Source organism: Astatotilapia calliptera, chromosome 18 (genome assembly GCF_964374335.1).
Source record: "Astatotilapia calliptera chromosome 18, fAstCal68.1, whole genome shotgun sequence".
NCBI classification, from domain to species: domain Eukaryota; kingdom Metazoa; phylum Chordata; class Actinopteri; order Cichliformes; family Cichlidae; genus Astatotilapia; species Astatotilapia calliptera.
The window spans coordinates 36078722-36220817 of NC_137439.1; the positions used below are offsets into that span (position 1 = coordinate 36078722).

The window sequence follows — 142096 nt, forward strand, 5'->3', positions numbered from 1 at the left end:
CCTCTGCGTGGATACCTGTGGAGTGAACTGCAGCTTAGTCTTTAAACAGTGCTGCCAGTCCCCTTTTTAACAGTGTGTATGTGTTTCCTCAAACAGGAAGTGCGAGCTGATTCAGCTGGTCGACAACGATGACTTCATATATCGTGTGGTGACTCCATCGGTGCGTCATGGCGCGATGGGATCTCCCACTGCAGCCAATCAGGCAAAAGGGATTCTCCAGGACTTCATCCTGTTGGCCTCCAAAAGGAAGCCATGTGGCAGCGGGTCAGTAGAGCCAGATCCATCCACCTGTGTCCTGCAGGGTTTCCTGATGCGTTCCCTTTCTGTTTTCCTTCAGAGACCCGTATGTCATCGCCCTGCGCTCCGTGTCCCTGCCCACTCACCCTCCCACTGAAGGCTATAACAGAGGAGAGGTTCTGTGTGCTGGATTCACCATACTGGAGACCAAAGACAACAAGTCCCTGGTGAGAAAAGCAGCAGTCGTACATGTGCTCTTATCACAGCTGGCTGTTATTAGTATGTTGTCTTTCTTTCAGATCAGCTACTTTAACCAGGCGTCTCCGGAGGTCCTTCCCTACATCTCCACAGATATTGCCGGCCTGTCCTCCTCTTTCTACCACACCTTCTGCTCCTGCAGCCAGTACTTGACCAGGAACAGACTGTGACAGTGGCAGCAGCCTGTCCGAGGCTCTCCTCAGCACCAGACGCTACTGTGGGGACAGCCTGCTTGGTTTATGTGGCGGGAAGACTTTATGATCATTTCATGGATTGATACAAAGGTCAGCAGTAACAATCGACGTGTTAAGTGAGTAAAATCAGCCGCTGTGTCAGTGACTGAGCTGCTGTTCATGTTTGTAGGTTAAAGGTACATGACTGTAACAGCTGTACAGGTGTGGGCTTGTACTTAATGCAGGTTCATTTGAACACTATAACTGTTTGCTGCAGTTCAACATGACGTGCTGGTTTAAAACATGAATATTCACTTTTTCCACTGAACTACAATAAAGTGCTGTGTTGTATTTTTCCTTGTTTTAATCGAGTGATGGATGATTTTCTTTGTTGTAAACGTTCAAAAATCAGCATTAAAAGTACCAAGTGAGCCTCTGAGAGCACTGATGCCACCTGTGACACTTTAAAGACACATTTATGGATGCAAATAATGCAGTGCTGCAGTCAGTAAGAGAGGCGGGCTGCATGTGAAATGTTAGCTGCAGCAGGAGAGTGTTTCATACGTGTTCAGCTGCTGCTGAATCACAAACCTCGGACAGGCTCACACAGGCTAAGAGGCTAATTCTGGTTTTGGACTTGGTTCCTTTAATAGAATTTATTATGAATTTTATAATAATCATTGAATCATATATATACAGTATAATGATGTTAACTTCAGCAACCCAAAGCAGCAGCATTTCTATACACACTGAGACTCTGTGGTGACTATAAAAGCACATTTAAACCTGCTCTCAGCCCACACGTGCTCTGATCACTGAGGTAGAATATACAGGCTTCTGCTTGCTCTGCCTGCACGCTGTGCACGGAGCTCCTTCACCACAGTGACAGCTGCACCACCTTTCTTTGTGTCCACCTCAATTATAAAGTCGTATTTGTCCATCATTCCCAGTAAAGCATAAAGCTGCTCCTGCCCCGTGGGCAGCGAGGCTGCATTCAGGTGTAGAGCCACCCTCTGTGACACCGCCGCTGGGATCCGAGGAGGCCATCTGTGCTCAGCCAGGACTACAGTGACGTATGGAAACAGGCGCTCGACTGTGGACACAAAGACCTGGAGCAAAGAGAAGGACGACTATGAAACAGCCTAAAATGACACGTTTCCATCGTCTAACTGGATCGGCACTGGACATTGTTGGAGTGAACTTGAGCTTGGCTGACCAAGCCTGAGCAGCTAAAAAGCCTTCATGACGAACAGAGGATTGCATTTGCTTGGGGACCGTCTGACAAACATGCAGCTTATACAACTGTTCTCTCTGTGGGGGTGTGATAGTTTCCCAGCCAGGGTGGACCCTCGAGGAGGCTCCAACATTTACACCTGCTCGATTCTAGTTGGATGGATTTCCAGCCAGGTGTGTTAAACGTGACATGCGTCTGCTCTGTTCTTTATTAACGTATTGTCTGCAGACACTGCTTCGGGGGGATCAGATGTGCTTACTGCTGTGCTGTCGCTGCTCTGTAAGCCCTCCATGCTGATCCACACAGGCCTGTGGAGCTCGTCGGCCCCGTAGGCTGACTGCAGCAGGTTAAGAGAAGCCTCCAGCAGCTGCTGACTCTGGACCCTCAGGTAAATTCCCCAGGAGGTATCAGCAGCCTGCCCAAGGGTCTGAATAACATCCTGAGAACACACACATGATTGGCCTTAATAAAAATGTAACCTGGCTGGTGGTTGGCTGGTGATCTACAGATATACCTGCAGTGTGAGGAGCTCTGAGCTCCTTCCAGAACCTTCTACCAGAAGGACTCCAGGTCGACTGCTGTCAGAGGTCACACGAACGACCAGCATCCCGCTGCCCCCACCTGTTAGTGAAACAGAGTATCAGTGTGACTTTAAGGTGGTGCGACAGCAGCATGTGCAGGTTTACAGTTTGACATCATCAGGATGAACAGCTGATCTGTGACATGCTGCATTATCATGAGGTGATGAGGAGACCGCAGCTGTGAAGGGACGGACAGGCTGTGACCACGACTGATACTCAAAGGGCCAAATGTTAGCCGCACCTCTGCAGCAGTCACTTCCCCGTTGTCCAACACGCCGCCTCGGTCCACTGCGGCTTCAAACACTGATTTCTGATCAAGCAGCTGTGCTCTGTATTCTCTGCTCAGCACAGCTGTGAACACTTCTGGCGCTTTCATTTCTACCAAAACAACAGATAGTTTGCGTTTTTCACAATTGTTACTGTAACGGTCAAAATCCCAGGACATCAGCTTTTCTGCCACCAAGAGTCACTAAGAACATCATCCTGATGACCGATGTGAACGAAAGGTTCAGCTGCCACATGACTTCAGTGCATACAGCAAGTTCACTTTAAAAATACCTTGAGAAAAAACTCACGAGGGATCTCTGAATGCTTCGTGGCACAAATGAGGCAGTTTCTTGGTGTTTCTGGCGACAGTGCCCCGCTGTCATTCATGATGTTACCACCAGATGTCGCTAGCATATGTAAAGTACAACTTTGAGAGCGTGCTTTGCCCGGGCGTTTCAGTCTGGCCCGTTAAAATCAGGTTATAAACCCTGAGGTGTAAAACCTGCCTGAAAGCTGACGGAGCAGGGAGGCCCGGCCGGTGACGGGGAGCAAAGGCACAGCCAGGCGGTTCATGAGGTCTGAGCTGTAACCTGGGTGGAGAAACTCCATCAGATCTCCTCCAGGATAGAACCTCCTCACGCTGTCCTGCTTACCTGTGAACACACACAATGAACCAGGAAGAACTAAACAGAAGCAAACTCTTCATCTCAGAAGAAGCTTAAACAAATGCACACAATGAGCAGAAGGTTCAGTTTCCAATGATTTTTCATGTAGTTTTCTAATAATGTTTTTCTTTAGTCTTCAACAACAGTCAGAACTCACTGAAAACAAATCTGTTGATTTGAATAAATCACACACACACAATTATTATTTTACCCAAACATAGTCTGTGTAAGTCTGCTCCATATGAACGCTCCTCACCTACAGCCTGCTTAAATTCTGACAGCGTGGGTTCATATATGTCATAGTAGACTTGCCACGGGTGGGTGTTGTCACGGACAAACAGCAGGTCGCTGACGCTGGGGTTAACAGAGCCCTGCCACAAAGTCAGGCTGAACCTAGACACAAAACATGACAGTCAGTCTGTGGCGCTCATGGGCAGCGAGCAGCCCCCAGTTACTGGTTTGATTAGCAGATTTCCAGTCATTGCCATAGTAAACGTGGAAGTTATCTGTTACCGTGGTGACTGGTTGAGGAGCCAGCTCAGGTGCTGCCAGCCGCTGCGAACCAGCATGGCGTGGACTGGGAACGTCACCTAAGAGACGAAACGTTGACCAGTCAGCTCTGCCGTTCTCCGACACCTCAGAGCGTTCTCATCCCAGCACGCAACACACCGACGATTTGTCCCAGGCGTGTTGGGATGGGAGCGTGTTGAACTGGGACCACTGAAACCTGGATTCACACTTACCCTTTGAGGTACGTCTTTGATCATGTTGTACATTTCTTCCACCGTGGCTCTGGAGTAGGTTTCGTTTGTGAGCTGGTGAATATAGAGGACCTAAAGAAATAAAGCACATACAGCTGTTATTCAGTCAAAAATATAAACCATGTGTTTACCATCTCCACTGTGGAGGCCAGGCCTCCATCACTCTCCATGATGGGATGGCATGTTGCTGCAGGATGCTGTGGTAGCCATGCTGGGTCAGTGTGCCTTCAGTTTAAAGAAATCTCCACCAGTGTCACCAGTAAAGCCCCCCACACCAGCAAACCATCAACCCCATGCTTCACAGTGGGAACCGTGCATGTAGAGACCATCGTTCACAAAGTGGAACCAAAGTTCTCCAATTTGGACTCATCTTGTGTTTCTTGGCCCAAACAAATCTCTGCTTGTTGCTTTTCCTTAGTCGTGGTTTCTCAGCAGCTATTTGACCATAAAGGCCTGATTTGTACAGTCTCTACTCTACTCAGATGTGTCTCTACTCTGTGTGACATCTATCTGGGCTCTAATCTGAGCTGCTGTTAACTTGTGATTTCTGAGGCTGGTGACTCGGATGATTGTATCCTCAGCAGCAGAGGGACTCCTGGTCTTCCTTTCCTGGGGCGTCCTCATGTCAGACAGTTTCATCGTAGTCTTGATGGTTTTTCTGACTGCACTTGGGGACACATTCAAAGTTTCCGACTGACTGACCTTCAGCTCTTACAGTAATGATGGGCTGTTGTTTCTCTTTACTTAGCTCATTGGTTGTTGCCATAATATGAATTTCAACAGTTGTCAAATAGGTTGGTACACAGCTAACAGCCCTGACTTCTGCACAACACGACTGATGGTCCCAACACCACCAATGAACCCTGACAGGCTCACCTGTGAGGTGAAACCATCTCAGGTGACGACATCATGAAGCTGAGAGAAGGCCGCAGCTCTGTCAACAAAACAAAGGGCGGCTACTCACAGGACTCTAAATGTATTTTAGAGTTATCATTGTTTTCTTTGCTACATAATTCCATATATCTTGCTTTGATGTCTTCAGTATCTACAGTGTAGAAAGTAGTAGAAATAAAGAGAACCATGAAATGAGAAGGTGTCCAAACTCTTGATGGGTGATGCATGTCAACATTAATTCAACTGTCTTTAATTTTAGGGATCACAGGAACATAAAAGCTGTTTTGTCTACTTTAGCTCAAAGGATCTTTTTGAAGCTCAAAGTTCTTCTTCCAGCTTTGAATTCTCTCATAAATGTCAGTTCAGGATTCCTTGAGTCTCTTCCTGTTTCTGACAGGAACATTCCCAGAACCTCGTCACATGCCTGGTATAATGGTTCAATGGGGTTCTTACTGCGAGCGTGCCATACCTTCCACCCAGGAGACAAAGTCACATCTGGAAACTTGTCCTGAATGAGTTCCAAAAACCTGAAAAAAGAGGGAGACATAAACATGGACTGATTCTTACGTAGCACTTTCCTGCTCTCCCAAGTCTCCACACCACACTCACCCAGTCACTTTCTTCTAAGCTTTTTAGTGCTTCCTAACTACATTCGTGCTGAGATCGGAGAGCGACCTGGGGCTAGTATCATGCCCAGGGACACTTGGCATGCAGACTGGAGGATCCAGGGATCGAACCACCAACCTCCCGATCAGTCTTTAGATGTTAGACATTTTCCCTTCCTAATTCTGAACTCTGTCCAAGGGTCTGTGTCCGGTCTAGCTGGATTTCATACCTGCTTCCATTGACTGGAGCTACAAAGCTTGGGACGTTGGGGCCTCTGAGGATGTCTGCATTCAGCCACACAGGTCTGTTTATTCCCTTGTTGCTTTCCTTTTGTTTAAGCAGGTCCAGTGACAAACCCACTGATTCCAGAGCCTTAAAGTCCAACTTGATGCCTGCAAACGAACACGCCTTTAAAAACTGTGATCAGATGGACTTTCTGTGGAAACAGTTCTGATCTGTACCTTTTCCAGAAGCCAGTACAGCATCTAACCATTCGTCGAGAGTGTTGTCACTATATATGTCGGGAGGGTGTGCCATGATCGGCACTGGCTTTTCATCAGGGGTCCCATAACCCATGAGAGTGACGTCAGCTTCCAAGATCATGGTGTCACCTGGAAAGATGACAGGAGGCGGTGCTTGTTTTGTCTGTACCTGACTGTAGGTTCAGGCACCGACACCATCAAATAATGCAGTGTTGTCTGTGTGAGTGTTTTTACCCATGAGCGCTTTGTACATGTCCTCCTTGCTGTTGGCTCGGTGAAACCACGTAGCCAAAAGGCCGTCCGCTTCACTGATGTTCCCCGTCTGCACCAAGTACTCCAGCATGTCTCCACCAGAGAACGAGGCAGAAGACGGAGCTGAGGAACACGATTGGACAGCAAGACAGTGACGGAGTCATAGGTACGTAGTCCCTGTCACAGCAGAACTGGGAGCTTTCAGCTAAAACAGCCGACGGTGTGTTTGGGGAGGCTGCTCTTTGTTGGGAGAGCAGCTTGTTTAAAGTTCATTCATTTCTTCAGCTTAAAGATTCTGTCAGCTGAAGCGAGACAGATGGGATTTGGCTTTTAAAGAAGGTTGCAGATACTCATGAAGGCAAGGCAAGTTTATTTGTATAGCACAATTCAACAACAAGGTGATTCAAAGTGCTTTACAGAGACATTAGAAACAAAAACAAATAAAAAGCATGATTTAAAATTGATTAAAACAAGCAAACAAACAAACAAACAAACAAACAAACAAACAAACAAACAAACAAACAAACAAACAAAACAGTATATAAAATCAAAACAGATAAAATCAGTAGTTAAATGTAAGTTTTGAAATTTAAGCTTAAAGTGTGGATTTGGTGCTTTATTCAAATGCAGCTGAGAACAGGTGAGTCTTCAACCTGGATTTAAATAAACTGAGTGTTTCAGCTGATCTGAGGCTTTCTGGGAGTTTGTTCCAGATATAAGGAGCATAAAAGCTGAATGCAGCTTCTCCGTGTCTGGTTCTGACTCTGAATGCTTTTTTCTTAGTGTCTTTTTTAAAGAAGCTACTGTCACATATTACTCAAAGAGACCAAGGTCTAACAGCACAAAACACATCGTGTAACATTATCTTTGTTACACATTTCATGTCAGTTGATTCAAAAGTCACACAGTTCAAAGCAGCCGTGTACTTTTTGTCCACATGACTATGGTCCTGTCATAAGACCAGAAGCCAAATGATGAGCACTCATGCATCATGGCATTGCAATGAGCTGCAGTATGATATCAAATGAACTTTGATCACTGTAATCACTGATTTTAGCAGCAGCAATATAAAGTTGTGATGCTGACACAGCGAGTATTTAAGTGTTACGTTTGGAGAAGGCACACTGCTGGAGGCTGCAGCACCCTGTGAAACCCTGCAACACTGTGGGCTGTTTCACCTGTGCAAAGACATCTTACTGTCGCTGTACACTCAGGTGAACTCTACATGCAGTAGGTATGTATGTCACAACACTGCCAGTCGTGCACTTTGAGCTTCCATTCGACTTTCAGAACCACGGCTAAGCCTACAGTCTGTGTTTGGCCTTATTAGACAGACACGGTGAAGAGGAAGGAGGGGGACACACGCAGCAAAGGGCCGCAGGTCGGACTCAAACCGTGCTGCACGTGGTCGCCTGCTCATCCAACTAAAGCAGCGCCCTGGTCTTTACAGTGAAACGTGGTGATGATTAGGTTAGGTAAAAGCAGTAATGTCACAGTTTACTGATGGTGTACATGACAGCAGTTAAAAAATCCTGAACTGAAACATTTGGAAGATCTATGGTGCAAACAGAAAACAAGAAACAAAGCTTTGGCACGTCTGCTCAGATTTGACTGTTGTTCAGATCCATCCATCCATCCGTCCATTTGCTTCCGCTTATCCTTTTCAGGGTCGCAGGGGGCGCTGGAGCCTATCCCACCTGTCATAGGGCGAGAGGCGGGGTACACCCTGGACAGGTCGCCAGTCTGTCGCAGGGCCAACACACAGGGACAGACAACCATTCACACTCACATTCACTCGCACATTCAAACCTAGTGGCAATTTGGATTATCCAATTAACCTATCCCCACAAGCTGCATGTCTTTGGACGGTGGGAGGAAGCCGGAGTACCCGGAGGGAACCCACGCAAACACGGGGAGAACATGCAAACTCTGCACAGAAAGACCCCGGCCTGATGGTGGAATTGAACTCAGGACCTTCTTGCTGTGCGGCAACCACCGTGCTGCTCAGATCCAATGCAGAGAAAATGCTTTGAAGGCCACAGGTGCTGCAACCAGCTCCAGCTGGACTCTGATATTATTGCAGTTGTATATAATACAGTATATAAGTACAAAGTACTGTGAAATGTACCTCTGGTGATGAGTAATAAATACATTTACTCAGGTATGTTTCATCATCTGGATCATAAACAAAGTTGCATCATTGTTTTATCATATAAATCGTACATATTGTAAAAATGTACCTGGCGTCTTAGTGAGCAGCACAACAGGTACAACGATGACAGTCAGCAGCACGATGAGCACAACAGCCACAGACGACATTATCAGCAGTCGTTTGGGCAGCACGCCACGCTTCTTTGGGCCTCGCTCCACTCGCTGGTCGTCAGCCTCGGGCTCCATCCTGTGGGGATACACGATTAATGCTCGTCGGTCTATTCTGTGTTAGAAGCAGCATTTCAGCATGTTGTAGAGGTTTACCTGACCTCACACATGCATGTCTCACAAGTGTACATGCTGCTTCATCCATTTTATTAAAGAGCAACTGATTTGTCTCCAACCTGTTTTGCTTTCCTTCTGATCCTCCAGCAGTTCGTTCATCTCTCCTTTTGTCCTCTCCTGCCATTCTCACACGTCTCCTGTCTAGGTTCAAATGTCTAAGAAGTCGGAGACCTCAGGGAGCGCTCGCTCTTCTTTTATACGATCCTTTATCTCAGGTGCAGAGAACAGTTTTCCTTCTGATAAGGCGCACACACTCTTCAGTGTCCACTTGCTGCCTGACGAGCTGTGAAGCTCTTCTGTTATGTAATCTTCACTGTTCTGGGATTACAACACACCTTGTAACAAATCTCCCTCTACATATTTTGTCCGTGTTTGGAAGAATTGTGCATTACTCCACAGTGCCACACGGAAACATGGGAGGGATTATGGCATGAACATTTTCACATTTCTACAAACATGTTACTTCCCACAGGTTCGTGTGTCAGCCATCTGTCTCATAGTTACAGCACTGGTTCCCAAACTTTTTCTGCTGCGCCCCCTTTGTTTTACAAGAAAAATGTTTGCAAATACAAGTAATCTGCAATAAATTACAGGCAGTAAGAAAATAAACTACTAACTCTTTTACGCTGCGTCCGCACCTACACGGGTGTTTCTGAACACGCAGCTGTTTCGTCCACGTAAACGGCGTTTTCACAGAAAACTGGGATTTTTTAAAACCCTTTGTGTTTACGTGTGGACGAGGAATACAGAGTTTGTCACGCAACGTCAAAGGTATGCGCCTTTTTTCACGTCACGCTGTGGCCACGTTATTGTTTACATGAGATGAATGGCAGAATGGCAGATAGAGACGAAATACTGTTAATCTGACTGTCTGCAGGTTTACACGCAGTTACTGTCCCTCTGTTTACAAAGGCAGAGACGTCACGGTGTCATTATTTTACTGTAGTTGGTTTCTCCTGTGTAATAATGTTCAACATTGCATCAATACATTTTTTTTGTTACTGGGAGTTGGCACCCTGTTAGTGAGGTTGCTTAAGCTAAGTACTCTTTAAAATGCCAGAATAGGGAGGATGGAGCAGGTTTAAGTTTATTAGATTGATCAGTGTTGCTGAACTATGAAATATTTTTTGCATACAGGTCTAACAGAATAGCTTTAGTGTTGTTGGTTATTTAAACTTGAGTATGAACTTATACAAAATGCAGCAAGATATTAAAAAACAGTTTTATTGATTAAAAACACTATATCGGATTCATATCAGTATCGGCAGATATCCAAATTTATGATATCGGTATCGGACATAAAAAGTGGTATCGTGCCATCTCTAGTCACTATTGGCGACTCCAATAGGGTTACCTGTCAACTGTGGTGTATGTATGTATGTATGTATGTATGTATGGTGAAAGTCCCTCTTTTTGCTCCTCCCCTCACCTGTGGATGGACGGTGCTGTTACCGTGGTGACAGCTTGGATGTGTTTCAGTCCTGCCTGGTTATCACTGCAGGAATCTTTCACATTTATTACAGGTAATAACTCTGATTTTTCTGTGTGTTATGAACTAAATGTATCCTGATACACACAGAGATGGATGAGCAGAGGTCACATGATGAAGAACAAACATGGAGTCTTTGATTGATTTAGATATTTATTGATGAATGCAAATAAACCTGACACTGAACCATCGTCCAGCAGAACAAACCTGATCACATGACCTGCTGACCCAAACAGTGCAAAGCTCCATGGCAACAACAACAAACAGCCTCACATATGTTAACAGAGGCTGTTAGAAGCACAGAGTCTTTACAGTCTTTCTCCTGTTTGGACACAGATCTCTGCACATCTTCATCACAGTTACTCACAGACGTGCAGAGTGTGTGGATATCAAAGCTAAGTTTCCACCATGTTTGTAGTCTGTACTGGGACTCATGGAGCATCTCTCTATGAGCACTCAGTGCGTCCCAGTTTAACCAGCAGCCTTCACACCACACATCACACAGACATGGAAACTTCAAACCTCAGACTGAAGACACCATCAGAAATAAATAGATTGTGATGAAGATGAAGAACTGCAACAGTTTGCTGTGGTTTCTTCTGTTCCTGTCAGAAATAAGAGTCTGGCAGCACTTTGCTCTCCTTCCACATGTTTAAGGAGGAAGTGAAGAAGAGCGAGTGAGTCGTCTTCCTCTGTGGGCCCAACATCAGGCAGCAGCCACGTATTTTTAAAAACCCAGCACACTGCTTCAGAAACACTGAGTCAGGTGACCAGAGTCATGTGATCAGTGAGGTCTTCACTCAGGACGTCACTGCTTCAGGACCTGATTCAGAGGTTTATAAGGACGTGGATCATTGGTGCTGATGTTGTGTGAGAGCTGGTGAACCATGGGGAACATAAATAACAACCAGGCCATCAGCAGTTCTACCCCCAGCTCTAAAACCTACATAATACACTATACATATAGTTATATAGGTTATAGTATGTTGTATATACACGTAGCTGAAGCAGTTTCATTTGCAGCTTCACGCTGCACTTCACATGTTTGTCCACCAGATGGCAGCACGGAGGCCTGTGTTGGAAAGCTTTGAGTAACCAACCAGGAAATATCTGTGTGTAAAAACAGCAACACAAGAATCCAGGATGAAGACAAGAAACTCAAAGCTCACAAAACAGGTGGAGCTAATTTTGTGACGTGTTTGTGTAAAAACACCACAGAAGTGAATCATCAAAGTTTCCATGTGAGCTGATGATGCTGCTGCAGAGTTTCTGTGAACCTCCTGTGACCCCGCCTCCTCATACAGAGACATCTGATTGCTCTTCAAACTGCATCACGTGGACACATGTGATTGTGTGTTGTATTGATCCCAATGCTGGTATCAGTCCTGGATCAATAACACTGGATGGATGCGTTCAGCATGGAGCCCTGAGCTGTGTTACAGACAAACATGGAAACTGACAGGTCTGTGTCATTCACAGTCTGTAACACTTCTAAACAACAGAGGCTGACCCAAGTGCCTCAGAGCCAGGCACGCTCACATCACAGCTCTCTAAATAAGCCAGTTTCAAAATAAGAGCTGAAAGCTGTGTTTGCTTGTGTTAGCTTATTATTGTGGAGACTAACATTCAGTGATCATGTGTTCAGACTCATAATGATTACTCTCAGAAATCCTGATCTTTGTATTTACTGTGTGTTGGATCAATAACTGAGATTCATGGTATCACACAGCTGTGCTGCTGCTGATGTCAGCACATCTGGAACAATACGAGGTATCTGCTACCAGACTGAGCAGGACGTGAGACCTGTGGACTGTTTAAAGCTGTCCCTCCACAGCTCACTCAGACCTGATCCACACCTCAGTGATATTCTCTGACTTCCTCAGTAGAGACAGAAACCATTCAGATCTGGGACCATCAGCTGACTGATGATGTCACACAGACTGTGTTTTTCAGGAACAGTGATTCTGATGTGAGCCTGCTAGCTGACAGCAGACCTGATGAAAGCACATGTTCACATCTGTGAGGACAGACTGGACTCTTTGACTGCACCTTGGTTCTCCTCAGAGGTCTGTACAGGAGCATGTCCACCCCCACTGAAGATCTCAGTCACTGTGAAACATAGAAAGCTGCTTGTGTGGCCTCTGCCTCACATGTAGATACAGCTACAGGTTTCTCTGTCAGTCAGACTGAAACAGTGTCCTGATGCTGCATCATTCAGCTCTGTGCCCCAGTCAGCATCACTGGGAGCTACCAGTGTTTCTGCCCTTTTCCTGTAACACTACACTCAGCACAGGCTCAGCTGGTATCCAGTGTTGGACTTTGGCTTCAGCTGCTGTGATAGATCCTCTAACATAGATCAGCTCTGCTACATGTTGTTAGATAAGTGCAGCTGCTGTCATGTCCTGATGTTTCTCTGGCTCAGCAGCTTCTCCATCAGAGGTTCACATGGAGCTGATCCAGTATCTCCAGTAACTGTGTTCTGTGCCTCACTGGTTCATCCTTCTGTCTGTGTGACGTCAGTCAGATGTTGAAGTTCAACTCTGTAATCTTCACTGTGTCACAGAGTTCAATGAGTCCCGTTATTCACAGTATCAATCAGATCATCAGAGAACAGCTGATCAGCAATCAGTGGTGCCAACAGCGCCTCCTGTGGTGAGAGGATGCAATAATGCAATGTAGCATTTTTCCACTCAACACTTGCAGTCATGGAAACTGTCTGTTGGATCTGTGTGACGTTGCTTTCTTGGTTAGAGTTCCTCACAAATGTCCAGATGATTCTTCTAATGAGGCGTCGACCATGTTTGCAGCTCTTTGGAAGAAAACGTCGCCCTTTGCCATCCTTACTTTTCTTTGACTTCTTCAAATGCAGCTGAACTCCAGCTGGTATTTTCTTGGACTTTGCAGCTGTTTCTGGTCATCAGTTCATTCCTGCAAACCTCTGAAGCTGAACAACAATGATGCTGCATTGCTGGCTGATCCCAAAAGGTTGATTCTGTTCATCTGGACGTTTTCAGAAACGTTTGCTCACTGATCAGGTGACTTCTTCAGTCTCAGCTGACTGCAGCTTTACAAGCTTACAAACAGCACATTTGCACAATGACTGAAAGCAGCAGCACCTGATATATATGATACTAATATAATACATATACATATATAATCCATACTAATGATGAAGGAACTGAGCTCACAGTCCATTGTTCATTCAGTGAACTACTCAGTTTATTTTGGGCCTCAGAAATGCTCACTCTGTTTGTACATCACTGTCAGCAATAGACTCATTCTGCTGTGTGGACAGGAACACATGTGACATCACTTCCTGTTTGTTTGTGACTGAAGAGGAAGAAGTTTACAAGGAATCATTTAGAAGAGTTTCAAACATCAACTGATTGAATCCATGAATCTGAAAACGTGTTTGTGAGTGAAAGAGACAGACATGTACAGACTGAACTATCTGTTCAACAGTCAGAGTGTTTCTGTAACAGGAGACACTCTTTACACTCCACTCAGCACAGGGACACTGACGAACCAGACCAGAACCTAAACCCAGGATAAAGAGTTTGAGTGAATGTGGTGTTGAAGGTGTGGAGGTGGATCAGAGTGTCAGAGGAGACTCTGTAGAAGGACAGAGTGCCAGCAGGACAGTCCACATACACTGCTGCTCTGTTAGAGACAGAGGAGGAGGAGGAGGAGGAGGAGGAGGAGATGGATGTGTCTCTGTTATTGTGCCTGACATAACGAGGACCATCATGAGAGCAGTACAGACTCCAGGACTGATCATTTCCTCCAAACACACAGTCTCTGCCTCCTTTCCTTCTGATGCTTCTGTAACTCACTGATATATTAACGTCTCCTCTCCACTCGACCTCCCAGTAACAGCGACCAGTCAGACCATTTCTACACAGCAGCTGAGTATTAAAACCATCAAATCTGTCTGGATGATCAGGATATGACTGAACCTCCATCACATGTGTCACCTTCCTGTTGTTGTCAGACAGTTGGAGGTTTGTGTTCACTGTGTTTGTGTCGATTGTGAGTTGACAGGAATCTGATGGAGAGAACAAACACAATCCAGCTGCAGTTATTGATCCATCATCTGTTCATTGATTGACACTTTGATGATGACTCCTGACATGATGAAGATGGTTGAATGTGTGCTGCTTTGTTTTCATGAATCCCATTAAAAACACACTTACACTTCCTCAGACCTGGTGTCAACCATCGGACTCCAGCAGGCTCCACCCTGAAAGGAGGAGGGGGGTCAGAGCAGCACAGTCAGCATGCACACATGGACATTACATGGCTCTCACACACACACTGTTACACACTGAGCTCAAAGCTCGGCTCCACTGTTTTATTCAAAGAAATCTACATTTATTTATCAGCACATTTAAAAACAGCTTGAGCCAAAGTGCTGCACAGAGTAGAGAGAAAATAGGAAACATACACAGTAATGACTATAAAGACTGGTCAGGATTGAAAGCTACAGAGTACAAATGTGTTTCCAACCGGCTTTTAAAAATGTCCAGTGTTGGTGACGACCTGATGTGAAGGGCGACTGTTCCAGAGTTTGGCTGCAGCCATCGATAAAGCTCACCTCTGTTTTTACGTCTAGTTCTGGTCAGAAGCTGCTTATCTGCAGACCTGAGGGCTCCACTTGGATTCTTTTGTTAAAGAGAGATAAGATGGAGCCAATCCATTCACAGATTTAAAGACAACCAGATCTGGAAGTGGATTCTACCACGTACTGGTAACCAGTGGAAAAAGCTGGTGATGGGTCGTCTAGCACAGACCCACCGCTGGAACCAGACAATTGATGAGGGAGAGAACTGTGACAGCGCCGTTCCTTCACTTGACCTCAGTCGCTCTCGTCTGCTCCCTCGTAACACTGCTCTTTATTGAGGTCACATGAATATGCACAAGTTCATTATGACGTCTTACACAGGTATGAACAAAGAGTACCAGTCTGTGCATAGCGTGTGTGTCTGTGTGTGTTCCAGATGTGACCCTGTGAAGACTCCCCAAAGCTGGTGCTAAGAGTCCAGCGGTCCCCCTAACAAAGGGCTCTTATACTTAACCAGACACAGAGCAGGTGTTCTCCTAAACCATAAATCAGTAAGAGAAGGTACGACCTCTCTCATGACCTTAAGGTGTGTGTGCATGCCAGAGCACTCTGGAAGGCACACAGAGTCTTTACAGACTACTGAGGCTACGTCCACACGTACACGGGTATTTTTAAAAACGGAGATTTTCCGTTTTCGTTTTAAAAAATAATCCCGTCCACACATAAAGGCAGAAATGAAGGAAAACGCTGCCAGGAACATGCCAAAGCAGCAGGTGGCGCTATATTCCTAACCTGTAGAAATGTTGGCCAATCAGAAGTCTAGAAGCCTTGGTGGGAAAAAGTAAACAAAGCTGGGGCATAGAAGCAGAACAGAGTCGTATGTGTGGAGGGACAGTAACTGTGTGTATATGTAAGCATTTAAACACTGCAGAGAGTAGAATTAACAGTATTGTAGAAATTCATTTCACCCAAACAATAACGTGGCGCACAGTGTGACGTCAAAAAAGGCGCACACCTTTGACGCTGCGTTTTCTGCGTTTTCTCCGTTTTTCTCGTCCACACGTAAATGCAAAAACTGAGTTTTCGAAAATATCCACCCTGGTGGATATTTTTGGTGGATAGCTAATAACAGCAGTCTATTTAGCAGTAGCTGCTCACGTTGTTATAAAGTAAAGGAAAACGATATGAGCATTAGGTTCTAATGCGTATCTGCCTTGAATTAGACGTAGGTGCTAATGGCAGCCTACTTAGCATTAGCAGCTCAGATTGTTGTAATGCTAGGGTAAGCATTACAACAATGTTGTAATGCTTACCCTAGCATTACAACATTGTTGTAATGTTAGCATTAGCCGTTCACATTGTTAAAAAGTAAGTGTTAGCATTAGTGCATAATGCTAATTCGCATCAAATTAGCATTAGTTAATAACGGCAGCCTATTTAGCATTAGCAGATAATGTTGACCTTGGCCCACTGGAAAAGTTAACAACTAAAGATTTAGGAGTGTTTCTCGATAGCTCTTTCTCATTTGAGAAACAAATAAATTCTGTTATTAAAACCAGCTGTAAGGTTTATATTGTTGATTGTCATTTATGCTTAGAAATATTTACTCATATATGCTTAGAGTTGTATAATCGATTGCATAATGATAGAGGTTTGATCCTTAGGCTACGTCCACACGTACCCGGGTATTTTTGAAAACGCAGATTTTTCTATGCGTTTGCACCTTTCGTCCACACGTAAACGGCGTTTTTGGTCACTGAAATTGGTTCGTCACTGAGATTTTTAAAAACTTAAGTTACAAAATGTTGTCTCTGTCCAAATATTTATGGACCTAACTGTAGGTCTACTTTTAAGGAAACTCTCAACATGACTTATCAGTTATCATTAATGTTCCTGCAAACAGACTCCTTGGAGACCCCCTACATAAATATCCACGTACTATCCAGCTAGACTAGTGTGTCTGTCCCTGAAAATATTCCTGCATGTGTGATTGTTCATGTCTCATCTGCAGGAAACAAACAGGAAGTGAGTGAAGGACACAGGAAATGTTTCCAGCTTGTCCTCCTCTATCAGACATTCTCTCCATACCTGAGAGTGTCCAGTCTCCAGCCTGGATCCTTCAGTCCAGACGACAACAGCTTCATTCCTGAGTCACCTGGATGATTGTAGCTCAGATCCAGCTCTCTCAGATGGGAGGGGTTGGAGCTCAGAGCTGAGGCCAGAGAAGTACAGCCTTTCTCTGTGATCAGACAGCCTGACAGACTGCAGACACACAAAACAACAATCTATCTTTTAAAGATCATTTTCTGTTTGTCACAATAACATCTATCCATTTACATCCATTCAATGTAACTTTATTTAAAAGTGACAATTCCCAACAGACAACAACAGTCGTCTGAAGCTGTTTAACAGTGTAAGGCCTCCAATATTAGAGAGAAAGCCCCAAAAACCAGACAATCCACTGTGTGCAGCACTTGGTGATGGTGGGAAGGAAGAACTCCCTTTGACACAACGATCCTCCCAGTGAAAACAGGCTCCTGGAGGAGAATCTATCAATCAATCTTTATTTATAAAGCACTTTTCATACAAAGATATAGCACAAAGTGCTTTACATGGTTAAAAGCGCCCCCCCGCCCTCCAACTCACTCCCCACACTCTCATTAACATAAACGATCATGGATACATATCCCCCCCCCGCACACACACACACACACACACACACACACACACACACACACACACACACACACACAAAGAGTAAAATTGGGCTGGGCACACATGAGCCAGGTGAGGAAACACTATCACAGGGAGCCGGTTACAGACTGCAGCCTCCAGGCTGGGCACACAGCATATAATATAAATAGAATAACAGGATAGAATAAATAAGCATAAAATAAATAAACGCTAAGTAAAAGCTAAATTAAAAAGGTGGTCTTGAGCCTGTTCTTAAAAACATGTACGTTCTCTGCGGCCCTGAGCTCCTCCGGCAGGCTGTTCCACAGACGAGGACCATACCACTGAAAAGCTGCCTCTCCGTGAGTATGTGTCCTGACTTTAGGGACAGTCAAAAGGCCAGTACCAGAGGACCTCAGGGTCCGCGAGGGTTCGTATGGTAAAAGCAGATCTGAGAGATAAGAAGGCCCAAGACCATTAAGACATTTAAAAACCAGTAAAAGAACTTTAAAATCGATCCTGAAACACACGGGGAGCCAGTGCAGCGATTCTAAAACCGGTGTAATGTGGGCCCGCCCTCTGGTCTTCGTCAGCACACGAGCTGCCGAGTTTTGCAAGAGTTGTAAAGTTGAAATATTCTTCTTAGGAAGACCAGAGAGCAGGGCATTACAGTAATCAATGCGACTGGTAATAAAAGCATGCATCAGCATCTCCGTGTTGGCCCGAGAGAGAATAGGGCGGACTCTGGCTATATTTTTTAGATGATAAAATCCAATTTTAGTTACATGTTTAATATGTGGGATAAAACCAAGCTCAGAGTCAAAAATAACACCCAGGTTTTTCACTTGTAGCGAAGGACATAGTGAAAATGCCTGTAATTTAGACAAGAGTTTCTCTCTCTGAGCCTCAGGACCAACAATTAAAACTTCAGTTTTGTCCTGGTTAAGCTGTAAAAAGTTTTCTGCCATCCAAGATCTTATATCCAAGATACAGTTAAAAAGGGCATCCATTGGTCTGGTGTCATCAGGAGACACGGAGATGTACAGCTGCGTGTCATCAGCGTAACTGTGGACGTTCACTCCATGCCTCCTGATGACACCGCCGAGAGGCAACATATACAAATTAAAAAGTACAGGGCCTAGAACCGACCCTTGAGGCACACCACATGTCATTCTATGGATCTTAGAGGAGCATGTATCCATACTCACCATAAAAGATCTGTCAGAGAGATAGGAAGTGAACCAGTTGTGTACAGCACCAGAGAGGCCCACCATGTGTTTTAGTCTGTTTAAAAGAATAGCGTGGTCTACTGTATCAAAGGCTGCGCTTAGATCCAGCAGCACCAGGACTGAGAGCTTTTGGGCGTCCCAGTTACATCTAAGATCATTTAAAACCTTTAGGAGAGCCGTCTCTGTGCTGTGGTTCACCCTAAATCCAGACTGGAATATCTCCAGGATCTGTCTATCATTGAGAAAATCATTAATCTGAGTAAAAACAAGTTTTTCTAAGATTTTATTTAAAAATGGTGAGTTGGATACAGGTCTGTAGTTATTAAAATCATTACAATCCAAATTGCTCTTCTTCAGAAGGGGCCTCACCACCGCCGTTTTAAAGGCAGCAGGGAAGACACCCAACTGAAGAGAACAAAGCTCAGCTTCAAAAAAATCTACCATGACTGGTTGCAGGGTGAGGGGAAAGAGAAGAGATGAGCTCAGAGAGACACAAAAGTTAAGGACATGCAGTCGTGACATATAAAAGCATCAGGAGTGAAAAGAGGGGAGTGGAGAAGAAAGCAGAGCATCATCAACAGCCTGAGCCTATAGCAGCATAACTAAGGGATGGTTCAGGGTCACCTGATCCAGCTCGAACTATAAGCTTTATCAAAAAGGAAAGTTTGAAGCTGATCTTCAAAGTAGAGGGTGTCTGTCTCCTGAACTCAAACTGGGAGCTGCTTCCACACCAAGTCCAACATAGCTAGGCTGAGTCGTTAGATTAGTCCAAAGTAAAGTCAGAAAGTCATTATTTGTGTCACATTTTAGTGGAAATGTACAACAACTGTCCAAAAGTTATTTCTAAATCTGATATTAAACAGTTTAAATGGTGAAAAAAGCTGTAAAGAAAACAGAGTCAATAAAAGCCTCTTTACAGGGTCACCAGTTTAAAACTCAGACATTTAAACTGGTGATTCTCCTTCTCTGCTCCATTTCCTCTCTAGACTTCCTGTTCCTAGGAGGGATTTGATTGGCTGAACGTCCTTTTAGCCTTTCTTTAGTTCTTTGGGTGCTAATCAAAGAGGTAAACACACGCGTCATGTGACGTGACATAAGGAGCGCTCTGATTGGTTGGGATTGACAAACTATGGTGCTGTTTGCAAGCTTAGCTTTGCAGAGGCAAGAAAATCTCTTGGGATGCTCCACAGTGACGTTTCCACACTTTGGAGCTTCTGAAGTGCAGATGTTTGGAAACGCTGCTCCAACGTGTGGTTCAAACACTCAGATCACGTGACCTCAGCTGCCACAGGTGGCATACCTGCGGCTTCCATGTTAGCATGTTAGCTCCAACAGGTGGTCAGTGTGAGAGCAGAAGATGATATCAGTGACATCCAAACAAGGAAGGAAGAGACTGTTGAAGGCAGCGAGCTGTGACTGCTGTGAACAGTGTCCTCACACTATTTTCTCCCTGTGTCAACATACATGCTTCAGCTGCAACACACCACAAACACCTTTATACAACTAAATATACTGAGAGCACACTGCTGTGGTTGCTGTGGTAACATCCATATATCCAGCTGTTTGGGGCCGAGTCTGCTTCCTCATCCTTGGTTCAACCCTCAAAGTTTGATGCGTTTTTTTGAGATTTGGTTTTATTTGTTGTTCTATACACTGTGAAACAAAGCTAGAAGCCCCTGTGGTTCAGCGGGGGACTCAAACCCAGGACCCAACCTGCTCCAACAACAGTCAGAGGATTTTATTAAGTCTCATTTTCTGTTCATTAGGAAAACATCAATAATGAAGAGCACATGTTTATAGAGGCACATTCAGACCAATGACAACAGTCCATTCACACTGACCTCCACCTTTTTAAATGTGAGTAAACACATCATGGTTCTGGTGCTGACGTGGTATCAGGGACAGGTGATGATTTTGAACTCAGTCTGAGGTTTGATTACATTGAACCTGCACTGCTTTCTCCTGTTTATGACACATTTATACCCAAAGTCTCAGCTGGATAACAAAGAACGAGGAGAAACACATTTGTTGAGAGAATTGTTAACAAATGTGGTGAGAGTGTTGTAATAGTTACAGACAGAACTATGATTTATTTATTTAAATGAATTCCAGGACGTTTTTTACTCACGTTATGTCGCTTCCACGATGTTATTTTTCTCTCCTACAACGTACGTTACAATTACATTAGCATGACCATTTATCCAAATTAGGCGATGACGTCATTCAGCGACTTCCAGCAACTTTTAGGACAGCCAATAGCAATTTTCCTTACTGAGGAGTTGGCAACACTGCTAGGAGCAGTGGGTGGATGGCAGCATCATCATGAAGGATCAGTGAGAATAAATCATCATCCACAAAGAAAACCAGTCTGAGTGTCTGACGCTCTTGTTAGAAAGACGCAGTCGCAGCTTGTGGGTGCAGTTAGCTGGTTTGCTAGTTAGCTGGTTTGCTAGTTAGCTGGGAGCTAACTCACTCGAACATTTAATGCTAAACTGTCTAAATTGTGTGAGCAGCATTCATTGCTGCTCTGTGTTACTCTCCAGCCTCTCTTTAACTTATTCCTCTCAGTTTTTTTCCTCCTTACAAACTAGAAAACCTTCTTTTTCAGCTTCTCCTCCACACTCAAGCTGTGGCTAAGGTGCTACCAGCACGCATGCTCGGTGTGTCCAAATTCATGGGCTGCTTCCTCCTGAGCCGCATTTGTAGACCGATAACGTCACAGCGACGCGCCGAAGGCTGTCCAAATTCGTGGACTCCTCCGAATGCAGCCGACAAATGCGTCCTCCTTTTCCCCGAATTTGAAGGATGGGTCGGGTGTGTCCTTCGTGGCCCACCATATCCCAGAATTCATATTGCGGCCCAGCCAAACTCCAGTTTCTGGTAATGGCGACCGCTACTAAGATTTAAATTTACTCTTATTAATCTTTCTGGGTCACAAAACTTTTAACATATTTTCAGGCGAGAAAGTAGTTGTGTAAACATCAAATATCTGCTCGGTTTATCAAGATATCGCATATTTGCAAAAGTGCTTCGACGTTTTCGGAGACGTCTGCTACCCACCAGCTCGACAGCTAGCCGGGAGCTCGAGCGTCACTGATGCGGCCGAGAACGGCACAACTCCCGGCACATCATTTTCAGATCACCGCAGACTTTCGCTAATCAGGTTAAACGTAATATATAAGTCACTTAGACAACCTAAAAATGTCATTGTTTGGCTTTTTCAGTGTTTTATTTGTTCGTGAGTAAATCGGTTTGGCTGAGATTAAAGTTATCAGATTAGATAAAATAAAACTATGAATCCCCCGGGTGGGTTCGTCCTTGGTTTTTACACAACTGAATAAACGTCAAACAGAAAACTGATTAAACAGACGTATGAGATGGTCAACAATTTACACCAGTGTCCTGTTATATTTTAGATAGCAAGGAGCAGACGGCCGAGTTTATTAAACTCCACCGAGACAGCAGTGACGCTAATCAGAAGGCTAGACCGTCCAATTTCACGGCCGTTTACTTCCGGCCTACCCGACCTTCTGAGGACCCGGCCCACGTAGACCGCGAAGGCCGGGTGCTCAGGAGGAAGCAGCCCATGAATTTGGACACGACCACAGTCTTTCTCACTCAACAGTTACACTCGTCACCCAGACTAACACCACTCCACATGTTCACAACTAGGAGGCGCTAAAAGACCACATACAGTGAGATTATCAATAAATGTCTGCTGTGTCTGACAGTGACTTGAGTTTTTACTAACTGGCTACATGAGCAGGATTAGCTGCAGTGCTATCTTTGTAAAAGAGACTCAGCATTAGAACCAAACAGAAACATTTCTACTTTTTCTGCAGCACCAGCTGGATGCATGGAGCCTAAACTCCAGTGACAATGAGACACATACAGTGTGACTGCTGTGACTTTACAGCTGGGCCTCATTCACTGACATTAGTCAGATATGACTGACTCTAGGGTTGCAAAATTCCCGGAATTTTCAAAGATGGAAACTTTCCATGGGAATAAACGGGAATTAACGGGAATTTATGGGAATAAACTGGGAATTTTCAAAATTGAAGGTTGGCTCTTCTTAGGGAACTTAAATATAGTTGAGCAAAGTATATTTTAGCATAATATTGACAAAAACAAACAAATGCAATTCAAATACACTTGAATATCCATGCCATTCCTTAATCACATGTACAGAGCACATGCTTGCTGCATGGCTATTGAGACCACCTACTGGCACTGTGCATGCCTCCATCACATGTACACATGGACCACACTTTTGAGCCTGAAGGACAAAGAGTATTGAAGGCACACATTTGAGCCTGTGGACTTAACAAGTGAGGTAAGTTTTGATGATATTATGGGAAAATATATTCATTAAATGTTTAAATTGTGAATATCACAAAAAATGTATTAATCCTATAGATAGCAATCTGATAAGATGCTAAATAAAATGCTAGCATCTGTTAGATGCTAAATAAGCCATAGCTAGTATAACATAAAGAAGATGCTAGCTTCCTCATTTGGCTGTTTTGTTTTGAAGATCATTCCAGTTGTTTAGCTAGCCTTACTATTTATATCTGTTTATTATCATATTGCAATTGTATTATTACGATCTCTTGCATTGCATTAGCATTTTTACAAGCTCTTGTTTTATTTTACAGAAAAATGCCACATGCGCTATCTGATGTGTGGAGACATTTTACACCAGCTAATGTGCAAGGGAAACCTGTATATATGTGTAAATATTGTGATAAGACGTACGTGAAGAATGCCACAAAAATGCAGCAGCACATTGCAAAGTGCAAAAAAATTCCTCAAGGCCCAACACATGCAGCAGCCAGGAGTTCCACTCAAGGGGAAAATGAATCTGTTTCAGCTGTATCAGAGTCAGATACCCACTCATCAGCTCCTGGTCCCTCTGGCATCGGAGGATTCTTTGATTTTATGGATGACACTAGCCAGAAAAACGCAGATGAGTGTTTCGCTCGTGCAATCTATGCAACTGGCTCACCCCTGATGCTGACATCCAATGTGTACTGGAAGAGATTTTTGAACCAGACATGCATTGTCTACTCATCTACTGGATGAAGAGTTCAGTCGAGTTCAAGCAAAGGTGAAACAGACCATTGACCAAGCTGACTGTATTTCAGTCATCACTGATGGATGGTCCAATATCAGGGGACAAGGAATTATTAACTACATAATCACCACTCCTCAGCCTGTGTTCTACTAGAGTGTAGACACAAAGGAAAACGGACACACAGGCCAATACATTGCAGATGAGCTAAAAGTGATCATCAATGACCTTGGACCAGATAAAGTTTTTGCACTGGTCACTGACAACGCAGCCAACATGAAGGTTGCCTGGGCACATGTGGAGGAGACCTACCCACATATAACTACTATTGGCTGTGCAGCCCATACACTAAACCTTCTCCTAAAAGACATAATGGCACTAAAAACAATGGACACTCTGAATAAGAGAGTGAAGCAAGTTCTGAAATATGTTAAAGGCAAACAAGTAACTTCCGCTACATTTCTGTCAAAGCAAAAGGAAAAGAACAAGAGTACTACACTGAAGCTTCCCAGCATAACGCGATGGGGTGGTGTTGTTATCATGTTTGACAGCCTTCTGGAGGGAAAGGAGTCTCTGCAAGAGATGGCCATATCCCAGTCTGTAGGCATCGACAGTGACATCAAGAAGGTCATCTTGGATGATGTGTTCTGGGAAAGAGTAGCAGCAGGAAAATCCTCAAACCTATTGCAGCAGCAATAGCGAAGATAGAGGGGGATGGTGCCATCTTGTCAGATGTCCAGTGCCTTTTTGCAGAACTCAAGGAAGAAATCCAGACAATTCTGCCCACTTCCCTACTACTGAAAGCAGAGGAAACGGCTGTGGTCAAGTCATTGGAACGGCAGAGGGAGCATGCACTGGCTTCATGCAGCCAGTGCATGCAACAGCATACATGCTGGACCCCAAATATGACAAGGGCATACTTTCTGGGGAAGAGATCAACGGTGCCTATGCGGTCATTACAGCCATGTCTGACCACCTGGGTCTCGATAAAGGCAAACTTCTAGGCAGTTTGGCAAAGTATCGAACAAAGCAAGGCCTTTGGAAAGGGGATGGAATATGGCAGTCATGCCAGCACATATCTGCAGCCACCTGGTGGAAGGGACTATGTGAATCTGAGGCCCTTGCACCTGTAGCCTCCATCCTCCTCCAAATCCCACCATCATCAGCCGCCTCCGAGCGCAACTGGTCACTGTTTGGCAACACCCACACAAAGGTTCGCAACAGGCTCACAAATGTGAGAGTGGAAAAGCTGGTCGGCATTCGGGCAAACCTACGGCTCTTTGAGCCTGACACAGAGCCATCCTCAACAAGGCTGGAAAGTGACACTGAAGAGGAAGACTCAGAGTTGGATGCTGAGGAAGTGGACATGTTGTTGGATGATGATGAGGTCCAGGAAGAGTCTATTGACTGAGCAAAAATGAGAAAAGAGGATTGCTTGAAGGAAGATTTGCATGTTTAATGGGACGTTTTGGAGGATAAGTGGCATTTTTCATTTAACCTTTTGAATGGGACTTTGTGGAGATTTTTGGACAGGGGGCATTTTTGAATGAGCGGGGTTAGGGGATGGTAATATTGAACTCAACATTTCTGTTTTTATTCATCCATGAAACAAGTTATTGAAACGTGTTCTATTCTACTGTACTTACAAATAAATTGTTGAAATATCTGTTGAAAACATTTTGCATGGAGGTTTTCTTATGATTTCTGTTTATATTTATGCTTGGAAATAATATATTCCCAGTTAGTTCTCCTAAATTCCCATTAATTTCCATAATTCCCATTATTTCCATGGAAAGTTTCCAATATGGAATATTTCCAAAATTCCCAAGCTTAACTTACCATGGAAATTTACCAGAAACTTTTTGGAAATTTACCGGAAATTTTCCACCCCTTTGCAACCCTAACTGACTCTATATCACACTTAAAGCTTCCTGTAAATGAAAGAATCAGTGAAAACGAGGCACTTCAGTTGATTTTAAACAAAAACTCTGAACATAACCTGATCCAGACCAGGTTATTGGTTCAGCATCAGTAACCATGGTGATGTAGCCAGGTAAACACAGAGACAGACAATTTATGCTCACAATCACACATCTCCAGTTAACCTTGCATGCATGTTCTTGGACTGTGGGAGGAAGAGTACCTGAAGACAACCCACATAGACCACACTATCTCCCCTATTTACAGAATTATAATCTAATTAGATGATAAAGTAATAAATTATTTGGTATTTTAATAAAAATACATTTTAGCAATAGTTTATAAGTCAACAATTATAGTTTTAAAAAAAGTGACAAATCAAACAGTCAATAAATCTTCTACAGCTGAAACTAATGTAGACAATGTCGGGGGAGGAAGTAAAAGTAAAAACCAGAGACGATAACTACCAAAATAAAACGGGAAGTGAATAACATTCAAGCTCACTTTAAGCTCAGCAGTCAAATTCAGTTTTATATTAATCTATTGTTTTGAATTTTTGTTTACATTTTATGTTTAAGTGAGGCAATGAGTCATATCACTATGACCAAATATATATTTCATCTTTTCAGTCAGAAATAATCAATTGATCATATTTTTATTACTAAAATTTTCTGAAAATCAAATTCTGATATCTGAACAAACAGCTCTGTAAAAACCTTCAGAATACAGGAATCGAACTAGAAGGTTTGGTGGATGAAGCACTGCTAAAATAAAGAATTTGGACTCAGAGGAGCAGATGGGACATTTCATTGCAAATGAAAGACAGAAAGTGAACAAATATCACTAAAAATCCCAGACGCTAATTTCTACATTAAGACTTTTTTTCAAATCAATTGACTGTTTATGCAGTAATAGAAATCAGGTTTAACATGATCATCGGTGGAACATTTTAAATCCTGACCTGAGAGTTTCCATTTTACAGCGTGGACTCTTCACTCCAGCAGACAGAAACTTCACTCCTGAATCCTGCAGGTCAGAGTTACTCAGGTCCAGCTGTCTCAGACTAGAGGACTGGGAGCTGAGAGCTGAGGACAGCGCTTCATAGCCTCTCTCTGAGAGCTTACAGTGACTCAGTCTGAAAAATGACACATAAACATTAAACACTGTTATTAAATTGTAATGAGGGTGCACTAAAGAGTTTTTAGATTTTTTGCAATAAATCCTGTTTATTGCAACACTAGGTCAACACTAGGGCTGCACAATTAATCGTTAGAAAATCGCGATCTCGATTCATACTTGTGTGCGATCTCATTTCCAAATGACAACGATTTAAAAAAAAAAAAAAAAAAAGACGACGATTGTACCGCATTTTGATCCGGGACGTACTCTGCATGAAAACAAGCGCTCACTCTTCCTGCTCAACAAATGATAAGGGCGGAGCCTTATACCACGTGATACAGAAGCTGCCGTGTGATGCTAAAATTAGCAGGAAAAACAACAGAGAGCACGTCAGGGATGACGAGAAAGTGACAGGAGAAAATCCGTCCCAGTCAACCACCCAAACACCAATAACGGGAACCTTATACAGCGCTTCCCTATACCCGTCGAACTCGCGCAGGCACAAAGAAACTACGGAGGCTATCACTTATCACCTGACCAAAGATATGGCTCCATCAACACTGTGCAAAACGAGGGATTTAGGAAAACGATCAACACCCTAGACAAACGCTACACAGTGCCGTCCCGCAACTATTTTTCTATTGTTGCACTACCTGCTCTGTACACGCAGCGTCGAGCAACGGTGGAGACGGAATTTCAAGCAGGACAACATTTTGTTGTTTTTATGTTTATTTATTGTTTTTATGTTCAGTCTCAACTGTTACGAAGTTGATGTGCAGTTAATAAGTGCAATAAATATTTATACTGGAAAAGAGAATCGTGAGAGAATCGTGATCTCAATTCTAAGCCAAAAAATCGTGATTCTCATTTTATGCAAAATCATGCAGCCCTAGTCAACACTAAGAGATGACACTAACATAAAACTATTACAGAAGTTTAACTGACTTTTTTCCCCATTTAGTGGCTTCTTATTGGTTAATTCTGTCAATTCATGAAAAGCACAACATAACTTGATCTCACCTCAGAGTATTCAGTTTACAGTGTGGACTTCTCAGTCCTGCAGAAAGAAACTCCACTGCTGGATCCTGCAGGTTGTTGTTACTTAAGTCCAGCTCTCTCAGTGTAGAAGACTGGGAGCTGAGAACTGAGGACAGAGCTTCATACCCTCTTTCAGAGAGATCAGGGACACTCAGCCTAAAAAACAAAAACAAAATAAAGACATAATCTGAAAAATTGTCATTTGATAACAAACTGTTTGTGATTAATTTAAATCACTTCTTGTGTTGAACCTTTGAAAGAAAGACAAATGTCAGTGTGCATTACTATTTATGGCTAAAAAACGTTTTAGTTTAAAAATGTTCCCTGTGTAAATATAAAGACCTGGAACTTGTTCATTAAATGCTAAACAAAAACAAGTGATGACTCATTCTGTGAACAGGTGACAGTAGGGCTGCACGATTTTGCATAAAATGAGAATCACGATTTTTTGGCTTAGAATTGAGATCACGATTCTCTCACGATTTTCTTTTCCAGTATAAATATTTATTGCTAGGGATGGGTACCGGTGTCCGGTGCCATGATGGCACCGGTTCTGACATAAACGGTAGTAACCAGACCGAAAAGCAGCGCACATTTCGGTGCTTTATTTCGGTGCTTTTTTTTCCTGAGCTGTGATACACTTCTAGCCAATCATTTTACGTTTCCGAGGATAGTAGGCGGGGCCGGGTACGTACGTTCTGTTAGAGCAGAGCTACAGATTAAAAATGTCCAAGGCGAAGCGGTCAAAGTCTGGCTGTACTTCACAGCAAAAGATGCAAACTCAGCAGCAACAAGTGCTTTAAGCTGATACTGTGATACTGTCAAAGGAGGTAACACCTCGAATCCGATGAAACACCTGGCGACGCATAGCGTTTTTTTTAAAAGCCAAGAAATGCGCCGTATTTGATAGCTTGCTGCGAGACCTCACACCGAGCACATCTACTGCGGGTGTGGTGCCTGTTATCGACCCGGAGTTAGAACATCCCCCAAAAACCCGAAGAGGAGAGTCCTGGCCCCTAGCCCTGCCAGTGTAGCAGAAATGATGAGGATGATGATGCAGCAGCAGCCGTTCTTCTCTGCGTGAGTAGCTTAATGTTGTTCGTGTGTAATTGAGTAGGCTAACCACGTTATTACATTAATGCATGTAAGGTGAACTAGCAAACACCATCATAGCTACAGTGGGGCAAAAAAGTATTTAGTCAGCCACCGATTGTGCAAGTTCCCCCACTTAAAATGATGACAGAGGTCAGTAATTTGCACCAGAGGTACACTTCAACTGTGAGAGACAGAATGTGAAAAAAAATCCATGAATTCACATGGTAGGATTTGTAAAGAATTTATTCGTAAATCAGGGTGGAAAATAAGTATTTGGTCACCTCAAACAAGGAAAATCTCTGGCTCTCACAGACCTGTAACGTCTTCTGTAAGAAGCTTTTCTGTCCCCCACTCGTTACCTGTATGAATGGCACCTGTTTGAACTCATCATCTGTATAAAAGACACCTGTCCACAGCCTCAAACAGTCAGACTCCAAACTCCGCCATGGCCAAGACCAAAGAGCTTTCGAAGGACACCAGGAAAAGTATTGTAGACCTGCACCAGACTGGGAAGAGTGAATCTACAATAGGCAAGCAGCTTGGTGTGAAAAAATCAACTGTGGGAGCAATCATCAGAAAATGGAAGACATACAAGACCACTGATAATCTCCCTCGATCTGGGGCTCCACGCAAGATCTCATCCCGTGGGGTCAAAATGATCATGAGAACGGTGAGCAAAGATCCCAGAACCACACGGGGGGACCTGGTGAATGACCTGCAGAGAGCTGGGACCAAAGTAACAAAGGTCACCATCAGTAACACACTACAACGGCAGGGAATCAAATCCCGCAGTGCCAGACGTGTTCCGCTGCTGAAGCCAGTGCATGTCCAGGCCCGTCTGAAGCTTGCCAGAGAGCACATGGATGATACAGCAGAGGATTGGGAGAATGTCATGTGGTCAGATGAAACCAAAGTAGAACTTTTTGGTATAAACTCAACTCGTCGTGTTTGGAGGAAGAAGAATACTGAGTTGCATCCCAAGAACACCATACCTACTGTGAAGCATGGGGGTGGAAACATCATGCTATGGGGCTGTTTTTCTGCCAAGGGGACAGGATGACTGATCCGTGTTAAGGACAGAATGAATGGGGCCATGTATCGTGAGATTTTGAGCCAAAACCTCCTTCCATCAGTGAGAACTTTGAAGATGAAACGAGGCTGGGTCTTCCAACATGACAATGATCCAAAACACACCGCCCGGACAACAAAGGAGTGGCTCCGTAAGAAGCATTTGAAAGTCCTGGAGTGGCCTAGCCAGTCTCCAGACCTCAACCCCATAGAAAATCTGTGGCGGGAGTTGAAAGTCCGTGTTGCTCGGCGACAGCCCCAAAACATCACTGCTCTCGAGAAGATCTGCATGGAGGAATGGGCCAAAATACCAGCTACTGTGTGTGCAAACCTGGTAAAGACCTATAGTAAACGTTTGACCTCTGTTATTGCCAACAAAGGTTATGTTACAAAGTATTGAGTTGTATTTTTGTTATTGACCAAATACTTATTTTCCACCCTGATTTACGAATAAATTCTTTACAAATCCTACCATGTGGATTCATGGATTTTTTTTTCACATTCTGTCTCTCACAGTTGAAGTGTACCTCTGGTGCAAATTACTGACCTCTGTCATCATTTTAAGTGGGGGAACTTGCACAATCGGTGGCTGACTAAATACTTTTTTGCCCCACTGTACATGCGGCTGTCTTCTTGTTTGATGGCAGATACTCCCTTCACCCTGGCCAAAAAGGGTAAAATGACCAAAGAAAAAGTGGAAAACAGTTAAACATGAGAGGTTTTTGGACAAAGTTTGTGTTTTTTCCATTGTGTAAGCACTGCTTCCAGTCAAGAGTGATACCATATATGCCCCATAGCTGCAGGAAAGGCACACATTGTTATCTTTTTACAAAAAAACAGCTGAGCATGAGAGGTTTTTGGACAAAGTTTGTGTTCTCCATTCTTTAAGCACCGTTTGAGCACCGGCACCGTTTCAAAAGTACCGGTTTGGCACCGGTATCGGATAAAACCTAAACGATACCCATCCCTATTTATTGCACTTATTAACTGCACATCAACTTCGTAACAGTTGAGACTGAACATAAAAACAATAAATAAACATAAAAACAACAAAATGTTGTACTGCTTGAAATTCCGTCTCCACCGTTGCTCGACGCTGCGTGTACAGAGCAGGTAGTGCAACAATAGAAAAATAGTTGCGGGACGGCACTGTGTAGCGTTTGTCTAGGGTGTTGATCGTTTTCCTAAATCCCTCGTTTTGCACAGTGTTGATGGAGCCATATCTTTGGTCAGGTGATAAGTAATAGCCTCCGTAGTTTCTTTGTGCCTGCGGGAGTTCGACGGGTATAGGGAAGCGCTGTATAAGGTTCCCGTTATTGATGTTTGGGTGGTTGACCGGGACGGATTTTCTCCTGTCACTTTCTCGTCATCCCTGACGTGCTCTCCGTTGTTTTTCCCGCTAATTTTAGCATCACACGGCACAGCTTCTGTATCACGTGGTATAAGGCTCCGCCCTTGTCATTTGTTGAGCAGGAAGAGTGAGCGCTTGTTTTCATGCAGATTACGTCCCGGATCAAAATGCGGTACAATCGTCGTCTTTTTTTTTTTTTTTTTAAATCGTTGTCATTTGGAAATGAGATCGCACACAAGTATGAATCGAGATCGCGTTTTTCTAATGATTAATCGTGCAGCCCTAGGTGATAGGCAAGACTGTAAGTATGTAGCAATGAGAGGGAAGGCTGGCTCATATCCTGGTGAGTGAGGGTTAGTTACTCTAGGAAAAGGTCAAGGTATGATTGAGAGATTCTGGGAGACTGAACCAGTGAAATGGAAATTCGTTCAATTAAAGCAGATATGATATTAGTCCTTCCATCAGTCGTCCACAAAGCAGTGAGATAAAGTCTCAAGTCTCATTCTGCACAGTGTAAATGTCAGTGTCCTCCGGGTCCTCACTGATCATTGCATTCTGTCACAAATTGTCATGGTTCACAGACTGTGTACAGTCGGAAATCAAAGTGCACGACATTGGAGAGATTGAAAAACAATCAAGCATGCAGATCTAACAACAGGAAACCAGAAGAAACACGAGGAATATAATTGATTCAGCAGCTGCAGATCCTTGGAGCTGTACTGGTGAGGCAGATTGTAACATATAGAAGTGAACTCATCTTCAGCTGAGCAGTGCACTGATGCAGAGCAATAAGACCAGAGGAGCAATGAGGGAGTTGATCACCTACGGCTCCATCACAGTCTTTGAACGTCTTCAGTCAGTACAGAATCATGCTGCGAGGCTTTTAACCAGCACATTAGACTGGACATTACTCCAGTTTAATCTCTTCACACTGGTAACCAGTTCATTTTAGGCGTTATTTAAAGTTTTAGTCCTTACTTTTAGTCCCAGTTTATGTTTCTGACTTTCTACAATCCTACAGCTCTTCTCACATCTGAGATCTTCCAGTCAAAGGCTTTTACTGGTCCCACTAACTCATTTATTCAGACTCTAGTATTCAGAGTGGCCTTTAACTAGTTTTAGGCTGTATGATGTTCAGTGTTTGCTGTTTAATGTTTTTATCTTCTGTGTTTTTATTGCCTGTTTCTATTGTAAAGCACTTTGTGGTTTTTGACCTGTGAAAGCTGCTGTTTAAATAAAGTTTACTTACAGGATGATTCTGGACGTGACTTTGATAAAAGCTGACACCCAGATATGTTTAAGACACTCTGACATTTACTGCTGCCATCAAACATTAACTATAATATACTGTATTTAGTGCTGATGATCATGTAAAAAAATATGTTTAAGTTTTTAAGGGTCCATCACACATGATACTGTTTATGTTATAAATAAAGCCTGATCACATGTTTACTCACAGAGCTTTGTTGGAGGCTTTGACCACTGGCAGCAGCCTCAGAAGAGCCTTCTCTGAAGCAGAGTATTTCTTCAGGTCAAACACATCCAGATCTTCTTCTGATGACAGTAAGATGAAGACCAGAGCTGACCACTGAGCAGGAGACAGATAATCTGTGGAGAGACGTCCTGATCTCAGGGACTGTTGGATCTCCTCCACTAGAGAACGATCATTCAGTTCATTCAGACAGTGGATCAGATTGATGCTTTTCTCTGCAGACAGATTCTCACTGAGCTTCTCCTTGATGTACTGGACTGTTTCCTGATTGGTCTGTGAGCTACTTCCTGTCTGTGTCAGCAGACCCCGTAGGAGAGTCTGATTGGCCTGCAGTGAAAGACCCAGGAGGAAGCGGAGGAACAAGTCCAGGTGTCCATTTGGACTCTGTAAGGCCTTGTCCACAGCACTCTGGTGGAGAGATTGAAGTTTTAGTTTGTTAAATAATTTAGATTTCTTGGAGGTTGTTTGTTGTTGTTCCAGCAGATTGAGTCCAGAGTTGATGAAGGTCAGATGGACATGAAGAGCAGCCAGAAACTCCTGAACACTCAGATGGATGAAGCAGAACACCTTGTCCTGGTACAGTCCTCTCTCCTCTTTAAAGATCTGTGTGAACACTCCTGAGTACACTGAGGCTGCTCTGATATCGATGCCACACTCTGTCAGGTCTGATTCATAGAAGATCAGGTTTCCTTTCTGCAGCTGATCAAAAGCCAGTTTTCCCAGAGACTCCATCATCTTCCTGCTCTCTGGACTCCAGTGTGGATCTGTCTCAGCTCCTCCATCATACTTGACCTTCTTCACTTTGGCCTGAACCACCAGGAAGTGGATGTACATCTCAGTCAGGGTCTTGGGCAGCTGTCGTCCCTGTCTGGTTTCCAGCACATCCTCCAGAACTGTAGCAGTGATCCAGCAGAAGACTGGGATGTGGCACATGATGTGGAGGCTTCGTGAAGTCTTGATGTGGGAGATGATGCTGCTGGCCTGCTCCTCATCTCTGAATCTCTTCCTGAAGTACTCCTCCTTCTGTGGGTCAGTGAACCCTCTGACCTCTGTCACCATGTCAACACAATCAGGAGGGATCTGATTGGCTGCTGCAGGTCGTGTGGTTATCCAGAGGTGAGCAGAGGGAAGCAGTTTCCCCCTGATGAGGTTTATCAGCAGCACATCCACTGAGGTGGACTTTCTAGGGTCAGTTAGGATTGTAGTTTTGTGGAAGTCCAGAGGAAGTCGACACTCATCCAGACCATCAAAGATGAACACAACCTGGAAGTCTTCAAAGCTGCAGATTCCTGCTTCTTTGGTTTCAGTAAAGAAGTGATGAACAAGTCCCACCAAGCTGAACTTTTCCTCTTTCAGCACATTCAGCTCTCTGAAAGTGAATGGAAATATGAACTGGATGTCCTGGTTGGCTTTGTCTTCAGCCCAGTCCAGGCTGTATTTCTGTGTTAAGACTGTTTTCCCAATGCCAGCCACTCCCTTTGTCAGCACGGTTCTGATTGGTTCATCTCTTCCAGGTGAGACTTTAAAGATGTCTTCTTGTCTGATGGTTGTTTCTGGTCTGTCTGGTTTCCTGGATGCTGTTTCAATCTGTCTGACCTCATGTTCATCATTGACCTCTGCAGTCCCTCCCTCTGTGATGTAGAGCTCTGTGTAGATCTGATTCAGGAGGGTTGGGTTTCCTGCTTTAGCGATGCCCTCAAACACACACTGGAACTTCTTCTTCAGGGTGGATTTAAGGTTACGATGACAAACTGCAGCTGGAAGTTCTGAATAATAATAATAAAAATACAACTTCAACAATCATATTTTACAAATCGCTGACGACATTTTCTGACCCACTGAGAAATGACTGAACACACTGGTGTCATGAGTGTCTCATTTATCTAACAGCTTAAAACCTTAAGTAAGAAATCCTCTTACGTCTCTGCAGACGGTCAGCCAGCTCCTCCTGCTTCATTCTCCTCAGGAAGTCCACTGTGATCTTCACAAATGCCTCTCTGCTGCTCCTCTGCTCATCATCCTCCCTCTGAAACTCCAAGCACTGGGGCTTATTTGGATTCAGAGCCTTCTGGATCTTCTTCAGCTCGTTCTTCACAAACGTGATGATGTTGTCCTCCAGCAGCTGGAACAGAATATTTATGAATGACCCACCACTCTGAACTTTAGTCCACACAACATCCACTTCTTTACCATCAAGAAGCATATCATCCACGATCTCCTCACCAATTATAAGTTTGACTTTATCTGATTAACTGAGAATTTCTCCACAACTCCACGGTCCCAAAACGCTGATTCTGTTCATATGAATGCAGCGATTTCAGTGGGAGAAACATTTCACTGGTGTTCAGAGCTGAACTACCAACAGGTTGATGATCGAAGCCAGAAACTTGGCGATGTTATAGGTGACTGAGTTGATCATACAGACAGCTGGTCTTAAAGGTTCACTCTGTTTACACATACAGATCAGTATTTAAGGTTTGACTCTCATCATCCACTGGAGCACAAACTGGGCGTCATCAGGACGCTACAACACAGAGCGAACGCCATCCCCACAGACACAGCAGCCAGGGAAGAACATCACATCAAGAAGGTCCTGAGGAAATGTGAACCAGCTGACCAAACACATCCTGCTGCAGGATGTTAACATAGCAGCACACTGATGATCCACTCACTGTGAACAACACATTTGGACCTGATTTGCTGCTCTGGTTTACACGTGTGTGTAACTCTTAGAGCTGATTGGCTGCTTTTTATGGGGGCTGGGTCTTTGGAAAGTGAGCAAACCACAGTTTTAGTAACACACCCTGAACTGCACACTTTAACAAACAACATGAGATTTTAACTGTAATGTAAAAATCCTGTGATTCACTGTTATTAAGCACAAACACATCTATGGCCCCGTTTCCATTAGTAGCTGCTCAGATCGACTCGCCACAGGTCGCCACGACTGGACTGGATCCACTGGTTTCCATTACACCACCTAATGTGGTCGTCTGAATACAGCAGAGTGTTGACTCACATCATTAGTAAGTGCTAATGCTGCTAATTTCCATCATATTTGTCATTTATTTCTCAGAGTTATTGAAGAAACAGTTATTCAGCTTCATTCCCACTGATCTCGACTACAAACTGTTTCACTTTGGTTTCTGTTTAAAGCCTCGATGTTTAAAACGTTTCCCTGTGATCACATTTGCACCGTCTGATTTCAAAGTTTGTTTCTTTTGGTCATTTAGTCCACAGAGTCCTTGGTGTTCTGAAAGGGACCTATAAACAAATGTATTAATATTAATAATAAAGTAGTTGTTGTACATGTACAGACCATAAACATGGAGTCCAGCTGTGTTTGATGCTGCTGGGCAGACTGACCACTGGGACCCTCTGAGCTCTGCTGCTCCACTCTGTGGATGAACCATGGACACACACATGAAGCCACTTTCATTATTAAAATGTGAATTTAGCCTCTAAAAGCTGTGTTCAGTCAGTGTTGCTGCTTCCCTGTGTCTGACCTCACGTATGTGCTTCTGAAAGAACTGTTAAAAATCCCGTAAACACTTTTTAACCTGTGAAAAAACCTTTTCAGAACAGTTTAAGCTGTTATATGTTGAACTCTTGGCTGACATCATATTAAATGCTGTGGACTCAGAATATGATGTCACTCAAGTTTACATGTGTGTGAAGGCAGACGAGTCAGTACTTTGGTGATACAGTGTAAAGCTGCACTGATTTCCATGAACAGCACTGTGTTCAGTGTTGTCCTGATGGAGTAACAGCAGCCAGTATGATCCAGGCTTTAGCTGCTGGGTCTCTGTGTGACCTCTCAGACTGTTTAACAGATCAGACACAAAGAGCATCAGAGCTGTTCTTTAAAGACAAACATGAACCCACTCAGGTCACACTTTCCCCACAGATATGAGCATCACTGTCCTCAAACAGCAAATGACCAAGTCGAACATTTGGATCTTTTCTCTTTCATTGTTTTCTTTTTAATGAATCTTTGTAACAATCTGAGGATGTTTCAGGTCATATTTATCCAGGAAACACAAACATGTAAAGGAGTCATCACAGCTCTCTGACCTCGTTGCTCCAGGTTCACCACTGAAGTCTGGATTTCCACCTTTGGACCGGTCACTCCTCACAGACGGACAGCTGGACCCTGCAGACTGTGACCTCTGACCTCTGCAGACACAAACATGATTGAAGCAGCTGTGATGACACAGACTGCAGATAATGCAGCTGTTTCCTGTCAGTAACATCCTCTTAGATTAGAGTTCAGCTTTTTACAGGAAAACTGGACAAAACTGATTTTTGTTACAAACTCATTTTCATTTCCTCTCAGCTCACAAACACAGTCAGACAATCAACCAGAGTCAACACTGATTATAATGTCAGTGCAGAATTATTTCTGTTACTCAGTGAGTTCAGCTCTCTGACCTCGTTGCTCCATGTTCACCACTGAACTCTGGATTTTGATCTTTGGACCCGTCACTCCTCACAGACGGACAGCTGGACCCTGCAGACTCTGCTCTGTCCTCCTCTTCCTCCATCATCATCTTCAGTCAGTCTGAGAGGTAAACCACAAACACTCAGTGAGTTCACATTAACAGGAGTAACCGAGTTACAGTCGCTGACCTCTGACCTGTCATGTGACCTAGAAACCAGGTCAATATGTCTGTAGGTTCAGTCATCCAGGTCATGTGATCTAAGGAGCTTGGAAAGAAAAGAGACGTCTTTAAGTCTCTGGAAGACGTTTCATCCGAGAAGCTTCTTCAGTTTTAAAACCAAACGGTGGAGAGTCCCAGATATTTAAACCTGAGACGGAAAGAAAGCATGTCGCTGACCCACCACTGATCATGATCAATGGTGGGTCAACAATATAAACACTTATTTCAAGGATGAAACTGTGAGTCTGATCACCTTGAGCACAAACATCTGGAGCACAGACATCTGGAGCACAGACATCTGGAGCAGCATGTCGATGCTGTTGGTTGAGATGCTGAAGACTGAAGTCCAGGCAGCTCCAGCAATGATCCACTGATGTGGTTTTATTCCACGTATGAATGTTGTTATTGACAGAGATGAAGTTACTCAAAAAAGTCATTATTACACATATTACACAGAACACTTTAATTAAAAGTAATGGAGTATGTTACGTCATTACTCCTCATAACAGTACTTTCATGTTACTGTGTAAAATGAGCTGAAACACTGTCTCATAATCACCATAATCTAAAGCTGAGGTACAGCCCCACACACCAACACAGATCCTGATGAGGTCACGTGATGTTTCTCTGAGTGTTTATGAACACAAATCAAAGATGAAACAGCACAAAGACACTTCAAAGTGATTCTACTGTGGAAACATGAACAGGTAGAAACCTGCAGCCTGACTGCTCATCACTTTGTTACCTGTTCAGGTTCAGCAGCAGCAGCTCACTTTATCACGGTGCTGGTCTGGGGTCAGTGTTTACTCAGCTTTAACATCACTCTGGGTTCTTGGCTAGCTTAGCGTTAGCTTAGCTTTAGCTTAGCGTTAGCATGCTGTCAGGTGTCTCGTGTGGTGTGTAAATATTAATCACAGTGACAGTAAAGGAGGTAAAGGGCTGTGACGTCATCACGTACGCTGCGTCCTCTGAGTGAACTCACAAAGTACAAACTACAAGCACACAAACACGAACGTAGCTCAGAGTGGCGGACACACTCGGCCTCGTTGGTCCAGCTGTGAGTCCGTTACCGTGAACTATGGAGCGGCAGATTTGTGCTGAACTAAGCTGCACACAGCTGATGTTAGCCAGGAAACATTACACACTGACTTTAATACAAACACACACAGTTTGTTGTGTGAAGAACTCAAACATGAGCTGAACAAACAGTAAAGTTCCTAAAGACAAACTGTTAAAGGAGGAAACAAAGCAAACTTACAGTTTCTTCACACACCAACAACAAGCGCCACTCCACGAAGTTCAGGAAGTGAAAGTAAACTTTCAGCCTAATGCGGCGTTTGAAGACAATCAGGGGCTTTGAAACACTATGCTGCGTTCAGGTGCACCTCAGAAACTCCTAAACCTCTGGCAGGCTGTGATTTATTTCTGCTGGTTTTCCAGTTTGAAGCACAAACATCTGTCATCACTTTGTTGTTCTTCTTCCTGCAGCGTTTGAATATTTCAGCACTGAACTGATGTTTGTTCAAAGCTCATTTCAACCTGTTGAAGTCATGAATGAAAGTGCAGACTGAGAGTGGATCACATGATGTTTAAGGTGTGTCATGTGACACGTTCAGTATTGTCACACATGTCTAGATTGTCCCTGATATCAGAACTGCTCAAACACTGATGATTATATTTGAAGAATTATTCCTGATGGCAGCAAAGTTTGAATGGAGCTCTCTGTCTGTGCTGATTTGTCGCCCTCTGGAGGTCAAAGCACAAACTGCATGATTTCAGTGTAACCACTGACCGATGGATGCTTCGTAAATGCAATCGCAACACACCTATTACCTGTAATATACACCTGTAAATGTATTCTGTTGGTTTACTCTTATTTCAAACGACGTTTCTTACCTTTGATCAATGAATGAGGAGCGTTGGGATGTGTTGCGAGCGTTGAGTTACTTATTTTCTCTCCCGAAACGTAAAAGAGGAGATTTTTTAAAAGTGCCGCCGCATCTCAAACTCGCAACAGCGCCGGAAGACCGTAGTGGCCAAAAGTATATTACACCCGTAGTGGTTTAGTACGGTGGCCCCTAGAGACAAAGCACGTACAAACTCCAAAACACTTGCAAACTCCAAAACACGTACAAACTCCAAAACACTTGCAAAATCCAAAACACAACGGAAGTGCTCCAGGACGCTAGGGGCAGTGTTGAGCTTTTGTTACCTAGTAACTACACAAGCCAGGAAGTACCAATGACCGGATTTGGGGTTTGCAGCCTTAAAGGCCGCATTTTAAGGCCGATTACCTCACAGCCACAAGAGAAGGCTTTCCGAATTCAAAGGCTGCCCGAAATGCGGCCCTGAAATGCGTCCTTAATTTCCCTGAATTTTAAGGATGGGTCGGTGTAGCCTTCATGGCCCAACATATCCCAGACTTCATAGTGCGGTGGTGGTGTGGATAATTTTGCCGAAAAAAAAACAGTGGAAGCGGAGCGGAGGAAGAGTAAACTTTCAGATAGTGATGGGCAGATGAAGCCCCATGAAGCACTGAAGCTTTTCATCCAATTGGTTCACCCCAACGCGAAGCTTCATGAAGCTTCATTTGCTCTAGCAGGACACCTACTGGACGTAAAAATATTAGCTGGCATGAATTTGAAGAGTGTGGCATTTTGCACACAGCCTGTAAATGTCAACAACAAAAGGAGTGTGTAAAACATGTATATTGTAGTGATGGCAGTATACTGTGTATATTTATAGTGGCAGTATGGGAAATGATTATTTGGAAATGCTTGAAATGGAAATGATCATTTACTGTGAGGTGAGGTGTGGTTGGGGTGTGGACAGTAGTTGTGCTTTTGTAACGTTGAGGTATGGACAGCTACACACTGAGGCTTTGAGCCTCAGTCCTGCCTGTTCACATTTTATTCTGTAAAAACTAAATTTTCACTGCTTTTATGACCTTTTTAGTGGGGAGAACATAGCTGGGATTTAATGATTTAACAAATCTTTTGAATCCTTTGTCCTCCACAATGCTAAATGGCTGGGAGTCCTCAATCACCATGCTGACCAGGTCTTCATCTATTTGAGATTGTTCTCCTGAAGAAAGACAATAAAGATAAAGCACAAATATAAATATCACACACGTAACTTATAACAGTTGTATAATATTGTTATATCATTTAGTAACATTACTGCATGCTATATTATCATGGCATTTGATGGCTCACCTGGTCTTGCTCCACAATCGGTGTTCCCCTTATTCTCATGCAAAGCTCTGTAGTGCCTAAGCATGGATGAGGTGTTGTTGTTATATCCCAGCTCCCTGGCACATAGCAAACACTTCACCTTGTACAAAAGTCAAGACAGCTCAACATAAATTGTATTGCACCATCAGTATCATGAAAATACATCTTCTGTAGAAATTTACATACCTTGTTGGGATGAATAAGATCAAAATGTTCCCACACAGGGGAGGACATCCTCCTCTTCTTAGCTGGCTCCATTCTCTCCTGACTTTCTCTCCTCACTCTCATAAACCTCCAAACGGTCTCCAAACTCTCACTAACCGCAACTCTCCATCAAACACCCACATTTTGAATGAAGTCTGAGGGTTTATATCGCTGTCATAGCTCGCGGCAAAGTTCGAACCACTTCATGAACCAGTCACGTGGTACAGCCGGGCAGCGAGGCTTCGGACGTCATCATTTTCAGCTCCTCCCATAAATGAAGCAAGCCTCGATACGCGCTTCGCGGAAACGCCCCCTCCATTACTCGACACACGCTCCGAAGCCTCGATACAGAACGTCCCATCACTACTTTCAGAAGTAAGTACTGAATATTATGTCACTTATTAATGCGCAAATATTTTTTTAATGAAGAACATGAAACCATTATTGTTGGCCACATGTCGGGAAAGTTGACATTAGCGATGTTTGTACTTTCAGAATTAACTTGGTTTTAAAGCCTTTACTTTAATAAATATATATAGTCGACCTTAATCTTACAGAGATTGTGATGATTTTGTGGATAATTAAAGTCAGTCATATATCCACAAACACAACAAGCTGAAAGTCAGTGATGCTGCTCGGTTTGCAGTCCTGAACATCACGGCACAAGCAGGATCCACTGCACTGTTAATGTGAGCTGTGTTATATTGCTGCCTCTGTTCGGTGGTGTCGAGCCAAACGGACTTTAACGTGTGTTTGAACGAGCTGACGGTTCACTCGTTAAGCTGAAAGAAAGATGCTTTAATCACAGCAGTCACACATGTGTCCACTGCACCATCTGGAACTCTTCTTGTTTACACTCGTAATAACACAAACACTAAATCCTGCTTCTCTGGTGCTGTTGTGTAGCAGTGTGTACACCTGAGACTGTCACCTGTCTGTCTGTCCTGCACTCTCTCTCTGTTTCTTTCTCTCTGATTGTGGAATAAAAGTATGAACATGTGTTTATAAGTTACACTTGTGTTTGAATCCTGCAGCTTATCACACATTTGATTTCCATGTGTGACGACTGCAAGTGTCCAGAGTGAGGACAGACTGAGGGAGCCACTGCTGCACATCATCTGTGAGGCTTTGCAGCCCTGATGATCCACCAGGACAAACTCAGCAGTGTGTGAGGAAGAGGAGGAGGAAGAGCCAGCAGCAGCTGACAGATGGAGAGAATAGACAGACTGTTCCCTGTTTGTGAAGGACTGCTAGGAAAGTTTAACATAACTGTCTGTGCTGAATCAGTCTTATTAGGTAATGTTCAAATAATGTGATCATCCCAGTGTTTCCAGTGTGGGAGAAAGTACTCAGAGTACTCAGGGCCTTCAAGTTACACACTATGAAAGGCAGCAACAAGTTTAATGTTCAGAAACCTAAAGTCTGTATCAGCAGCAGAATGGAGCTAAAATAAATGTTTGTTTCAGTTCTATGAAGCTTTGAGTATTTTGGATCAGTAGCTGCTGTGTTTGTTGCATCATATTGCTGTAACTGTTTATATGCTTTATATATTCTGAGCTAAGTTGATCTATAGTGTTACATCATATTCTATAAGGATGTTATGTGTTTGTAGACTTTCTGCCCAGTTTGACCCATTTAGCAGACGTCAGCCTGTTTAAGGCTCTGATGTCTATTCTGTGTGACTTACAGCAGTTATGACATGGTCTGATTTTCTCACCCAATAAAGGAATATTTCATATATCAGTCTACTCTTCATTCTATCAGACACAGTTATCACAGCTCCTACATTTGCTTTTTACACATGTATGTAAGCATTGAGCCACATTTAGTAATGCCAACATACTGAAGGAACAACATTTGTCTCTTATATATGATACACCTATATATGCACTGTCAAAGATACTTGTCTTTGAGTGAAGATTTAAGGTGATAAGACATGTAAATAACTGCAACTTGAATCTGTACTGAGGCTCAGTATTTGACACAGAGTTCATGTTCACTGCTGTAATAGCTAATAATGATTAATATAATAACCATAATATTGGCCATATTATATTTACATTACCAAAGTGAGATGACTTTAGTCTCATGAACAACATCAGCTAATTCTTATTTACTAACTAATCTTAAATAACTGTTCAGTACAGAAATGAAGCCCAAAAATCATGTTTTACTGTCCTGTGGTCTCAGCCTCAGATACTTATCAAATCACACAAAGCTCTTGTAGAAACAAACAAACAAATGAACAAAATATGTTCTCCTTCATTTCTGTCAAACCAAGTTGTATGACACGTTTCCAGCGGTTAGTATCATGGTTGCTAGGCAACCTGGGAAGCGCGACGGAGACTAGACCGTCCCATACAGACAAACTTGCCGTTTATTTTGCAAATAGAGCTCAACACTGCCCCTAGCGTCCTGGAGCACTTCCGTTGTGTTTTTGAGTTTGTACGTGCTTTGTCTTTTTTTTGAATTTGCATGTTTTGTTTTTTTTGTTTTTTGTTTTTCTTTTATTAGTAATATAAACATACAAACAAAATGCACCATATATTACAGATTCAGAGAATAAACATTTCTTACATATTAGCAACTTTCATATATAGTGAAAATAAAATATAAAGATGGGGTCACATAAATTAATAGATTATTAACTCACTAAATCAAAATCTTCTACAAAGGAAACAAAAAAAGCAGCCTTTTTCTTTTTAACTAAAGTCAAAGATTTAACCAACAGGTTTAGGTCGTTTTTCCAGTGAGCTAGTGTTGGTTTAATCTTAAAAAAGCGACATTTATGTATAAAATACTTACACAAGATTAATAACACATTAACACCATAATTAGCTTTCTTTTCTTTCAAAAACACTCCAAACATTATCATATTTAAGGTAAATGGGGTAATTTGAATCCCACTGGAATAAAGCCAGGTATGAAAATCCAACCAAAATATTTGTATAAAATTGCACAAAAAGAATAGATGGTCCAAATCCTCCTCTTCTGTTTCACAAAATACACAATTACCCGTTTCTATTTTGAATCTATCACTAAGGAGTCTATTTGTCGGGTAAATTTTATTCAAGATTTTAAATTGGACTTCTTTCCCTTTAGGAGGGATAGGGAAGGTGATATAATCAGTTCTTATTTTTTCAATTTCTTCCCTTTGGAAATCTTTTAATATGTAATTACGTCTAAGTAAATTTGGAGAATAAAGACTCCTTAATGAAGATCTAAGAAACTTATTGTTGCATTTAACATCACAAAATCGAATACCATCTATATACAATTGCCTTAACTTGGGGGAGATGTCAGAATATATTATATCATTTACAACTATGTTTTTAAGTGACAATGGAATGGATTTTATAACCCGATTAAATTTACTTTTAGAACATTGGATATTAAACTTTTGGCAAAAATCTTGATGTCCTAGAACACGTCCTTCCTCTTCTACGAAATGGGCAATTGCCCAAACACCTTTTGATAACCAATCTTGAATAAAAATAGATTTTCTGTTCATCAGTATATATCTATTGTTCCAAATTGGGCTATTATGTGGAGTGAAATTATGTTTAAATAACATTTTCCAATAAAGAAGGACCTGTTTATGGAATTCAGAGAGTTTAGCAGGTAGCTTAGTAATTTCAAAGTCACACTTTAGGAGAAAGTCGATACCCCCTAGTGTGTTAAAGACCTTACTTGGTATAAAAAACCAAATGGAGTGTGGATTATTTAGGAAGGATTTTAACCATTTAAGTTTCAAAACACCATTCATTATGTCAAAATCAATTGCATTTCCACCGCCTTCAATGTATGGTTTAACCAAATCATCTTTAGATATATAATGGCACTTATTCCTCCAAATAAAATTAAAATTCAAGCTATTAATTGTCTTAATAACTTTATTCGATATTGATAAAGAGTAAGCTGGATATATAAATCTAGATAAACTATCCATTTTGGTTAATAATATTCTTCCAAAAATTGTGATGTCTCTTTGTAACCACTTATTTAGGATTGTCTTACATTTGTCAACATTATCTAAAATATTTACTTTTTCTAAGACTTTGTGATCTTTTGAAATTGTGATGCCCAAATATTTTACCTCCCTCTTCACCTTTATATCGTACAGTAATTGTGAATTACACTCCTTTAATGCCAATAATTCACATTTATTTAAATTTAACTTTAAGCCTGAAGCTTTTGAGAATGTAGTGATTATTTGTTTTACCAGGGGAATCTGATGTTCATTTTTTAAGAAAAGAGTAGTGTCATCCGCAAGTTGACTAATTATTAAAGAATTGTCCATAATCTCAATTCCGGCAACGCTGCTGTTTTTAATTAGAATTGCGAGCATCTCCACAACCATTATGAACAACAACGGAGAGCTTCCACACCCTTGCCTAATTCCTCTTTTGACGCTAAATCTTTTACCAGTGCCATAGCCTAATGACACAGAGCTATTTATATCATTATACAGTATATCTATTATCTTCCTAAATTTATCCCCAAATCCAAATCGAGTTAGTGTTTCTAAAATAAAAGGATGTTCTACTGAATCGAAAGCTTTATAAAAGTCCAAGAAAAGAATAAAACTGTCATCACTAATCAGATCATTGTAGTCCAGTAAGGCTAAAACCAATCTGATATTATTATGAATGTTCCTGTCTTTCAGAAACCCTGATTGTGTCTCACTAATTATACTTGAAACCCCTTGTTTGAGCCTTGTTGCAACTGAGCTAGAGAAAATTTTATAATCTGTATTTAATAAAGTTATGGGCCTTAAGTTATCCAATTGTCGTTTATCTTTGTTTGGTTTAGGAATTAATGTAATTAATCCTTGTTTCATGCTAGACATCAATTCTCCCTTTTCAATACTGGCCAGTATAGCTTTGAATAAAATTTCCCGTAAGTCTTCCCAAAAAAATTGGAAGAAATTAACTGTAAACCCATCTGGACCAGGGGATTTATTAAGTGCCATTTTCTTAACAGATGCATCTAACTCTTCAATTCTGAAGTCAGATTCACATAATTCCTTAAATGATTCATCAATTTTAGGGATCAGATTATCTATTTGATCAAAAAAGACATCACAATCTGCTTGGGAGAACTGTGAGGAGTATAAATTGGAATAGAATGTATAAGTTTCATTCTCCAAAATTTTAGGGTCGTCACATTCAATGCCATCAATTAACAGAGAAGATATAAAATTTCTTTTCTGTCTGCTCTTTTCTAAATTAAAAAAATATGAAGAATTTCTTTCCCCCTCCTCAATCCACTTGGCCCGTGAACGCACAAAAGCTCCTTCTGCTTTATTTAGGTAGAGCTGATCTAATTTAGTTTGCAACTCCATAAGTTTACTCCTTTCTTGGGTATTTAGATCATCTTTACTACAGCAATAAGTAATTTCTTGGAATAATTTACATTCATATTCTCTTTGCTTTTGACTTATGTTTTTACTGAATTGAATACTAAATTCTCTAATTTTGAATTTAATGAATTCCCATTTATTGATATGAATTTGCATGTGTTTTTGAGTTTGCATGTGTTTTTGAGTTTGTACGTGCTTTGTCTCTAGGGGCCACCGTAGTTTAGCACTACCATAGAGAAACGGTTTAGGCCGTTTAGCTAAACAATCCCAGGCTCCCGCGCGGGAATCTACCAGCAATTCTTATGTGCCATGACTACTAAGCAGTTACCACAAATTTTGCAGATATGCCAATAATCATTCAACCATGAAAGGTTTTTATTTACAGACAGAACAGTTTGTTATACCTGGAGTAAAAAACACTTTTATCACAAATGTTGTCAATGTTCTTTCAAATTGTGTCTCGTTATTGTTCTCCTGCATCCTGCTGTCTAAACCAAGCAGCAAGATTATAACCTGGAATGTCTTTGTTTGTGTTTGGAATCAATTTTGTTTAATATAATTGTTTCTTTTTTCACTGCATGTCAAGATGCAGAAGAAAGTTGCGCCATATCCAGGGAAAATCTCTGTGGCGTTCCACAAGGGGCCACTTGGATACCTTCTCCAGGACTCGTCAAAAGAAGCTCGAAGGATTAAAAATGACCCCAAGCTTCAGGACAAGTCTGCACCTGTGAGGGAGGACGATGCTCTGACTGTCATCTATCAGAGAGGAGGGGATGCCTCTGACATGAAGGAAGTGCAGGGAGAGTACATCCTGCAGTTTGGAAAATATAAAGGGAAATCTTTCCGGTGGCTTCTGGAGAATGATGTCGGGGACACCATGTACCTGATCAAAGAGCTCCAGAAGCAAGAGGCTGCAGGGACCTCTGTGGAAGAAGGGCATGGCAAGGAGAGCTTGCATTCATTTGTACAGTAAGCCCTCAGCTTTGCAGAGATAAAAACTCTTCTGAGCTACGAGACCAGCAGAGTAAGTGTTGCTGCAGAAGCCTCTGAGGATGATCAGCTGGTTGGCTTTGGCTCACGAGCCAAGAGCACCTGGAAGGAGATTTGGGACGGCAGAGGTGACGGCTATGCAGACCTTATCATGAGGAAGAGCTGCAGTCAAGGAACACGGCTGCATGAGCTGCAGCAGTGCCTGCGGAAGAAGTAGCAGTCTGCGCCTGCTACTACAAACGCCCCAACTAAACAACCTCTTGGTAAGTTGTTTTAATAATATTTTAATAACATTGTTGACATGAAATATAAATTCAGTACATATTTGTCTAATTGTTGCCTCCATCACAGGGATGGATGAGGATGAAAACCTGGAGGACACAATGCCGAGCATCTCACCTGTAAAAGTACACATGCAGAGCTGTAAGTACTGCGTTATTACTACATGTCAGACGTGATAATGGCTAAGTCTGTTTCTGTCTCATATGCCTCTGTCTCTGCATAACTAGTCACTGTGGCAGCAGCAGCAGGGTCCACACCCAGAGGATCTTCAGGAGCAAACAGGTTTTCAAATGAAAGGTTTCAGAACTGGAGTACAATTGTTTTCTCTGCAAAGCTGAGCCTGAACTTGAACTTTTATATATTGTCTTGTTCTTGTTTTTGTGTGTTCTGGCCACGTTCCAGTGATGTTCCTCTAATAGCATGGTTGTATGCTGGCTGTATGGTGGAAGAAAACAGTAAATAAGGGAGAAACAGTTGATTTTGTATATAAGACAGTTTTGTTCTAGTTGTGAATGTTTCTTTTGTTTCTATAAATATAAACTGATTGTAAATATAAAAGTGTAAATAAATAGTTTTCTGCAAAAATATCAACACAGTTTTCTTCTTAGAGTTCACCTATATGTTTCTATATCTGTGTGTGCTCCCCATCAGGTAATCAGTTTAAATAAGTTGTGAGCGCTGCCCTGAAAGCTTACATATTATTTCTAAATCACTTCATGTAATGATAACAAGTCATCCTAGAGCAGTCTCACAGCTTTTATCTTCATAATCTTTCTGTTTTCATTTATATTATTAGAAACATGACTGCTGTCTTTTATCTGTGTGACTGTACAGCCTGTGTCAGACATGACCCCCACACAATGTCTGACGTTATCTTTAATACATGCAGCACAGCTGGAGCTGCAGACACTTTCTCACTTCTGGTGATAATATATTTGATGTAGGTATTGTTGCTTGCTAGCTTGAAGCTTATCTACAAAAGTAATTCAATAAGGAGAGATCACGTGGAAAAACTCAACATGATTTATTGAGATACAGAAATAAATGTAACTGTTTGGCAGTTATGAGCCATCATAGCAGAAAGAATCCCAGCAGTGACAGGATGTTGCACAACCACCACCCCAGAGTCAACATGCTGATAGTAATGAAGATGAAGATGGAGGCTGGGACAGGGCTCTGAGTGACCACGGTGAGGAGGAGAAAGGAGAGGAGGCGGGCTGCATGGCTGCAGATCTGAAATGCAGAAGAGCAACCGATTTAAAGCATGCAGAGTGGAGGCTGGCAAGAGCATGACTGGAATAAAGCAACGATGTCAGTACTGAGTTTGTGCTGGAAAATGAATAGACATAAACTAACAGCCACCAGGAAGCAGACAGATGATTTATCACAGACATGCCTTATTGAAATTATGTATAAGCTTCATGTTCTATGTCATCAGAATGTATCTGTATTATAGTTTTAGCTTTAGTCTTTGTATTAAAAGTTGGATGTCTCCATAATTGTAGACTATATGTCTGCTATGTATCATCTCAAGACTGTGATGATACAGTTTAGTCTGAGTTATGCACTTTGTGACAGTATAGGTGCAGAAAAATTGCTCCACAGGCCATAACACTATATAATATAAATAAAATGATAATGAACTAAAAATTAAAAAATAAATGTTATCCACAATAAGTAGATTGAAAATGGTGTTTAACTTTTGATAATGTAACACAACCTTTGTCCCAACCAGGACTCGAACCCGCGCTCAGACAGTTCAGTGTAAAAAACAATCTTTTTTTTTCCAATGCCTGAAAAGCTGCGATTTGATTAGCTGTTTCTCCGTTACACCTATACGTGATGGGCCCCCGCGGAGACAGGAAGTGTTTTTATGACTGAAACACTGAGGCTGTGTCCCAATTCAGGGTCTGCACGCTTGAAGTACACATTTTAAGTGCGATTACGTCACCGCCACGCGACGACGGCTGTCCCAATTTGAAGTGTACTTCAAATGCATACTCATATATACTCATATATATACATATATATATATAAATATATATATGTGTGTATATATACTCATATATATACACACATATATATAAATATATATATGTGTGTATATATAAATATATATATGTGTGTGTGTCCCCTGCTCTGCATCATTAGAACATTAACAGACCAACAAATATAAGTGTCCCAACCAGACAATGATTTGGAGACTATAGAGGACGTATTTAACTTAACTACAGTAAGGATACAGCCAGGATTTTAGTTTAAGAGGCCCTGTTATACATATATGGTACAGTACTGTTTCATATACGTAGGTCAGTGTATGTGCAGGTAATCCATGTAGCTCAGTTCCTTATACTTTTGACTCAGTACAGTGTCAACAGAGGGGATTCCCTTATAGAGTCGCCTCAGTTATTTCTGATGTTTTGGTCATTAAATTCCCCAAATGATACCAAGCACATGGAATCCACAGTCTCAGCATCCCACAGCATCCCACAGCATCCCACAGCGTCCCACAGCATCCCACAGCGTCCCACAGTATCCCACAGCGTCCCACAGCGTCCCACAGTATCCCACAGCGTCCCACAGCATCCCACAGCATCCCACAGCGTCCCACAGTATCCCACAGCGTCCCACAGCGTCCCACAGTATCCCACAGCGTCCCACAGCGTCCCACAGTATCCCACAGCATCCCACAGCATCCCACGGCATCCCACAGCGTCCCACAGCATCCCACAGCATCCCACAGCGTCCCACAGCATCCCACAGCGTCCCACAGCGTCCCACAGCATCCCACAGCGTCCCACGGCGTCCCACAGCGTCCCACAGCATCCCACAGCGTCCCACGGCGTCCCACAGCGTCCCATGGCGTCCCACAGCATCCCACAACATCCCACAGCAGTGTCAGGTGACTTTCAGTGAAGGTTATGACACAATGACAGTGTGATGATAACAAAGAGAAGCATGAGTCATTATCTCGTCATTACTTGGACTTTATTGTTGATTTTAGCACTTCACACTAGCATTAGCTGGTTTCCCTCCTTTGGAGTAAACTACCAATCAGACAGCACATCTGAGCTGCTGTCACACAGTCAGATACAGGAAAGCATGACAGCAACAACACGCTCAAAGCTGAACATCATTTGCATGTTAAGAATTTTACTGCAAGAAAGAAATAGTGCAAAGCTGAACATAGTGAGTTTGCTTTATGTATGATAAAGTCCTGTTGACAAATCCAGTGCATGAATGTGAATGACCTGTGAAATAAAGTGTGCGTGCCGTGTTCAGTCTGACGTGAAACATCAGAATCTCTGTCTTCATTTTACTGATTTCCTCTTTCATTGCCAGCATGTGTGCTCAGAGGCTTTCACAGTGCATTATAAGCACGTCGTGGCTTTGTGTCCCTCGCTCTGCATCATTAGAACATTAACAGACCAACAAATATAAGTTTGTCATACTTTATCGATGAAATCTGGGAGAATATAAATAACATCTGTAGCAGAAGCAGTGTGTCACTCTTGGTCTTGCAAGACAATTTTGCGTCCAGTTGTTAATTCTTGAACAATGTGCACCAATCTCTTACAAAAGATGTGGTTTGCTATGGTTCTCTGACCCAACCTGGTTACTAAAGTACTGAAAACGAGGAGACAACATTACAACAACGTGCCAAATAAGCTAGGTCCATCATGTGATCTGCCAAAGTTTAAGGCGTGGATTTTGGTACGACTTCTAAAGGTCTGTGTTTCCGCAACCAAGACGTTGCTTCAGGCCGTCTACATCCTGTGGTTCTGAACTTCGGATGGACAAATGGCAGCAGCCGTTTATCAGAAGCACCCAGACTGCTCTTGGCGATGGTCTGACTCAGTCCTCGGGCCACGACCTCCCCTGTAAGCGTTGTTTGGTGTTTGCACCTGCACGTGTCCTTTGCTTCCAGCAAAATGATTGTGACAGCGGGGCATTCAGCATCCAGCAGATGTTATATCTGCAATATGCAGCCGCAGTTTTTCACAGTTACCTGCCTGCTATACCCAAGAGACGTGATGATTTATGGTGTCGGCCCTGTTATCACAGAATGGGCCACGTGACCAGTTAAAGTGGTGACAAACTGTTGGCTCTGTCGAAACGAAAAGTAGTTATTGGGGCTAAAAAAGCATTTACAGCCTTAACCCGAGAACGCTATCGCTGGGTGATTTACACCCGAGCAAATACATTTACATGATTTCTCTCTCCTGCAGCTGTTTGCGTGTCGAGGAGCCTGTGCCTTCACCAGGGAAGTCTCAAATGTCCCAGGAATGGGTGGACCAAAGACCAGCTTTCCAGAGTCATTCTTTTGTTTTAGGAGGGTTTTTCTTTCATTTTGTTAGACATGGCACAGTTGAAAGTAAAAGAAGACCACTCTAATTTGTCATGTGTTGTCATATTTTGATATATTTGATTACTTTTTATTGGTTATATTATATCGGGTAAAAATCACCCGGCATTAGCGATTGTGTTACTATTTATAGCGATAGTGTTCTAGGGTTAAACGTGCAAGAGAGCTGATGCAGTCTCCAGCGAGTCCATCATCAGCTGGGCTGATTCATGACCAGAACGTCCCAAGTGTGAAGTCAGTGAATCAGTGCTGGCCTGGTGCTGAACAACGTGAGGCTGAAGGGACTGTGGAGACATCAGCACATCACATTTTACATTGGTTTTATTATAATGTGCTTCTAGTAAGGACAAAAGCACAGACACCAACCTCCTGATCTGCGGAGCAGTGGTGGTAGAGGAACTTCGTCTCAGCGTCTTAGTAGAAGAAGGGGTGAGGTGGACTTTGGAGGGCTTCGGGGGAGGGAGGATGGAGCGGTGTGAAGTCTTGGACAGGTTTAACCTGACACAGAAAACAAGAACACCTCATATTTGTGTGTGTGTGTGATCCAAGAGCAAATAAAACTTGATCCTTCACAGAAACAAGCACAACGAACAACTTCTCCAAAAATCCTTCTGATTTCTACGCTCACTGCAGGAATCAACATCTGCACTCACACTCTGTACAAGAGACGAGATACAAACACGCTTCGACGTGTGGGAGGTACCTGATTTAACCTCCGTGGAAGCCCAGCTCTTGGTTGTGTCAGGTTAGCAGTTTGGTGATGTTAGTTTACAGGAGAAGCCGGAGGCACGTCGTGAGTTTGGTTCGTGGTCGTCCTTTGGTTTCTTTTTGCCGCAGCTCTCATATCCCCGATTTGTAACTATTTACTTTTTATAAGATGTTTCTTGAACTATGGCAGCTTCTTATATATCTGCTATATTTGTGCCGTGGATTCAGGGACCCAAACAAAAACTGTAGTGAGCAGAGGTATTATCTACTGATTGTGTGTCTGGCTGCAGCCAAGGATGGAGAGCAGAGGCAGCGGGCAGGCCAATCGAAACGCAGCTCAGGCCGCGGCTGCAGCAAAAACTTGGGCGTAGGAGGAGCGATTCTGGCAAAGCGTCAGGAGGGGAAGTGGTGCTCCACCAACACGGTGTACAGTAAAGATGGAGGCCTGCTGGCTCCAGCTGAGGACACCGTCAGGCAGTAGAAGGAATACTCTGACAACCTCCAGAACCTTAATCTCACTCATAACTAAAGTCGCCAAAAGACAACAACTTCTCCTGTTGCATTTAGGTTTCAGTTTAACCGAAGAACAAAGAAGGACACATGAGCTCGAGCAGGTTACACACAACATTCACGCTGCACAGATGAGAACACAGCAGGATTTCATGCAGTCCGGTCTGCCTGTTAGACAGCGTGCAAACAAAGCGTGCGTTCTTTGTAGCATTCGACAACAGTCACTTACGTACTTTCTGACATCCACAAAAACATATTGGTGTCTATTATCTCTCCTTGTTAATAGAAACTTTGTTTCCAGCGTTTGAGCTAATTCTCTACGTGTCTCTTGCACTGACCACAATAACCATCTATCATTAATTACATTACAGATGTTGGTACCTTGAGCAGGATGACGCTGATCTCGGTGGGCGTTTTCCCTTCAGTGCTCTCAGTTTGTCTCCCTGTGTCAGACTGACTTCTTTGCAGTTATTCTGCACAGACACAATTAGCAGCATGAAAACACAACATTGTGATCGGAACTCAGTAGCCTGTTTGAATTCTGCAGTAACCATTAAGAAAAGGTGCTATGAAGTCACACCGCTGACCTCATCCAAGCTATATGACTTGCAGAGCACGGTGTTGATTGACAGGTCATCCATGCTGGAAAGCAGCGAGGACACTGCCTCCTGTTTGCCTCCCTGCACAGAGTCAGAGTGGTGCAGCTGCTGCTGCTGCTGCTGCAGCTGCTGCTGCCGACTCAGTCTCTGTTGGACCAGCTTCTGTTTAGACCGATGCACGTCACCCTGAACCCACAAACTGTGCTGCTTCCTGCACACAAACATCAAACACACGCCACAAACTGACTGTGATATCACGTTTAGCAGGTACAACATTCAACATCCTGGTTTAGCGTGTAAGTAGACACACAAAGCTATTAGCCATTAGCAACAGAGCGCTACTGTGGCGTAAGGAGGAAGTGTGCGTCCAGAGCTGAGGAGAGAAACCAGCTGCACACTGTGACTGCAGTCTGCAGCAGTATCACAGTTTCAGGCTTCTTTTAATTCGATTCGATTCATCATCCACCAGTTTCCCACTGCTGCAGTCACCACCAGCTGCACATGGGCACCCTGGGGAATGCCCCACCCTGACCTCCACCTTTTGCTTCTCTTCTAACATTTCCAGCATGCTCCAACCATGACCTCAGCATGGAGAAACATCCTGTGCGCTAACAGCAATAGATGCCACAGCCTAAGGACAGACGGGCCTTATTTGTCCAGCACATCTCACAGATGCTCGATGAGACTGAGATCTGCCGACGTTGAAGGCCAAGGTGACCCCTCAAACCCTTCCTGATCTACTTGTGCTTTGTGTGAAGACTCCAGCGACACTCGAAGTATTAGAGAACAGCTGTACTCAGTGGCCAACGCCTTTTGGGTCATTGCAAAATGTCAAACAGCTTGTGTTTAAATAAAAAAGACTGGAAACAGAAAAAGATCCAAGTGGACCAATCACACCTTCACAAACGCAATGACCCTGATGAAGGCCACTAACACGTTATGGTTCCCTGATACTCTGTGACTGGAGTCTTCACCTCGTCAGATCTTTGTCTTCTCCATGCACCTTGGAGGTGAAGCTGCCGTCTGCTTGTGTTTTGTGACATTATCCTAATGAAGTGTTGCAGACGTGTCTGTGTGCACAGCATTACTCCTGTACTTTCATGAACGGACTACAGCTTAATGATTGTCTCCGACCGAGACCTTTGGAGTCACGGAAAGTGGGCCGTTTGGTTTGAGCGGTCACAGCTGAGGCACAAACTCACTCTTCTAAGAAGTTTTGCTGTGGACCGATGATAGATCCAGGTCTGCAGACTCTGATCCAAGCAATCGCCTCGGCTGCAGTAAACCGGAAGTGCTTCATCAGGTAGCAGCCAATCAGAGTGCCCGTGCGGCCTAATCCAGCTGTAAATGGATGGAGTGTTTAAAGAGACAAAGTTAAGATAAAAGAAATAAATGACATCAATTAAACATAAAGACTTGCAGTCCTACCTTTACAGTGCACCGCCACTGCCCCGTCTGTACTTTCACACACATGCAGAAAGCGTCTGACGATGAGGTCAGAGGGCGTGGTCCCATCAAGGAAGAAGAGGTCGTGGTGCTCAAATCCTGCATCCTCAAACCGCCTGCCATCATACAACGTCCTGTTCAGACGAACCACGGTCGTTATGTCATTTTGGCAAAAGTATGAGAAGTATGCCTCGGGTGTGTGGAGGGGATAACCTGGAGACAGAGTCAACAACAGCTGAGTTACGTCATACGTTTCAATCAGCGAGCGTCTGTTTTTAATGCGAACGTAAAATAAGATTCAATGACGTAGTGTCAGCTGATTTATGTTGTAAGGTAAAGACGTTAAATACAGAGAAAACCCAACGATCGGACGGCCCCAAGCACCTGCTGACAGCGGGAAAGAAAAACTCCCTTTTAACAAGAACCAGGCTGAGGGAGGGGGAGCAATCTGCCTCATGTGGTCGGGGTGGGGGGAGGACAACAGGACAAGAGATGGAGGAGAGCCAGAGGGGAATAATAACTACGTGCAAAGTGGTGTAAATACACAGAAAGTAAAAAGAGCTGAGGGATGGAGAAGCATGAGTGCATCATGGGAAACCCCGAGCCACTGCAGGGTTCAGGCTCGTCTAATCCAGCCGTAACAACACGACAGCACTAAGCAGGAAACAATGCACGCCGTCAGAAGACAGCAGGGTAAGGTTAGCTCTTCTCAGCTGCTTCAGGACGTGCAGGCACTGAGGGGCTGCACAGGCCTTCTGTCAGCCCAGCAACGTGAGCACTGGTGTTGGTTTGGAGGCATGCTTTTAGCTTTTAGCTTAGAGATTCTGACTCACCACGAGAATGAGGGCTACTGAACGCCAGAACTTTGCCCGGAACGATCCAGTTCATATCTCCATTTTCAACTCGCTAAAAGCACAAAAAGAAAGGAAAGACTGTGATAGAGGTTAGCCACATATCAGTTAAAACATGGATCCAGAACACCTTAATTATACCACCACTGCAGTAATGAACACGTACGGGCTTTTACCTTTCATTGGAAATCAGTTTTGTTGACCTTTACTTCACTGACTGTCTATCACTTGGACGGGTGAGCTATGGATCAATCTAACTGAGAAACTGAGGAAGTACAGCGTGCACCAAGGCAGGCCTGGACATCGTACGAGCTCTTGGTTGGCCCTGACTGTGTTACTAACAGCACTGCAAATAAACTGGATGAATAACAAGCGTACGTTAGTTATTTCTTCCTGTATCCTGGTCCTGTTTGCATTGATATCGACCTGTAGCACAGTCTCTGCAGTCTGTTACCTCATAATGTTCATATTCTTCTGCACTGAACCTTTCAAAATCCAGGAAACCATCTTGTAATGCCTGCAGAGGAAAAGAGCAGGAACAGATTTTCACAACAAAAGCACAACTCCCCCCAAAGGGCTGAAATGTTTAGTGTTATAGTGATCTGCAGTGGTTTCACAGATTCAGTTCAGTTTTTCTTAGCACCAAATCACAACAACGGTCACCTCAGGCAGTTAATATTGTACGTAAAGACCCTACAGAGGAAACACAATCAGACCACGAGCAGGCACACTGGTGACAGTGGGGAGGAAACACTCGTTTTTAACAGAAACACATGTTCACCAGAACCAGGCTCAGGGAGGGGCGGCAATCTGACTGACTGCTGAAGGCTTTTCAGGGAGTTTTTAGGACTTCCTGATAATAATGAATTACAGTCGTCCAGCCTGGAAGTAATAAATGCATGAACTAGTTTTTCAGCGTCACTCTGAGACAGGATATTTCTAACTTTAGAGATGTTGCACAAATGGAAGAACGCAGTCTTACATATTTGTTTAATATGTCCTGGTCAAAAATGACTCCAAGGTTCCTCACAGCGTTACTGGAGGCCAAGGTAATGCCATCCAGAGTAAGAATCTGCTTAGATACCATATTTCTAAGCTTTTCAGGGCCGAGTACAATAACCTCAGTTTGATCTGAATTAAGAAGCAGAAAGTTAGCGGCCATCCAGGTCTTTATGTCTTTAAGACATTCCTGCAGTTTAACTCATTGGTGTGTGTTATCTGGCTTCATGGACAGATAGAGCTGGGTGTCATCAGCATAGCAGTGTAAATGTATGCTATGTCTTCTAATGATGCTGCCTAAGGGAAGCATGTATAATGTAAACAGAATTGGTCCTAGCACTGAACCCTGTGGAACTCCATAATTAACCTCAGTGTGTGAAGAGGACTCTCCATTTACATGCACAAACTGGAGTCTATTAGATAGATATGATACAAACCACTGCAGCACAGTACCTGTAATACCTACAGCATGTTCTAATCGCTCTAATAGGATATTATGGTCGACAGTATCGAACGCTGCACTGAGGTCTAGCAGGACAAGCACAGAGATGAGTCCACTGTCAGAGGCCATAAGAAGATCATTTGTAACCTTCACTAAAGCTGTTTCTGTGCTGAGCTCTGAAACCTGACTGAAACTCTTCAAATAAACCATTCCTCTGCAGATGATCTGTTAGCTGTTTGACAACTACTCTTTCAAGGATGTTTGATATAAAGGAAGGTTGGAGATTGGCCTATAATTAGCTAAGACTGCTGGGTCTAGAGATGCTTTTTGAGTAAAGGTTTAACTACAGCCAGCTTGAAGGCCTGTGGTACATAGCCGATTGTTACATCCTGGGAGGCTGTGGGAGTGTGTGGGCGTGGTGTTGTCTTCTCCCTCTCCTCCTCCTTCGTTCTGGCCCCTCCCCTTGTCTCTCTCTGCCCCTGCCTTCTCCTTTAGGTCACACCTGCTGCTCATCTGCTCTCGTTACAACCAATTACCCTCAGGGGTGATATAAGCTGGAGAAGAGCAGTGTGGAGGAGGAGGGAGAGGTTTCTGGTGGATTTCCTCTGTGCGGGTCAGAGTGTGTTACTGGCTTAGGTGTGGAACAGCCTGCTGCGTGTGGCTCTTTGTGAGTAGTGCTTAACTGAGCAGTGATTGCCCATGAGTGACGGCAGCCTTCACTAGTTTGTGTGGCCTGCCTGGATATTATTTGCTAGCAGTGTTGCTGTCTCTTTCTGTTGAAGCCTTATTGTTGCTTCCTTTGTTGAAGTGGTCATTACCACTTTGGGTTGATCTCCCTGATTTCTCAATAAAGCAGCGGTGCTGTCTCCTTTTGTTGTTGCCATTTATATGATTATTGAGGTGTTTGCCTACAATAAAGATCTATTTTATATTAAATACCTCTGCCTGGCGTTCTTTTCATTCCACCTGGATCTAACTGTTACTGTCCCCCACCCTCATCGCCTAGCTTTTAAGTGGGGACGTAACACCGATTATTAGAGATAGGTTGATCATATTTAAGATCGAAGCATTAATTAATGTCAGGACTTCTTTGAGCAGTTTTGTAGGAATGGGGTCTAAAAGACACGCTGATGCACTGACTATTTCTTCTTTAGTCGTTTGTTTTCAATTCCTGTGTGTTTGTACATCACTGAAGTATTTAATCATTAGTAATTATTAAACTCCTTTGTCTCTGCTCTTACCCCTCACCTGTCACAGTGAACTGCTGCCTCCTTAAACCTGGTTCTGTTGGAGGTTTCGTCCTGTTGGAAGGGAGTTTTTCCTTCCCACTGTTGCCAAGTGTGTACTTCTAGTGCAGTGCTGCAGGCTCTTTACCTTATAAGTTAAAGTACCTTGAAGTAACTGTAGCTTAGAATTAGTGCTATGAATAAAACTGAATTCAATTACTGTTGTTACAGAATAAGAGAACAATTTCAAATGTGGCTCAAACTGGGATTTTTGCGTTAAAATGAGGTGTGACACAAATGAAGTTACTAAGTGTCATTTTAATGTTACTAAAATCTTCTGTGTTAGACGTTGTTGCTACCTTGTTGATTCCTTGTAAGCAGTTTAGCACGGTGAGGTTAAAAGAGCACTCTCCAACCGCTGCGTCTCTGTGGCACACACACACAGACAGACACAGACACACAGACACACACACACACAGAGACACACAGACACACACACACAGAGACACACAGACACACACACACAGAGACACACAGACACACACACACAGACAGACACAGACACACAGACACACACACAGAGACACACAGACAGACACAGACACACACACAGAGACACACACAGAGACACAGACACAGACACACAGAGACACACAGACAGACACACACACAGAGACACACAGACAGACACAGACACACACACAGACACACAGACAGACACACACACACAGAGACACACAGACACACACACAGAGACACACAGACACACACACAGAGACACACAGACACACACACACACAGACACACACAGACAGACACACACACACACAGACACACAGAGACACACAGAGACACACAGACACACACACACACACACACACACACAGAAAGAATACAGTAACAGTAGTGTAGTTAGGCTTCAGTCTCAGGCTTGTTTGCACTGTAAATAAACACAAACCATCACTAAGAGTAAAAACTAAGCAGCACCTGCTCAGCTGAGCTCAGGACTGGGGGGGGACACGTTAGCTCAGTCTACATGAATGACATCAACCCACTGGCACCGCTAAAGCTCACTAAGAGCTCATAAACTGTTAACAATTCATTCAAATTTCTGAATTCAGTTTTATTTATATAGTGCCAAATCACAACAGCAGTAAAACCCTACAATAACACGGGAACATGTTCCCATCCCAAACTTAAAAGTGTGGGTTTGATGAGGTTTCCTGACCTCCTGGAACCTTCATGGTCGCCAAATAATCTCCAGCTAGGTGGAGTTTCTTCTTGTTACCCCTGCTTGCAGTCTTTATGCTAAGCCAAGCTGGATTTAACAGACAGTGTCTCAGTAAATGTAAGGACAACAGCCCAGCATGAAGCGCTGTTTCGTAGAAAGCAGCAGCCTGTACCTAAACGGCATGTAGCCTGTGCTGTTTCCTGCTATCAGAGTCCTGTAGGCATCTTCTGGGCTTCTCTTCAGATACATCACCTACAGGGCAGAGTTAAACGACATAACTCATAATGCACAGACAGACGGGCAATCAGATGATGTGATGGACGAATGAAAGGATATTTACAGCATAGGCACCAATCAGAACAGCAGCATTGGCTCTCTTCTTCTGGTCGTAGCTGGTGTAGTGAACCAGGCTCTTTCTAGACATTGTGAAAGACTACAAACCAATAATGATAATCAATAATCAGTGAAAACAGCACATGTGCATTAATACATTTAAAATAAGCGTCTACTGTCAGAGGAGTGCACACACACCATCAGAGCAAAGACCTTTCAAAATAAGAGCGTAACGCGTTTTCTAAACGATGTCTGTACAGCAAACAAAGCCCTGAGTCTGAAGACCTTCATTACCTTCAGCTTCTTGTTGAGTTTCCAGCAGTATCTGTACAGCATGGCCAGGTTGAGGGGCCCAAAGTCTGCATAGAAACTGCAACACACAGTGAGAGAGATGGAGGAGCTCTCAACAATTACAACACAACAACACACAAAACTAAACCCACTGACAGGTGAAGACAGTGACATTGTTCATCTGGTCATAATAAAATGCTCCGTTAGAAAACCTCGGGACCTTTATCTGGATGTTTCCACCCACACAATGCAGACATGGAGTCAGAGGAAGCTCACAGCTTTGTTTCACTCAATGAAACCAACTCAAATCCTGTTTGTCTGCTGCAGAAAAGAAAACGATTACCAAGGCTGGAACGTGACAGACGAGCAGGGCTGCAAGTCCGTCTTTGTCCCTAACACCACAGCCTGATACCAGATTACTCATCATCATATTCAGTAAGTCGGCCAACAGCACGAATGACAGGAAGAGGATTTCAAAGATTGTCAAGCACTGAAAGCTGTCACGTCGGGGTCGACGCAGCATTTTGTGCGTGCGTGCATTCACTCACACATTCAAACCTAGTGGCAATTTGGATTATCCAATTAACCTATCCCCACAAGCTGCATGTCTTTGGACGGTGGGAGGAAGCCGGAGTAACCGGAGGGAACCCACGCAAACACGGGGAGAACATGCAAACTCCACACAGAATAGAATAGAATAGAATAGAATAGCCTTTATTGTCATTGTAACAACGAAATTGGTGCAAGTTTCAATAATAAATATAAATGTAAAATATAAAAAGTACAAAAAAAACAATCGTCTGGCGACCTGTCCAGTGTGTACCCTGCCTCTAAGACGGCTAGGATAGGCTCCACCCCCTGCGACCCTGAGAAGGATAAGCAGCAGAGATGGGTGGAGATCTGGGTGATGTCATCACCAAGCCCTTTGTTATGTAGTTTTCCCTTTCAGTGTCCCTATGCACGAGCTCCACCCCTCAGCTGGTGAAGCACAGAAGCAGCTGTTTGCCTCTGCGTGGATACCTGTGGAGTGAACTGCAGCTTAGTCTTTAAACAGTGCTGCCAGTCCCCTTTTTAACAGTGTGTATGTGTTTCCTCAAACAGGAAGTGCGAGCTGATTCAGCTGGTCGACAACGATGACTTCATATATCGTGTGGTGACTCCATCGGTGCGTCATGGCGCGATGGGATCTCCCACTGCAGCCAATCAGGCAAAAGGGATTCTCCAGGACTTCATCCTGTTGGCCTCCAAAAGGAAGCCATGTGGCAGCGGGTCAGTAGAGCCAGATCCATCCACCTGTGTCCTGCAGGGTTTCCTGATGCGTTCCCTTTCTGTTTTCCTTCAGAGACCCGTATGTCATCGCCCTGCGCTCCGTGTCCCTGCCCACTCACCCTCCCACTGAAGGCTATAACAGAGGAGAGGTTCTGTGTGCTGGATTCACCATACTGGAGACCAAAGACAACAAGTCCCTGGTGAGAAAAGCAGCAGTCGTACATGTGCTCTTATCACAGCTGGCTGTTATTAGTATGTTGTCTTTCTTTCAGATCAGCTACTTTAACCAGGCGTCTCCGGAGGTCCTTCCCTACATCTCCACAGATATTGCCGGTGAAGGAAATTGCCTTCCCGGGTTTCCTCCGTGGCGTGAGCGATAAGCAGAGTTCTGTCCTTTCTAAGATTCCTAATTATTTAAAGTAACACTCAGGTATGCCATTCAGCTGGGTTAGTTACGACGTCGGGAGCAGCTTGGGAGAACAAGGAAACACAGACTGCTTCAGGTTGTCTTCCCAAATCGACTCAAAGGTTTATTTGATACACAGCAGTTTATATAGATGAAAAAAGGTTCGTGTGTCAGCTTTCCCAGTTCAAACCGGTACAGACTAAATAAGGAAACGTCTTCCTGCCTTCTGAGCAAAGTATCCCTTGTGTAGTTTATCAGTTCAGCTACAATTTATGATCATCCCAGCAAAATACACTCCTAGACATAAAATACAGAGTTCTTTCATCAGTGAATTCTGAAACGAACCACCTAGCCTTTAACGAGCCTTTTCCAGGAGATAAAGAAAAAGGGAGGATGGGAGTAAGGAAGTGGTCTCATCTCTGTGGTGTTTTTGACCTTCTGGTACCAGCTTGTGAGTCTTACACATTAATTCTTGGGTCACAGAGAAAGAGAAAAACAACTAGTAGATCGGCCTTATTGAGTAACAGTTTTCCTGTATAAAACAATATCCTGTAAATGCTTACCGTGGTATCAAAATATCTAACAGTTCCCCTCTTTTATTATTTTTTAAAAATAATAACTCAAATAGAAAGGAAAAATCACAAATGTAATAACATAATATAAAAAGCAAATCATAAAATGTAATAGTTCACAACCTAATGTTCAATATACACATCAGGAACATCATCAATGACATCTGACACATAATCTGGGTCAATTTGTGCCAATTGCAAATACATTGAAGTAGCTGTACTAGTAGCTATACGGGTTATCATTGAACGTACACAGGGTACCACACAACAGACAATAATCATCAAAAACATGCTGCAACGGTTACAAAGGCTACAATTAGTTCCTTCCATTTTCCAAACGTGTCCTGTAGCCACTTATGTAGCCACCGACCGTGGCCTGTATTGGCAATTAGTTCTATCTGCAATGCTTCAAGTCTATTCATAGCTTGTGTGAATGAACCGTTAGGAGCGGTGTTATTGGGAATGAAAGTACAGCATATATCAACGGTTACTAAACCACAGGTACCGGTCCAATTAACAGGTAAAGCTAATCTAAGGGTATTATTGCACAACCAATAAGCATGTGGGATTGGTCTAGTTAGGCGCGTGACCATGTGTGATTTAACTAACTCCCCCCAGTCAGTATCATTTAAGACACCCTCTGGGGGAACAATGATCGATTCTCTGCTCGAACTTGAACTGTGTGTGTGTTCCTCCAGATATGATACAACTTCAGCCATAGAGACAGCTAGCCATGTCTCATTACAGCGTGCACCTGGGGAGTCAGAGAATAATGTATAGTTATCCTTTGTATAATCTATGTGTGTGTCTGGGCCAGTTAACTTTAGTCTGCGCAGACATATCATACTAGTATTAAAATGGAGAGGGATCTGTCCTAAGGGCAGTGAGGGTTTTAACCTAGTCTTAGGGCGTTTCATTGGGGCGCAGGTCCCTGCGGTGTCATTAGATAACTTCAATAATTCGCCTAATGGAGTCTCAGGGTTAGTTGGTGTGTGTGTGTGTCTAAGTAAGCAGTCGAGAGGGCTCAGAGTCAACTGTAAAGTGTCTTTAAAGAGAGCATTATTTCCGCTGATTTTCTCTAGTCCCTCAGTGAGGGGGAAACCGGATATGGGGTATCCTACTATAACCTGTTCTGGATTAGCCTTTGAACAGACATAACAGTTACTGTTTCCTAAATCACGAGCGGCTGTTCTGGCATTTTCATACCAGGCGTTAGCTCCTGTTCTAGAGGGCGCATAAGATGGTTTATTAGTGGCGTCTATGTTGCTATTTACTGATTTTAGGGAACGTGAGGAGTGCATTAAGTAGGTGTCTTGCAAAATGGAGCATGAGGTATAGTCAGCAAAATATGACCTGCAGAAATGTGAACATGGTTGCAGTTTACAATACAAAATAGCAAAGAGAAATCTTAACGTTAATGCGATAGATATAATAAATAACCTAAATATATGAGAAAGTATATAAGAAAAACAGTTCTTCAGTTGTCTCCTGGCCTGGTCCCAGGTTCGAGAGACATTGAATAAGCGTCGTATGATGACAATGGGCATTTCATTTTCTCCATTATCAGGATGAAATGAGTCTGGCTTTATCAGGTTAGACATCATGCGGTACTTTTGGCTTTCTGTTCCTGCTGGATGTTTGAGTACCTTGTTGTTGTTCTTTCAGACGTTGTGTGTTAATCAGTGATTGTGTGTGTGTATGTTGGATCCGGGCGCTGGCTCGCCTGAGATGTCATCTACCCGTGTGTTTATTTGCTCTGGATCCGGGCGCTGGCTCGCCGGAGATGTCGTCTGCTTGATCCGACGCCTGAGATGGTCCGATTGGGCTGGTCTTAACCCTGCTGGCATGAATCCACTGAGGTTGTCCGTCTGTGAGGATGCTGGTTCTTCGTCACTGCCAGTAAAGCCTGGGGGCTGGAAAACGCGCGGCCTCCCAGAGTGTCCTTGGGTTTAGTGACTTCTCCAACATGCGTCTCCTTGTCTCCACTGGTGGAACTGTGGAGGGGAAAAGCTGAGAGAGACAAACTTTCTGATAGTTATTATTCAGTTTTTCTACCAGGTTGTGAACATCAGTGGACAATGCAATATACATCACCTTCTACTAGCGGTGCCCCTCTGGAAGCTGACCATGGTCTTGGAAATAGTCTTATTTCAAATGGAAATAATTTGGTTACTTCAGATTGAGTCATTCTAATCTCACACAGGACTTAAGTAATTTGACCCAGGTCATTAAAGTTTTAGCACATTTTTTAATTACTTCTAATGTGAATGAAGATCCTCTATCACTGTTAATCTGGTGAGGTATTCCGAATCTGGGTATTATTTCATTGCTCAACTTTTGACAGACTACTTCTGCAGTTTCTTTTGAGGTTGGATAAGCTTCTACTCATTTACTAAATTGATCCACTATTACCAGTAAGTACTTGATGCTTCCTTGTGCTGGCATATGTGTAAAATCAATTTGTAATGTATGAAATAGAAAATCTGGTTGTGGTAAATGCTGATGTTTTGCTTTTGAGCTACCTACATTAGTTCGCGCACATGTTAGACAGGTTGCTAATATGCTTTTTACTGCATGTCATGTTTTCTCAATTACAAATCTTAATTTTATTGCCCCTATTACCCCTCTTTGTCCGACATGACTCACACAGTGAAAATGTCGGGCAAGGACTGGCAGCAGGGAATATGGGAGGGCAATCAAACGCTTAAGATTTTGTATAAGCCATCTCTGTCATCTAAGGTACAGTCATTATTCTATGCAGAGGCTCGCTCTTGTATGAATTTTAAATCAACATTTGTGTCTAAATAGTCTGGGAGTGTAACAAGTGGCAGCTGTAGGGGCACAGATAATACTTCCTGCGGCGGTGGGAGCTGTGATGCAGCTGCAGCCTTGGCTGTCACGTCTGCTAAGGCATTACCTGTTGCTTCGTCTGTGTCAGCTGTACTGTGTCCTTTCGTTTTTACAACTGCAACGGCCGATGGCAGCTGTATAGCCTGAAAAAGTCTTTGAACAAAATCACAATTTAGCAATTTATTTTCCATCAGCAGATCTAAATCCTCTCTGTCTCCACAATGTGCCAAAGTCATGCACAACGCCAAATGCATAGCGGCTGTCTGTGTAAATCGTCACATGCTTATCCAAATGGAGCTCACAGGCGCGTATTAAAGCCATGAGCTCTGCTTTTTGTGCTGAGTGAAATGGTAATGAGTGAGCCTCTAGTATGATGTCAGGCACTGTTACCACTGAATAGCCACAAAGAAATGAGTTGTCATTCGGCCTTGAACAGGACCCGTCCACATAAACCGTGGCTGAGTCTGAGATAGGTGTTTGCTCTAAATCTGGACGTGGTGCTGTGGATTCCTGTATACGTGTCATGCAGTCATGATCGTCAAGCCTGTCTGAGCCATCCTGTCGGTCAGAAGAACACAGCATAGGATCAATAAATGTGCTGGCGAATCAGGTGTGCTGCTCGCTTTTATAGTGAGATTTGCATATGTTGTTTAGTTATGTTTGCTACAATGGTCGTGACCTGGTGATTGGTGTGTAGAATAGTGTCATGTGAGAGTGTGAGCTTCCCGCAGTCCCTTATCATGATAGAGCAAGCTGCTACTGCCCTCAGGCAGGCCGGCATTCCTGAACAATTCAGGCAGCAGCTTTGAGTGGCGGAGGTCAGCACTCCCTTTAATGCATTGAAAGAGGCAGTCATTTCTGTGGACCACAGTATTCGAGGAGGCTTGTCTTTTTTTACAACAGTCACGCAGAATGTGGTCATGAAAAGAACAGTCTGGTATCCACTGTCTGCAATAGTTCACCATGCCTAGGAAGGACAACATTTCCTTCTGTGTAGTGGGACGAGGGACGGAGGTCACAGCTTTGACCCTGTCTGCAGTCATGGAACGTTGTCCGTGAGACAGTGTGAATCCCAAATATTGAACAGAAGTCTGACAGTACTGCATTTTCTTTGCTGATGCTTTGTGGCCAGTCTTTTGGAGGTGCTGGATAAGCATGTGTGTAGCAGTTTGACATAGTTTTTCACTTTCAGCACAGAGGAGGAGGTCATCCACATGTGGATCAGGGTGCAGCCCTGGAGGAGTGAAGCACCATTGAGAAAGCAGCAGAGCCGTCTATCATGCCTTGGGGCAAACGAGTCCAAGTGTACTGCTGATTTCTATGCGTGAATGCAAATAACGGCTGTGTGTCTTCATGAGAAAAAGGAGCGGAGCATAAATCCACCACGGTAAAATGTGTATGCAATGCATGTCAATATGCTGTGAACATCTGAAACGAGAGGTGGCAGAGGAATGTTGACTGCATTAATTTGCCTCAAGTCTTGTATGAAACGCCATACGCCAGGTTTGTTAGGCTTTGGCACAGGATTGACAGGAGTGTGGGCTTTATTGCTCCTGTAGTCAATAAATCTCCTATCATGACATCTAGAGCTGCGGCTTTTTCCGTGGAAATGGGATGCTGCTTGACATATACTGCTTGTTGTGTTTTAATAGGTGTACGTGATAAAGTGTACAGTCAATAAATCCTATATCATTCTCACTTTTAGACCACAATGTCATATTCTGGTATTCAGCTGGCAATGTAAGTGCAGAAATAGTACAGTGGATAGGGTAGGTTAGATCTATGTGTCGACATATTTCGTAACCTATGTCTGAGTTATGTAACAAAATCACTGTTTGACCTTCACTTGTGTGAGCAGTTATCATGTTGTTGAACAGTGTGAGAGAAACAAAAGTGTGGCTCCCAGTCATGGGATTACCTGTTAGTGGCGTCTGTACACGTTTTTTTTTTTTTGGCACAGTGTGTGACATAGAGTACCGGACAAAAAGGATGTTGAGTTCATTCTCTGCTGAGGGTCCAGCTGACACAGAGGATGTTCCTTCTCCATCATGTCGGTACATAGGGCAGAGAAAACATAAGCTGTTATCAGTGTCAGCAAACATTTCACCCTTTATGTTAAACGAAATACACAAATTCATTTTTGCTCTGGGTGTCTGCGGCTGCTGGAAAACTGAGCTAAATTTGCACCTCTAGCTTGTCCAACAGTGCATAAAGCGTTTTATGAATACTAGGATAGATTCATCAGGCTTCTGTGTACACATAGTTACTGCATTTAAGTCACTTTTGTCTCTGGACATTGTTAGCAGGAATTTCTTTAGATTCTTAAAGAAATCGGCGACTTTGTCATTATTTACCCTCCTTTTGTCCATAGCGGTAACATTTGATGCATCACGTCGCGGCATTCTATCATATATTTTCTACAGGACTTTTTAAGCAGACTACTTTTCTTATCACAAATGATATTCAACATTTCTACTGACCTGTTTTCTGGCGATAATCGTTCGGGATAAGGCTCCGAAAAGAAATTAGAATGCATTGAACTTCTTAAGTTGTAAACAAAGTCAGTCACATAAGCACTCCCGCATGTTCTGGATACGTGATCATGGACGTCTTCACCGATTCGCGGACGTAGGTTACACGTAACCGGAAATGGGAGTTATACTGAGCCGTTATTTGAGACTTTATTTTGTATTTTATTAATTTTTGGTTTTACAGGTACTTTAGATTTTTTTATCGGACCTGTCTGTGGTCTTTGAATTATTCTGACCCATGTTCAGTGATTTCCAGAGGGGTTTACACGCTAGGAGGATTTAGGTTAGTATTTTCGCTGCGGCACAGCTGAGGTCACTTTGAATTTATTGCTAGCAATTTTTTGTTTGTGTGAGCAACTCTCACTTAGCGAGCAACTTCTCGCTTAACGAGCAACTTCTCGTAAAACAACAGGCAACTTCCTGTGTCTTTCTGCTTTTAATTTACTGCTTTTAACCCTTGTATGGTAATCGGGTCTGTGAGACCCGTTCAACTTCTCCCTGTGTCACTCTTTGGTGAGCAACTTCTCACTTAACGAGAAGTATTTAAGACAACAGGCAACTTCCTGTGTCACTCTTTCTGAGTGAGCAACTTAAACAAAATTAAAATATTCAAGACAACAGGCAACTTCCTGTGTCCACCAACACCACACAAGGGTTAATTTACTTTATTCGGGGACTGAGGAAGTCAGTCAGTGTATCTCTCTGGATCACTAAGTGAAACTTCGTCAGCATATCCCGTTTCTTTATTCGGGGACTGAGGAAGTCAGTCAGTGTATCTCTCTGGATCACTAAGTGAAACTTCGTCAGCATATCCCGTTTTTTTATGGATCGATCACTGAGAGAGGTATAATAGGTCTTTATATAAATATGAAAGACGCATATTTACCTTCTGTCAGTCATCCCACTTCTGACACCAAGATTGAAGGAAATTGCCTTCCCGGGTTTCCTCCGTGGCGTGAGCGATAAGCAGAGTTCTGTCCTTTCTAAGATTCCTAATTATTTAAAGTAACACTCAGGTATGCCATTCAGCTGGGTTAGTTACGACGTCGGGAGCAGCTTGGGAGAACAAGGAAACACAGACTGCTTCAGGTTGTCTTCCCAAATCGACTCAAAGGTTTATTTGATACACAGCAGTTTATATAGATGAAAAAAGGTTCGTGTGTCAGCTTTCCCAGTTCAAACCGGTACAGACCAAATAAGGAAACGTCTTCCTGCCTTCTGAGCAAAGTATCCCTTGTGTAGTTTATCAGTTCAGCTACAATTTATGATCATCCCAGCAAAATACACTCCTAGACATAAAATACAGAGTTCTTTCATTAGTGAATTCTGAAACGAACCACCTAGCCTTTAACGAGCCTTTTCCAGGAGATAAAGAAAAAGGGAGGATGGGAGTAAGGAAGTGGTCTCATCTCTGTGGTGTTTTTGACCTTCTGGTACCAGCTTGTGAGTCTTACACATTAATTCTTGGGTCACAGAGAAAGAGAAAAACAACTAGTAGATTGGCCTTATTGAGTAACAGTTTTCCTGTATAAAACAATATCCTGTAAATGCTTACCGTGGTATCAAAATATCTAACAGCCGGCCTGTCCTCCTCTTTCTACCACACCTTCTGCTCCTGCAGCCAGTACTTGACCAGGAACAGACTGTGACAGTGGCAGCAGCCTGTCCGAGGCTCTCCTCAGCACCAGACGCTACTGTGGGGACAGCCTGCTTGGTTTATGTGGCGGGAAGACTTTATGATCATTTCATGGATTGATACAAAGGTCAGCAGTAACAATCGACGTGTTAAGTGAGTAAAATCAGCCGCTGTGTCAGTGACTGAGCTGCTGTTCATGTTTGTAGGTTAAAGGTACATGACTGTAACAGCTGTACAGGTGTGGGCTTGTACTTAATGCAGGTTCATTTTAACACTATAACTGTTTGCTGCAGTTCAACATGACGTGCTGGTTTAAAACATGAATATTCACTTTTTCCACTGAACTACAATAAAGTGCTGTGTTGTATTTTTCCTTGTTTTAATCGAGTGATGGATGATTTTCTTTGTTGTAAACGTTCAAAAATCAGCATTAAAAGTACCAAGTGAGCCTCTGAGAGCACTGATGCCACCTGTGACACTTTAAAGACACATTTATGGATGCAAATAATGCAGTGCTGCAGTCAGTAAGAGAGGCGGACTGCATGTGAAATGTTAGCTGCAGCAGGAGAGTGTTTCATACGTGTTCAGCTGCTGCTGAATCACAAACCTCGGACAGGCTCACACAGGCTAAGAGGCTAATTCTGGTTTTGGACTTGGTTCCTTTAATAGAATTTATTATGAATTTTATAATAATCATTGAATCATATATATACAGTATAATGATGTTAACTTCAGCAACCCAAAGCAGCAGCATTTCTATACACACTGAGACTCTGTGGTGACTATAAAAGCACATTTAAACCTGCTCTCAGCCCACACGTGCTCTGATCACTGAGGTAGAATATACAGGCTTCTGCTTGCTCTGCCTGCACGCTGTGCACGGAGCTCCTTCACCACAGTGACAGCTGCACCACCTTTCTTTGTGTCCACCTCAATTATAAAGTCGTATTTGTCCATCATTCCCAGTAAAGCATAAAGCTGCTCCTGCCCCGTGGGCAGCGAGGCTGCATTCAGGTGTAGAGCCACCCTCTGTGACACCGCCGCTGGGATCCGAGGAGGCCATCTGTGCTCAGCCAGGACTACAGTGACGTATGTAAACAGGCGCTCGACTGTGGACACAAAGACCTGGAGCAAAGAGAAGGACGACTATGAAACAGCCTAAAATGACACGTTTCCATCGTCTAACTGGATCGGCACTGGACATTGTTGGAGTGAACTTGAGCTTGGCTGACCAAGCCTGAGCAGCTAAAAAGCCTTCATGACGAACAGAGGATTGCATTTGCTTGGGGACCGTCTGACAAACATGCAGCTTATACAACTGTTCTCTCTGTGGGGGTGTGATAGTTTCCCAGCCAGGGTGGACCCTCGAGGAGGCTCCAACATTTACACCTGCTCGATTCTAGTTGGATGGATTTCCAGCCAGGTGTGTTAAACGTGACATGCGTCTGCTCTGTTCTTTATTAACGTATTGTCTGCAGACACTGCTTCGGGGGGATCAGATGTGCTTACTGCTGTGCTGTCGCTGCTCTGTAAGCCCTCCATGCTGATCCACACAGGCCTGTGGAGCTCGTCGGCCCCGTAGGCTGACTGCAGCAGGTTAAGAGAAGCCTCCAGCAGCTGCTGACTCTGGACCCTCAGGTAAATTCCCCAGGAGGTATCAGCAGCCTGCCCAAGGGTCTGAATAACATCCTGAGAACACACACATGATTGGCCTTAATAAAAATGTAACCTGGCTGGTGGTTGGCTGGTGATCTACAGATATACCTGCAGTGTGAGGAGCTCTGAGCTCCTTCCAGAACCTTCTACCAGAAGGACTCCAGGTCGACTGCTGTCAGAGGTCACACGAACGACCAGCATCCCGCTGCCCCCACCTGTTAGTGAAACAGAGTATCAGTGTGACTTTAAGGTGGTGCGACAGCAGCATGTGCAGGTTTACAGTTTGACATCATCAGGATGAACAGCTGATCTGTGACATGCTGCATTATCATGAGGTGATGAGGAGACCGCAGCTGTGAAGGGACGGACAGGCTGTGACCACGACTGATACTCAAAGGGCCAAATGTTAGCCGCACCTCTGCAGCAGTCACTTCCCCGTTGTCCAACACGCCGCCTCGGTCCACTGCGGCTTCAAACACTGATTTCTGATCAAGCAGCTGTGCTCTGTATTCTCTGCTCAGCACAGCTGTGAACACTTCTGGCGCTTTCATTTCTACCAAAACAACAGATAGTTTGCGTTTTTCACAATTGTTACTGTAACGGTCAAAATCCCAGGACATCAGCTTTTCTGCCACCAAGAGTCACTAAGAACATCATCCTGATGACCGATGTGAACGAAAGGTTCAGCTGCCACATGACTTCAGTGCATACAGCAAGTTCACTTTAAAAATACCTTGAGAAAAAACTCACGAGGGATCTCTGAATGCTTCGTGGCACAAATGAGGCAGTTTCTTGGTGTTTCTGGCGACAGTGCCCCGCTGTCATTCATGATGTTACCACCAGATGTCGCTAGCATATGTAAAGTACAACTTTGAGAGCGTGCTTTGCCCGGGCGTTTCAGTCTGGCCCGTTAAAATCAGGTTATAAACCCTGAGGTGTAAAACCTGCCTGAAAGCTGACGGAGCAGGGAGGCCCGGCCGGTGACGGGGAGCAAAGGCACAGCCAGGCGGTTCATGAGGTCTGAGCTGTAACCTGGGTGGAGAAACTCCATCAGATCTCCTCCAGGATAGAACCTCCTCACGCTGTCCTGCTTACCTGTGAACACACACAATGAACCAGGAAGAACTAAACAGAAGCAAACTCTTCATCTCAGAAGAAGCTTAAACAAATGCACACAATGAGCAGAAGGTTCAGTTTCCAATGATTTTTCATGTAGTTTTCTAATAATGTTTTTCTTTAGTCTTCAACAACAGTCAGAACTCACTGAAAACAAATCTGTTGATTTGAATAAATCACACACACACAATTATTATTTTACCCAAACATAGTCTGTGTAAGTCTGCTCCATATGAACGCTCCTCACCTACAGCCTGCTTAAATTCTGACAGCGTGGGTTCATATATGTCATAGTAGACTTGCCACGGGTGGGTGTTGTCACGGACAAACAGCAGGTCGCTGACGCTGGGGTTAACAGAGCCCTGCCACAAAGTCAGGCTGAACCTAGACACAAAACATGACAGTCAGTCTGTGGCGCTCATGGGCAGCGAGCAGCCCCCAGTTACTGGTTTGATTAGCAGATTTCCAGTCATTGCCATAGTAAACGTGGAAGTTATCTGTTACCGTGGTGACTGGTTGAGGAGCCAGCTCAGGTGCTGCCAGCCGCTGCGAACCAGCATGGCGTGGACTGGGAACGTCACCTAAGAGACGAAACGTTGACCAGTCAGCTCTGCCGTTCTCCGACACCTCAGAGCGTTCTCATCCCAGCACGCAACACACCGACGATTTGTCCCAGGCGTGTTGGGATGGGAGCGTGTTGAACTGGGACCACTGAAACCTGGATTCACACTTACCCTTTGAGGTACGTCTTTGATCATGTTGTACATTTCTTCCACCGTGGCTCTGGAGTAGGTTTCGTTTGTGAGCTGGTGAATATAGAGGACCTAAAGAAATAAAGCACATACAGCTGTTATTCAGTCAAAAATATAAACCATGTGTTTACCATCTCCACTGTGGAGGCCAGGCCTCCATCACTCTCCATGATGGGATGGCATGTTGCTGCAGGATGCTGTGGTAGCCATGCTGGGTCAGTGTGCCTTCAGTTTAAATAAATCTCCACCAGTGTCACCAGTAAAGCCCCCCACACCAGCAAACCATCAACCCCATGCTTCACAGTGGGAACCGTGCATGTAGAGACCATCGTTCACAAAGTGGAACCAAAGTTCTCCAATTTGGACTCATCTTGTGTTTCTTGGCGCAAACAAATCTCTGCTTGTTGCTTTTCCTTAGTCGTGGTTTCTCAGCAGCTATTTGACCATAAAGGCCTGATTTGTACAGTCTCTACTCTACTCAGATGTGTCTCTACTCTGTGTGACATTTATCTGGGCTCTAATCTGAGCTGCTGTTAACTTGTGATTTCTGAGGCTGGTGACTCGGATGATTGTATCCTCAGCAGCAGAGGGACTCCTGGTCTTCCTTTCCTGGGGCGTCCTCATGTCAGACAGTTTCATCGTAGTCTTGATGGTTTTTCTGACTGCACTTGGGGACACATTCAAAGTTTCCGACTGACTGACCTTCAGCTCTTACAGTAATGATGGGCTGTTGTTTCTCTTTACTTAGCTCATTGGTTGTTGCCATAATATGAATTTCAACAGTTGTCAAATAGGTTGGTACACAGCTAACAGCCCTGACTTCTGCACAACACGACTGATGGTCCCAACACCACCAATGAACCCTGACAGGCTCACCTGTGAGGTGAAACCATCTCAGGTGACGACATCATGAAGCTGAGAGAAGGCCGCAGCTCTGTCAACAAAACAAAGTTCTAATTACACCTTAGAACACATATGCATCAACACTACAATGAGCAGGTGGAGGGAGGTTTGGAGTCTTCTCCCACTCCCATTCTCTGCGGCCTGCTGGAGCGGGAGGGCTAGTGGGAGGAGTTGGCCGTCCGACTGCGGTCTGGAGTGTGGGGCCTCCCTGCTGCTGCGGAGTCGGGGCGGTCTGCCTCTCCCCACCGCAGGGAAAAGGGTAACACCACCTGGGTCTGGGTGCAATTCCCCCCTCCAGGGGCAAGGGTACCTAGACCCGGTTTGTAGAGTACGCTTGGGGAGTGTGATTGTGTGTACAGCGTCTCTTTATGTCTGTCTCCACGTTGGTTGAGTGTGGAGTGAGTGCATATGAGAGCATGAGGGTGGGAATGGATGTTTGTATCTGTGTGTGCCTGTATGTCTGTGTCTATATGTCAGGTTGGGTATCAGACGCCACCTCTCTGGGGACACCTCAGGCCCTCCAAGGTTTGGAGGCCTATCTCCACCCACCACCACTTCCCCTGCCGGTGGCGGACTCCCTCAGGTGTCGGTGTGTTGGTGGTTCTTTGTGTCTGGGGGTGGGCGTCCAGGTACACACCGGCTCACTCCTTGGCGGCCGCTTGTCGGGGCCTGGGGCCTGGGGCTCGCTCGGGCCCCTTTGGAGGTGGGGTGCCCCCGGCCTCTCGGCCTGGGGCTCGGTCACTCAGGCACAGCTGGGGGCCGGCGGAGCTCACGGGCGCGTCACTGCAACTCCCCCTGACTTCTGCTCCGTGGCTGCTGGGCGAGCCCTCATCTGGGACTCTCCTCAGCTCTTACTGGGACAGTGGCGCGGCTGCCCCTCTGTTGGTCTTCCATGGTCTCTTGTGTTCTGGGGGCCTCTGGATGTCTGGAGTTTTGATCTCCTCCATACCCGCTTCACACCCTGGAGGACGGGGCTGTGGCCCCCCCACACTCCCTAGCAGATCATTACATGGAGAAACCTTTGGAATACAAGCGCGCTGATCCACACAGGTATGCACACATGGGTATTCACAGACGCGGACTAAAGCTTTCTTGGCTGCTGCCTCAAAGCACACTGTGCGCTGTCTATCTTGCGTGCTGCACAATATCGTTTATTACTTAGTAAATACTGATATCTATGACTAGCTAGTTTATTGTGATGGTGCTTTGTTTTCTCTATTATTATGTTGCTCTTTGTTGTTTGCTGTCTCCTCTGTTTGTTTTTTTTGTTTGTTTTTTTTTCTCCATACAGGTGACCCAGGAGTTTTTTTTTTCTTCTCTCTCTTCCCCCCCCCTCTCACCGTCTCTTCTCCCCTTTGGTTTTCTTTCTTTCTCTCCCCCTCTTTCTCTCATTCATTCCCCCTGTCCTATTTATTAAAAAAAAAAAAAAAAAAAAATGACAAAGGATGAACTGAAGCTCTGCCATCACGTAATGTCGCATACTGCTGTTTCTGATGTCATTTAAAAAAAAAAAAAAAAAATGACAAAGGATGAACTGAAGCTCTGCCATCACGTAATGTCGCATACTGCTGTTTCTGATGTCATTTAGGAAAAAAAAAAACAAAAAAAAAAAACAAAGGGCGGCTACTCACAGGACTCTAAATGTATTTTAGAGTTATCATTGTTTTCTTTGCTACATAATTCCATATATCTTGCTTTGATGTCTTCAGTATCTACAGTGTAGAAAGTAGTAGAAATAAAGAGAACCATGAAATGAGAAGGTGTCCAAACTCTTGATGGGTGATGCATGTCAACATTAATTCAACTGTCTTTAATTTTAGGGATCACAGGAACATAAAAGCTGTTTTGTCTACTTTAGCTCAAAGGATCTTTTTGAAGCTCAAAGTTCTTCTTCCAGCTTTGAATTCTCTCATAAATGTCAGTTCAGGATTCCTTGAGTCTCTTCCTGTTTCTGACAGGAACATTCCCAGAACCTCGTCACATGCCTGGTATGGTTCAATGGGGTTCTTACTGCGAGCGTGCCATACCTTCCACCCAGGAGACAAAGTCACATCTGGAAACTTGTCCTGAATGAGTTTCAAAAACCTGAAAAAAGAGGGAGACATAAACATGGACTGATTCTTACGTAGCACTTTCCTGCTCTCCCAAGTCTCCACACCACACTCACCCAGTCACTTTCTTCTAAGCTTTTTAGTGCTTCCTAACTACATTCGTGCTGAGATCGGAGAGCGACCTGGGGCTAGTATCATGCCCAGGGACACTTGGCATGCAGACTGGAGGATCCAGGGATCGAACCACCAACCTCCCGATCAGTCTTTAGATGTTAGACATTTTCCCTTCCTAATTCTGAACTCTGTCCAAGGGTCTGTGTCCGGTCTAGCTGGATTTCATACCTGCTTCCATTGACTGGAGCTACAAAGCTTGGGACGTTGGGGCCTCTGAGGATGTCTGCATTCAGCCACACAGGTCTGTTTATTCCCTTGTTGCTTTCCTTTTGTTTAAGCAGGTCCAGTGACAAACCCACTGATTCCAGAGCCTTAAAGTCCAACTTGATGCCTGCAAACGAACACGCCTTTAAAAACTGTGATCAGATGGACTTTCTGTGGAAACAGTTCTGATCTGTACCTTTTCCAGAAGCCAGTACAGCATCTAACCATTCGTCGAGAGTGTTGTCACTATATATGTCGGGAGGGTGTGCCATGATCGGCACTGGCTTTTCATCAGGGGTCCCATAACCCATGAGAGTGACGTCAGCTTCCAAGATCATGGTGTCACCTGGAAAGATGACAGGAGGCGGTGCTTGTTTTGTCTGTACCTGACTGTAGGTTCAGGCACCGACACCATCAAATAATGCAGTGTTGTCTGTGTGAGTGTTTTTACCCATGAGCGCTTTGTACATGTCCTCCTTGCTGTTGGCTCGGTGAAACCACGTAGCCAAAAGGCCGTCCGCTTCACTGATGTTCCCCGTCTGCACCAAGTACTCCAGCATGTCTCCACCAGAGAACGAGGCAGAAGACGGAGCTGAGGAACACGATTGGACAGCAAGACAGTGACGGAGTCATAGGTACGTAGTCCCTGTCACAGCAGAACTGGGAGCTTTCAGCTAAAACAGCCGACGGTGTGTTTGGGGAGGCTGCTCTTTGTTGGGAGAGCAGCTTGTTTAAAGTTCATTCATTTCTTCAGCTTAAAGATTCTGTCAGCTGAAGCGAGACAGATGGGATTTGGCTTTTAAAGAAGGTTGCAGATACTCATGAAGGCAAGGCAAGTTTATTTGTATAGCACAATTCAACAACAAGGTGATTCAAAGTGCTTTACAGAGACATTAGAAACAAGAACAAATAAAAAGCATGATTTAAAATTGAATAAAACAAGCAAACAAACAAGCAAGCAAACAAACAAACAAGCAAGCAAGCAAGCAAACAAACAAACAAACAAACAAACAAACAACAGTATATAAAATCAAAACAGATAAAATCAGTAGTTAAATGTTAGTTTTGAAATTTAAGCTTAAAGTGTGGATTTGGTGCTTTATTCAAATGCAGCTGAGAACAGGTGAGTCTTCAACCTGGATTTAAATAAACTGAGTGTTTCAGCTGATCTGAGGCTTTCTGGGAGTTTGTTCCAGATATAAGGAGCATAAAAGCTGAATGCAGCTTCTCCGTGTCTGGTTCTGACTCTGAATGCTTTTTTCTTAGTGTCTTTTTTAAAGAAGCTACTGTCACATATTACTCAAAGAGACCAAGGTCTAACAGCACAAAACACATCGTGTAACATTATCTTTGTTACACATTTCATGTCAGTTGATTCAAAAGTCACACAGTTCAAAGCAGCCGTGTACTTTTTGTCCACATGACTATGGTCCTGTCATAAGACCAGAAGCCAAATGATGAGCACTCATGCATCATGGCATTGCAATGAGCTGCAGTATGATATCAAATGAACTTTGATCACTGTAATCACTGATTTTAGCAGCAGCAATATAAAGTTGTGATGCTGACACAGCGAGTATTTAAGTGTTACGTTTGGAGAAGGCACACTGCTGGAGGCTGCAGCACCCTGTGAAACCCTGCAACACTGTGGGCTGTTTCACCTGTGCAAAGACATCTTACTGTCGCTGTACACTCAGGTGAACTCTACATGCAGTAGGTATGTATGTCACAACACTGCCAGTCGTGCACTTTGAGCTTCCATTCGACTTTCAGAACCACGGCTAAGCCTACAGTCTGTGTTTGGCCTTATTAGACAGACACGGTGAAGAGGAAGGAGGGGGACACACGCAGCAAAGGGCCGCAGGTCGGACTCAAACCGTGCTGCACGTGGTCGCCTGCTCATCCAACTAAAGCAGCGCCCTGGTCTTTACAGTGAAACGTGGTGATGATTAGGTTAGGTAAAAGCAGTAATGTCACAGTTTACTGATGGTGTACATGACAGCAGTTAAAAAATCCTGAACTGAAACATTTGGAAGAACTATGGTGCAAACAGAAAACAAGAAACAAAGCTTTGGCACGTCTGCTCAGATTTGACTGTTGTTCAGATCCATCCATCCATCCGTCCATTTGCTTCCGCTTATCCTTTTCAGGGTCGCAGGGGCGCTGGAGCCTATCCCACCTGTCATAGGGCGAGAGGCGGGGTACACCCTGGACAGGTCGCCAGTCTGTCGCAGGGCCAACACACAGGGACAGACAACCATTCACACTCACATTCACTCGCACATTCAAACCTAGTGGCAATTTGTATTATCCAATTAACCTATCCCCACAAGCTGCATGTCTTTGGACGGTGGGAGGAAGCCGGAGTACCCGGAGGGAACCCACGCAAACACGGGGAGAACATGCAAACTCTGCACAGAAAGACCCCGGCCTGATGGTGGAATTGAACTCAGGACCTTCTTGCTGTGCGGCAACCACCGTGCCACCGTGCTGCTCAGATCCAATGCAGAGAAAATGCTTTGAAGGCCACAGGTGCTGCAACCAGCTCCAGCTGGACTCTGATATTATTGCAGTTGTATATAATACAGTATATAAGTACAAAGTACTGTGAAATGTACCTCTGGTGATGAGTAATAAATACATTTACTCAGGTATGTTTCATCATCTGGATCATAAACAAAGTTGCATCATTGTTTTATCATATAAATCGTACATATTGTAAAAATGTACCTGGCGTCTTAGTGAGCAGCACAACAGGTACAACGATGACAGTCAGCAGCACGATGAGCACAACAGCCACAGACGACATTATCAGCAGTCGTTTGGGCAGCACGCCACGCTTCTTTGGGCCTCGCTCCACTCGCTGGTCGTCAGCCTCGGGCTCCATCCTGTGGGGATACACGATTAATGCTCGTCGGTCTATTCTGTGTTAGAAGCAGCATTTCAGCATGTTGTAGAGGTTTACCTGACCTCACACATGCATGTCTCACAAGTGTACATGCTGCTTCATCCATTTTATTAAAGAGCAACTGATTTGTCTCCAACCTGTTTTGCTTTCCTTCTGATCCTCCAGCAGTTCGTTCATCTCTCCTTTTGTCCTCTCCTGCCATTCTCACACGTCTCCTGTCTAGGTTCAAATGTCTAAGAAGTCGGAGACCTCAGGGAGCGCTCGCTCTTCTTTTATACGATCCTTTATCTCAGGTGCAGAGAACAGTTTTCCTTCTGATAAGGCGCACACACTCTTCAGTGTCCACTTGCTGCCTGACGAGCTGTGAAGCTCTTCTGTTATGTAATCTTCACTGTTCTGGGATTACAACACACCTTGTAACAAATCTCCCTCTACATATTTTGTCCGTGTTTGGAAGAATTGTGCATTACTCCACAGTGCCACACGGAAACATGGGAGGGATTATGGCATGAACATTTTCACATTTCTACAAACATGTTACTTCCCACAGGTTCGTGTGTCAGCCATCTGTCTCATAGTTACAGCACTGGTTCCCAAACTTTTTCTGCTGCGCCCCCTTTGTTTTACAAGAAAAATGTTTGCAAATACAAGTAATCTGCAATAAATTACAGGCAGTAAGAAAATAAACTACTAACTCTTTTACGCTGCGTCCGCACCTACACGGGTGTTTCTGAACACGCAGCTGTTTCGTCCACGTAAACGGCGTTTTCACAGAAAACTGGGATTTTTTAAAACCCTTTTTGTGTTTACGTGTGGACGAGGAATACAGAGTTTGTCACGCAACGTCAAAGGTATGCGCCTTTTTTCACGTCACGCTGTGGCCACGTTATTGTTTACATGAGATGAATGGCAGATAGAGACGAAATACTGTTAATCTGACTGTCTGCAGGTTTACACGCAGTTACTGTCCCTCTGTTTACAAAGGCAGAGACGTCACGGTGTCATTATTTTACTGTAGTTGGTTTCTCCTGTGTAATAATGTTCAACATTGCATCAATACATTTTTTTTTGTTACTGGGAGTTGGCACCCTGTTAGTGAGGTTGCTTAAGCTAAGTACTCTTTAAAATGCCAGAATAGGGAGGATGGAGCAGGTTTAAGTTTATTAGATTGATCAGTGTTGCTGAACTATGAAATATTTTTTGCATACAGGTTTAACAGAATAGCTTTAGTGTTGTTGGTTATTTAAACTTGAGTATGAACTTATACAAAATGCAGCAAGATATTAAAAAACAGTTTTATTGATTAAAAACACTATATCGGATTCATATCAGTATCGGCAGATATCCAAATTTATGATATCGGTATCGGACATAAAAAGTGGTATCGTGCCATCTCTAGTCACTATTGGCGACTCCAATAGGGTTACCTGTCAACTGTGGTGTATGTATGTATGTATGTATGTATGTATGTATGCATGTATGTATGTATGGTGAAAGTCCCTCTTTTTGCTCCTCCCCTCACCTGTGGATGGACGGTGCTGTTACCGTGGTGACAGCTTGGATGTGTTTCAGTCCTGCCTGGTTATCACTGCAGGAATCTTTCACATTTATTACAGGTAATAACTCTGATTTTTCTGTGTGTTATGAACTAAATGTATCCTGATACACACAGAGATGGATGAGCAGAGGTCACATGATGAAGAACAAACATGGAGTCTTTGATTGATTTAGATATTTATTGATGAATGCAAACAAACCTGACACTGAACCATCGTCCAGCAGAACAAACCTGATCACATGACCTGCTGACCCAAACAGTGCAAAGCTCCATGGCAACAACAACAAACAGCCTCACATATGTTAACAGAGGCTGTTAGAAGCACAGAGTCTTTACAGTCTTTCTCCTGTTTGGACACAGATCTCTGCACATCTTCATCACAGTTCCTCACAGACGTGCAGAGTGTGTGGATATCAAAGCTAAGTTTCCACCATGTTTGTAGTCTGTACTGGGACTCATGGAGCATCTCTCTATGAGCACTCAGTGCTTTAAACAGTGAGTCCCAGTTTAACCAGCAGCCTTCACACCACACATCACACAGACATGGAAACTTCAAACCTCAGACTGAAGACACCATCAGAAATAAACAGATTGTGATGAAGATGAAGAACTGCAACAGTTTGCTGTGGTTTCTTCTGTTCCTGTCAGAAATAAGAGTCTGGCAGCACTTTGCTCTCCTTCCACATGTTTAAGGAGGAAGTGAAGAAGAGCGAGTGAGTCGTCTTCCTCTGTGGGCCCAACATCAGGCAGCAGCCACGTATTTTTAAAAACCCAGCACACTGCTTCAGAAACACTGGGTCAGGTGACCAGAGTCATGTGATCAGTGAGGTCTTCACTCAGGACGTCACAGCTTCAGGACCTGATTCAGAGGTTTATAAGGACGTGGATCATTGGTGCTGATATTGTGTGAGAGCTGGTGAACCATGGGGAACATAAATAACAACCAGGCCATCAGCAGTTCTACCCCCAGCTCTAAAACCTACATAATACACTATACATATAGTTATATAGGTTATAGTATGTTGTATATACACGTAGCTGAAGCAGTTTCATTTGTAGCTTCACGCTGCACTTCACATGTTTGTCCACCAGATGGCAGCACAGAGGCCTGTGTTGGAAAGCTTTGAGTAACCAACCAGGAAATATCTGTGTGTAAAAACAGCAACACAAGAATCCAGGATGAAGACAAGAAACTCAAAGCTCACAAAACAGGTGGAGCTAATTTTGTGACGTGTTTGTGTAAAAACACCACAGAAGTGAATCATCAAAGTTTCCATGTGAGCTGATGATGCTGCTGCAGAGTTTCTGTGAACCTCCTGTGACCCCGCCTCCTCATACAGAGACATCTGATTGCTCTTCAAACTGCATCACGTGGACACATGTGATTGTGTGTTGTATTGATCCCAATGCTGGTATCAGTCCTGGATCAATAACACTGGATGGATGCGTTCAGCATGGAGCCCTGAGCTGTGTTACAGACAAACATGGAAACTGACAGGTCTGTGTCATTCACAGTCTGTAACACTTCTAAACAACAGAGGCTGACCCAAGTGCCTCAGAGCCAGGCACGCTCACATCACAGCTCTCTAAATAAGCCAGTTTCAAAATAAGAGCTGAAAGCTGTGTTTGCTTGTGTTAGCTTATTATTGTGGAGACTAACATTCAGTGATCATGTGTTCAGACTCATAATGATTACTCTCAGAAATCCTCATCTTTGTATTTACTGTGTGTTGAATCAATAACTGAGATTCATGGTATCACACAGCTGTGCTGCTGCTGATGTCAGCACATCTGGAACAATACGAGGTATCTGCTACCAGACTGAGCAGGACGTGAGACCTGTGGACTGTTTAAAGCTGTCCCTCCACAGCTCACTCAGACCTGATCCACACCTCAGTGATATTCTCTGACTTCCTCAGTAGAGACAGAAACCATTCAGATCTGGGACCATCAGCTGACTGATGATGTCACACAGACTGTGTTTTTCAGGAACAGTGATTCTGATGTGAGCCTGCTAGCTGACAGCAGACCTGATGAAAGCACATGTTCACATCTGTGAGGACAGACTGGACTCTTTGACTGCACCTTGGTTCTCCTCAGAGGTCTGTACAGGAGCATGTCCACCCCCACTGAAGATCTCAGTCACTGTGAAACATAGAAAGCTGCTTGTGTGGCCTCTGCCTCACATGTAGATACAGCTACAGGTTTCTCTGTCAGTCAGACTGAAACAGTGTCCTGATGCTGCATCATTCAGCTCTGTGCCCCAGTCAGCATCACTGGGAGCTACCAGTGTTTCTGCCCTTTTCCTGTAACACTACACTCAGCACAGGCTCAGCTGGTATCCAGTGTTGGACTTTGGCTTCAGCTGCTGTGATAGATCCTCTAACATAGATCAGCTCTGCTACATGTTGTTAGATAAGTGCAGCTGCTGTCATGTCCTGATGTTTCTCTGGCTCAGCAGCTTCTCCATCAGAGGTTCACATGGAGCTGATCCAGTATCTCCAGTAACTGTGTTCTGTGCCTCACTGGTTCATCCTTCTGTCTGTGTGACGTCAGTCAGATGTTGAAGTTAAACTCTGTAATCTTCACTGTGTCACAGAGTTCAGTGAGTCCCGTTATTCACAGTATCAATCAGATCATCAGAGAACAGCTGATCAGCAATCAGTGGTGCCAACAGCGCCTCCTGTGGTGAGAGGATGCAATAATGCAATGTAGCATTTTTCCACTCAACACTTGCAGTCATGGAAACTGTCTGTTGGATCTGTGTGACGTTGCTTTCTTGGTTAGAGTTCCTCACAAATGTCCAGATGATTCTTCTAATGAGGCGTCGACCATGTTTGCAGCTCTTTGGAAGAAAACGTCGCCCTTTGCCATCCTTACTTTTCTTTGACTTCTTCAAATGCAGCTGAACTCCAGCTGGTATTTTCTTGGACTTTGCAGCTGTTTCTGGTCATCAGTTCATTCCTGCAAACCTCTGAAGCTGAACAACAATGATGCTGCATTGCTGGCTGATCCCAAAAGGTTGATTCTGTTCATCTGGACGTTTTCAGAAACGTTTGCTCACTGATCAGGTGACTTCTTCAGTCTCAGCTGACTGCAGCTTTACAAGCTTACAAACAGCACATTTGCACAATGACTGAAAGCAGCAGCACCTGATATATATGATACTAATATAATACAGATACATATATAATCCATACTAATGATGAAGGAACTGAGCTCACAGTCCATTGTTCATTCAGTGAACTACTCAGTTTATTTTGGGCCTCAGAAATGCTCACTCTGTTTGTACATCACTGTCAGCAATAGACTCATTCTGCTGTGTGGACAGGAACACATGTGACATCACTTCCTGTTTGTTTGTGACTGAAGAGGAAGAAGTTTACAAGGAATCATTTAGAAGAGTTTCAAACATCAACTGATTGAATCCATGAATCTGAAAACGTGTTTGTGAGTGAAAGAGACAGACATGTACAGACTGAACTATCTGTTCAACAGTCAGAGTGTTTCTGTAACAGGAGACACTCTTTACACTCCACTCAGCACAGGGACACTGAGGAACCAGGAGACCAGACTCCAAACCCAGGATAAAGAGTTTGAGTGAATGTGGTGTTGAAGGTGTGGAGGTGGATCAGAGTGTCAGAGGAGACTCTGTAGAAGGACAGAGTGCCAGCAGGACAGTCCACATACACTGCTGCTCTGTTAGAGACAGAGGAGGAGGAGGAGGAGGAGGAGGAGGAGGAGATGGATGTTTGTATCTTATTGTGCCAGACAGACTGAGGACCACGATCAGAGCAGAACAGACTCCAGGACTGATCATTGTATCCAAACAAACAGTCTCTGCCTCCTTTCCTTCTGATGCTTCTGTAACTCACTGATATATCAACGTCTCCTCTCCACTCGACCTCCCAGTAACAGCGACCAGTCAGACCATTTCTACACAGCAGCTGATGATGAACATCAAATCTGTCTGGATGATCAGGATATGACTGAACCTCCTCCACACGTGTCACCTTCCTGTTGTTGTCAGACAGTTGGAGGTTTGTGTTCACTGTGTTTGTGTCGATTGTGAGTTGACAGGAATCTGATGGAGAGAACAAACACAATCCAGCTGCAGTTATTGATCCATCATCTGTTCATTGATTGACACTTTGATGATGACTCCTGACATGATGAAGATGGTTGAATGTGTGCTGCTTTGTTTTCATGAATCCCATTAAAAACACACTTACACTTCCTCAGACCTGGTCTCAACCATCGGACTCCAGCAGGCTCCACCCTGAAAGGAGGAGGGGGGTCAGAGCAGCACAGTCAGCATGCACACATGGACATTACATGGCTCTCACACACACACTGTTACACACTGAGCTCAAAGCTCGGCTCCACTGTTTTATTCAAAGAAATCTACATTTATTTATCAGCACATTTAAAAACAGCTTGAGCCAAAGTGCTGCACAGAGTAGAGAGAAAATAGGAAACATACACAGTAATGACTATAAAGACTGGTCAGGATTGAAAGCTACAGAGTACAAATGTGTTTCCAACCGGCTTTTAAAAATGTCCAGTGTTGGTGACGACCTGATGTGAAGGGCGACTGTTCCAGAGTTTGGCTGCAGCCATCGATAAAGCTCACCTCTGTTTTTACGTCTAGTTCTGGTCAGAAGCTGCTTATCTGCAGACCTGAGGGCTCCACTTGGATTCTTTTGTTAAAGAGAGATAAGATGGAGCCAATCCATTCACAGATTTAAAGACAACCAGATCTGGAAGTGGATTCTACCACGTACTGGTAACCAGTGGAAACAGCTGGTGATGGGTCGTCTAGCACAGACCCACCGCTGGAACCAGACAATTGATGAGGGAGAGAACTGTGACAGCGCCGTTCCTTCACTTGACCTCAGTCGCTCTCGTCTGCTCCCTCGTAACACTGCTCTTTATTGAGGTCACATGAATATGCACAAGTTCATTAACATGTGACGTCTTACACAGGTATGAACAAAGAGTACCAGTCTGTGCATAGCGTGTGTGTCTGTGTGTGTTCCAGATGTGACCCTGTGAAGACTCCCCAAAGCTGGTGCTAAGAGTCCAGCGGTCCCCCTAACAAAGGGCTCTTATACTTAACCAGACACAGAGCAGGTGTTCTCCTAAACCATAAATCAGTAAGAGAAGGTACGACCTCTCTCATGACCTTAAGGTGTGTGTGCATGCCAGAGCACTCTGGAAGGCACACAGAGTCTTTACAGACTACTGAGGCTACGTCCACACGTACACGGGTATTTTTAAAAACGGAGATTTTCCGTTTTCGTTTTAAAAAATAATCCCGTCCACACATAAAGGCAGAAATGAAGGAAAACGCTGCCAGGAACATGCCAAAGCAGCAGGTGGCGCTATATTCCTAACCTGTAGAAATGTTGGCCAATCAGAAGTCTAGAAACCTCGGTGGGAAAAAGTAAACAAAGCTGGGGCATAGAAGCAGAACCGAGTCGTATGTGTGGAGGGACAGTAACTGTGTGTATATGTAAGCATTTAAACACTGCAGAGAGTAGAATTAACAGTAACAGTATTGTAGAAATTCATTTCACCCAAACAATAACGTGGCGCACAGTGTGACGTCAAAAAAGGCGCACACCTTTGACGCTGCGTTTTCTGCGTTTTCTCCGTTTTTCTCGTCCACACGTAAATGCAAAAACTGAGTTTTCGAAAATATCCACCCTGGTGGATATTTTTGGTGGATAGCTAATAACAGCAGTCTATTTAGCAGTAGCTGCTCACGTTGTTATAAAGTAAAGGAAAACGATATGAGCATTAGGTTCTAATGCGTATCTGCCTTGAATTAGACGTAGGTGCTAATGGCAGCCTACTTAGCATTAGCAGCTCAGATTGTTGTAATGCTAGGGTAAGCATTACAACAATGTTGTAATGCTTACCCTAGCATTACAACATTGTTGTAATGTTAGCATTAGCCGTTCACATTGTTAAAAAGTAAGTGTTAGCATTAGTGCATAATGCTAATTCGCATCAAATTAGCGTTAGTTAATAACGGCAGCCTATTTAGCATTAGCAGATAATGTTGACCTTGGCCCACTGGAAAAGTTAACAACTAAAGATTTAGGAGTGTTTCTCGATAGCTCTTTCTCATTTGAGAAACAAATAAATTCTGTTATTAAAACCAGCTGTAAGGTTTATATTGTTGATTGTCATTTATGCTTAGAAATATTTACTCATATATGCTTAGAGTTCTATAATCGATTGCATAATGATAGAGGTTTGATCCTTAGGCTACGTCCACACGTACCCGGGTATTTTTGAAAACGCAGATTTTTCTATGCGTTTGCACCTTTCGTCCACACGTAAACGGCGTTTTTGGTCACTGAAATTGGTTCGTCACTGAGATTTTTAAAAACTTAAGTTACAAAATGTTGTCTCTGTCCAAATATTTATGGACCTAACTGTAGGTCTACTTTTAAGGAAACTCTCAACATGACTTATCAGTTATCATTAATGTTCCTGCAACCAGACTCCTTGGAGACCCCCTACATAAATATCCACGTACTATCCAGCTAGACTAGTGTGTCTGTCCCTGAAAATATTCCTGCATGTGTGATTGTTCATGTCTCATCTGCAGGAAACAAACAGGAAGTGAGTGAAGGACACAGGAAATGTTTCCAGCTTGTCCTCCTCTATCAGACATTCTCTCCATACCTGAGAGTGTCCAGTCTCCAGCCTGGATCCTTCAGTCCAGACGACAACAGCTTCATTCCTGAGTCACCTGGATGATTGTAGCTCAGATCCAGCTTTCTCAGATGGGAGGGGTTGGAGCTCAGAGCTGAGGCCAGAGAAGTACAGCCTTTCTCTGTGATCAGACAGCCTGACAGACTGCAGACACACAAAACAACAATCTATCTTTTAAAGATCATTTTCTGTTTGTCACAATAACATCTATCCATTTACATCCATTCAATGTAACTTTATTTAAAAGTGACAATTCCCAACAGACAACAACAGTCGTCTGAAGCTGTTTAACAGTGTAAGGCCTCCAATATTAGAGAGAAAGCCCCAAAAACCAGACAATCCACTGTGTGCAGCACTTGGTGATGGTGGGAAGGAAGAACTCCCTTTGACACAACGATCCTCCCAGTGAAAACAGGCTCCTGGAGGAGAATCTATCAATCAATCTTTATTTATAAAGCACTTTTCATACAAAGATATAGCACAAAGTGCTTTACATGGTTAAAAGCGCCCCCCCGCCCTCCAACTCACTCCCCACACTCTCATTAACATAAACGATCATGGATACATATCCCCCCCCCCACGCGCGCGCGCGCGCACACACACACACACACACACACACACACAAAGAGTAAAATTGGGCTGGGCACACATGAGCCAGGTGAGGAAACACTATCACAGGGAGCCGGTTACAGACTGCAGCCTCCAGGCTGGGCACACAGCATATAATATAAATAGAATAACAGGATAGAATAAATAAGCATAAAAAATAAATAAACGCTAAGTAAAAGCTAAATTAAAAAGGTAGGTCTTGAGCCTGTTCTTAAAAACATGTACGTTCTCTGCGGCCCTGAGCTCCTCCGGCAGGCTGTTCCACAGACGAGGACCATACCACTGAAAAGCTGCCTCTCCGTGAGTATGTGTCCTGACTTTAGGGACAATCAAAAGGCCAGTACCAGAGGACCTCAGGGTCCGCGAGGGTTCGTATGGTAAAAGCAGATCTGAGAGATAAGAAGGCCCAAGACCATTAAGACATTTAAAAACCAGTAAAAGAACTTTAAAATCGATCCTGAAACACACGGGGAGCCAATGCAGCGATTCTAAAACCGGTGTAATGTGGGCCCGCCCTCTGGTCTTCGTCAGCACACGAGCTGCCGAGTTTTGCAAGAGTTGTAAAGTTGAAATATTCTTCTTAGGAAGACCAGAGAGCAGGGCATTACAGTAATCAATGCGACTGGTAATAAAAGCATGCATCAGCATCTCCGTGTTGGCCCGAGAGAGAATAGGGCGGACTCTGGCTATATTTTTTAGATGATAAAATCCAATTTTAGTTACATGTTTAACATGTGGGATAAAACCAAGCTCAGAGTCAAAAATAACACCCAGGTTTTTCACTTGTAGCGAAGGACATAGTGAAAATGCCTGTAATTTAGACAAGAGTTTCTCTCTCTGAGCCTCAGGACCGACGATTAAAACTTCAGTTTTGTCCTGGTTAAGCTGTAAAAAGTTTTCTGCCATCCAAGATCTTATATCCAAGACACAGTTAAAAAGGGCATCCATTGGTCTGGTGTCATCAGGAGACACGGAGATGTACAGCTGCGTGTCATCAGCGTAACTGTGGAAGTTCACTCCATGCCTCCTGATGACACTGCCGAGAGGGAGCATATACAAATTAAAAAGTACAGGGCCTAGAACCGACCCTTGAGGCACACCACATGTCATTTTATGGATCTTAGAGGAGCATGTATCCATACTCACCATAAAAGATCTGTCAGAGAGACAGGAAGTGAACCAGTTGTGTACAGCACCAGAGAGGCCCACCATGTGTTTTAGTCTGTTTAAAAGAATAGCGTGGTCTACTGTATCAAAGGCTGCGCTTAGATCCAGCAGCACCAGGACTGAGAGCTTTTGGGAGTCCCAGTTACATCTAAGATCATTTAAAACCTTTAGGAGAGCCGTCTCTGTGCTGTGGTTCACCCTAAATCCAGACTGGAATATCTCCAGGATCTGTCTATCATTGAGAAAATCAGTAATCTGAGTAAAAACAAGTTTTTCTAAGATTTTATTTAAAAATGGTGAGTTGGATACAGGTCTGTAGTTATTAAAATCATTACAATCCAAATTGCTCTTCTTCAGAAGGGGCCTCACCACCGCCGTTTTAAAGGCAGCAGGGAAGACACCCAACTGAAGAGAGCAAAGCTCAGCTTCAAAAAAATCTACCATGACTGGTTGCAGGGTGAGGGGAAAGAGAAGAGATGAGCTCAGAGAGACACAAAAGTTAAGGACATGCAGTCGTGACATATAAAAGCATCAGGAGTGAAAAGAGGGGAGTGGAGAAGAAAGCAGAGCATCATCAACAGCCTGAGCCTATAGCAGCATAACTAAGGGATGGTTCAGGGTCACCTGATCCAGCTCGAACTATAAGCTTTATCAAAAAGGAAAGTTTGAAGCTGATCTTCAAAGTAGAGGGTGTCTGTCTCCTGAACTCAAACTGGGAGCTGCTTCCACACCAAGTCCAACATAGCTAGGCTGAGTCGTTAGATTAGTCCAAAGTAAAGTCAGAAAGTCATTATTTGTGTCACATTTTAGTGGAAATGTACAACAACTGTCCAAAAGTTATTTCTAAATCTGATATTAAACAGTTTAAATGGTGAAAAAAGCTGTAAAGAAAACAGAGTCAATAAAAGCCTCTTTACAGGGTCACCAGTTTAAAACTCAGACATTTAAACTGGTGATTCTCCTTCTCTGCTCCATTTCCTCTCTAGACTTCCTGTTCCTAGGAGGGATTTGATTGGCTGAACGTCCTTTTAGCCTTTCTTTAGTTCTTTGGGTGCTAATCAAAGAGGTAAACACACGCGTCATGTGACGTGACATAAGGAGCGCTCTGATTGGTTGGGATTGACAAACTATGGTGCTGTTTGCAAGCTTAGCTTTGCAGAGGCAAGAAAATCTCTTGGGATGCTCCACAGTGACGTTTCCACACTTTGGAGCTTCTGAAGTGCAGATGTTTGGAAACGCTGCTCCAACGTGTGGTTCAAACACTCAGATCACGTGACCTCAGCTGCCACAGGTGGCATACCTGCGGCTTCCATGTTAGCATGTTAGCTCCAACAGGTGGTCAGTGTGAGAGCAGAAGATGATATCAGTGACATCCAAACAAGGAAGGAAGAGACTGTTGAAGGCAGCGAGCTGTGACTGCTGTGAACAGTGTCCTCACACTATTTTCTCCCTGTGTCAACATACATGAGGCTGCTTCAGCTGCAACACACCACAAACACCTTTATACAACTAAATATACTGAGAGCACACTGCTGTGGTTGCTGTGGTAACATCCATATATCCAGCTGTTTGGGGCCGAGTCTGCTTCCTCATCCTTGGTTCAACCCTCAAAGTTTGATGCGTTTTTTTGAGATTTGGTTTTATTTGTTGTTCTATACACTGTGAAACAAAGCTAGAAGCCCCTGTGGTTCAGCGGGGGACTCAAACCCAGGACCCAACCTGCTCCAACAACAGTCAGAGGATTTTATTAAGTCTCATTTTCTGTTCATTAGGAAAACATCAATAATGAAGAGCACATGTTTATAGAGGCACATTCAGACCAATGACAACAGTCCATTCACACTGACCTCCACCTTTTTAAATGTGAGTAAACACATCATGGTTCTGGTGCTGACGTGGTATCAGGGACAGGTGATGATTTTGAACTCAGTCTGAGGTTTGATTACATTGAACCTGCACTGCTTTATCCTGTTTATGACACATTTATACCCAAAGTCTCAGCTGGATAACAAAGAACGAGGAGAAACACATTTGTTGAGAGAATTGTTAACAAATGTGGTGAGAGTGTTGTAATAGTTACAGACAGAACTATGATTTATTTATTTAAATGCATTCCAGGACGTTTTTTACTCACGTTATGTCGCTTCCACGATGTTATTTTTCTCTCCTACAACGTACGTTACAATTACATTAGCATGACCATTTATCCAAATTAGGCGATGACGTCATTCAGCGACTTCCAGCAACTTTTAGGACAGCCAATAGCAATTTTCCTTACTGAGGAGTTGGCAACACTGCTAGGAGCAGTGGGTGGATGGCAGCATCATCATGAAGGATCAGTGAGAATAAATCATCATCCACAAAGAAAACCAGTCTGAGTGTCTGATGCTCTTGTTAGAAAGACGCAGTCGCAGCTTGTGGGTGCAGTTAGCTGGTTTGCTAGTTAGCTGGTTTGCTAGTTAGCTGGGAGCTAACTCACTCGAACATTTAATGCTAAACTGTCTAAATTGTGTGAGCAGCATTCATTGCTGCTCTGTGTTACTCTCCAGCCTCTCTTTAACTTATTCCTCTCAGTTTTTTTCCTCCTTACAAACTAGAAAACCTTCTTTTTCAGCTTCTCCTCCACACTCAAGCTGTGGCTAAGGTGCTACCAGCACGCATGCTCGGTGTGTCCAAATTCATGGGCTGCTTCCTCCTGAGCCGCATTTGTAGACCGATAACGTCACAGCGACGCGCCGAAGGCTGTCCAAATTCGTGGACTCCTCCGAATGCAGCCGACAAATGCGTCCTCCTTTTCCCCGAATTTGAAGGATGGGTCGGGTGTGTCCTTCGTGGCCCACCATATCCCAGAATTCATATTGCGGCCCAGCCAAACTCCAGTTTCTGGTAATGGCGACCGCTACTAAGATTTAAATTTACTCTTATTAATCTTTCTGGGTCACAAAACTTTTAACATATTTTCAGGCGAGAAAGTAGTTGTGTAAACATCAAATATCTGCTCGGTTTATCAAGATATCGCATATTTGCAAAAGTGCTTCGACGTTTTCGGAGACGTCTGCTACCCACCAGCTCGACAGCTAGCCGGGAGCTCGAGGGTCACTGATGCGGCCGAGAACGGCACAACTCCCGGCACATCATTTTCAGATCACCGCAGACTTTCGCTAATCAGGTTAAAAGTAATATATAAGTCACTTAGACAACCTAAAAATGTCATTGTTTGGCTTTTTCAGTGTTTTATTTGTTCGTGAGTAAATCGGTTTGGCTGAGATTAAAGTTATCAGATTAGATAAAATAAAACTATGAATCCCCCGGGTGGGTTCGTCCTTGGTTTTTACACAACTGAATAAACGTCAAACAGAAAACTGATTAAACAGACGTGTGAGATGGTCAACAATTTACACCAGTGTCCTGTTATATTTTAGATAGCAAGGAGCAGACGGCCGAGTTTATTAAACTCCACCGAGACAGCGGTGACGCTAATCTGAAGGCTAGACCGTCCAATTTCACGGCCGTTTACTTCCGGCCTACCCGACCTTCTGAGGACCCGGCCCACGTAGACCGCGAAGGCCGGGTGCTCAGGAGGAAGCAGCCCATGAATTTGGACACGACCACAGTCTTTCTCACTCAACAGTTACACTCGTCACCCAGACTAACACCACTCCACATGTTCACAACTAGGAGGCGCTAAAAGACCACATACAGTGAGATTATCAATAAATGTCTGCTGTGTCTGACAGTGACTTGAGTTTTTACTAACTGGCTACATGAGCAGGATTAGCTGCAGTGCTATCTTTGTAAAAGAGACTCAGCATTAGAACCAAACAGAAACATTTCTACTTTTTCTGCAGCACCAGCTGGATGCATGGAGCCTAAACTCCAGTGACAATGAGACACATACAGTGTGACTGCTGTGACTTTACAGCTGGGCCTCATTCACTGACATTAGTCAGATATGACTGACTCTAGGGTTGCAAAATTCCCGGAATTTTCAAAGATGGAAACTTTCCATGGGAATAAACGGGAATTAACGGGAATTTATGGGAATAAACTGGGAATTTTCAAAATTGAAGGTTGGCTCTTCTTAGGGAACTTAAATATAGTTGAGCAAAGTATATTTTAGCATAATATTGACAAAAACAAACAAATGCAATTCAAATACACTTGAATATCCATGCCATTCCTTAATCACATGTACAGAGCACATGCTTGCTGCATGGCTATTGAGACCACCTACTGGCACTGTGCATGCCTCCATCACATGTACACATGGACCACACTTTTGAGCCTGAAGGACAAAGAGTATTGAAGGCACACATTTGAGCCTGTGGACTTAACAAGTGAGGTAAGTTTTGATGATATTATGGGAAAATATATTCATTAAATGTTTAAATTGTGAATATCACATAAAATGTATTAATCCTATAGATAGCAATCTGATAAGATGCTAAATAAAATGCTAGCATCTGTTAGATGCTAAATAAGCCATAGCTAGTATAACATAAAGAAGATGCTAGCTTCCTCATTTGGCTGTTTTGTTTTGAAGATCATTCCAGTTGTTTAGCTAGCCTTACTATTTATATCTGTTTATTATCATATTGCAATTGTATTATTACGATCTCTTGCATTGCATTAGCATTTTTACAAGCTCTTGTTTTATTTTACAGAAAAATGCCACATGCGCTATCTGATGTGTGGAGACATTTTACACCAGCTAATGTGCAAGGGAAACCTGTATATATGTGTAAATATTGTGATAAGACGTACGTGAAGAATGCCACAAAAATGCAGCAGCACATTGCAAAGTGCAAAAAAATTCCTCAAGGCCCAACACATGCAGCAGCCAGGAGTTCCACTCAAGGGGAAAATGAATCTGTTTCAGCTGTATCAGAGTCAGATACCCACTCATCAGCTCCTGGTCCCTCTGGCATCGGAGGATTCTTTGATTTTATGGATGACACTAGCCAGAAAAACGCAGATGAGTGTTTCGCTCGTGCAATCTATGCAACTGGCTCACCCCTGATGCTGACATCCAATGTGTACTGGAAGAGATTTTTGAATGTTCTCCGACCAGCATACATTCCCCCAACCAGACATGCATTGTCTACTCATCTACTGGATGAAGAGTTCAGTTGAGTTCAAGCAAAGGTGAAACAGACCATTGACCAAGCTGACTGTATTTCAGTCATCACTGATGGATGGTCCAATATCAGGGGACAAGGAATTATTAACTACATAATCACCACTCCTCAGCCTGTGTTCTACAAGAGTGTAGACACAAAGGAAAACAGACACACAGGCCAATACATTGCAGATGAGCTAAAAGTGATCATCAATGACCTTGGACCAGATAAAGTTTTTGCACTGGTCACTGACAACGCAGCCAACATGAAGGTTGCCTGGGCACATGTGGAGGAGACCTACCCACATATAACTACTATTGGCTGTGCAGCCCATACACTAAACCTTCTCCTAAAAGACATAATGGCACTAAAAACAATGGACACTCTGAATAAGAGAGTGAAGCAAGTTCTGAAATATGTTAAAGGCAAACAAGTAACTTCCGCTACATTTCTGTCAAAGCAAAAGGAAAAGAACAAGAGTACTACACTGAAGCTTCCCAGCATAACGCGATGGGGTGTTGTTGTTATCATGTTTGACAGCCTTCTGGAGGGAAAGGAGTCTCTGCAAGAGATGGCCATATCCCAGTCTGTAGGCATCGACAGTGACATCAAGAAGGTCATCTTGGATGATGTGTTCTGGGAAAGAGTATCTAGCAGCAGGAAAATCCTCAAACCTATTGCAGCAGCAATAGCGAAGATAGAGGGGGATGGTGCCATCTTGTCAGATGTCCAGTGCCTTTTTGCAGAACTCAAAGAAGAAATCCAGACAATTCTGCCCACTTCCCTACTACTGAAAGCAGAGGAAACGGCTGTGGTCAAGTCATTGGAACAGCAGAGGGAGCATGCACTGGCTTCATGGAGCCAGTGCATGCAACAGCATACATGCTGGACCCCAAATATGACAAGGGCATACTTTCTGGGGAAGAGATCAACGGTGCCTATGCGGTCATTACAGCCATGTCTGACCACCTGGGTCTCGATAAAGGCAAACTTCTAGGCAGTTTGGCAAAGTATCGAACAAAGCAAGGCCTTTGGAAAGGGGATGGAATATGGCAGTCATGCCAGCACATATCTGCAGCCACCTGGTGGAAGGGACTATGTGAATCTGAGGCCCTTGCACCTGTAGCCTCCATCCTCCTCCAAATCCCACCATCATCAGCCGCCTCCGAGCGCAACTGGTCACTGTTTGGCAACACCCACACAAAGGTTCGCAACAGGCTCACAAATGTGAGAGTGGAAAAGCTGGTCGGCATTCGGGCAAACCTACGGCTCTTTGAGCCTGACACAGAGCCATCCTCAACAAGGCTGGAAAGTGACACTGAAGAGGAAGACTCAGAGTTGGATGCTGAGGAAGTGGACATGTTGTTGGATGACGATGAGGTCCAGGAAGAGTCTATTGACTGAGCAAAAATGAGAAAAGAGGATTGCTTGAAGGAAGATTTGCATGTTTAATGGGACGTTTTGGAGGATAAGTGGCATTTTTCATTTAACCTTTTGAATGGGACTTTGTGGAGATTTTTGGACAGGGGGCATTTTTGAATGAGCGGGGTTAGGGGATGGTAATATTGAACTCAACATTTCTGTTTTTATTCATCCATGAAACAAGTTATTGAAACGTGTTCTATTCTACTGTACTTACAAATAAATCTGTTGAAATATCTGTTGAAAACATTTTGCATGGAGGTTTTCTTATGATTTCTGTTTATATTTATGCTTGGAAATAATATATTCCCAGTTAGTTCTCCTAAATTCCCATTAATTTCCATAATTCCCATTATTTCCATGGAAAGTTTCCAATATGGAATATTTCCAAAATTCCCAAGCTTAACTTACCATGGAAATTTACCAGAAACTTTTTGGAAATTTACCGGAAATTTTCCACCCCTTTGCAACCCTAACTGACTCTATATCACACTTAAAGCTTCCTGTAAATGAAAGAATCAGTGAAAACGAGGCACTTCAGTTGATTTTAAACAAAAACTCTGAACATAACCTGATCCAGACCAGGTTATTGGTTCAGCATCAGTAACCATGGTGATGTAGCCAGGTAAACACAGAGACAGACAATTTATGCTCACAATCACACATCTCCAGTTAACCTTGCATGCATGTTCTTGGACTGTGGGAGGAAGAGTACCTGAAGACAACCCACATAGACCACACTATCTCCCCTATTTACAGAATTATAATCTAATTAGATGATAAAGTAATAAATTATTTGGTATTTTAATAAAAATACATTTTAGCAATAGTTTATAAGTCAACAATTATAGTTTTAAAAAAAGTGACAAATCAAACAGTCAATAAATCTTCTACAGCTGAAACTAATGTAGACAATGTCGGGGGAGGAAGTAAAAGTAAAAACCAGAGACGATAACTACCAAAATAAAACGGGAAGTGAATAACATTCAAGCTCACTTTAAGCTCAACAGTCAAATTCAGTTTTATATTAATCTATTGTTTTGAATTTTTGTTTACATTTTATGTTTAAGTGAGGCAATGAGTCATATCACTATGACCAAATATATATTTCATCTTTTCAGTCAGAAATAATCAATTGATCATATTTTTATTACTAAAATTTTCTGAAAATCAAATTTTGATATCTGAACAAACAGCTCTGTAAAAACCTTCAGAATACAGGAATCGAACTAGAAGGTTTGGTGGATGAAGCACTGCTAAAATAAAGAATTTGGACTCAGAGGAGCAGATGGGACATTTCATTGCAAATGAAAGACAGAAAGTGAACAAATATCACTAAAAACCCCAGACGCTAATTTCTACATTAAGACTTTTTTCAAATCAACGATTTAAAAAACAAAAACAAAAAAAAAAACGACGATTGTACCGCATTTTGATCCGGGACGTAATCTGCATGAAAACAAGCGCTCACTCTTCCTGCTCAACAAATGATAAGGGCGGAGCCTTATACCACGTGATACAGAAGCTGCCGTGTGATGCTAAAATTAGCAGGACAAAACAACGGAGAGCACGTCAGGGATGACGAGAAAGTGACAGGAGAAAATCCGTCCCGGTCAACCACCCAAACACCAATAACGGGAACCTTATACAGCGCTTCCCTATACCCGTCGAACTCGCGCAGGCACAAAGAAACTACGGAGGCTATTACTTATCACCTGACCAAAGATATGGCTCCATCAACACTGTGCAAAACGAGGGATTTAGGAAAACGATCAACACCCTAGACAAACACTACACAGTGCCGTCCCGCAACTATTTTTCTATTGTTGCACTACCTGCTCTGTACACGCAGCGTCGAGCAACGGTGGAGACAGAATTTCAAGCAGTACAACATTTTGTTGTTTTTATGTTTATTTATTGTTTTTATGTTCAGTCTCAACTGTTACGAAGTTGATGTGCAGTTAATAAGTGCAATAAATATTTATACTGGAAAAGAGAATCGTGAGAGAATCGTGATCTCAATTCTAAACCAAAAAATCGTGATTCTCATTTTATGCAAAATCATGCAGCCCTAGTCAACACTAAGAGATGACACTAACATAAAACTATTACAGAAGTTTAACTGACTTTTTTCCCCATTTAGTGGCTTCTTATTGGTTAATTCTGTCAATTCATGAAAAGCACAACATAACTTGATCTCACCTCAGAGTATTCAGTTTACAGTGTGGACTTCTCAGTCCTGCAGAAAGAAACTCCACTGCTGGATCCTGCAGGTTGTTGTTACTTAAGTCCAGCTCTCTCAGTGTAGAAGACTGGGAGCTGAGAACTGAGGACAGCGCTTCATACCCTCTTTCAGAGAGATCAGGGACACTCAGCCTAAAAAACAAAAACAAAATAAAGACATAATCTGAAAAATTGTCATTTGATAACAAACTGTTTGTGATTAATTTAAATCACTTCTTGTGTTGAACCTTTGAAAGAAAGACAAATGTCAGTGTGCATTACTATTTATGGCTAAAAAACGTTTTAGTTTAAAAATGTTCCCTGTGTAAATATAAAGACCTGGAACTTGTTCATTAAATGCTAAACAAAAACAAGTGATGACTCATTCTGTGAACAGGTGACAGTAGGGCTGCACGATTTTGCATAAAATGAGAATCACGATTTTTTGGCTTAGAATTGAGATCACGATTCTCTCACGATTTTCTTTTCCAGTATAAATATTTATTGCTAGGGATGGGTACCGGTGTCCGGTGCCATGATGGCACCGGTTCTGACATAAACGGTAGTAACCAGACCGAAAAGCAGCGCACATTTTGGTGCTTTATTTCGGTGCTTTTTTTCCTGAGCTGTGATACACTTCTAGCCAATCATTTTACGTTTCCGAGGATAGTAGGCGGGGCCGGGTACGTACGTTCTGTTAGAGCAGAGCTACAGATTAAAAATGTCCAAGGCGAAGCGGTCAAAGTCTGGCTGTACTTCACAGCAAAAGATGCAAACTCAGCAGCAACAAGTGCTTTAAGCTGATACTGTGATGCTGTCAAAGGAGGTAACACCTCAAATCTGATGAAACACCTGGCGACGCATAGCGTTTTTTTTAAAAGCCAAGAAATGCGCCGTATTTGATAGCTTGCTGCGAGACCTCACACCGAGCGCATCTACTGCGGGTGTGGTGCCTGTTATCGACCCGGAGTTAGAACATCCCCCAAAAACCCGAAGAGGAGAGTCCTGGCCCCTAGCCCTGCCAGTGTAGCAGAAATGATGAGGATGATGATGCAGCAGCAGCCGTTCTTCTCTGCGTGAGTAGCTTAATGTTGTTCGTGTGTAATTTACGTTGAGTAGGCTAACCACGTTATTACATTAATGCATGTAAGGTGAACTAGCAAACATCATCATAGCTACAGTGGGGCAAAAAAGTATTTAGTCAGCCACCGACTGTGCAAGTTCCCCCACTTAAAATGATGACAGAGGTCAGTAATTTGCACCAGAGGTACACTTCAACTGTGAGAGACAGAATGTGAAAAAAAAAATCCATGAATCCACATGGTAGGATTTGTAAAGAATTTATTCGTAAATCAGGGTGGAAAATAAGTATTTGGTCACCTCAAACAAGGAAAATCTCTGGCTCTCACAGACCTGTAACGTCTTCTGTAAGAAGCTTTTCTGTCCCCCACTCGTTACCTGTATGAATGGCACCTGTTTGAACTCATCATCTGTATAAAAGACACCTGTCCACAGCCTCAAACAGTCAGACTCCAAACTCCGCCATGGCCAAGACCAAAGAGCTTTCGAAGGACACCAGGAAAAGTATTGTAGACCTGCACCAGACTGGGAAGAGTGAATCTACAATAGGCAAGCAGCTTGGTGTGAAAAAATCAACTGTGGGAGCAATCATCAGAAAATGGAAGACATACAAGACCACTGATAATCTCCCTCGATCTGGGGCTCCACGCAAGATCTCATCCCGTGGGGTCAAAATGATCATGAGAACGGTGAGCAAAGATCCCAGAACCACACGGGGGGACCTGGTGAATGACCTGCAGAGAGCTGGGACCAAAGTAACAAAGGTCACCATCAGTAACACACTACAACGGCAGGGAATCAAATCCCGCAGTGCCAGACGTGTTCCGCTGCTGAAGCCAGTGCATGTCCAGGCCCGTCTGAAGTTTGCCAGAGAGCACATGGATGATACAGCAGAGGATTGGGAGAATGTCATGTGGTCAGATGAAACCAAAGTAGAACTTTTTGGTATAAACTCAACTCGTCGTGTTTGGAGGAAGAAGAATACTGAGTTGCATCCCAAGAACACCATACCTACTGTGAAGCATGGGGGTGGAAACATCATGCTATGGGGCTGTTTTTCTGCCAAGGGGACAGGACGACTGATCCGTGTTAAGGACAGAATGAATGGGGCCATGTATCGTGAGATTTTGAGCCAAAACCTCCTTCCATCAGTGAGAACTTTGAAGATGAAACGAGGCTGGGTCTTCCAACATGACAATGATCCAAAACACACCGCCCGGGCAACAAAGGAGTGGCTCCGTAAGAAGCATTTGAAAGTCCTGGAGTGGCCTAGCCAGTCTCCAGACCTCAACCCCATAGAAAATCTGTGGCGGGAGTTGAAAGTCCGTGTTGCTCGGCGACAGCCCCAAAACATCACTGCTCTCGAGAAGATCTGCATGGAGGAATGGGCCAAAATACCAGCTACTGTGTGTGCAAACCTGGTAAAGACCTATAGTAAACGTTTGACCTCTGTTATTGCCAACAAAGGTTATGTTACAAAGTATTGAGTTGTATTTTTGTTATTGACCAAATACTTATTTTCCACCCTGATTTACGAATAAATTCTTTACAAATCCTACCATGTGGATTCATGGATTTTTTTTTCACATTCTGTCTCTCACAGTTGAAGTGTACCTCTGGTGCAAATTACTGACCTCTGTCATCATTTTAGGTGGGGGAACTTGCACAATCGGTGGCTGACTAAATACTTTTTTGCCCCACTGTACATGCGGCTGTCTTCTTGTTTGATGGCAGATACTCCCTTCACCCTGGCCAAAAAGGCTAAAATGACCAAAGAAAAAGTGGAAAACAGTTAAACATGAGAGGTTTTTGGACAAAGTTTGTGTTTTTTCCATTGTTTAAGCACTGCTTCCAGTCAAGAGTGATACCATATATGCCCCATAGCTGCAGGAAAGGCACACATTGTTATCTTTTTACAAAAAAACAGCTGAGCATGAGAGGTTTTTGGACAAAGTTTGTGTTCTCCATTCTTTAAGCACCGTTTGAGCACCGTTTGAGCACCGGCACCGTTTCAAAAGTACCGGTTTGGCACCGGTATCGGATAAAACCTAAACGATACCCATCTCTATTTATTGCACTTATTAACTGCACATCAACTTCGTAACAGTTGAGACTGAACATAAAAACAACAAAATGTTGTACTGCTTGAAATTCTGTCTCCACCGTTGCTCGACGCTGCGTGTACAGAGCAGGTAGTGCAACAATAGAAAAATAGTTGCGGGACGGCACTGTGTAGCGTTTGTCTAGGGTGTTGATCGTTTTCCTAAATCCCTCGTTTTGCACAGTGTTGATGGAGCCATATCTTTGGTCAGGTGATAAGTGATAGCCTCCGTAGTTTCTTTGTGCCTGCGCGAGTTCGACGGGTAAAGGGAAGCGCTGTATAAGGTTCCCGTTATTGGTGTTTGGGTGGTTGACCGGGACGGATTTTCTCCTGTCACTTTCTCGTCATCCCTGACGTGCTCTCCGTTGTTTTTCCCGCTAATTTTAGCATCACACGGCAGCTTCTGTATCACGTGGTATAAGGCTCCGCCCTTGTCATTTGTTGAGCAGGAAGAGTGAGCGCTTGTTTTCATGCAGATTACGTCCCGGATCAAAATGCGGTACAATCGTCGTTTTTTTTTGTTTTTTTTTAAATCGTTGTCATTTGGAAATGAGATCGCACACAAGTATGAATCGAGATCGCGATTTTCTAATGATTAATCGTGCAGCCCTAGGTGATAGGCAAGACTGTAAGTATGTAGCAATGAGAGGGAAGGCTGGCTCATATCCTGGTGAGTGAGGGTTAGTTACTCTAGGAAAAGGTCAAGGTATGATTGAGAGATTCTGGGAGACTGAACCAGTGAAATGGAAATTCGTTCAATTAAAGCAGATATAGTGATTAGTCCTTCCATCAGTTGTCCACAAAGCAGTGAGATAAAGTCTCAAGTCTCATTCTGCACAGTGTAAATGTCAGTGTCCTCCGGGTCCTCACTGATCATTGCATTCTGTCACAAATTGTCATGGTTCACAGACTGTGTACAGTCGGAAATCAAAGTGCACGACATTGGAGAGATTGAAAAACAATCAAGCATGCAGATCTAACAACAGGAAACCAGAAGAAACACGAGGAATATAATTGATTCAGCAGCTGCAGATCCTTGGAGCTGTACTGGTGAGGCAGATTGTAACATATAGAAGTGAACTCATCTTCAGCTGAGCAGTGCACTGATGCAGAGCAATAAGACCAGAGGAGCAATGAGGGAGTTGATCACCTACGGCTCCATCACAGTCTTTGAACGTCTTCAGTCAGTACAGAATCATGCTGCGAGGCTTTTAACCAGCACATTAGACTGGACATTACTCCAGTTTAATCTCTTCACACTGGTAACCAGTTCATTTTAGGCGTTATTTAAAGTTTTAGTCCTTACTTTTAGTCCCAGTTTATGTTTCTGACTTTCTACAATCCTACAGCTCTTCTCACATCTGAGATCTTCCAGTCAAAGGCTTTTACTGGTCCCACTAACTCATTTATTCAGACTCTAGTATTCAGAGTGGCCTTTAACTAGTTTTAGGCTGTATGATGTTCAGTGTTTGCTGTTTAATGTTTTTATCTTCTGTGTTTTTATTGCCTGTTTCTATTGTAAAGCACTTTGTGGTTTTTGACCTGTGAAAGCTGCTGTATAAAGAAATTTACTTACAGGATGATTCTGGACGTGACTTTGATAAAAGCTGACACCCAGATATGTTTAAGACACTCTGACATTTACTGCTGCCATCAAACATTAACTATAATATACTGTATTTAGTGCTGATGATCATGTAAAAAAATATGTTTAAGTTTTTAAGGGTCCATCACACATGATACTGTTTATGTTATAAATAAAGCCTGATCACATGTTTACTCACAGAGCTTTGTTGGAGGCTTTGATCACTGGCAGCAGCCTCAGCAGAGCCTCCTCTGAAGCAGAGTATTTCTTCAGGTCAAACACATCCAGATCTTCTTCTGAGGACAGTAAGATGAAGACCAGAGCTGACCACTGAGCAGGAGACAGTTTGCCTGTGGAGAGACGTCCTGATCTCAGGGACTGTTGGATCTCCTCCACTAGAGAACGATCATTCAGTTCATTCAGACAGTGGAACAGATTGATGCTTTTCTCTGCAGACAGATTCTTACTGAGCTTCTCCTTGATGTACTGGACTGTTTCCTGATTGGTCTGTGAGCTACTTCCTGTCTGTGTCAGCAGACCCCGTAGGAGAGTCTGATTGGCCTGCAGTGAAAGACCCAGGAGGAAGCGGAGGAACAAGTCCAGGTGTCCATTTGGACTCTGTAAGGCCTTGTCCACAGCACTCTGGTGGAGAGATTGAAGTTTTGGTTTGTTAAATAATTTAGATTTCTTGGAGGTTGTTTGTTGTTCTTCCAGCAGATTGAGTCCAGAGTTGATGAAGGTCAGATGGACATGAAGAGCAGCCAGAAACTCCTGAACACTCAGATGGATGAAGCAGAACACCTTGTCCTGGTACAGTCCTCTCTCCTCTTTAAAGATCTGTGTGAACACTCCTGAGTACACTGAGGCTGCTCTGATATCGATGCCACACTCTGTCAGGTCTGATTCATAGAAGATCAGGTTTCCTTTCTGCAGCTGATCAAAAGCCAGTTTTCCTAGATACTTAATCATCTTCCTGTTCTTGGGACTCCAGTGTGGATCTGTCTCAGCTCCTCCATCATACTTGACCTTCTTCACTTTGGCCTGAACCACCAGGAAGTGGATGTACATCTCAGTCAGGGTCTTGGGCAGCTGTCGTCCCTCTCTGGTTTCCAGCACATCCTCCAGAACTGTAGCAGTGATCCAGCAGAAGACTGGGATGTGGCACATGATGTGGAGGCTTCGTGATGTCTTGATGTGGGAGATGATCCTGCTGGCCTGCTTCTTATCTCTGAATCTCTTCCTGAAGTACTCCTCCTTCTGTGGGTCAGTGAACCCTCTGACCTCTGTCACCATGTCAACACAATCAGGAGGGATCTGATTGGCAGCTGCTGGTCGTGTGGTTATCCAGAGGCGAGCAGAGGGAAGCAGTTTCCCCCTGATGAGGTTTATCAGCAGCACATCCACTGAGGTGGACTTTCTAGGGTCAGTTAGGATTGTAGTTTTGTGGAAGTCCAGAGGAAGACGACACTCATCCAGACCATCAAAGATGAACACAACCTGGAAGTCTTCAAAGCTGCAGATTCCTGCTTCTTTGGTTTCAGTAAAGAAGTGATGAACAAGTCCCACCAAGCTGAACTTTTCCTCTTTCAGCACATTCAGCTCTCTGAAAGTGAATGGAAATATGAACTGGATGTCCTGGTTGGCTTTGTCTTCAGCCCAGTCCAGGCTGTATTTCTGTGTTAAGACTGTTTTCCCAATGCCAGCCACTCCCTTTGTCAGCACTGTTCTGATTGGTTCGTCTCCTCCAGGTGAGGCTTTAAAGATGTCTTCTTGTCTGATGGTTGTTTCTGGTCTGTCTGGTTTCCTGGATGCTGTTTCAATCTGTCTGACCTCATGTTCATCATTGACCTCTGCAGTCCCTCCCTCTGTGATGTAGAGCTCTGTGTAGATCTGATTCAGGAGGGTTGGGTTTCCTGCTTTAGCGATGCCCTCAAACACACACTGGAACTTCTTCTTCAGGGTGGATTTAAGGTTACGATGACAAACAGCAGCTGAAAGTTCTGAATAATAATAATAAAAATACAACTTCAACAATCATATTTTACAAATCGCTGACGACATTTTCTGACCCACTGAGAAATGACTGAACACACTGGTGTCATGAGTGTCTCATTTATCTAACAGCTTAAAACCTTAAGTAAGAAATCCTCTTACGTCTCTGCAGACGGTCAGCCAGCTCCTCCTGCTTCATTCTCCTCAGGAAGTCCACTGTGATCTTCACAAATGCCTCTCTGCTGCTCCTCTGCTCATCATCCTCCCTCTGAAACTCCAAGCACTGGGGCTTATTTGGATTCAGAGCCTTCTGGATCTTCTTCAGCTCGTTCTTCACAAACGTGATGATGTTGTCCTCCAGCAGCTGGAACAGAATATTTATGAATGACCCACCACTCTGAACTTCAGTCCACACAACATCCACTTCTTTACAATCAAGAAGCATATCATCCACGATCTCCTCACCAATTATAAGTTTGACTTTATCTGATTAACTGAGAATTTCTCCACAACTCCACGGTCCCAAAACGCTGATTCTGTTCATATGAATGCAGCGATTTCAGTGGGAGAAACATTTCACTGGTGTTCAGAGCTGAACTACCAACAGGTTGATGATCGAAGCCAGAAACTTGGAGATGTTATAGGTGACAGAGTTGATCATACAGACAGCTGGTCTTAAAGGTTCACTCTGTTTACACATACAGATCAGTATCTAAGGTTTGACTCTCATCATCCACTGGAGCACAAACTGGGCGTCATCAGGACGCTACAACACAGAGCGAACGCCATCCCCACAGACACAGCAGCCAGGGAGGCAGAAGAACATCACATCAAGAAGGTCCTGAGGAAATGTGAACCAGCTGACCAAACACATCCTGCTGCAGGATGTTAACATAGCAGCACACTGATGATCCACTCACTGTGAACAACACATTTGGACCTGATTTGCTGCTCTGGTTTACACGTGTGTGTAACTCTTAGAGCTGATTGGCTGCTTTTTATGGGGGCTGGGTCTTTGGAAAGTGAGCAAACCACAGTTTTAGTAACACACCCTGAACTGCACACTTTAACAAACAACATGAGATTTTAACTGTAATGTAAAAATCCTGTGATTCACTGTTATTAAGCACAAACACATCTATGGCCCCGTTTCCATTAGTAGCTGCTCAGATCGACTCGCCACAGGTCGCCACGACTGGACTGGATCCACTGGTTTCCATTACACCACCTAATGTGGTCGTCTGAATACAGCAGAGTGTTGACTCACATCATTAGTAAGTGCTAATGCTGCTAATTTCCATCATATTTGTCATTTATTTCTCAGAGTTATTGAAGAAACAGTTATTCAGCTTCATTCCCACTGATCTCGACTACAAACTGCTTCACTTTGGTTTCTGTTTAAAGCCTCGATGTTTAAAACGTTTCCCTGTGATCACATTTGCACCGTCTGATTTCAAAGTTTGTTTCTTTTGGTCATTTAGTCCACAGAGTCCTTGGTGTTCTGAAAGGGACCTATAAACAAATGTATTAATATTAATAATAAAGTAGTTGTTGTACATGTACAGACCATAAACATGGAGTCCAGCTGTGTTTGATGCTGCTGGGCAGACTGACCACTGGGAACCTCTGAGCTCTGCTGCTCCACTCTGTGGATGAACCATGGACACACACATGAAGCCACTTTCATTATTAAAATGTGAATTTAGCCTCTAAAAGCTGTGTTCAGTCAGTGTTGCTGCTTCCCTGTGTCTGACCTCACGTATGTGCTTCTGAAAGAACTGTTAAAAATCCCGTAAACACTTTTTAACCTGTGAAAAAACCTTTTCAGAACAGTTTAAGCTGTTATATGTTGAACTCTTGGCTGACATCATATTAAATGCTGTGGACTCAGAATATGATGTCCCTCAAGTTTACATGTGTGTGAAGGCAGACGAGTCAGTACTTTGGTGATACAGTGTAAAGCTGCACTGATTTCCATGAACAGCACTGTGGTTCAGTGTTGTCCTGATGGAGTAACAGCAGCCAGTATGATCCAGGCTTTAGCTGCTGGGTCTCTGTGTGACCTCTCAGACTGTTTAACAGATCAGACACAAAGAGCATCAGAGCTGTTCTTTAAAGACAAACATGAACCCACTCAGGTCACACTTTCCCCACAGATATGAGCATCACTGTCCTCAAACAGCAAATGACCAAGTCGAACATTTGGATCTTTTCTCTTTCATTGTTTTCTTTTTAATGAATCTTTGTAACAATCTGAGGATGTTTCAGGTCATATTTATCCAGGAAACACAAACATGTAAAGGAGTCATCACAGCTCTCTGACCTCGTTGCTCCAGGTTCACCACTGAAGTCTGGATTTCCACCTTTGGACCGGTCACTCCTCACAGACGGACAGCTGGACCCTGCAGACTGTGACCTCTGACCTCTGCAGACACAAACAGACTGCAGATAATGCAGCTGTTTCCTGTCAGTAACATCCTCTTAGATTAGAGTTCAGCTTTTTACAGGAAAACTGGACAAAACTGATTTTTGTTACAAACTCATTTTCATTTCCTCTCAGCTCACAAACACAGTCAGACAATCAACCAGAGTCAACACTGATTATAATGTCAGTGCAGAATTATTTCTGTTACTCAGTGAGTTCAGCTCTCTGACCTCGTTGCTCCAGGTTCACCACTGAAGCCTGGATTTTGATCTTTGGACCGGTCACTCCTCACAGACGGACAGCTGGACCCTGCAGACTCTGCTCTGTCCTCCTCTTCCTCCATCATCATCTTCAGTCAGTCTGAGAGGTAAACCACAAACACTCAGTGAGTTCACATTAACAGGAGTAACCGAGTTACAGTCGCTGACCTCTGACCTGTCATGTGACCTAGAAACCAGGTCAATATGTCTGTAGGTTCAGTCATCCAGGTCATGTGATCTAAGGAGCTTGGAAAGAAAAGAGACGTCTTTAAGTTTCTGGAAGACGTTTCATCAGAGAAGCTTCTTCAGTTTTAAAACCAAACGGTGGAGAGTCCCAGATATTTAAACCTGAGACGGAAAGAAAGCATGTCGCTGACCCACCACTGATCATGATCAATGGTGGGTCAACAATATAAACACTTATTTCAAGGATGAAACTGTGAGTCTGATCACTTGAGCACAAACATCTGGAGCACAAACATCTGGAGCACAGACATCTGGAGCACAGACATCTGGAGCACAGACATCTGGAGCAGCATGTCGATGCTGTTGGTTGAGATGCTGAAGACTAGGGCTGAACGATTATGGAAAATAATCTAATTGCGATTTTTTGCCCCAATATTGCGATTGCGATGCGATATGCGATTATTTTTTAAGGTCTTTGTCTTCTGTATTATTAAACAAAGACAAGCAATACATCATATAGTATGGCCAATACTATATTACATTAATTTTAAACTGTTCTTTCCTGGAAGACAGACCTCTGTTATGATGACATGAGGTGATGCATGAATTGATGACTGACATTTTTATTTAACTTCTTCAATCACAACAGTATATTTGAACATACACAATAGTTTATTTTTAGCTTACAAACATCTGAGCATAAAGTGCTGACAAGGAACCCTGGTGTAAACATTAAAATGAAAGTCAGTACAATGTGCAGATTGCAGAAATATACATAAACAAAATCAGTGGCTTTACCACACTCAGTTTTTCGACATCTTTGAACTACTAGACAGTCATTCAATTAAAAAATAATATTAAATAAATAAAACTAATAAATAAAAAATACACACATCTTACTGATCTCTGCAGTCAGTAACATTACACATAAAGTGCAAACATAATAGCAATTGTATAAACACACACACAAACACGCCTTTAAAGTTTAAAAGGCGTGAAATTGGACGGTCTAGTTCTGATTAGCGTCACCGCTGTCTCGGTGGAGTTTAATAAACTCGGCCGTCTGCTTCTTGCTATCTAAAATATAACCAGACACTGGTGTAAATTCTCGACTGTCTCATACTTCTGTTTAATAAGTTTTCTGTTTGACGTTTAGTCAGCTGTGTGAAAACCAAGGAGGAACCCACCCGGGGGATTAATAAAGTTTTATTTTATCTAATCTAATAACTTTAATCTCAGCCAAACCGATTTACTCACGAACAAACAAAACACTGAAAAAAGCCCAACAATAACATTTTTAGGTTGTCTAAGTGACTTATATATCACGTTTAACCCGAGCAGCGAAACTCCGCGGTGATCTGAAAATGATGTGCCGGGAGTTGTGCCGTTCTCGGCCGCATCAGTAACCCTCGAGCTCCCAGCTAGCTGTCGAGCTGGTGGGTAGCAGACGCCTCTGAAAACATCGAAGCACTTTTGCAAATATGGGATATCTTGATAAACCGAGCAGATATTTGATGTTTACACAACTACTTTCTCGCCTGAAAATATGTTAAAAGTTTATTTTGTGACCCAGAAAGATTAGTATGAGTAATTTTAAAACTTAGTAGCGGCCGCCATTGCTGGAAACTGGAGTTTGGCTGGGCCGCGCTATGAATTCTGGGATATGGTAGTAATTTGGACAGCCTTCGGCGCGTCGCTGTGACGTAATCGGTCTACAAATGCGGCCTCAGGAGGATGCAGCCCATGAATTTGGACATGTCCAGAGTATAATCGCAGCCTTTGCGGTTAGAAAATTGCACTTGATCATGTCGCGATATTATCGCAAATGCGATATATCGTTCAGCCCTACTGAAGACTGAAGTCCAGGCAGCTCCAGCAATGATCCACTGATGTGGTTTTATTCCACGTATGAATGTTGTTATTGACAGAGATGAAGTTACTCAAAAAAGTCATTATTACACATGTTACATCCCCCAGGAGGATGTCTCTTCTCCCTATTAACCCTTTGTTTTGTCCAGGCTCCACCTCCTCTGTCCTGATTGGATGCTGTGCAGAGTCCGGCTGATTGGTAATCAGCAGAGCACTATTTAAGGCCTGTGGAGCTGTGCTTCTGGGCCCTCCGGCCATTTTGGTTGCCATACTGGTGCAGGCTTGCATGCCTTTGTATTTTGTGTGAGCATTATTGTTTCATGTTCAGACTGCTTGTAGGGGAGAGCTGCCTTTTGTTTTGACACCCTGTTTTCTCCTGTTTATGTGTTGTTAGGTAGGTTATGGTTATAGGTTGTATATTTTGTTTCTTTGGAGTTAGGTAAGTTTCTTTTATTTCTACGTCAGGGATGTTTTGTTTGTTATGTTGGCCTTGGCTCTCCCTGACGTTACACCTCGGTCTGAACCCACGTCCCATCACCAGTATTAAATAAACCTTTTAAATTTACCATCTTGGCTCCTCCTTCTCTATCCACATTTATGTTCGTCCCTTCAACCCCCTAGACTAGCCAGGGGACGTAACATAAACTGGCGGCTCGTCCGGGATAAAAGTCCTGGTTAATCCATTTGTGGATGGTGAAGGTTTGGAGTTGTTTGTTTCTGCTGGTGTATTTGGCAGAGGTAGTTAGTATGGCAACTGGTGTTTTTGCTTTGAGTGCATTTTTGAGTAATCCTTCTTGGGAGGAGCTAAATGCGTGTAGAAAACGTGATTTGTTTGCTATAGCAGCACACTTTGAGTTAAATGTATCAAGGCAAATGGTGAAAGAGGACTTGAAAACTGCTGTTTCAAACAAACTTGTGGAAGAAGGCCTGCTTCCTGTTTCTAAATCACCTCGTTTGCCAGTTCCTCTTGACAGGACCCCTAATGAAGGACTGAAGCCTGCTGTGTTAAAGGACCAAGGGCAAAACCCTGCTGCTGTGGAGCAACAAATGGTGGAAAATTTAAGCACTAATGGCTCACCTTCTTTTGCTACTCCATCTTCTCCTCGTTCAAGACAAGAAGTATTACTCAAGGTACGTTTGGCTAAATTACAATTTGAGGCTCAGGATAAAGCCCAAGCTCGTCAGGCAGAGTTGGAACTTCGCAGGTTGGAAGCAGAGACAGAAAAGGTGTTAAAGCTGAAAAGGTTGGAGCTGGAGTTGCAGATTGAAAGGGAGGTCAGACTGCGTCAGTTGGAGTTACAGGCACAGACTTCAAGAAGTACTACTACTCAACCTAGTTCTGCAAATTCATCTGTTGGTGAAACAACCTCCTCCCCTGTAAACCCAGGTGGTTTCAATGTGAGTAAAAACATTGTGTTGGTACCTCCATTTCGTGAATCAGAAGTTGATACATATTTCAATGTGTTTGAACGTGTGGCTGCCTCATTGCACTGGCCGAGAGAAGTTTGGCCATTGCTTCTTCAGTGCAAATTGGTAGGCAAAGCACAAGAAGTCTGTTCTGCTTTGTCTTTGGAAGAAAGTTTGAAATATGATGTAGTGAAGTCTGCTATCCTTGCTGCTTATGAACTTGTTCCCGAAGCGTATAGGCAACGCTTTCGCAATCACAAAAGAACAGCAAATCAGACTTTTGTAGAGTTTGCTCGTGAAAAAGCTACTCTTTTTGATAGATGGATAACAGCAAGTAAAGTTCCTGACTACAACTCCTTACGTGAACTGATACTGCTGGAAGAGTTCAAAAATGGCCTGCCAGAACGCATTGTTGTACACCTTAATGAACAGAAGGTTTCCACTTTGAAAGAAGCAGCTGTGATAGCTGATGAATTTGTGCTGACTCATAAAACTGTTTTTGTGCAGAAACGTGAAGTTACCACCAGAGAACCTCCCCCACGAAAGGATCCTTCAAGCCCACGACAGACTTTTGCTCCAAGGACTGAAAGGGAATGTTTCTATTGTCATAAACTTGGTCATGTTGTTGTTGAATGTCCCGCTTTGAAGCGCAAGAACCAGTCACCAAAAGGAGTAGGCTTAATTAAAACCATCCGTGCTGAGAGAAGGGACCAAAGTGAAGGAGTTGATCCCTGCTTCAAACCCTTCCTCTTAGATGGCACTGTGTCATTGACTGGGAAGCCTGAGGATGAAAAACCCATTCGAATACTCAGAGATACGGGAGGGTCAAGATCTGTGATTTTATCTGATGTATTACCCCTGAGTGACCATTCCTCTTGTCATGGTAGTATTCTGATTCAAGGAGTTGAAATGGGCTATGTCGAAGCTCCTTTGCATTATGTACACATCAAGTCAAAGTTGGTTAATGGCATCTTCTCTGTGGCAGTACGCCCCTCACTTCCCATAAAAGGGGTGCAGTTCATTTTGGGAAATGATATTGCTGGTGGAAAAGTGCAACCTGTTCCCGAAGTAATAAATGATCCAGAATCAAACTTGAAGAGCAACGACCTAGCAACATGTTTCCCATCTGTTTTTCCTGCTTGTGTTCTCACCAGGGCTCAAGCAAGACGTAAAGCTGCAGAAATTGATTTGTCAGACTCTTCGTTGGCTCAGGCTCTGGCTACAGATGATTTGCAAACCCTGATTGATCTTAAAAGTGGTTCAAAGGATACTACTGAGAAGTGGAAGGATCTACATCTTCCACAGTTAGACTTGCCAGTCACACGTGAAAGCCTTGTTGCTGCTCAGAAGTCTGATCCCTCATTGACTAAATGCTTTACTTCTCTTTCTGAAACAGGAAATAAAAAGGCTTCTTATTTCTTGGAAGATGAGGTCTTGATGCGCAAGTGGACTGCCCACCCAAGTCTAACAGCAGACGTAGAGGAAAGCTGTTCTGATGACTGTGACTGGAGCACTACTTATCAGATTGTTGTGCCTCTTGAGTATCGTCACTACGTAGTCTCCCTTGCACATGAGCACCCTCTGTCTGGTCATTTGGGAGTTACAAAAACGTACAACAAGATACTCAACCATTTCTTTTGGCCAGGATTGAAGGCTGATATAGTTGAGTTTTGCCGCACTTGTAAAACATGTCAGATTGCAGGAAAGCCAAACCAGACAGTTCCTATAGCTCCTCTTCATCCTATACCAGTACTTGGTGAACCTTTTGAACGTGTCATTGTGGACTGTGTTGGTCCATTGCCCAAGACAAAGAATGGTAATCAGTTTTTACTGACTGCAATGTGTACTTCGACTCGTTTTCCAGAAGCTGTCCCACTCAGAAGAATAACTGCACCTTTGGTGATTAAAGTTTTGACAAAGTTCTTCACTACTTTTGGTTTACCAAAAGTAGTCCAGACAGACCAAGGAACTAACTTTCTGTCTAAACTTTTCAAGCAGGTCATGCAGACTCTGGGGATTAAGCATGTTGTGTCAAGTGCATACCATCCTGAGTCTCAAGGAGCATTGGAGCGCTGGCATCAGACACTCAAGGCAACATTGCAGAAATACTGCTTGGATACTGCAAAAGAGTGGGATGAGGGAGTACCTCTGATGGTGTTTGCCATGCGCGAAGCTAAGCAAGAGTCCCTTGGGTTTAGCCCAAATGAACTAGTGTTTGGTCATTCTGTCCGGGGACCTTTGAAGTTGTTGAAAGAACAGTTCTTGTCAACAGACCATGTTGTGAAAACTAATGTTCTGGATTATGTTTCACAGTTCAGAGAGCGCCTCCATAAGGCCAGGTTGGCAGCTGCAGAAGCCCTCTCCTCTGCTCAGGGGAAGATGAAGAGTTGGTATGATAAGAAAGCCGTTCCTCGATCTTTCAATCCAGGTGACAAGGTTTTGGTTCTTCTACCAACTGCTAGCTCTGCATTGTCTGCCCGCTTCTGTGGACCATACCAGGTGGATAAGAAAGTAAATGACACTGACTATGTGATTAAAACCCCAGACAGGAAGCGTAAAACACGCTTGTGCCATCTCAATATGCTCAAATCTTTTCATTCTAGAGCTGACTCTCTCTGTGGTCCTGCAGATAAGTCTGTGGCATCTCCGTCCGAGCCAATCTCATCTCCAGAACCTCTCTTGTTGAACTCTTCCTCAGGATTGAGGTCAGGTTTAGATGAAGACGGGCTCAAACTTTGTGATGCCAGCTACCAGAATGCCAGAATGCTTAATTCTGAGGTACTGTCCCAGTTGTCTATATATCTGTCTCACTTGACCCGTGAGCAACAGTTGGACATTGAAAGGCTCGTCACCATTCATTTAACACTCTTTGGGGACATGCCTTCCCGTACTACTGTAATAGAGCACGACATTGATGTTGGGAATGCCGTGCCTATTAAGCAGCATGCTTACCGTGTGAATATGGCAAAAAGGGAAATGATGAACACAGAAGTAGACTACCTTCTGAAGCATGGATTGGCTATCCCAAGCTATAGTCCATGGAGTTCTCCGTGCCTGGTTACGCCAAAATCAGATGGAACACCTCGCTTTTGCACAGATTTCCGCAAGGTAAATGCAGTAACAGTACCTGATTCCTTCCCACTGCCCCGTGTTGAGGACTGTATTGACAGCGTCGGATCTGCTGCTTATGTGAGTAAGCTTGACCTTCTTAAAGGTTATTGGCAAGTACCTCTGACAGAAAGAGCATCAGAAATCTCAGCTTTCGTAACACCTGATCACTTTTTACAATATACAGTTATGGCATTTGGAATGAGAAATGCTCCTGCTACCTTTCAGAGGTTAATGTCAACTGTATTATCTGGTGTGGCAAACTGTAATGTTTATCTTGATGATGTGGTCATCTATTCTTCCAGCTGGTCAGAGCATGTTGACACCTTAACCACTGTGTTCAAGCGTTTAGCTGATGCTTCCTTGACCCTCAACTTGGCTAAATGCGAGTTTGGTAAGGCTACAGTGACCTACCTTGGAAAGGAAGTTGGGCAGGGCAAGGTTCGCCCAATCAGTGCAAAGGTTAATGCCATTCTTAACTTTCCTGTGCCAACAACACGCCGTGAGCTGCGCAGATTTCTGGGGATGGTTGGTTACTACAGGTGTTTCTGTAGGAATTTTTCTGAAGTCGTAACACCACTGACAAACCTGTGCAGCCCGAAGGTACCATTCATTTGGAGTCCTGAGTGTCAACATGCTTTTGAATGTGCAAAAGGTCTTCTGTCGAGTTCACCTGTTCTTGTCGCTCCAGACTTTTCTAAACCTTTCAAGCTTGAAGTGGATGCCAGTGAGGTGGGGGCTGGAGCTGTTCTTCTTCAGGATGATGGACAAGGAGTGAGTCATCCTGTCTGCTTCTTTGGCAAGAAGTTCGATACTCATCAAAGGCGGTACTCGACAATTGAAAAGGAGACTCTGGCCATGCTTCTGGCTCTTCAGCATTTTGACGTGTATGTGGGATCTACTTCCCAACCTGTAGAGGTCTTCACTGATCACAATCCTCTCGTGTTCCTCTCTCGTATGTATAACAACAATCAGCGACTGATGAGGTGGGCTTTAATTTCACAAAACTACAACATTGAAATAAAGCATAAAAGAGGATGTGAAAATATTGTGGCCGATGCCCTCTCAAGAATGTGATGGTGTAAGGTTAACAAACTTACACGTTTGTTTTTCTGGGTGGGGGTGTTACATCCCCCAGGAGGATGTCTCTTCTCCCTATTAACCCTTTGTTTTGTCCAGGCTCCACCTCCTCTGTCCTGATTGGATGCTGTGCAGAGTCCGGCTGATTGGTAATCAGCAGAGCACTATTTAAGGCCTGTGGAGCTGTGCTTCTGGGCCCTCCGGCCATTTTGGTTGCCATACTGGTGCAGGCTTGCATGCCTTTGTATTTTGTGTGAGCATTATTGTTTCATGTTCAGACTGCTTGTAGGGGAGAGCTGCCTTTTGTTTTGACACCCTGTTTTCTCCTGTTTATGTGTTGTTAGGTAGGTTATGGTTATAGGTTGTATATTTTGTTTCTTTGGAGTTAGGTAAGTTTCTTTTATTTCTACGCCAGGGATGTTTTGTTTGTTATGTTGGCCTTGGCTCTCCCTGACGTTACACCTCGGTCTGAACCCACGTCCCATCACCAGTATTAAATAAACCTTTTAAATTTACCATCTTGGCTCCTCCTTCTCTATCCACATTTATGTTCGTCCCTTCAACCCCCTAGACTAGCCAGGGGACGTAACACACATATTACACAGAACACTTTAATTAAAAGTAATGGAGTATGTTACGTCATTACTCCTCATAACAGTACTTTCATGTTACTGTGTAAAATGAGCTGAAACACTGTCTCATAATCACCATAATCTAAAGCTGAGGTACAGCCCCACACACCAACACAGATCCTGATGAGGTCACGTGATGTTTCTCTGAGTGTTTATGAACACAAATCAAAGATGAAACAGCACAAAGACACTTCAAAGTGATTCTACTGTGGAAACATGAACAGGTAGAAACCTGCAGCCTGACTGCTCATCACTTTGTTACCTGTTCAGGTTCAGCAGCAGCAGCTCACTTTATCACGGTGCTGGTCTGGGGTCAGTGTTTACTCAGCTTTAACATCACTCTGGGTTCTTGGCTAGCTTAGCGTTAGCTTAGCTTTAGCTTAGCGTTAGCATGCTGTCAGGTGTCTCGTGTGGTGTGTAAATATTAATCACAGTGACAGTAAAGGAGGTAAAGGGCTGTGACGTCATCACGTACGCTGCGTCCTCTGAGTGAACTCACAAAGTACAAACTACAAGCACACAAACACGAACGTAGCTCAGAGTGGCGGACACACTCGGCCTCGTTGGTCCAGCTGTGAGTCCGTTACCGTGAACTATGGAGCAGCAGATTTGTGCTGAACTAAGCTGCACACAGCTGATGTTAGCCAGGAAACATTACACACTGACTTTAATACAAACACACACAGTTTGTTGTGTGAAGAACTCAAACATGAGCTGAACAAACAGTAAAGTTCCTAAAGACAAACTGTTAAAGGAGGAAACAAAGCAAACTTACAGTTTCTTCACACACCAACAACAAGCGCCACTCCACGAAGTTCAGGAAGTGAAAGTAAACTTTCAGCCTAATGCGGCGTTTGAAGACAATCAGGGGCTTTGAAACACTATGCTGCGTTCAGGTGCACCTCAGAAACTCCTAAACCTCTGGCAGGCTGTGATTTATTTCTGCTGGTTTTCCAGTTTGAAGCACAAACATCTGTCATCACTTTGTTGTTCTTCTTCCTGCAGCGTTTGAATATTTCAGCACTGAACTGATGTTTGTTCAAAGCTCATTTCAACCTGTTGAAGTCATGAATGAAAGTGCAGACTGAGAGTGGATCACATGATGTTTAAGGTGTGTCATGTGACACGTTCAGTATTGTCACACATGTCTAGATTGTCCCTGATATCAGAACTGCTCAAACACTGATGATTATATTTGAAGAATTATTCCTGATGGCAGCAAAGTTTGAATGGAGCTCTCTGTCTGTGCTGATTTGTCGCCCTCTGGAGGTCAAAGCACAAACTGCATGATTTCAGTGTAACCACTGACCGATGGATGCTTCGTAAATGCAATCGCAACACACCTATTACCTGTAATATACACCTGTAAATGTATTCTGTTGGTTTACTCTTATTTCAAACGACGTTTCTTACCTTTGATCAATGAATGAGGAGCGTTGGGATGTGTTGCGAGCGTTGAGTTACTTATTTTCTCTCCCGAAACGTAAAAGAGGAGATTTTTTAAAAGTGCCGCCGCATCTCAAACTCGCAACAGCGCCGGAAGACCGTAGTGGCCAAAAGTATATTACACCCGTAGTGGTTTAGTACGGTGGCCCCTAGAGACAAAGCACGTACAAACTCCAAAACACTTGCAAACTCCAAAACACTTGCAAACTAAAAAACACTTGCAAATTCCAAAACACATGCAAACTAAAAAACACTTGCAAACTAAAAAGCACTTGCAAATTCCAAAACACGTACAAACTCCAAAACACTTGCAAAATCCAAAACACAACGGAAGTGCTCCAGGACGCTAGGGGCAGTGTTGAGCTTTTGTTACCTAGTAACTACACAAGCCAGGAAGTACCAATGACCGGATTTGGGGTTTGCAGCCTTAAAGGCCGCATTTTAAGGCCGATTACCTCACAGCCACAAGAGAAGGCTTTCCGAATTCAAAGGCTGCCCGAAATGCGGCCCTGAAATGCGGCCCTGAAATGCGTCCTTAATTTCCCTGAATTTTAAGGATGGGTCGGTGTAGCCTTCATGGCCCAACATATCCCAGACTTCATAGTGCGGTGGTGGTGTGGATAATTTTGCCGAAAAAAAAACAGTGGAAGCGGAGCGGAGGAAGAGTAAACTTTCAGAAGTAAGTACTGAATATTATGTCACTTATTAATGCGCAAATATTTTTTTAATGAAGAACATGAAACCATTATTGTTGGCCACATGTCGGGAAAGTTGACATTAGCGATGTTTGTACTTTCAGAATTAACTTGGTTTTAAAGCCTTTACTTTAATAAATATATATATATATAGTCGACCTTAATCTTACAGAGATTGTGATGATTTATGGATAATTAAAGTCAGTCATATATCCACAAACACAACAAGCTGAAAGTCAGTGATGCTGCTCGGTTTGCAGTCCTGAACATCACGGCACAAGCAGGATTCACTGCACTGTTAATGTGAGCTATGTTATATTGCTGCCTCTGTTCGGTGGTGTCGAGCCAAACGGACTTTAACGTGTGTTTGAACGAGCTGACGGTTCACTCGTTAAGCTGAAAGAAAGATGCTTTAATCACAGCAGTCACACATGTGTCCACTGCACCATCTGGGACTCTTCTTGTTTACACTCGTAATAACACAAACACTAAATCCTGCTTCTCTGTGCTGTTGTGTAGCAGTGTGTACACCTGAGACTGTCACCTGTCTGTCTGTCCTGCACTCTCTCTCTGTTTCTTTCTCTCTGATTGTGGAATAAAAGTATGAACATGTGTTTATAAGTTACACTTGTGTTTGAATCCTGCAGCTTATCACACATTTGATTTCCATGTGTGACGACTGCAAGTGACGACAGACTGAGGACAGACTGAGGGACCCACTGCTGCACATCATCTGTGAGGCTTTGCAGCCCTGATGATCCACCAGGACAAACTCAGCAGTGTGTGAGGAAGAGGAGGAGGAAGAGCCAGCAGCAGCTGACAGATGGAGAGAATAGACAGACTGTTCCCTGTTTGTGAAGGACTGCTAGGAAAGTTTAACATAACTGTCTGTGCTGAATCAGTCTTATTAGGTAATGTTCAAATAATGTGATCATCCCAGTGTTTCCAGTGTGGGAGAAAGTACTCAGAGTACTCAGGGCCTTCAAGTTACACACTATGAAAGGCAGCAACAAGTTTAATGTTCAGAAACCTAAAGTATGTATCAGCAGCAGAATGGAGCTAAAATAAATGTTGGTTTCAGTTCTATGAAGCTTTGAGTATTTTGGATCAGTAGCTGCTGTGTTTGTTGCATCATATTGCTGTAACTGTTTATATGCTTTATATATTCTGAGCTAAGTTGATCTATAGTGTTACATCATATTCTATAAGGATGTTATGTGTTTGTAGACTTTCTGCCCAGTTTGACCCATTTAGCAGACGTCAGCCTGTTTAAGGCTCTGATATCTATTCTGTGTGACTTACAGCAGTTATGACATGGTCTGATTTTCTCACCCAATAAAGGAATATTTCATATATCAGTCTACTCTTCATTCTATCAGACACAGTTATCACAGCTTGTACATTTTCTTTTTACACATATATGTAAGCATTGAGCCAAATTTAGTAATGCCAACATACTGAAGGAACAACATTTGTCTCTTATATATGATACACCTATATGTGCACTGTCAAAGATACTTGTCTTTGAGTGAAGATTTAAGGTGATAAGACATGTAAATAACTGCAACTTGAATCTGTACTGAGGCTCAGTATTTGACACAGAGTTCATGTTCACTGCTGTAATAGCTAATAATGATTAATATAATAACTATAATATTGGCCATATTATATTTACATTACCAAAGTGAGATGACTTTAGTCTCATGAACAACATCAGCTAATTCTTATTTACTAACTAATCTTAAATAACTGTTCAGTACAGAAATGAAGCCCAAAAATCATGTTTTACTGTCCTGTGGTCTCAGCCTCAGATACTTATCAAATCACACAAAGCTCTTGTAGAAACAAACAAACAAATGAACAAAATATGTTCTCCTTCATTTCTGTCAAACAAAGTTGTATGACACGTTTCCAGCGGTTAGTATCATGGTTGCTAGGCAACCTGGGAAGCGCGACGGAGACTAGTATTTAGTATTTTGTATTTATTTATTTATTGTCATTGTCAAGAACAATGAAATTGTGTTTGGGGCTTCCATACAACCCAAAAAAAAGAAGAAAATAATAAATACCCCTTAAAACCCAAGTGTACATATTTAACCCAGTGTGACTCCAATGCAATAAGACAATCCTTAGCAATAATGTTCGTAGAAATTCAGACAAAGACCTGAGAAACATGACAAAATACAACAATGCAACCCATTCAATATTATTGTACTGTGAGATATGATATCAGATATGATAGTTATCTATTTAAGAAAGAGGGGGGGGGGGGGCAGGAGGGGGAAGAGAATAAAGATATGATGCACCAATGCAGACCAGTTCATTGCTATTAAGAAGTTGGATATGGTTATTGTCCGTGAGAGGGGGGCAGAGAGTTCAGGAGCCTCACAGCCTGTGGATACAGGCTGTTGGCCAGTCTGGATGTTCTGGCCTGTATAGACCTGTACCTTCTCCCTGAGGGCAGCAGATGGAAAAGGTGGCGCGCAGGGTGATGTTGGTCCTGCAGGATACTGTGCACCCTCCTCAGACAGCGAGTGGGGAAGATATTACTGATCTCTGGCAGACTTGTTCCAATAATTCTGCCAGCTTCCTTCACCACCCGCTGGAGTGCTTGCTGATCGGCCTTGGTGCAGCTGGGGAACCACACTAGAAATCCATACGTCAGAACGCTGCTGATGGCACAGTTGTAGAAGTTCAACATCAGAGATCTGGGAATGTGTGCGCTCCGCAGTCTCCTCAGGTAGTAGAGGCGCTGTTGGGCCTTCCGTGCAACTGAGGTGATATGGTTGCCCCAGGACAGGTCCTCGGTCACAGTTACCCCCAAGAATTTAAAACTGCTCACCCTCTCCACCGCCTCACTGCCAATGAAGAGAGGCAGATGGTTGTTATGACCCCTCTTCCGGAAATCTACAATGATCTCCTTGGTCTTTTTGGTGTTTAAGACCAAGTTATTGTCGTGGCACCATGACTCTAGTTGTTGCACCTCTGTCCTATAGTTTGTCTCATCATTGTTGGATATAAGTCCGAGCACTGTAGTGTCATCTGCAAACTTAACAATGAGATTGGACGCGCAGGAGGAAATACAGTCATGGGTGAAGAGAGTGTATAGCAGAGGGCTCAGAACACACCCCTGAGGGGCACCGGTGTTGACCACAAGGGTGGAAGAGGTGTTCTTACCCACTCTGACACTCTGTCTACGGTTAGTGAGGAAGTCCACAATCCAGTTGCACAGAGAGGAGTTAAGTCCCAGTTGGTGGAGTTTGGGACGGAGTTTGTATGGCCGGATGGTATTAAAAGCCGAGCTGTAGTCTACAAAGAGGAGCCGTGCATAGGTGTTCCTGTGTTCCAAGTGCTTCAGTAATGTGTGCAGCACTGTGGCGATCGCATCCTCGGTTGACCGGTTCTCCCTGTATGCAAACTGGTGCGAGTCCAGGGATGGTGGAAAAGCAGCTCTGATGTGTTTAATGACCAGTCTCTCCAGGCATTTGGCGGGAATGGGGGTGAGTGCCACAGGTCTGAAATCATTCAGACATGTGACATTTGACTGTTTTGGGATGGGAACGATGGTTGCTGCTTTGAAACAGGATGGTACCAGTGAACAGGACAACGAGGTGTTATATATAGAGGTGAAGACGTCCGCCAGGTCCGCAGCACAGTCTTTTAGCACCCGGCCCAGCACTCCATCTGGCCCGGCCGCCTTCCTGGTGTTAATGCTCCGGAACACACGCCTCAGCTCATGAGTGCTCAGGACCGGAGCAGGGTCGGTTGAGGGGAGAGGGGACAGGACAGGGTCGGTGTTCTCCCTGTCAAAACGGGCATAAAAGAGATTTAGATCCTCAGCCAGAGTAGAACTGTCGGCTGAGGGTGATGGTGTTCTTCTTTTGTAGTCCGTGATAGCCCTGATGCCCTCCCAGACCTGCCTTGGGTTTGTGTTGTTCTCAAACCTGGCCTCGATATGCCTCCTGTGCTGCTGCTTGGCAGTCTTGATGCCTCTTCTCAGGTTGGCCCTGGCAGCACTGTATGCCTCCTGGTCCCCGGATTTGAAAGCGTTGTTCCTTGTTCGAATAAGTTGTTGAACTCCGTGTGTCATCCAGGGTGGATTATTAGGGAACACACGGAATCGTTTCCAAGTTGTTACATTGTCCACACAGAAACAGATGTAGTCCAAGACAGTGGAGGTGTAACTGTCCAATGCGACACGATTGTCAGTGTCCTGCACCTTGAATACATCCCAGTCTGTGCAGTGGAAACAGTCCTGAAGCATCGGAATAGCGTCCTGCGGCCATGTTCTCACGGTTTTGGTTGTAATCCCAGTGCTCTTGATCTTTTGTGTGTATATTGGGTGTAGCAGAAGGGAGAGATGGTCTGACAGACCCAGGTGGGGATAAGCCTGGGCTCTGTACGCATTCGCCATGTTGGTGTACACCTGGTCCAACGTTCTATCTCCTCTGGTAGCACACTTCACATTACGGTGGAAATTGTGAAGTACAGATTTCAGGTCCGCGTGGTTAAAATCCCCAGCCGCAATAAAGACACTGTCCGGGTGTGCTACCAGGCTGTTATTGATGCTGCTGCTCAATTGTGCTAACGCTAGCTTAGCATTAGCATCTGGTGGAATGTAAACAGCGCAGATGTAAACGGCAGAAAATTCCCGAGGGAGATAGAATGGACGGCACTTTAACACCAACAGTTCTACCTCTGTACTGCACAGTTTTTCCGTTACCGTGACGTTCGTGCACCAAAGGTTGTTAATATAGATGCACAGCCCCCCGCCAGTCTTCTTACCCGAGTCCGCAGACCTGTCGGCTCGATAGGCGGTGCGGCCTGCTAGATCGATAGCCGCATCGGGAATGGCGCTGTCCAGCCAGGTTTCAGTGAAAATCATGCACGAACAGTTATTAAAAGTCCGTCGAGTGGCGATCTGCAGTCGTATTTCATCCAGTTTGTAACGGATTGAACGGGCGTTGGAGAGGAATATGATCGGGAGTGGTGGTTTAAACGGACTAGTCTTTAGCCGTGCCCACAGGCCTCCCCGCTTGCCTCTCTTCTGCCTCCGCTCGCAACGTCTCCTCCTGCGGCTTGCTGTTGCGGGTAGCCCCGGGGGTTGCTTAACGATCTCCGGGGGGATGAGATACTCGGATGTTAGTTGAAGATCTCCACGGCTTAGTTGTAGTAGATCATCTCTGTTGTATTGAAGTAACCCCAGACTGTGTGGAATAATACACAGTACCACCAAAAGTGTAGGAGCTCCGGGCCGCTGCGTCTGTGCGCGCCGCCATCTTAAATCTTTAGACCGTCCCATACAGACAAACTTGCCGTTTATTTTGCAAATAGAGCTCAACACTGCCCCTAGCGTCCTGGAGCACTTCCGTTGTGTTTTTGAGTTTGCATGTGTTTTTGAGTTTGTACGTGCTTTGTCTCTAGGGGCCACCGTAGTTTAGCACTACCATAGAGAAACGGTTTAGGCCGTTTAGCTAAACAATCCCAGGCTCCCGCGCGGGAATCTACCAGCAATTCTTATGTGCCATGACTACTAAGCAGTTACCACAAATTTTGCAGATATGCCAATAATCATTCAACCATGAAAGGTTTTTATTTACAGACAGAACAGTTTGTTATACCTGGAGTAAAAAACACTTTTATCACAAATGTTGTCAATGTTCTTTCAAATTGTGTCTCGTTATTGTTCTCCTGCATCCTGCTGTCTAAACCCAGCAGCAAGATTATAACCTGGAATGTCTTTGTTTGTGTTTGGAATCAATTTTGTTTAATATAATTGTTTCTTTTTTCACTGCATGTCAAGATGCAGAAGAAAGTTGCGCCATATCCAGGGAAAATCTCTGTGGCGTTCCACAAGGGGCCACTTGGATACCTTCTCCAGGACTCGTCAAAAGAAGCTCGAAGGATTAAAAATGACCCCAAGCTTCAGGACAAGTCTGCACCTGTGAGGGAGGACGATGCTCTGACTGTCATCTATCAGAGAGGAGGGGATGCCTCTGACATGAAGGAAGTGCAGGGAGAGTACATCCTGCAGTTTGGAAAATATAAAGGGAAATCTTTCCGGTGGCTTCTGGAGAATGATGTCGGGGACACCATGTACCTGATCAAAGATCTCCAGAAGCAAGAGGCTGCAGGGACCTCTGTGGAAGAAGGGCATGGCAAGGAGAGCTTGCATTCATTTGTACAGTAAGCCCTCAGCTTTGCAGAGATAAAAACTCTTCTGAGCTACGAGACCAGCAGAGTAAGTGTTGCTGCAGAAGCCTCTGAGGATGATCAGCTGGTTGGCTTTGGCTCACGAGCCAAGAGCACCTGGAAGGAGATTTGGGACGGCAGAGGTGACGGCTATGCAGACCTTATCATGAGGAAGAGCTGCAGTCAAGGAACACGGCTGCATGAGCTGCAGCAGTGCCTGCGGAAGAAGTAGCAGTCTGCGCCTGCTACTACAAACGCCCCAACTAAACAACCTCTTGGTAAGTTGTTTTAATAATATTTTAATAACATTGTTGACATGAAATATAAATTCAGTACATATTTGTCTAATTGTTGCCTCCATCACAGGGATGGATGAGGATGAAAACCTGGAGGACACAATGCCGAGCATCTCACCTGTAAACGTACACATGCAGAGCTGTAAGTACTGCGTTATTACTACATGTCAGACGTGATAATGGCTAAGTCTGTTTCTGTCTCATATGCCTCTGTCTCTGCATAACTAGTCACTGTGGCAGCAGCAGCAGGGTCCACACCCAGAGGATCTTCAGGAGCAAACAGGTTTTCAAATGAAAGGTTTCAGAACTGGAGTACAATTGTTTTCTCTGCAAAGCTGAGCCTGAACTTGAACTTTTATATATTGTCTTGTTCTTGTTTTTGTGTGTTCTGGCCACGTTCCAGTGATGTTCCTCTAATAGCATGGTTGTATGCTGGCTGTATGGTGGAAGAAAACAGTAAATAAGGGAGAAACAGTTGATTTTGTATATAAGACAGTTTTGTTCTAGTTGTGAATGTTTCTTTTGTTTCTATAAATATAAACTGATTGTAAATATAAAAGTGTAAATAAATAGTTTTCTGCAAAAATATCAACACAGTTTTCTTCTTAGAGTTCACCTATATGTTTCTATATCTGTGTGTGCTCCCCATCAGGTAATCAGTTTAAATAAGTTGTGAGCGCTGCCCTGAAAGCTTACATATTATTTCTAAATCACTTCATGTAATGATAACAAGTCATCCTAGAGCAGTCTCACAGCTTTTATCTTCATAATCTTTCTGTTTTCATTTATATTATTAGAAACATGACTGCTGTCTTTTATCTGTGTACGGTTTTTACTAAGTTAACTACCTTTAATTTAGTAAACTCCCACCGTAAGGGTGTGTTTTAACTGATGAAACTGTGTCGTACTCAGGCTCGGACATCTGATTGCTGCCTTTTATAAGTTTATTCCACAACCATAAACTAACACCAGTACAGTAACCGTGCCTTTACAGATGCCAGGTAATCAACTGAAAGACACAAAATAAAACAACCATACAACATTAACAAAGCAACACTATTAATGACAGTACAGTTTAGTAATAGTCATATTTATAGCTTTAACACGTTACTTGGTTAACACAGAAACTCACCAGCTCGGCTTCATCAGTCATAACAGCGATATCAATGAAAAGAAGATCCGGCAGGTAGGATCTATGAGCGGCCGTTAACACATACCATCCCAGACTTAGATAAATCACTCCGTCTTAAATAAATTTGTCATTTAAAGCAAATATGAGTCTGGCTGATAATAAATCACAACAAACAAATTGGCATGTTAGTAATATGGGAAAAAACCACACACCTCCCACTTGGGCTACGTGCCAGACTAAGTAGGCCACAATAACCAGTAGCAATAAACACTAATATAGAAAACAAAAAGTCTTATAACAGTGCTTTAAACAGGTTGGGCCTGGTCCCCACACCCAAGAGTCCCCAATCTGCAAGTATCTCCTGGGTACTCAGGGGGATGAACCACGTTCCTCTTGCTCCTCTACTGGCAGTAACACCACCAACCTCCTTACGTCCCTGTGGAGAATGGTGGAATGACATGGTTCCCTGTCCTTCCTTGCCTGAGACCAGTTGATGGGACGACTACAACAAATCCTTACTTTGACATCTCGAACAACACCTAGGTGATCCGGATCTGCCTCCTCCACGCGGCCCAGCTTGAAACGACCCCTAAGTGCGTTCTGATCTGCCACCCAGACAAGGTCCCCAACAGAAACATTTCTCGCCGGGGCATGCCATTTTTGCCGAACAAACAGGTGCGGCCCGGCCAACTGACTCCAGCGTCTCCAAAACTTGTCCACTTCCACCTGGACTGCACGTAGACGACTGAATGGGTAGGCAGGGAACTCAAAACCCATGTTGTCGCCCCTGGGCCCTGCCCGACCCAACAACAAAGAGTTTGGTGTCAACACATCTACAATTTCTTCCTGAATTTGAGCTCTGGCCCCGATAGGCCTCTCATTGGTGAGGTTGGCCGCCAAATAGAGGAGGGTTTGGAATTCCAGAGCAGTCAAGTTTCCCTCCTCACCAACGTTACTCAACGCCCTTTTCAACACGCGAACAGCTGCCTCTGCTGCTCCATTCCGGTGTGGGGAGTCCGCTGGACTAAACTCCCACATCCAGTCAGACCCAACTACGGCTGCCTTTCTTTGGATCTCGTCTTTGTCGATACCCGCAAGGAAATCATAGAGCTCCTTCAGCGCAGGTTTAGCTCCCACGAAATTGGTCCCCTGGTCAGACCAGAGTTTCTTGGGGTGACCCCTCAGGGCAGTAAACCGCTGGTATGCCTTCAGGAAGCCCTCAGTTGACAGATCTTCAACTATGTCTGCATGAACTGCTCTTGAGGCCATACAGCTAAAAACCACGCCCCAAACTTTCTTCTTCACTCGTCGTCTTACTGAGTCTCTGACAAAATATGGACCAAACAAGTCCAAAGTAGTGTACTCAAAAGGGGCTGCTGGCGTAGTACGTACGGGAGGAAGATCACTCATCACCTGAGTGCATAGCTTGGCCCTGCACTTTCTGCAACTTACGCACGAATCAATCACCTTCCGTACGATCCTGGGACCTTGAACTACCCAGCCCCTCTTCCTCATCCGAAGAAGGGTGGCAGAAACACCTTCGTGGTTGACACGATGGGCGTCCTCAGCGAGGAGAGAGCTTAACCGACACTTGTAGGGGATCAAAGGGACCCCGGACCTCTCCTCCTCAACGGATTGAATCCGACCATAGCACATCAAGAGCCCCGTTGTTTTATCCTTGCGCACAACCAGGCGGTTGAGCATCGTCGTAGGGAAAGTCACACCTGCTTGGGCGGCGAGGCATAAGTCCTGAAACGCCTCTACTCGCTCCTGAGCCGTGGGCACTGCCTCCCACTTTAATCCTACAGCAGTCCGACCCCTGCCAGATAACCAAAAGCGCAAGGCTCTGTGGACATAAGCTATGACCCCACAGAGCTTGGCTAGAGAATTGAACCGTGAAAGATCTACTTGATTTATCAAGGCTGAACCCCAGCACTCCTTGATCCTGCAGACATTAGAAGCAACAGAAGGAGACCCCTTAGTCTCAAAAGACGTAACCTTGTTGCTGAATGGTAAAAGCTCTGGACTTACTCGGCCGCCGACCACGGCTTTGACGCTATCAAAACCATCTGGAGTAGTCTGCGCCCTTTCCTGCGACCTTGTTAAGATGGCAGAAAAAGCCTTTCTTTGGAGTCGACTGACGACTTCTCTAGTCCCAGAGGCCACCTCTGCAGCTGACTTTATGGGCCATTCCTCTACTGGCTTGGTTAGGAACATGGGACCGGTCTGCCATGAAGAGCCCTCACCAAGCTGCTCAGGGGAACATCCTCTTGTGACCAGGTCAGCCACGTTGAACTGGCCAGGAAGCCACCACCAGTCGGTCACAGGCCCAGTCTTCTGTATCTCTCCCACTCGATTGGCAAAGAAGGTCTGGAACCCGTAACTCTCCCGTTGGATGGCACCTAACACAGTCTGACTGTCCAGAAAATGGTACCAACGATCTATTTCCAACCGACTGTACTTCAGAAAGTAACCTCTCAGGCGAGTGGCAAAAACAGCTCCACAAATCTCTGCCTTGACAGCATCTCCCTTTTGTTCAATTGGAGTCAATTTGGCCTTGGACTCCACGAGCCGGGTCTTAACCCCTCCAGATGTTTCCCAGCGCAGGTAGAGGACCGCTCCGTATGAGTCACAACTTCCATCAGAGAACGTGATCCCCCAGGGTTTACCCACCCAGCCGGATGGTGTAATACTCCTGGGAAAGGTGATGGTACTCAGCCGCGCGTACTCCTCAAAGAGCTTGATCGCTCTCCCACGTAGTTCACTAGACAGCGGCTTATCCCACGTATCCTTAGTCAGTATCCCGGCCTCCTGAAAGGCTCTTCTGACAAGAATAACACCTTTCTGCTTCAGGGGCGTCGCCAGACCAAGGGGGTCATAGAGCCCTGCTACCTGACTTAGAAGCATACGGCGGGTGAGGGGATTTGGCGTCTTCTCCCCTATGTTCTCCTCAGTGAGGTCTACTTGAGTACGCATCTTTTTCTTTCTTGCGGAGAAGTTAATAGCCACCATGAGGAAGAGCTTGTCTTCTTCCACGAGATAACCCACACCCAAGGCCTTGTTGTCCTCGGTCCGCAGCTGGTTGGGCAACATGATGGTTTCTGGTTCGGCAGGAACAGCACCTTGCCTCCCACTAAAGCCAGACCGCACCCAAGGCTTGAGGTAAAACCCACCATGCTTGAGAATGGTTTCAACCCCCTCAAGGATCTCGCTCAGTCTCTCAAGGTCGTTGTGGGACACAAGGATGTCATCCACGTAAGTATCCTCTTCAATGACACGTCTTTCTTCCACCCTGTTGACAAACTGTGGCAGAAGGGCAGTCTCTCGCATGGCAACCTGAGCGATACAACCTGCAGGCTTGTCACCCATGTTCACACGCACCACAGCATAATCCTTGATGTCCTCCTCCAGGGAATGCCTCCACAAGAAGCGGTGAACATGCACCTCTTGATCCTCCAGCCATACAGAGTTATACATTTTGGAGACATCCCCTATTGCCGCATGCTCTCCCTCCCGGAAATGGAGCAGCACTGCCCTAATGGGATTCAGGACATCTGGGCCTTTCATCAAGATGCTGTTCAAACTAACACCTCTGTACACCTGGCTGCTGTCCCAAACGAGCCTCACCGGCGTGGTGTTGGAGTGTGGGTTGGGCGCCATCAGATGGTTTATCCACCACACCGCTCCTTTCCACTCGTCCAACACCGTCTGGGAAAGCTGGATAGCGGCCCCCCTAGCCAGCATGTCGCACACCTGCTTAGCATAAGCTGCCTTCCATAGCGGATCTTTCTCGAGGCGCTTTTCTGACTTCAGGAAAGTCGCCTCCACAGCTTTGCGGTTGTTAGGCAGGGTCGCAGGGTCCTCTTTCCAGGGATATTTAGCATCCCAATGGGGTTTGTCACTATGATTGTCACTCAGCTTGAAGGTTAGACCTCCTCTGATGATCTCCAACTCTCTTTCATCAGCAAGTGACATTTCTTTCCCTCCAGGGGCGCACTTCCCGCAGCGGCACCCGCCACACATGGGATCACAGGCGGCACCAATACTGTCCCACTGCAGCCATTTGATGATCTCAGTGTTGGATGTAGCCGTGGTACCGACTTCTACGCCGTTCTTTGGTTTTGGGCAGCAGTTATGGAGGGCCACAACTCTCTGAGACTCCGCCCTCATGGAGCATGCAAAATGGGTCGATGAGAGTCGTGCAGTCACCTCCACATCTTCAAACAGATCTGGGTGTGCACCACTGATGGTTTTCCCCAACGGACCATCCCACAGAACCAAGTCACCGCACCTCATCATTCTCTGGGGGGCTAGACGACCCTCCCGGGTGCTGATGAGTAGCTCAATCTTTTCCGGGCGAATCAGTTCCCCGGGTTCGACGGAGCCTGGGAAAAACTTCTCCAGGCGCCCCGAGTCCACGACGTGACCCACATTGGCAATCTCTTCTAATCCATAGCAAACCATCTCATGGAGTCGCCATGTTCCCTTCTTTGTGGCTACTTTTATGCTCACCAGGTATCTCTTTGTCTCTACTTTTGCCTCCATGCCACCAACACCATGAACAACTAAGGTGATTGGTTCACCAGGCAGACCAAGCCTCTCCGCTGCCTCGTGGGTGATATAATTCGTGTCAGAGGCTAAATCGATGAGTGCTCCAATCCAGTCTCCCCTCTTGGTGGTGACGTCCAACAACATCATGAGGACCGGGAGCTCCTTCAGACAACTCTCATCTTCTGAGCCTCTGCCAGCCCACAACTTTGAAGTTACTTTGTTTGTGCAAGCCCTTCGAACAGCCTCCAGCTGCTCCGGGGACAGACCTAGGCCAGCAAACACAGCCTCTTGCTCTTCTGTCGGGCCTCGGGGTTCTCTCCTTTTATCCCCCTTTATCCCTTGCCTAGCTGCATCTTTCCTAGTTGGGATCTTAAGACACAGGAAGAAATGGTGATCCGATGAGGCATCACCCCTTCTGCATCCTTCATTACGACACAGAAAGTTTTTACTACACGGGTCATCACTCCCATGAGAGTCCAGACACCTGGGACATACTTTTGTCTTTTTCACGTAAACTCTCCGCTCTGATGGGTTGGCCTTTTTAAACGTCTTACAGCGGTATAAACGCCCTGTGTGACCCTCTTCGCCACACAAACAGCAAGGATTCTGTGACAGCTCACCTCTCGTCTCGCTCGCAGTAGCCTTGGTGAACGAACGTCTCTCTATCCTCCGATCAGGCCTCTCTTTTGGTTTCTCGCGGGGGCTCGGATCGGCTGCCCTGGCAGTATTAGACTGTCTGATGGATTGCAACTGCTCCAGTTGCACCAGAACTGTCTTCTGATCTTTCAGGAACTGCCATAGCTTATCAAACCGGTTCTGTGGACTGACATCATTGACAGGATCACATCGGTACAAAAGCCACCTTTCTTTCATACTGTCCGGCAGCTTACTCTCAAGTGACCGGATCACTAACTGATTTTTTATGGCATCTTCACAACCTAGGTCTATTAAGTCCAACAGCGCCCTCTCTACAGCTTGGATCAACTGTAAAACCTCTCTGGGTTTGTTGTTGCGCACGCCCGGTAACTCCTGTAGCTCAAGTACAATGTCATCTGCTATCTGTGATACGTCACCATAACAGTCCTCTAAAACTCGGAAAACCTCACTCGCTGTACGGCAGTGAGACAGCCTAAGTTCACATTTTACTGGATCAGCAATACTGTCCATCAGGTGGAAGAGCCTGCACTCCGGGGAACCTGTGGGTTCCGCTAACGCTTGGAGGATCCCCCAGTTACTCTTCCAGCGCCAGTAGCTTCTCCTGTCCCCAAAGAACTTTGGTAGGCTCAGGGGTGCGAGTGCGATCCTTGTTCCAAGTGATCCTTGAGAGACGGTAGACGTGCTCTGTCCTGCCCCAGCGCCATTGGGTCTCACACCATGCACTCCTCGAAGCTGCTGTGGCGTGCCTGAGAGGCCAGGGTTGAACACAGGACTCCCCAGACCCTGGTATAGTGGTCCCTGTGGTGGCGCTTGAAGGGCTGCAATGGAAGGACTTGCAGCTCGTGCTCCATCGGGGCCACCTTCATCAATAACCTGGTTACTACTGCCCACTGCGGCACTTTGGCATGCAGCAGGGTGCACGTCAGCATCTAGCGCACCACTGGCACGCGCTGGGCCATCATCTCCACCGGTCGCAGCGGGCCCACTGGGCTTGCTAGTGCTGGTCGTCACTCCACCGTCAGCGCCACCTTCATCACTGCTTTCACCTTCACTGCTAGTCCTGCTTCTAAGGTCGCCACACCCAGATCTCCTTCTTCCATCTAGGGTGGTAGCCAGCATCACCATAGCCACTCTCCTCCTTTCCTTGAACTCTTTGAGACAAGCTCGCATAACGTTCACTTCTTTCTCTGGAACATAACGATCCCACTTATGCACAAACTCACTCAGAGCTTCCTCTCGGCCTTCCACAGCAGGGAGCATTGAATCAAACTGATCCTGTTTTATTTGACCTGTTTTGAGCGCTTCCACTTGGCTAATCATATCTTTTAGGTCAACTCTTAGACTGTCAAACTGACCTGATGCACAACGAGACCATGACGCTTCCTTTAGCTTCATTTCTGTGGTCTGGTATTTTGAGCGGCAGTCCTGCAGCTTCTTCTCCACCTCAGCTATTTCTGCTGCAAGCCCACTTGCATCTTCTTCTTCCATAGCAGCGATGTAATCAAAACTGCTATCACAAACCTCACTATAACTGTCTTTGAGTGTCCTACTTTCACACATGAGGTCATGTTCAGTCAGAAGGTCAATGTTAAAGGCAATGGAATTGGCTTTCCTAGTAAAAACTGCTTGCGCAGAGGACCGCCTTTTCTTTAATTCTTCTCGGGATGCCATACTGACTTTTCCTTCTTGTTTATTACCGGCGTTATTCCTTTGCCCTCAACAAAGATGGCGGCGACCCACTTCCGGTCGCTTAGCGGCTAGTAACTGAATTAAAAGTTCGTTTTCGGCGGCCGGCTTATCCTACGCCAGCGCCCTAATAGTCCCAGCAAAGAAATCCACAAACAGTCTCTCACGTACGAGGGCTTGACGGTGTTTTGAGAACGAAGTCACGTCGATCGGCCGTGTCGATCGGCCGTGACGATCGGCCGGGCTCCGTCTAATTGCTGGATTCTCCGTAGTCGACACAGACCCTCCTCCACTTCTCCGTCGCGGGGGGTGGCTAAGTGTTGATTACTGTACGGTTTTTACTAAGTTAACTACCTTTAATTTAGTAAACTCCCACCGTAAGGGTGTGTTTTAACTGATGAAACTGTGTCGTACTCAGGCTCGGACATCTGATTGCTGCCTTTTATAAGTTTATTCCACAACCATAAACTAACACCAGTACAGTAACCGTGCCTTTACAGATGCCAGGTAATCAACTGAAAGACACAAAATAAAACAACCATACAACATTAACAAAGCAACACTATTAATGACAGTACAGTTTAGTAATAGTCATATTTATAGCTTTAACACGTTACTTGGTTAACACAGAAACTCACCAGCTCGGCTTCATCAGTCATAACAGCGATATCAATGAAAAGAAGATCCGGCAGGTAGGATCTATGAGCGGCCGTTAACACATACCATCCCAGACTTAGATAAATCACTCCGTCTTAAATAAATTTGTCATTTAAAGCAAATATGAGTCTGGCTGATAATAAATCACAACAAACAAATTGGCATGTTAGTAATATGGGAAAAAACCACACAATCTGTGTGACTGTACAGCCTGTGTCAGACATGACCCCCACACAATGTCTGACGTTATCTTTAATACATGCAGCACAGCTGGAGCTGCAGACACTTTCTCACTTCTGGTGATAATATATTTGATGTAGGTATTGTTGCTTGCTAGCTTGAAGCTTATCTACAAAAGTAATTCAATAAGGAGAGATCACGTGGAAAAACTCAACATGATTTATTGAGATACAGAAATAAATGTAACTGTTTGGCAGTTATGAGCCATCATAGCAGAAAGAATCCCAGCAGTGACAGGATGTTGCACAACCACCACCCCAGAGTCAACATGCTGATAGTAATGAAGATGAAGATGGAGGCTGGGACAGGGCTCTGAGTGACCACGGTGAGGAGGAGAAAGGAGAGGAGGCGGGCTGCATTAAGTAGATTGAAAATGGTGTTTAACTTTTGATAATGTAACACAACCTTTGTCCCAACCAGGACTCGAACCCGCGCTCAGACAGTTCAGTGTAAAAACAATCTTTTTTTTCCAATGCCTGAAAAGCTGCGATTTGATTGGCTGTTTCTCCGTTACACCTATACGTGATGGGCCCCCGCGGAGACAGGAAGTGTTTTTATGACTGAAACACTGAGGCTGTGTCCCAATTCAGGGTCTGCACGCTTGAAGTACACATTTTAAGTGCGATTACGTCACCGCCACGCGACGACGGCTGTCCCAATTTGAAGTGTACTTCAAATGCATACTCATATATACTCATATATATACATATATATATGTGTGTATATATATATATATATATATGTGTGTCCCCTGCTCTGCATCATTAGAACATTAACAGACCAACAAATATAAGTGTCCCAACCAGACAATGATTTGGAGACTATAGAGGACGTATTTAACTTAACTACAGTAAGGATACAGCCAGGATTTTAGTTTAAGAGGCCCTGTTATACATATATGGTACAGTACTGTTTCATATACGTAGGTCAGTGTATGTGCAGGTAATCCATGTAGCTCAGTTCCTTATACTTTTGACTCAGTACAGTGTCAACAGAGGGGATTCCCTTATAGAGTCGCCTCAGTTATTTCTGATGTTTTGGTCATTAAATTCCCCAAATGATACCAAGCACATGGAATCCACAGTCTCAGCATCCCACAGCATCCCACAGCATCCCACAGCGTCCCACAGCATCCCACAGCGTCCCACAGCATCCCACAGCGTCCCACAGCATCCCACAGCATCCCACGGCACCCCACAGCGTCCCACAGCATCCCACAGCGTCCCACGGCATCCCACAGCGTCCCACAGCATCCCACGGCATCCCACAGCATCCCACAGCGTCCCACAGCATCCCACGGCATCCCACAGCGTCCCACAGCATCCCACAGCATCCCACAGCGTCCCACAGCATCCCACAGCGTCCCACAGTATCCCACAGTATCCCACAGCGTCCCACAGCATCCCACAGCGTCCCACAGCGTCCCACAGCGTCCCACAGCAGTGTCAGGTGACTTTCAGTGAAGGTTATGACACAATGACAGTGTGATGATAACAAAGAGAAGCATGAGTCATTATCTCGTCATTACTTGGACTTTATTGTTGATTTTAGCACTTCACACTAGCATTAGCTGGTTTCCCTCCTTTGGAGTAAACTACCAATCAGACAGCACATCTGAGCTGCTGTCACACAGTCAGATACAGGAAAGCATGACAGCAACAACACGCTCAAAGCTGAACATCATTTGCATGTTAAGAATTTTACTGCAAGAAAGAAATAGTGCAAAGCTGAACATAGTGAGTTTGCTTTATGTATGATAAAGTCCTGTTGACAAATCCAGTGCATGAATGTGAATGACCTGTGAAATAAAGTGTGCGTGCCGTGTTCAGTCTGACGTGAAACATCAGAATCTCTGTCTTCATTTTACTGATTTCCTCTTTCATTGCCAGCATGTGTGCTCAGAGGCTTTCACAGTGCATTATAAGCACGTCGTGGCTTTGTGTCCCTCGCTCTGCATCATTAGAACATTAACAGACCAACAAATATAAGTTTGTCATACTTTATCGATGAAATCTGGGAGAATATAAATAACATCTGTAGCAGAAGCAGTGTGTCACTCTTGGTCTTGCAAGACAATTTTGCGTCCAGTTGTTAATTCTTGAACAATGTGCACCAATCTCTTACAAAAGATGTGGTTTGCTATGGTTCTCTGACCCAACCTGGTTACTAAAGTACTGAAAACGAGGAGACAACATTACAACAACGTGCCAAATAAGCTAGGTCCATCATGTGATCTGCCAAAGTTTAAGGCGTGGATTTTGGTACGACTTCTAAAGGTCTGTGTTTCCGCAACCAAGACGTTGCTTCAGGCCGTCTACATCCTGTGGTTCTGAACTTCGGATGGACAAATGGCAGCAGCCGTTTATCAGAAGCACCCAGACTGCTCTTGGCGATGGTCTGACTCAGTCCTCGGGCCACGACCTCCCCTGTAAGCGTTGTTTGGTGTTTGCACCTGCACGTGTCCTTTGCTTCCAGCAAAATGATTGTGACAGCGGGGCATTCAGCATCCAGCAGATGTTATATCTGCAATATGCAGCCGCAGTTTTTCACAGTTACCTGCCTGCTATACCCAAGAGACGTGATGATTTATGGTGTCGGCCCTGTTATCACAGAATGGGCCACGTGACCAGTTAAAGTGGTGACAAACTGTTGGCTCTGTCGAAACGAAAAGTAGTTATTGGGGCTAAAAAAGCATTTACAGCCTATTAACCCGAGAACGCTATCGCTGGGTGATTTACACCCGAGCAAATACATTTACATGATTTCTCTCTCCTGCAGCTGTTTGCGTGTCGAGGAGCCTGTGCCTTCACCAGGGAAGTCTCAAATGTCCCAGGAATGGGTGGACCAAAGACCAGCTTTCCAGAGTCATTCTTTTGTTTTAGGAGGGTTTTTCTTTCATTTTGTTAGACATGGCACAGTTGAAAGTAAAAGAAGACCACTCTAATTTGTCATGTGTTGTCATATTTTGATATATTTGATTACTTTTTATTGGTTATATTATATCGGGTAAAAATCACCCGGCATTAGCGATTGTGTTACTATTTATAGCGATAGTGTTCTAGGGTTAAACGTGCAAGAGAGCTGATGCAGTCTCCAGCGAGTCCATCATCAGCTGGGCTGATTCATGACCAGAACGTCCCAAGTGTGAAGTCAGTGAATCAGTGCTGGCCTGGTGCTGAACAACGTGAGGCTGAAGGGACTGTGGAGACATCAGCACATCACATTTTACATTGGTTTTATTATAATGTGCTTCTAGTAAGGACAAAAGCACAGACACCAACCTCCTGATCTGCGGAGCAGTGGTGGTAGAGGAACTTCGTCTCAGCGTCTTAGTAGAAGAAGGGGTGAGGTGGACTTTGGAGGGCTTCGGGGGAGGGAGGATGGAGCGGTGTGAAGTCTTGGACAGGTTTAACCTGACACAGAAAACAAGAACACCTCATATTTGTGTGTGTGTGTGATCCAAGAGCAAATAAAACTTGATCCTTCACAGAAACAAGCACAACGAACAACTTCTCCAAAAATCCTTCTGATTTCTACGCTCACTGCAGGAATCAACATCTGCACTCACACTCTGTACAAGAGACGAGATACAAACACGCTTCGACGTGTGGGAGGTACCTGATTTAACCTCCGTGGAAGCCCAGCTCTTGGTTGTGTCAGGTTAGCAGTTTGGTGATGTTAGTTTACAGGAGAAGCCGGAGGCACGTCGTGAGTTTGGTTCGTGGTCGTCCTTTGGTTTCTTTTTGCCGCAGCTCTCATATCCCCGATTTGTAACTATTTACTTTTTATAAGATGTTTCTTGAACTATGGCAGCTTCTTATATATCTGCTATATTTGTGCCGTGGATTCAGGGACCCAAACAAAAACTGTAGTGAGCAGAGGTATTATCTACTGATTGTGTGTCTGGCTGCAGCCAAGGATGGAGAGCAGAGGCAGCGGGCAGGCCAATCGAAACGCAGCTCAGGCCGCGGCTGCAGCAAAAACTTGGGCGTAGGAGGAGCGATTCTGGCAAAGCGTCAGGAGGGGAAGTGGTGCTCCACCAACACGGTGTACAGTAAAGATGGAGGCCTGCTGGCTCCAGCTGAGGACACCGTCAGGCAGTAGAAGGAATACTCTGACAACCTCCAGAACCTTAATCTCACTCATAACTAAAGTCGCCAAAAGACAACAACTTCTCCTGTTGCATTTAGGTTTCAGTTTAACCGAAGAACAAAGAAGGACACATGAGCTCGAGCAGGTTACACACAACATTCACGCTGCACAGATGAGAACACAGCAGGATTTCATGCAGTCCGGTCTGCCTGTTAGACAGCGTGCAAACAAAGCGTGCGTTCTTTGTAGCATTCGACAACAGTCACTTACGTACTTTCTGACATTCACAAAAACATATTGGTGTCTATTATCTCTCCTTGTTAATAGAAACTTTGTTTCCAGCGTTTGAGCTAATTCTCTACGTGTCTCTTGCACTGACCACAATAACCATCTATCATTAATTACATTACAGATGTTGGTACCTTGAGCAGGATGACGCTGATCTCGGTGGGCGTTTTCCCTTCAGTGCTCTCAGTTCGTCTCCCTGTGTCAGACTGACTTCTTTGCAGTTATTCTGCACAGACACAATTAGCAGCATGAAAACACAACATTGTGATCGGAACTCAGTAGCCTGTTTGAATTCTGCAGTAACCATTAAGAAAAGGTGCTATGAAGTCACACTGCTGACCTCATCCAAGCTATATGACTTGCAGAGCACGGTGTTGATTGACAGGTCATCCATGCTGGAAAGCAGCGAGGACACTGCCTCCTGTTTGCCTCCCTGCACAGAGTCAGAGCGGTGCAGCTGCTGCTGCAGCTGCAGCTGCTGCTGCTGCTGCAGCTGCTGCTGCCGACTCAGTCTCTGTTGGACCAGCTTCTGTTTAGACCGATGCACGTCACCCTGAACCCACAAACTGTGCTGCTTCCTGCACACAAACATCAAACACACGCCACAAACTGACTGTGATATCACGTTTAGCAGGTACAACATTCAACATCCTGGTTTAGCGTGTAAGTAGACACACAAAGCTAGTAGCCATTAGCAACAGAGCGCTACTGTGGCGTAAGGAGGAAGTGTGCGTCCAGAGCTGAGGAGAGAAACCAGCTGCACACTGTGACTGCAGTCTGCAGCAGTATCACAGTTTCAGGCTTTTTTAAATTCGATTCGATTCATCATCCACCAGTTTCCCACTGCTGCAGTCACCACCAGCTGCACATGGGCACCCTGGGGAATGCCCCACCCTGACCTCCACCTTTTGCTTCTCTTCTAACATTTCCAGCATGCTCCAACCATGACCTCAGCATGGAGAAACATCCTGTGTGCTAACAGCAATAGATGCCACAGCCTAAGGACAGACGGGCCTTGTTTGTCCAGCACATCTCACAGATGCTCGATGAGACTGAGATCTGCCGACGTTGAAGGCCAAGGTGACCCCTCAAACCCTTCCTGATCTACTTGTGCTTTGTGTGAAGACTCCAGCGACACTCGAAGTATTAGAGAACAGCTGTACTCAGTGGCCAACGCCTTTTGGGTCATTGCAAAATGTCAAACAGCTTGTGTTTAAATAAAAAAGACTGGAAACAGAAAAAGATCCAAGTGGACCAATCACACCTTCACAAACGCAATGACCCTGATGAAGGCCACTAACACGTTATGGTTCCCTGATACTCTGTGACTGGAGTCTTCACCTCGTCAGATCTTTGTCTTCTCCGTGCACCTTGGAGGTGAAGCTGCCGTCTGCTTGTGTTTTGTGACATTATCCTAATGAAGTGTTGCAGACGTGTCTGTGTGCACAGCATTACTCCTGTACTTTCATGAACGGACTACAGCTTAATGATTGTCTCCGACCGAGACCTTTGGAGTCACGGAAAGTGGGCCGTTTGGTTTGAGCGGTCACAGCTGAGGCACAAACTCACTCTTCTAAGAAGTTTTGCTGTGGACCGATGATAGATCCAGGTCTGCAGACTCTGATCCAAGCAATCGCCTCGGCTGCAGTAAACCGGAAGTGCTTCATCAGGTAGCAGCCAATCAGAGTGCCCGTGCGGCCTAATCCAGCTGTAAATGGATGGAGTGTTTAAAGAGACAAAGTTAAGATAAAAGAAATAAATGACATCAATTAAACATAAAGACTTGCAGTCCTACCTTTACAGTGCACCGCCACTGCCCCGTCTGTACTTTCACACACATGCAGAAAGCGTCTGACGATGAGGTCAGAGGGCGTGGTCCCATCAAGGAAGAAGAGGTCGTGGTGCTCAAATCCTGCATCCTCAAACCGCCTGCCATCATACAACGTCCTGTTCAGACGAACCACGGTCGTTATGTCATTTTGGCAAAAGTATGAGAAGTATGCCTCGGGTGTGTGGAGGGGATAACCTGGAGACAGAGTCAACAACAGCTGAGTTACGTCATACGTTTCAATCAGCGAGCGTCTGTTTTTAATGCGAACGTAAAATAAGATTCAATGACGTAGTGTCAGCTGATTTATGTTGTAAGGTAAAGACGTTAAATACAGAGAAAACCCAACGATCGGACGGCCCCAAGCACCTGCTGACAGCGGGAAAGAAAAACTCCCTTTTAACAAGAACCAGGCTGAGGGAGGGGGCGCAATCTGCCTCATGTGGTCGGGGTGGGGGGAGGACAACAGGACAAGAGATGGACGAGAGCCAGAGGGGAATAATAACTACGTGCAAAGTGGTGTAAATACACAGAAAGTAAAAAGAGCTGAGGGATGGAGAAGCATGAGTGCATCATGGGAAACCCCGAGCCACTGCAGGGTTCAGGCTCGTCTAATCCAGCCGTAACAACACGACAGCACTAAGCAGGAAACAATGCACGCCGTCAGAAGACAGCAGGGTAAGGTTAGCTCTTCTCAGCTGCTTCAGGACGTGCAGGCACTGAGGGGCTGCACAGGCCTTCTGTCAGCCCAGCAACGTGAGCACTGGTGTTGGTTTGGAGGCATGCTTTTAGCTTTTAGCTTAGAGATTCTGACTCACCACGAGAATGAGGGCTACTGAACGCCAGAACTTTGCCCGGAACGATCCAGTTCATATCTCCATTTTCAACTCGCTAAAAGCACAAAAAGAAAGGAAAGACTGTGATAGAGGTTAGCCACATATCAGTTAAAACATGGATCCAGAACACCTTAATTATACCACCACTGCAGTAATGAACACGTACGGGCTTTTACCTTTCATTGGAAATCAGTTTTGTTGACCTTTACTTCACTGACTGTCTATCACTTGGACGGGTGAGCTATGGATCAATCTAACTGAGAAACTGAGGAAGTACAGCGTGCACCAAGGCAGGCCTGGACATCGTACGAGCTCTTGGTTGGCCCTGACTGTGTTACTAACAGCACTGCAAATAAACTGGATGAATAACAAGCGTACGTTAGTTATTTCTTCCTGTATCCTGGTCCTGTTTGCATTGATATCGACCTGTAGCACAGTCTCTGCAGTCTGTTACCTCATAATGTTCATATTCTTCTGCACTGAACCTTTCAAAATCCAGGAAACCATGTTGTAATGCCTGCAGAGGAAAAGAGCAGGAACAGATTTTCACAACAAAAGCACAACTCCCCCCAAAGGGCTGAAATGTTTAGTGTTATAGTGATCTGCAGTGGTTTCACAGATTCAGTTCAGTTTTTCTTAGCACCAAATCACAACAACGGTCACCTCAGGCAGTTAATATTGTACGTAAAGACCCTACAGAGGAAACACAATCAGACCACGAGCAGGCACACTGGTGACAGTGGGGAGGAAACACTCGTTTTTAACAGAAACACATGTTCACCAGAACCAGGCTCAGGGAGGGGCGGCAATCTGACTGACTGCTGAAGGCTTTTCAGGGAGTTTTTAGGACTTCCTGATAATAATGAATTACAGTCGTCCAGCCTGGAAGTAATAAATGCATGAACTAGTTTTTCAGCGTCACTCTGAGACAGGATATTTCTAACTTTAGAGATGTTGCACAAATGGAAGAACGCAGTCTTACATATTTGTTTAATATGTGCATTGAAGGACATGTCCTGGTCAAAAATGACTCCAAGGTTCCTCACAGTGTTACTGGAGGCCAAGGTAATGCCATCCAGAGTAAGAATCTGGTTAGATACCATATTTCTAAGCTTTTCAGGGCCGAGTACAATAACCTCAGTTTGATCTGAACTAAGAAGCAGAAAGTTA

At 44.1% G+C, this 142096-nt stretch overlaps 8 protein-coding genes and 2 long non-coding RNA genes across 24 annotated transcripts in view; 3 read left to right on the top strand and 7 right to left on the bottom strand.

Moving 5' to 3' along the window:
- Positions 1-1024, top strand: part of LOC113011003 (acyl-coenzyme A thioesterase 11-like) — a 14748-nt gene extending 13724 nt beyond the window's left edge. For all 6 annotated transcript variants that reach the window (XM_026150364.2, XM_080292854.1, XM_026150365.2 and 3 more), the window contains 3 exons: positions 97-264; positions 338-464; positions 537-1024. In XM_026150364.2, the coding sequence (XP_026006149.1) occupies positions 97-264; positions 338-464; positions 537-665 (424 nt within the window). In that variant the 3' untranslated portion in view covers positions 666-1024. The remainder of the gene's footprint in view (positions 1-96; positions 265-337; positions 465-536) is intronic.
- Positions 1025-1291: 267 nt separating this feature from the next.
- On the bottom strand, positions 1292-9678 carry LOC113010984 (protein FAM151A). The gene is made up of 13 exons (XM_026150330.2): positions 8966-9678; positions 8651-8808; positions 6393-6533; positions 6138-6287; positions 5906-6068; positions 5540-5597; positions 4159-4248; positions 3929-4005; positions 3672-3808; positions 3257-3403; positions 2417-2523; positions 2162-2341; positions 1292-1777 (listed from the first exon to the last, which is right to left on the bottom strand). Exons 1-13 carry the CDS (start codon positions 9028-9030, stop codon positions 1481-1483), a joined length of 1770 nt encoding a protein of 589 aa, XP_026006115.2. The 5' UTR covers positions 9031-9678; the 3' UTR covers positions 1292-1480.
- A 3914-nt stretch (positions 9679-13592) lies between these two features.
- Positions 13593-39502, bottom strand: LOC145419346 (protein NLRC3-like). Of its 8 annotated transcripts, none has more exons than XM_080292847.1 (12): positions 37930-39502; positions 37652-37722; positions 37447-37576; positions 37090-37191; positions 36335-36413; positions 34936-35137; positions 32981-34781; positions 27992-28165; positions 26814-26987; positions 17045-17218; positions 14589-14635; positions 13593-14440 (listed from the first exon to the last, which is right to left on the bottom strand). In XM_080292847.1, exons 3-12 carry the CDS (start codon positions 37563-37565, stop codon positions 13899-13901), a joined length of 3414 nt encoding a protein of 1137 aa, XP_080148973.1. In that variant the 5' UTR covers positions 37566-37576; positions 37652-37722; positions 37930-39502; the 3' UTR covers positions 13593-13898. The 8 variants fall into 8 exon arrangements, with proteins under 8 accessions (XP_080148973.1, XP_080148975.1, XP_080148972.1 ...); XM_080292849.1 differs by lacking the exon at positions 37652-37722 and having other exon boundaries at positions 37930-38046; positions 38935-39398; XM_080292846.1 differs by having other exon boundaries at positions 37447-37722; positions 37930-38046; positions 38935-39398.
- Positions 39503-40563: 1061 nt separating this feature from the next.
- On the bottom strand, positions 40564-41478 carry LOC145421901 (uncharacterized). Its single transcript, XR_013903277.1, has 2 exons — positions 40892-41478; positions 40564-40760 (listed from the first exon to the last, which is right to left on the bottom strand). It is a non-coding gene; the product is annotated as an uncharacterized LOC145421901 (long non-coding RNA).
- A 5587-nt stretch (positions 41479-47065) lies between these two features.
- On the top strand, positions 47066-48601 carry LOC145421756 (uncharacterized). The gene is made up of 3 exons (XR_013903126.1): positions 47066-47728; positions 47817-47888; positions 47975-48601. It is a non-coding gene; the product is annotated as an uncharacterized LOC145421756 (long non-coding RNA).
- A 151-nt stretch (positions 48602-48752) lies between these two features.
- On the bottom strand, positions 48753-61222 carry LOC145421755 (dual specificity protein phosphatase CDC14AB-like). 3 transcript variants are annotated; one of them, XM_080292473.1, is made up of 12 exons: positions 60753-61196; positions 60466-60558; positions 60298-60377; positions 59254-59320; positions 56682-56744; positions 56210-56282; positions 55359-55589; positions 55133-55271; positions 53919-54141; positions 53713-53804; positions 52480-52611; positions 50719-52397 (listed from the first exon to the last, which is right to left on the bottom strand). In XM_080292473.1, exons 1-12 carry the CDS (start codon positions 60921-60923, stop codon positions 52349-52351), a joined length of 1413 nt encoding a protein of 470 aa, XP_080148599.1. In that variant the 5' UTR covers positions 60924-61196; the 3' UTR covers positions 50719-52348. The 3 variants fall into 3 exon arrangements, with proteins under 3 accessions (XP_080148597.1, XP_080148599.1, XP_080148598.1); XM_080292471.1 differs by lacking the exons at positions 50719-52397; positions 56682-56744 and adding an exon at positions 48753-48980 and having other exon boundaries at positions 60753-61222; XM_080292472.1 differs by lacking the exon at positions 56682-56744 and having other exon boundaries at positions 60753-61192.
- A 585-nt stretch (positions 61223-61807) lies between these two features.
- LOC145422056 (acyl-coenzyme A thioesterase 11-like) lies at positions 61808-62398 on the top strand. The gene is made up of 3 exons (XM_080293311.1): positions 61808-62018; positions 62092-62218; positions 62291-62398. The coding sequence occupies exons 1-3, from the start codon at positions 61930-61932 to the stop codon at positions 62396-62398; spliced, it is 324 nt and encodes a 107-aa protein (XP_080149437.1). The 5' UTR covers positions 61808-61929.
- Positions 62399-69978: 7580 nt separating this feature from the next.
- LOC145421898 (protein FAM151A-like) lies at positions 69979-80631 on the bottom strand. Its single transcript, XM_080292862.1, has 13 exons — positions 79915-80631; positions 79600-79757; positions 77321-77461; positions 77066-77215; positions 76834-76996; positions 76468-76525; positions 73520-73609; positions 73290-73366; positions 73033-73169; positions 72618-72764; positions 71778-71884; positions 71523-71702; positions 69979-71138 (listed from the first exon to the last, which is right to left on the bottom strand). The coding sequence occupies exons 1-13, from the start codon at positions 79977-79979 to the stop codon at positions 70842-70844; spliced, it is 1770 nt and encodes a 589-aa protein (XP_080148988.1). The 5' UTR covers positions 79980-80631; the 3' UTR covers positions 69979-70841.
- Positions 80632-84568: 3937 nt separating this feature from the next.
- Positions 84569-117960, bottom strand: LOC145422057 (protein NLRC3-like). Its single transcript, XM_080293312.1, has 10 exons — positions 117106-117960; positions 108019-108148; positions 107687-107788; positions 106931-107009; positions 105526-105727; positions 103571-105371; positions 98585-98758; positions 88035-88208; positions 85568-85614; positions 84569-85419 (listed from the first exon to the last, which is right to left on the bottom strand). Exons 2-10 carry the CDS (start codon positions 108135-108137, stop codon positions 84875-84877), a joined length of 3243 nt encoding a protein of 1080 aa, XP_080149438.1. The 5' UTR covers positions 108138-108148; positions 117106-117960; the 3' UTR covers positions 84569-84874.
- Positions 117961-135400: 17440 nt separating this feature from the next.
- Positions 135401-142096, bottom strand: part of LOC145421896 (dual specificity protein phosphatase CDC14AB-like) — a 14770-nt gene continuing 8074 nt past the window's right edge. The window contains exons 6-13 of the mRNA XM_080292858.1: positions 141381-141443; positions 140909-140981; positions 140058-140288; positions 139832-139970; positions 138603-138840; positions 138397-138488; positions 137164-137295; positions 135401-137081 (exon numbers count right to left, since the gene is read on the bottom strand). Coding sequence (XP_080148984.1) covers positions 137033-137081; positions 137164-137295; positions 138397-138488; positions 138603-138840; positions 139832-139970; positions 140058-140288; positions 140909-140981; positions 141381-141443 — 1017 coding nt within the window. The 3' untranslated portion in view covers positions 135401-137032. The remainder of the gene's footprint in view (positions 137082-137163; positions 137296-138396; positions 138489-138602; positions 138841-139831; positions 139971-140057; positions 140289-140908; positions 140982-141380; positions 141444-142096) is intronic.

What these genes read in the sequence shown, in the direction of transcription:
- LOC113010984 (XM_026150330.2), bottom strand. Translation starts at nt 9,030, where the DNA reads ATGGCAGGAGAGGACAAAAGGAGAGATGAACGAACTGCTGGAGGATCA. An exon ending in TCAGAAGGAAAGCAAAACAG is followed by an intron (nt 8,809 to 8,965) that starts GTTGGAGACAAA and finishes GTATCCCCACAG; the next exon opens with GATGGAGCCCGAGGCTGACG. An exon ending in CTTTGTCTCCTGGGTGGAAG is followed by an intron (nt 4,249 to 5,539) that starts GTATGGCACGCT and finishes TTATTTCTTTAG; the next exon opens with GTCCTCTATATTCACCAGCT.
- LOC145419346 (XM_080292848.1), bottom strand. Translation starts at nt 37,565, where the DNA reads ATGATGATGGAGGAAGAGGAGGACAGAGCAGAGTCTGCAGGGTCCAGC. An exon ending in AGCTGGACTCCATGTTTATG is followed by an intron (nt 35,138 to 36,334) that starts GTCTGTACATGT and finishes ATTCTGTTCCAG; the next exon opens with CTGCTGGAGGACAACATCAT. An exon ending in AAAGCCTCCAACAAAGCTCT is followed by an intron (nt 28,166 to 32,980) that starts GTGAGTAAACAT and finishes TTTGTTTTTTAG; the next exon opens with GCTGAGTGTCCCTGATCTCT.
- LOC145421755 (XM_080292473.1), bottom strand. Translation starts at nt 60,923, where the DNA reads ATGTCACTGTCTTCACCTGTCAGTGGGTTTAGTTTTGTGTGTTGTTGT. An exon ending in TTCTGATTGGTGCCTATGCT is followed by an intron (nt 60,378 to 60,465) that starts GTAAATATCCTT and finishes TCTGCCCTGTAG; the next exon opens with GTGATGTATCTGAAGAGAAG. An exon ending in ACTGCTCCGCAGATCAGGAG is followed by an intron (nt 52,398 to 52,479) that starts GTTGGTGTCTGT and finishes ATGTCTCCACAG; the next exon opens with TCCCTTCAGCCTCACGTTGT.
- LOC145422056 (XM_080293311.1), top strand. Translation starts at nt 61,930, where the DNA reads ATGGGATCTCCCACTGCAGCCAATCAGGCAAAAGGGATTCTCCAGGAC. An exon ending in AGGAAGCCATGTGGCAGCGG is followed by an intron (nt 62,019 to 62,091) that starts GTCAGTAGAGCC and finishes GTTTTCCTTCAG; the next exon opens with AGACCCGTATGTCATCGCCC. An exon ending in CCAAAGACAACAAGTCCCTG is followed by an intron (nt 62,219 to 62,290) that starts GTGAGAAAAGCA and finishes TCTTTCTTTCAG; the next exon opens with ATCAGCTACTTTAACCAGGC.
- LOC145421898 (XM_080292862.1), bottom strand. Translation starts at nt 79,979, where the DNA reads ATGGCAGGAGAGGACAAAAGGAGAGATGAACGAACTGCTGGAGGATCA. An exon ending in CAGAGCTCCTCACACTGCAG is followed by an intron (nt 71,703 to 71,777) that starts GTATATCTGTAG and finishes GTGTGTTCTCAG; the next exon opens with GATGTTATTCAGACCCTTGG. An exon ending in AGAGCAGCGACAGCACAGCA is followed by an intron (nt 71,139 to 71,522) that starts GTAAGCACATCT and finishes TCTTTGCTCCAG; the next exon opens with GTCTTTGTGTCCACAGTCGA.
- LOC145422057 (XM_080293312.1), bottom strand. Translation starts at nt 108,137, where the DNA reads ATGATGATGGAGGAAGAGGAGGACAGAGCAGAGTCTGCAGGGTCCAGC. An exon ending in GGCTGACCGTCTGCAGAGAC is followed by an intron (nt 105,372 to 105,525) that starts GTAAGAGGATTT and finishes ATTATTATTCAG; the next exon opens with AACTTTCAGCTGCTGTTTGT. An exon ending in AAAGCCTCCAACAAAGCTCT is followed by an intron (nt 98,759 to 103,570) that starts GTGAGTAAACAT and finishes TTTGTTTTTTAG; the next exon opens with GCTGAGTGTCCCTGATCTCT.